Source organism: Stigmatopora nigra, chromosome 6 (genome assembly GCF_051989575.1).
Source record: "Stigmatopora nigra isolate UIUO_SnigA chromosome 6, RoL_Snig_1.1, whole genome shotgun sequence".
In the NCBI taxonomy this organism is placed as follows: Eukaryota; Metazoa; Chordata; class Actinopteri; order Syngnathiformes; family Syngnathidae; genus Stigmatopora; species Stigmatopora nigra.
The window spans coordinates 11,921,110-12,058,784 of record NC_135513.1 but is presented as its reverse complement, the minus strand read 5'-3'; the positions used below and the strand labels follow the sequence as shown (position 1 = coordinate 12,058,784).

Below are 137,675 nucleotides of genomic sequence, written 5' to 3'. Positions count from 1 at the left end.
TCCGTGTCCACGCCGACGACACCCACCACTCCACTTGCCACGCCCGCCTCGCCTATCCCAACCACGGTGGCCGTCAAGAAGACGCTTACAGGGGCCAGGAAGGAGCGCACCTTGGCAAAGATCGCGCCGGCGGGAGGGATGATTCCGCTCAACTCGTCGCAGCTGTCGGCGACACAGGCGGTGCAGACCATCAGCATCAATGGCGTCCAAGTGCAGGGAGTTCCGGTGACCATCACCAATGCAGGAGGTGTGTGAACAATTGTTTTCAAATATTTATAAGTCAATAGGATTTTTGAAAAATTTATTAAATCAGGATTATTAAAAACAGAAATACACACACCCCAGTTTAGTATAGATGGACATTATGTATTACATGTTTAAATTAATAATGGTATTTATTTTAATCCCATTTCTTCACTTTTTATGTTTTTAGTTCAAAAAGCATTTTGTTAAATAGAAAAATATGATCTGTTTTCCACTTAAATATTGAACATCATTTGTGTGTGTTAGGCCAGCAACACTTGACAGTGCAGACCATGCAGGGTAGCGGCCTCCAGTTGGCGGGGTTGGCGGCTCCGGGCCAGCCCACCATCCACATGGACCAGACCCTGACGCTTGAACTTCCAGGACACACTAGCGAGAAAAAGAGACGCATGGCCTGCACGTGTCCCAATTGTAAAGACGCAGAGAAAAGGTAGGATTAGCCAGTTAGCTAGTACCTAGCATGCAACGCTAATGTCCAGCACCTCAATTTTATGAATGGATGTAATGTTAAAAAGGTAAATATTAACTGTGTATTTTCTCCACCCGCAGGCCGGGCGACATGGGCAAGCGAAAGCACATTTGTCACTTTCCCGGCTGCGAGAAGACCTTCCGCAAGACTTCGCTACTGCGAGCGCACGTCCGCCTCCACACGGGCGAGCGACCGTTCGGCTGCACTTGGGTTTTCTGCGGAAAACGCTTCACGCGGAGCGACGAGCTGCAGCGGCACGCCAGGACGCACACGGGTAGGACGCTCACCTGGCGCCATGTCTATTTCTTGATTAAAAACAATTTTATATGTTTTTTAGGAGACAAACGCTTTGAGTGCAACCAGTGTCAGAAACGCTTTATGAGGAGCGACCATCTGACCAAGCATTACAAAACGCATATAAATACCAAGAACCTGTGAGAGAACTGCTAAACTCCACACCAGATAAACTGGAGTTTGTCACTTGTCCCATAATGGGACCCCCTTCAAAAAAAGAAGACCTTTACCACCAAGAATTGCGTCATTTCATGTACAAAGAAGTGAAAAAAAACAGGGTGGTGCCTATCCATTGACTTATTTATGACCCCCTTTTGGACAAAGATTGTACATGCGTGCAACTGAAGGACTTCATGTCCTAATGGCCTCCATTTTTGGCTATCCTTCATCATGCTCCTTTTTTTGTCTGTCACCTCCTTCTCTGCGGAGTTGTTTTTAACGGTTGATTTTAGATTTGAACATGAAGCTTACTTTTAGAAAGTTGACCTGCATTTTTTTTCTGATATGGAGCGATAATCGGAAGCTCTTTTCACATTTTATTCCTGCAGTGGAACTGGTGTTTATTCACAGAAATTATGAACGCTGAGTAGCTAATAAGTGGAAAAGAAGTACTTTGTGTGGGTTTTATTTTCATGATTAGACAGATTTTATTTTTTAATGGTTCAGGTTTTTATCAAACATGTTCACTGAAACTCGATTCTCGTGAATTTTCAACAAAACATGCAGAGTAGACTGGTTAAACACTCTAAATTGCCCCTAAGTATGAGTGTAAATGTAGTCCTTTATCTCCTTGTGCCCTGCAATTGGCTGACCATCAATTTTAGGGTGTCCCTTGGCTCAAGCACCCCCCGTGACCCCTGCGAGGATAAGTGCTTCAGAAAATGAATGAATCTGGGTAAAGGGTTTTTATTTCACATCACCTGTGCCAGTATTATTCTGTCAATTGTTAATTTTATACGTGCTTTTTAAACCACGAGCTACAAACCATTTTTACTACAGTGACGCGACAATCATACAACGGAATGCAAACGTTGCTGTGTGACAGCGTAAATTCACATGAAGGAGCACCAGAATATTGGTTTCTCTTTCATGCAGAGCTGTTATTTTTGGGGTCAGAGTCCTAAAATATCAACAGGTTGACATGAGGTGTGTGTAAGAAGGGAGGAAGAACCTGATGCTATTATTTATGTTTGTCCACTCCCTCAATGTTGTTGTGAAGGAGGGTGACATTGTACAGTGTGTGTGTTGAAATGTCATGTGTGACAATGTATATTTACTGAATTGCTTCTTTTTAAAATACCTCTAGAAACTCTTTTATATCATAGTATTAATAATTAAAGATGCCTTAGACAGCTATTTAAATGAAACTCCCTTTTTGTCTTTTTAATTTATGTTCCTTGCTAAGCTAACATGATTTTATCAGTCCCACAACGTGTACATTTCATATTAATCTCATTTTTAACACATTTATGTTACTTTATTGTGTTTCAGGAGAAACTAAGAAACCAGCACTTAATTTTATACCGTGTATAAATAAATATAACTGTATGAATAACGTTGTCTATGTACGTGGTCAAAATGTTTGTATGTATAAAGGTGTGTATCATTTATAAAGCTATTGGAAAACTAATTTGCAGGAGCAAGATATTACTTAAAAATGATTTCAAATTTTACACCGTGTTCATTGTCTTCAAACGAGTAATATTGACTGAAGGTTCATACAGTGTATATATTAATTTGCTTTAATAACGTTCCTATTTGTACTGTAGGTAAATGTCATGGCGTCATCAGTAAGCGACAGATTTTCGCCAATGTAACATTGATTCACTTTAGTTTACTCTTTAATTTCTATTTTGTATATTTTTTAAACCTGGTGTATTAAATTTCATCATCAATTATACACAATAATTTGAAATACAAATATATATAGTATGTATAAAAACATCCCGATCTTCGTCATCATTAAGCGACAGATTGACCTGTCAACAACGCTGTTTATTAGACGATGATTTTTACTATCATCTATTGTTCAGCATGACGTGTTTTGTAAACCTTTAACGTAAGTATTGCATATTTAATATTTAATCGATTAACGATTTCGTATTGTTAACAAAGATTTCGTGTTTAAGGTTGATGTACGTTTTGTAGTCCATCTGATTCGTTCCACATGCTCCCCAAATGTTTGTCTTTTAAGGTACTTGGGTAATATTTATTAGATAAAATACCCACATTATAATGTGATTTCCTTTCTTTAAACATTGATCCAAATTTCAATTTGATTTGATTTCAACTATCTATTACCTTCTCAAAAAAATTGGAAACAATCTTAATGCATGCTCTTGATGGCCAAATAACTAACAATTCAACATACACGTGGATTAAATGTGTCGGAAATTAAAGCACAAACAATCGAAATTAAAATTCTACAGAAATTTGCATTATTTCATCATAATGCATCCTGAGTTTTAAAAGAGGGACAATATTAAAAAAAATATGGGCTAAAAAAAAGATTTTTAATATTTTTGCACTGACACAAATAACTATGAACACAGCTACGGTTTAGGAACTGACTTCAATCCTGAAATAATTTAATGCATATATTCCTCTTTTTTTATAGTTAAGAATGTAGATTAAGTAAAGGTTGGCATGGAGGGCTTCGAGCCCGTGTCACTGCTGGCTGAGTTTTGCCATACAGACAAACGGCGACCATTCCCATTATGGCAAGATGGACACGTGGGGACCTGTTTCAACCAGTTGGTGCTTGGCGTCCTGCCCCATACTGTCATGGCTGCCGTCGCTGCCTTCTACCTGGGGGTGGCCAGGTATGCAAGAAAAAGTTTGACAATTTTGCACATTTATTTAAAATGCAAAATGATATCGGTTGGCCTTTTAATATTTGAATTTTCACGGTAGATGCCGACCTGTGGTGGCGCCGTTTTCTTGTGGCTGGACTCTACGGCTACTCTCATCAGCACTTACGTGGCTGCTTTTCGCCGCCAATGTGGCAGTGGCGATGGCGGCCCGGCTGCCGGATATGTACCCGGATGCCCTCGCGGGCGGCTTCGGTGCCGTGGCTTGGCTGGTCCACGTGGCTGCGGTGGCGGCCCTCCCGAGAGGGAAGAGGGGGCCTGTTCTATTGACCCTTTCGGTGATTCTGGCTGTGCCTTACCTGGTCCTAAGCTTCATGCTCTTCCTCAAAAGTATGGGATTTCAATTATTGTTTTTATTTTCCAGAAATTACAAAAAAACTGATTGATGCATATATACATATATACACATATACACATATACACATACACATATACACATATACACATATACACATATACACATATTCACATATTCACATATACACATATACACATATACACATATACACATATACACATACACATATACACATACACACATACACACATACACACATACACACACACACATACACACACACACACATACACACATACACACATACACACATACACACATACACACATACACACATACACACATACACACATACACACATACACACATACACACACACACACACACACACACACACACACACACACATACACACATACACACATACACACATACACACATACACACATACACACATACACACACACACACATACACACATACACACATACACACATACACACACACACACATACACACACACACACATACACACATACACATATACACATATACACATATACACATGTACACATATACACATATACACATATACACATATACACATATACACATATACACATATACACGTACACATACACATATACACATATTCATATGTATACGTGTCCAATTTTTAGAAAATAAAAACTTTATTGACCTGATTATTTTAAATGGAGAATAAAATTGCATAACTGCAAGAGGTAACAATTTGCATAGTATTTCATGATAAATATGTTTTTTTTAATGGACAGGTATCCTGCCTGCGACGAACCCCGATACCCTCCAGTTAACCCGTTTGGTGCTGGTGGCCACCCAGATGCTCTCTGTGCCACTTTACCTTCTGGGGGCGCTGTGTCCTCCGCCACCCATGCAAGAACACACACTACTTATCCAAGATGAGGCTGGTTCGCCGCTAATTACCGAAGAGGACACCGGCGAGATGGTGGCGGAGGACGGCAGCGGCTGCTTTTCCCGCCTCTTCTACCTCTGGCTGACACCCCTCCTGCGGAGGGGGCAGCGGGGCGAGCTGGATCGGTCGACCCGGGTCTACCACCTACCCCGCCGGCTACGCACTTCCGTCATCCGCCGGCATTTCCACGAAAGCTGGGCGGCGTGTCGTAGGGGGGAGGCACACCACGGGATGGCGGCGCCCCACGATCCGTGGCCCCAGCCCATTCGCAACTTTCAGGAGGAGTTGCCCGAGCTCGAGGGCGACGTCAGCCTGCTGCGCGTCCTGCACACAGCCTTCGGGGGACGTTATTACGCACTAGGTCAGTGGTCCAACATACCGCCCGCTCCATTATTTTATTCATTGTAGTCAAAATGGCCAAATAGAATATTCAGTTTATTATAGATCTAAAACGATGTTTATTTGAGCTTTTTTTTAATATACTTTTAGATTTTACAAAAATATTTTTGAACAAAAAAACGAAAAAAATGATTAAAAAATTACAATTATTAATTTAAAAGTGATGAAATTAATATAAATCTACATTCTTGATTTTAATTTCATCCTAAAACAGAAAGCACTCATGATTTACTTTCCCGGACCACACAAAATGATGGGGCGGGCCAGATTTGGCCCCCACTTTGACACGGGTTCTAAATCTATAGAAAATAATTTAAAAAAATATAGGAAATGTCCTGTAAGCACCATATTTTCTTGCATATACGCCTTATTTGTCATTAAAAAAAAAAGATTGAAGACTGAATCGAGGGTAGGGTTTATATGCGCACAAATGGCTGTTGATTCTCAAACTAAGTTTGACATTTATACCCTAGGTGTAATGAAACTTGCTGTGAACATGCTGAGGTTCTGTGGGCCTCTGTTACTCAGCCTCCTGGTGGGCTTCATGGAGGACGAGGGCGCCCCAATCAGCCGGGGTGCCTCGTACTGTGCCGCCCTCTTCGCCAGCACCCTCCTCTGCGCCATCCTCCAGAATATTTTTGCTTTTCATGTTTCCAAGGTGGGTTTTTTTTGGGTTGGCGGCATTATAGTCAACAAATAAGGTCTTTTTACATACTTGTTGTAATATTTCTACTATTTTTTGCAAATCCTTTGTGTTGTGATCTCTTAAGGTGGCGCTGTCTGCCCGCGCTGCCTTGGTGTCGGCCATTTATAGCAAGACGCTGCGGGTGGGCGGCCCTGATCTGGCCCGCCTGGCCTTGGGGGAGGTCGTTAACTTGATGAGCACCGACACGGACCGAGTGGTCAACTTTTTCAACAGCTTCCATGAGCTGTGGAGCCTTCCTTTCCAGCTCGCTATTGCCCTCTATCTCCTCTACCTGCAGGTGTGAGAGTACATTTTATACCACATATTTCTTTACAAAAGTGTTAAACAGATGTTTTCAAATAGATTTTGTTTTCAAGTAGGCTCGATTTTGTGTAACATAGCCTTTTGCTGTCCTGCAGGTGGGCGTGGCCTTCTTGGGCGGCCTGGGCGTGGCCTTACTACTGATCCCTTTCAACAAGTTTCTGGCATCTCGCATCCTCAGCAACAATCGAGACATGCTCCGCCACAAGGACGCTCGCGTCAAGGTGGGTTGGTGGACCCCGTTCAACACCACACCAAGCGAATTCCAGTTCAATCCCATTTGATGTCATCCCAGTTGATGACCGAGATCCTGTTCGGCATCCGGGTCATCAAATTCTACAACTGGGAGGCTCACTTTGGCCACAAGGTGTCGGAATGCCGCCGTGGGGAGCTGGCCCACCTCAAGGCCGTCAAGTATCTGGATGCCATGTGCGTGTACACTTGGGCTGCCCTGCCCGTGGTCATCTCCATCCTTACCTTCCTCACATTTGTGCTACTGGGAAACCAGCTCACTGCTGCTAAGGTGAGAACAACAGCAGAAATAATAGAAATGTTGGCGCACTTTTCTCGTGTTCTCCGCAAGTAAGAGCATTTTTTGTACAGGTGTTCACCACCTTGGCTTTAGTAGGAATGTTGATCGTTCCTCTCAATGCCTTCCCTTGGGTTCTGAACGGCATCCTGGAGGCCAAGGTTTCGCTGGAACGCATTCAGCGCTTTTTCAAACTCTCCAACCAGGATCCTGATGCCTACTACGCCCTGGGTAGGCTCCGCCTCTCGTTTACCGAGCAATCCGTCATCGCCGAAGGTCGTCATATCGTTTTCATAATTTGTTTTGTGGTGTTTTGGCTTGGGAAATATGGTTTGCCTTGACATATTCTTCAATAACACGTAATAGATGATCACAGACTTGATTGGCTCATCTAGCTATTGAAAAGTACACATTTACTTGTAATTTTGGTAAAAAATAAAATAAAATAAAAAAATAATAAAAAAATTATAATATACAAATATATATACATGTATGTTTTCATTTTTATATTTATATATTTGGCAGGTTTTTTGTTTCTTAGCATAGATTGTCATTAAATGGCATCAAATTCATTGAAAAGAGAAAATGTCAAAGTGTTTGTGTCATCTGCAGTGTGGCCCGATGACGATGACACGGTGGTGCTGTTAAATTGGGGGACGTTCAGCTGGCATGGACCCCAAGAAGACACCCCACACGACGTCCACCCTGGACGTCTGCTGCTACTTCACAACCTCAATCTAAACATAAGAAAGGTTCATTACACAAACAGGAAAAAAGCATTTGGCTTATATTACAATTGTAACGCTGATGGCATTAACATTTTTTTTATTTTTTCATCAGGGATCACTAACGGTGGTCATTGGGAAGGTGGGATGCGGGAAGAGTTCTTTCCTGGCTGCCATTTCAGGAGAACTCAGCAGGTAACAAAAACAGCTTGATAGGAATATATGAAGCATCACACTGTCACTGATAGGTTGAATCCACCATATGCTAATTTAGCTAAAATCTCACTACTTTACACTTGGTTTATTACAAATGTTGCACTGATAAAATGTTTATTTTAACAATATTATATTTTTGGAAAGTGTAACATTTTTATTTTTAATATACTAAATTACTGCCTACTCTCTTTAATGTACTGTAATTGAGTGGTAAGGTGCTGCTTGGCCAGGGGAAGAATACATTCATTTTTTTTAAATTAATTGATGCTTGATGTTGTTTCTGTGGTGACGTTCACACCGGACAGGCACAGCGGTGTGGTGTATGTGGCCAATCTCGAGCACGGCTTTGCCCTCGCCACGCAGGAGCCATGGATCCAGCACGCCTCTGTGAGGGACAACATTCTGTTTGGCAAACGCTACAATGCTTCCTTCTACCGGGCTGTGGTGGAAGCCTGCGCTCTCACCGACGACCTCTCTGTACGTTGACAACCTGATTTTGATGTACTTTTTAGTGAGTTGCCAGAACCACAGTTGCAGTATTTTCATATTTCCATGACAAATATCACTAATCAGAGTGGGCTTGAGCCTAAAACAGAAAGTCGGCACTCATGATTTCCGGGCCGCACAAAATGATGCGGTGGGCCAGATTTGGCCCGCGGGCCACCACTTTGACACCTGTTCGCCTCAGTATATCATCACATCGTACATTACTAAGTCAGTCAATATACATATACAAAATGCGTATATATTGTAAAAAAGATTGGATTTTTATAAAGGGTAATATATATAGTATTTATTTTAAAGTATGTATTAACTAACCCTGGATACTCTACTTAGGATGAATAATTACTTTTTATAATATTACTTTTTCTGATTATGGTCTTTAATTTTAGATTTTGCCGGATGGTGACCACACTGAAGTGGGGGAGAATGGAGTCACTTTGAGTGGCGGACAAAAAGCCCGACTAGCCCTGGCCAGGGCGGTTTACATGGTTAGACGCACTTTTTACAAAATGGCAAAGAATGAACCACCATTATACATGTAACGTATTGTGTGTTTTTCCAGAATAAAGACATGTATCTCCTGGACGACCCATTAGCTGCGGTGGATGCTCATGTGGCCCGTCACCTCATGCATAACTGCATTCTGGGGCTTCTGGCAGGAAAAACACGAATCCTTTGCACTCACCGCGTCGAGCTGGTGGACGCTGCCGACGTGGTCGTCCTCATGGAGAATGGCACCATCGTCAAAATGGGTAAAATTAAGTTATTTTCCCTTTTTTAAATAGTACCTTTCTAACGGAAGAACATTTTTGTCTCAGGTACACCAGCAGAGATCCTTCCTTTACTTGAAGCCGCACCAGAGCAATACAAAAAGGAGAGTGACTGTGAAAAAAATGGTGCGTTATGCATTTTATTTTGGAAAGGGGTCGATAAAAGTTGTCATACGCCTGCCTCACACAAAAAAAATATGTAAAAATTGTTCACAAAATGGTTATTTGGTTGGATTTGAATGCTCTTCCATTTTAAAAAAAAAATGTGATGGTGCATTTTCGTGTGAGCAGCAAATCAGGAGGAGGACCAGCCAAATACTTTGAGCGAACGCCGTCTGGATGACGACGAGCCTTCGGGTTTGGAGAAGAAGCAGGCAGGAGGCTTGTCGTGGAAAGTGTACTCCACCTATTGGACGGCAGTAGGCGGGATCCTGGCCACGTCCGTTATGATGGCGCTCTTTGCCATGCAAGGTTTGGATATGCTATTTTTTAGCACAATTGGAAGTTGGCAGCTGCCAAAAACATCACATCAAAATGCAGTTCTTGCCTAAAATCTTTGACTGTGCTCTGCAGCCTCCAAGAACGTTTCCGATTGGTGGTTGTCTCACTGGATATCAGCACTGAAGAGCAACTCTTCCCACTCCGGATTCTTGGCTTCTCCTCGCCTGCTCTTGTTCACTGGCGGAAGCTTCACGTGAGTGCAGCAGTCGTTGAAATATTTCTGCGTTTGTGTGGAATGGTGATAAATGAGAAAATGTCCACAACAGATCTCCCATGTCAACTTTCTCCCAACTGGGCAGCGAAGTTCGCTTCTACCTGGCGGTTTATGGCACCCTGGCAGGGGCCAACACCCTCTTTACCGCTTTGCGAGCTTTCCTGTTTGCATATGGCGCTATTTGTGCTGCGACAGTCATCCATGACAGACTTCTGGATCGCGTCATTAAGGTGACCCATGAGCTCTCACAAACTGATGTACAGACAGTTTTATTTACAAAATTCATTGGTTCCATAACGTTTTTCGTAAGTTGAATATTTTGTAAGTAGAGCAGTACTTTATATGTAAATACTCTAATTTGTTGCGCGGTCCCCAAAAAACGATCAATTAATAGCCAATAACAGCGCAGTAGAGTGTAGGGAAATTGTCAAGCAAGAAGCAGTCCATCTGCGAAAATTTCAAAATAAAATTACGGATATAGGAAATGTTTTGACGTTTTCGGAACTTAGATCTTTTTTTCACATCTTTTTTTGCATCTCATAAGGTTTTGTAACCTGAAACCTGAAAATTTCAAAAGTATGACTGTATTCTTGAACACTTTTGACCCCATAAAGACTTTACTTGTTTACTCTTTCAGGCCACAGTGAGCTTCTTTGACACGACGCCGCTGGGCCGTATTCTCAACCGCTTCTCATCCGACGTGTACAGCGTGGACGACAGCTTACCCTTCATCCTCAACATCCTACTGGCCAACGTCTTCGCTCTTTTGGGGACGCTGGCAGTGACGAGCGTGGCTTTGCCTTGGTCGCTGCTGGCGCTGCCCCCTCTGGGGTTGCTCTACTTCAGCACCCAGCGCTTCTACCGACACACCTCCCGCGAGCTCAAGCGCCTGTGCAGCATTACGCTATCACCCGTCTACTCGCACTTCTCGGAGACGCTTTGCGGCCTCGCCACCATTCGGGCCAGCCGAAGTTGCGCCAGGTAAGTCTGTTTGCTTGTTCTCCCTGGGCTTGTGTGGGTTTTCTCTGGGCACTCGGGTTTCCTCCCACACCCCAAAAACATGCATGCTAAGCTATTTGTATGCTTAATGGCCCCTAAACATGAGCTTGTGTCTTATACCCTGCGATTGGCAAGCCACCAATTCATGGTGTCCCCCGCCTGGTGCCGTAAGTCAGCTGGGATAGGCTCCAGCACCCCCCGCGACCCTCGTGAAGATAAGCGGAACAGATTTTTTTTTTTTTAAGTTATTGTATGGCTTTTACTGCAAAATAGAGTAGTGTGACCCAAGAACAAGTCTTCAAAAGTACAATTAATGCATGAAAACCACAAAATTCACCAAAAACATTTGTTTCAGGTTTGAGGAGGAAAGCGTACGTCGCTTGGAGGAGAACCAACGCTGCTTATTCCTGAGCAACGCCGCCACACAGTGGTTGGACATCCGTCTCCAGCTCATTGGCGTCGCCGTGGTGACCAGCCTCGCCATTATCGCCGTCATACAGCACAGCCTCAACGTGGTTGACCCAGGTTAGGGCTCACTTTACGGCGTAATGCTCACTATGGCCACACCCACTAAGCCTCTCCCAGTCCAAATGGATTGGACATCTGCAAAATGGAAACTTCCTCTATGTGTTTCAGGACTGGTGGGTCTGACGCTATCGTACGCCCTGTCCGTCACCGCCCTGCTCTCGGGCCTCATCTCCAGTTTCACCCAGACGGAGATGCAATTGGTCAGCGTGGAACGAGCACAAGAATATTCCAGCCACCTCCCGGAGGAACCACAAGAACAGAACCCAGAAGTACAAAATCCGCCATGCTAGGAGTGTTAGCGCAGAAAGTATGCAATGCCTAACCCGCTGTGGCCCGTTTCAGTTGGCGCCGGCTTGGCCCCAGCACGGAAGCGTGGAGTTCCGTAACGTCGTGTTAGCATATGGGGAAGGCCTTCCCAATGCCTTGGATGGCGTTAACTTCACGGTGCGGGCCGGTGAGAAAGTGGGCATCGTGGGACGCACGGGGTCCGGAAAGTCGTCTTTGTTTGCCGCCTTATTCCGAATGGCGGAGGTGAGCGGCGGAGAAATCCTGGTGGATGGAATGGATGTCAGCGGCGTGGGCCTTGCTCAGCTCAGGTGACTTGACATGCTTTTGATTTTCTCTCTAATGCAAATCAGCATTAATTTTCAGTATCTGTTTTCAATTTTGGAAGCTGTTTTGGAACCAGGATTTCATAAATATGGACCCATATATGTTTTTCCTGGTTAGAAAGAATCATGAGAGCTTTACACTTTCTTACATCGTCTCATAACCAGATGAAAATCTTATTTTGTGCCCCCCTGTGCAGGTCCAGACTGGCCATCATACCTCAAGACCCTTTCCTGTTCAGTGGAACCATCCGGGAGAATCTGGACCCTTGTGGGCGGCACCAGGACCAGGAGCTTCTCCAAGTTCTGGACCAATGCCATCTCACCACAGTGGTTAATGCCTTGGGTGAGGGATGCTATTCCTATATTATTTCTATATTTAAGATAGTGTTTGGAACTTGAATGTTCATTTGCTGGGTAATAATAATGACATTGGCGTTTTGGGGTGGTGGTCAGGTGGTCTGGATGCTGAGCTTCAGGACCGAGGTCGATCTTTCTCTCTAGGCCAGCGACAGTTGATGTGTCTGTCCAGAGCGCTACTTACTCGGGCTAAGGTCAGTTCTGATTCCAGTCTGAGTGGTTGGAGATAACGGAAGTTCTGGTTCAGATTCTGTGCGTGGACGAGGCTACGGCCAGCGTGGACCACCAGACGGACAAACTGCTGCAGAAGACCATAGCGGATACGTTTTGGGATAAGACTGTACTCACCATTGCGCACAGGTCAGACGACTATAATCGATAAATTTGAAGAAAAGCAGCCATTCCATTTTTTGTAAATGAATTTTATTAGCCATTTTTGTGGGTGAGTATTTGGCGAGCATATGGGAGGAAATTAAGGTATACTCTTGTACACCAGGTGGCTTTATTCACCTCATTTTGTGTAAAGTTGATGTCATGTCGATCACAATGTTTCCAATAATTCATTTTTATTTGTGGGTACGGCCATCAGGATCAACACCATCATGGATTGCGAGCGCGTGCTGGTGATGCATGCTGGGAAGGCGGTAGACTTTGATACGCCGGCATCACTACGCCAGAAGGACGATTCCGTTTTCTGGAGGCTTCTTGGCGCAAAGGGAAAAAAGGCGGGACCAAAAATGGGCAAGGAACGTTTGAACGCCGATTAATTTTCTTTTTTTCAGGGATTTTTTTGACATTAAGTTTGAAAGCAAAGTATGGTACTGGTGCCTTGACTTCCCAGTGGACCTATTTTTTTGCTTGTATTTATTTATTTTTTTGCATTATTTTGGTAGTTAGACTTTATAAATGTCATGTCTTTATTTTTCAGTTTCATTATGTGTAGTTGTACAAGACTCCTCATATTGAAGCAGTCTCCAATGGATGGAATTTGAATTCAAATTGAATGAGGAAATCGGATTCCTAAATTCGGTAGCAAGCAAAAAAAAAAAACGAAACAAAGCCGTTTCGGGGAAAGAAAATGGTAACAATCATGCAGAGGACTTTTTTTTTAAAACCTGAGGGGCAATTATGTTGAAAATGGCGGCTCGTTCTTGTTTTTTTTTTGTTTTTGTTAAAAAGACAAAGTATATTTTTGTTATGTTTGTGAAAGGTCCTAACTTGGTCTTAGAATAAAGGCACCAGATCTAAAAAAAAAAGCCCAAACTTGATTTAAAACGTTCTAAACTGCCTTCCTGTTGTGATGTCACAACCAGAATTGCCCAAAAAAAAACACCTGAGCTCTCCCTAATCCATTGTTTTGGGTGAAACAACTTTGAAATGCCAAAAGGGAGCAATATTTCACTGCCAAATTTGTTACGTTAGTTTAGGGATCATTTACATTTTTTAACATGGTCACCAGTTCATAGCACCTTTTTAAAGTCAAAAGTTTTTTTTTAAATTGGCAACAATCACCCCAAAAAAAGACAAAAAAATGAAACCAGTAAATCAAGGTATTGCTCCACTTTCACATGCTAGATGTTGTTGCTTTATGTTGTCATGGTGATGCCAATGACTTCCTCTTGTGAGTAAGAGTTTGCTCAAGGTACTAAGGAGTGCCCAGACATCTTTTGGTGCCAAATGAAATACAGAAATAAATTCATGCAAGATAACTCATCAGACGTCCAATCCATTTTCACTGGGAGAAACAAAGTGAAGGATTAAGTGCTGTCAATCACACAGAGTTGGGCACATCAAAGTAGTCCTTTCAGTTTAAATCCCGACTTTTGTTGTCGAAATTGTAAAAAGAAAAACTTGTTCTTTTACACACACTTGATGAGATGAGATTGGATTAGATTAGATTAGAATTTTAAAACATCCCATATTTGGGATTTTTTTTTTTTTAGATAATGTTTGTCCTGAATTGTAGACATTAAATAAGCATGTTGTTAGCAACATAAGAATTAGTAATTGAGTTGATTAGCTTTAATTATTTTTTGAACTATTTTTTTTTCCATTCATAATTTGATGAACCTTTGCTAGCAATGTCAAGAATTCACCTTCATTTGTCCATATTCTGGAAAAAAAGCTTTCATAAATCTTACCAAAACCAGAAAAATACACATTATAAGATTACTTCTGATCATAAAATAACCAAAGGCAATTTTATCTTTAACAAAACACATGCACAAGGTCAAGCTATTATATAATAGCCCCTTAGCATCGTTTTGCATTACATATTATTTTGGCTATAATGTGTATTTAACACTTTTAATTCCAGGGGAATTTTAAAGAGATGAAAATACACTTTAATTTCTTCCATCCTATTAAAACAAAACAAAACAAAAAAGTATGCAGGACTTTGATTTATATGTACACATTGCAAAGTGATCTCCCGCCAGACTTTGACGAATGCCATTGCGATGTTCGCATTGTTGTGGTTTTTGCGCCGTGTTTTCTATCAGCGCTTTTTTTTCCTTTCTAAGTGTGTCCCGATCACAATTAAGTGAGTCATCGTCAACGCCCGCAATTAAGTGGCCTTTGGGGCGTGGCGCTTTCACATACACTCTCGTATTGCAGTTGTGAGCCTTCCTGACACTTGACTTTAAATGTCTCTTTCTGTGTGTGTGTGTGTGTGTGTGTCATGTACAGTGTATCAAAGGTGGGTGTGTCACGCGTGTGGCGTGTGTCTAACCTGTTTGTCTGCTTTCAGGTTCTAAAATGGTCTAGTTGTTCTTCACCCAAGGCCCGCATTCCCGCTCGCCACACACACACACACGCGGATGCTGTGTCAGGTCTGTTTTTACATTTTCTTACTTGCTTCCTCATTTATACATTCATATTTATCATTTGCATTGTACTTTATACTAGGCCGTAAAAGTTTTCATGTTGAACTTTGGTCGTGTGTGGTTAGAATGGGAGAAAATGGATAGACGGAGTGTTTATTAGTGAAAGAGAAAATTGACTTTAATGTTGGGGATAGACATTTTTAGGTTGGTACTCATTTGGGTTTAAGTTTGAGATCTTTTTCAATGTATGAGATGGTTTATTTTTGTCGAATTGATGATTTAAGTGTTTTGAATTGATGATTTGACATCAATGCTTGGGAATTTGAAGGCAATATTTGATTTGAGCATTGATTATGCTTTGTGAGTTAAAAATAGATCAATATATTTTATTGAAACACACTAAGAGTTACAAAAAACAGCATTTAAGAGCATGTCCATTCAATAAAATGTATAGTATCTATTGCATATATTGATGTAAGTACTCTTAAGTACTTTGCACAAATGCACAAATCTGACTGTTCAATTGTTAGTTTGCAAGCATTCATGGGATTTGATTACAAAATGAAAAAAAAAACAATTGCACTATTAATAATCTGTCACTAACACAAAGAACAATAAAAAAAGACTTAAAATAACTTAAAAATAGTTTTTACATTCTAATCTAAAAAAAATGGGCACAATTTTGATGTGAAACCAAAATATTGAAAACAACTTACACATTCATTATTTATATTTTATTATTATTTATTGTATTACACATTTTCATTGGGACTAGCTAGAAAATCATTCTGTATGAATATTTTTCATCTAAATTAATCATTCTGATTTAATTTGAAGATTAGAATTGTTCAATCTAGAAGCCATCTTGCAGAAAAACATTGTCAACCTTTGATTGACAAAGTCTTCATACTTGCTTAAGCGAGGAATGTTTCCAAACCTCTTCCAACCACAAGGAGTGTTCTTAAATATTCCCCCTTTTTTTTTCTTCTGAGACGCATAGTGCACATACTCTGCTCATTGACGACTAAGTCAATTAAAACAACAACAACTCTCGATTGAGCCGCCGAGGTCGAAGTCGTCGGGAAACGCCCGAAAAACACGGCAGCGCTCCTGATAAACTCGTTTTCCCGACTGACATTCCTCCGCTACGCATTCCTGCCGAGAGCCGGATTCCCATGTCATTCATTCACCCAAATTCCTCTTCTCGCCCTTTTTTTTAATTCCGCTTATTCACCTTATCAAAGTCACGCACTCATTTTTACATCGAAGTTTTAAACATGTATTTCTTACAGGGTTTTGTTTTTGCCAATTTTGCTATCCGGCTATTTGGAATCAGCCAATATCTTTATTATTCAATGTTTTGTTTTTTTTAAACATTTTTCCATTCACTCCTTTTTAAAACTGCTTATCTAGGGTTGAAGGGTGCTGGAGTCTATCCCAGCTGACATCGGATAACTGGACGCTAGCGCGGCTATTCTTTTTAAAAATTAATACTCACAGACACTTTTATATGACGTAATCACTTAAATATAAATTAGCAAGTAATTATTAATAGGTTTGGTTGGACATTTAAATAAAATTTTAAATTTTAGATTGAAATTCTCTCATGTTTAAATTATTTGTTCAATTTGGTATCAATTAGCTCAACTGTTGCGCTAATAATCGATGCTGGCTTACTGTTTGCCATTCAAAAAAACAATAATGAATGTTTTATGTTGATATATAAGAAATTTTATTATGATCATTTAACAAGTAATGTTTGTATTTTTATTTTTCTACAATAATTCTGTGTGCTTTCCAACAGATTAACACTTAACGGCGACCGGGGGGGACACCACAATCAATGGTAGCAACCGTTCCCAATTCCTAGGCTTCCTTTAAATGACAAGGACATTTGAATATTTATGTGTATATTCGTATATATTCCACAGGCCTATTACCAAAGTAGGCGGCGGCTCTCGGAGGCCCTGACGCTCGAGCGATCCGAGCTAGGAGCGTTGGTCATTTCCAACATTGAGGACATTGATGTAGCCAATCGTGAGCTGAGAGAAGGTGAGTGCCCATCCTTGGATCACCTTGAAAAGAACAAAAAAGTCATTTTTTTTGTCAGTTTTGTCTTCATTTTGTCACTATTGAAAGCTTCCCGCAAAGATGAACTTTTCTTCTGATGGTATTCCATGTTTTTTTTCAATGATGTCATTGTGGATTTGTGTTGATTAGGAGATGAAGTGGTTGGGGCTACCATCAACTTTGACCAGCTTTCCAAGGAAGAGGTGATGGGAGTCCTGAAACTGATGGAACCGTATGATGACAAAATCCAAGTCCTCACCAGGAGCAACATGAGCAAGAGTGTGGGAAATCTCAACCACATATCCGCCAACCCAGAAATGGTAAAATAGTCATTTCAATTGCATTCAACCCATTGAGGACTTCCCATCTTATTCCTTTCAAGAGTTTTTTTGCCAATATTGACGCTAATCCGATAACTGGATTTTGAGATTAATGCAAAAAGTCTGGTTAGCCAGTAAATGACCAAATCCAAATGTTCTTACTAAGTTGATTTCTGATGATATCTCAAAAAATTCTCTGTCGTCTGTTTTCAGATGCTGCGTGATTCTTACAGCAAACTCTACAATTCCAAAATTAAGCGCTTCATGCATAAGAACTCTGCCCACGACAAGAGTATAGGAGACTTTGTCCAATCTCTCCCACGCAACGCCAAAATGAAGAACAATCCCGACTCAGATTTACCCCGTCTGGGCGTGGATTTTGGACGAATGAATCCTAACCAAATGCTCAGGCGTTACAGCGCCGACTCGGATTCCAGCTACGCTGCCTACGCCCAAGGAGCCTTTGGGCAAGGGGCCAACCTCAATCTCCCACCCATGGGCACGGGTCAGGGCAAAGCGGGTCAACGCCTCCTGGTGCCACAGCAATCCAACAGTCGCGTTAGCGCCAGTCTGGACAGAGCTTACGGCGAACTCGGACCTGGAGTTGATCTCAACGGAGACCAAGTGGACGCCGCCTGCACTAACAGAAGGTTTCAAATGTCCAACCGCTCTGACGATTTTGACGAATTCGACGAGTTCGACTTAGACGATTACCACACAGCACCTGCTGTGCACTTGGCTGGACGCTCATCTAAATTAAAAGCACCCGAGATGAATCTGAATGGTCAAAAGGGGCGATTGAGTCTTCAGGGTTCTGGATTCAATGATTATGATTATGATGACCAAGCAGGTGATTTTAACATGCCGAATGCACAACTCCAAGGGTTCGATGCTTCTACCCAATCAGCTCGCGCCAAGGTCCCTTCTACAAAGTACAAGGCTCCAAAGTTCTCCATGCCCACGTTTGATTTGCCCACTATTGGGGTTCCAGACAATCCAAAAATAAGAGGTGACTTTGGAGGCCAGATGCCAGATCTTGATATTGATGGAAGATTTAAAAAGCCAAACTTAAATATCCCTGATTATCATCTGAATGGGCCTAATTTGAACCTTGGAGCTCCTGATCTGGACCTCAGTGGTCCTAATCTCCAAGGTGGAGTCAATACACCTGATCTTATGATACCCAAACATAGTCTCAAGACCCCCAACCTGGATTTCAGAGGCCCAGACTTGAACCTGCCGTCAGGTAAACTGAAAATGCCAAATGTTGACCCCCCAGATCTCAACTTCAACTCTCCAAAGCTCAAAGGTAGCATTGATGGTCCCGAATGGGACGCAAATCTTGAGCCCCCCAACTTGGGTTTGAAGTCACCGCATATTGACCTACCAAATGCGAAAAAAATTGGTCTTCCAAGCCTTAAAGGTCCCGACATTGATGCAGACTTTGATGGTATGTACATGAATGTACCCAAAATCAAATCTCCCAAGGCTAACCTAGGACTCAATTCTCCTCATCTGGATCTGGATGCTCCCAATCTCAGTGGTGGCTTAAACGGAGCAGACATAAAGATGCCCAAACTCAATCTTAAGAAGCCCACGTTGGACCTGAAAAGCCCAGATTTGGATCTCCCAGATATTCATGCCCCCGATCTGAACCTAAACGGTCCAAAACTGAAAGGTGGAATCCGTGGACTTGACGTGGACTTACCAAACGCAGACTTTAAAGCACCAAACCTAGATATAAAAACACCAGACTTTGGCTCACCAAAAACCAAATTTAAGTTCCCTAAACTGAAGATTCCCAAATTTGGTCGTCCAAGTCTTAAAGGCCCTAACATTGATGCAGACTTTGATGGTCCAGACATGGGTATCAACACACCCACTTTAAAACTTAAAGGTCCTAAAGGTGATTTAGGGATGCCAAATGTTGATCTTGATGGGAAATTGAAGAAACCAAAATTGAAGATGCCTGATTTAAATGTAAATGATCCCAGTTTAGATCTCAAATCCCCTAAACTCAACCTTAATGGTCCTAATCTCAGTGGTGGATTAAATGCACCCAACCTGAAAATGCCTAAACTGAATATGCCCACACTTGACATCAACAGCCCAAACTTAGATATTGACGGTCCAGATCTGGACCTCAAAGCACCAAAGCTAAAAGGCCCTAGTTTGGATTTACCTAGTGCAGATCTTAACGGACCTAAATTAGATCTGAAGACTCCAGACCTCAACATGCCCAAACTGAAGATGCCCAAATTTAAAAAGCCCAAATTTGGTCGTCCAAGCTTGAAGGGCCCCAACATTGATGCAGATTTGGACATTAATGCACCCAAGTTAAAAAAGCCAAACTTAGATATGCCTGATTTTGATCTCAATGGTCCTAAACTGGGCCTCCAATCTCCCAACCTGGATGGACCAGATCTAAACATGCCCAAACTTGATTTGAACAGTCCTAAACTAGACCTCAATGGACCAGATCTGAAAATGCCTAAACTTAATTTTAAAAGTCCTAAACTAGGCCTCAAAGGGCCAAATCTGGAAATGCCTGATCTTAAAGGAGACTTCGAAGCTCCAGACCTGAATTTACCTAATCTGGATCTTAAAGCTCCTAAATTAGATATGAAAACTCCAGATCTGAATTTACCTAATCTGGATCTTAAAGCTCCCAAGTTAGATCTGAAAACTCCAGACCTGGACTTACCCAATGTGGATCTTAAAGCCCCCAAATTAGATCTGAAAACTCCAGACCTCAACATTCCATCGCCAAAGGCTAAATTTAAGTTTCCAAAGCTGAAGATGCCCAAATTTAGGAGCCTGAAAAATCCAGACCTAAAACTTGATCTTGATGCACCAGATCTAGACATCAATGCCCCTGATTTAAACTTGAAAGCCCCTAAAGCAAACATGGATCTTGGTGGGAAATTCAAAAAACCTAACCTTACTATGCCAAAGCTAGACCTGAAGAGCCCCAAACTCGACCTGAATGCCCCAAAGTTGGACCTCAATGGTCCTGATTTGGATGTCAAGGCCCCAAAGTTAAATATGAAGGCACCAAAACTGAAAGGCGGCCTTGATATTGACACTCCCAATGTAAACATCGGCTCCCCCAAAGCTAAAATGAAAATGCCCAAAGTAAAACTTCCCAAAGGCAATTTGCCAACCATGCATGGACCCGACTTTGACGGTCCGGATTTTGACATTAACACACCAGACGTAAATATCGGAAGACCATCCGGCAAATACAGTAAGCCCCACTTAAAAGTGCCCGATGTGGAATTGTCCGGACCAAATCTGAAGTCACCAAAGTATCACGGCAAACTCAAAGCACCCAACGTGGACATGGATCTCAAAGCACCAAAAGTCAAAGGCTCATGGGACCCCCCAAAAGCGGACTTGCCGGACCTGGACCTCAGAGCCCCAAGGGTAGACCTCCAAGCCCCAGAAGTAAAATACAAGAAACCTCATGTTAAAATCCCCAAAGGGTACGATATGGACCTGAATGGAGGTTTACCAGACACGGACCTCAATTTTCCTGACATAAAAGGCCCAAATATTAAACCAACACTGCCATATTTGGATATGGATGACATCAGCCTGAACGGACCAGACGCCAGTCTGCCAGGAACCAATGCCAAGTTTCGAACTCCCGATCTGGACATGGATAAGTCCGCTGTCAACTTCAGGAAATCTCTGCACGGGGGCTCGGGGGTGGCCTTGCCGGGACTTGACTTGGACCACGACTTGAAACATTCCTTCTTCGATGGGAGGTCCAGAAACTCCACAGAGATGGACTCGGGCCAGTTCTTGGACGTCACCCGTTCGGACCTCAACATCGACGACTTCACCGGGAAGAATCACGTCCCCAGAGGTAGAGGTTCGGATCTAGAGTTCCAGACCCCTTATCCTTCTGGTGAGGTTACGGCTGACTTGAGGGCCCCCCGAATGAGAAGTGCCCCCCTAAACGCTGACGCCGTCTTGTACCCGAGTCACACGGCCAAAGCCGCCCGCACTCAAATGGACGGTCGCTGGTCGTATTCTCAAACGAGAGCTCCAGAAAACTCGGAGGAATACTTGGTGACCGTCTTTCCCAAGCAGGAAGAAAGCCAGACGGCGCTAACGCACAAGTACAGCACCCTCGGCGGACTTGGCTTTGACCCCGGTGATGTCAGTTTGGATGTTCCTGATCAGGATCTACTGAGAAGGGCTTCGTACCAATATGGCTACGCCAATCTCGTTTAGTAGGATGGCCAAAAAAATCTGTGGCGGCGTTTAATGTACAACTAAAACTGCTCTTATGGACTGTGCAATATTATACTTTAAGAATGTACTGCATATTATATGGAGTTATTTTGTCATTCCTGTGTTTTATTCTGGTTTTCTTTGGACATTTTTGCTGTTACTTTTTTCTTGTGATGTTTGTCAAATATTTTCCTTTTTTTATTTCCTGCTTTATTCTGTTTTGTTCTTTTTGCTCGCTTTATTGGGAAGTTTTTCTGATGAACAAAATTGTCAATGTAGGTAGACATTTAAGATTTGTGGATACTGACTTATTTAGCAATGTTTTTTTTCTTTATTGCCAGTTTTTACATAAATGACATCACAGATGGATCGGCAGATGAATGGAAAAAACATCTATGGACCACCCATTAGTTGCTTTCTTCTTGGGGGACGCCATATATAAGGTACACCACACACAGCTGATTATATGTAAATGTATAATACACCATTTGAAGGAATAAATCTAAATCAGGACCTCCGTGAAGGCTTAAGTGTTGAAATATGAAGGCTTTATAAAATAGGTTTAGCAAAGCAATCTTGTTTGGAAATCAAATTTTGCTCCCAGTTTGTCATGTACCTCAATAATAACTCTTGTGAATAGATGTGATGAGTGTAAGTATTTAAGTATTTGTATGTCTCTATATGTTAGCCTGTATGATATATTGTGCTTCATCAATGCAATTTCAATATAAAGAAGGATGCTAAATTGTACCAGTCAAAACAAATAGCTATTTTTTTGGTGATCTATAAAGACAACAACATATTTTTCTGTATTTTTTTGTACCATTGGCAGTGATAGATGTCCAAGTTCATTGTCCGATGGATGTCTATCCCGGTTAATTGCAGCCAATGACTTCCATAGATAGATTAATGGTATGACATGTAATTATTGTGATGCACTTTGTGACTGTTGTCTCTTTAATAAAGCTAATTTACAGTTTTTTATTTTTTTATTTTCTTAAAATAGCCTTATTATACTTGGTCATTTAAAAAAAAAAGTGTTACAATGGGGTTATGGATTTTTTTGACGAATAAAACTCTTGAATGAATGCAAAGACTTAATATCAGGACTTCCAGAAAGTTTGTCCACTAGAGGCGCAATTTAACGAAGCAAATACTTTTTTTTTCTCTTCACGAGCTCTCGTGAGACTTCATTGACGTCATACTCCTGCGACAATAACGCACAGGAACGACCAGGCACGACCTCGCCGTGGCTTTAACAAGCGAGGCAGCTAGTCACCGAATTTCGTTCAGATCGCTGTATAATATGAATTAAAACGCACACAAAAAAAGATGTTTTTACGTTTTTCTCTGCAGCTGTGCGGAAGAAGCTCTGCGAAACGAGTGAGTACGGATCTCATCATTGATAGCAACCATGGTGTCGCGTCTGTGGCCAATGTGCCCTGCATATACTTATATAGTTTCATTTTAGGGGTGATTCGCCAACTACAGTCGAATTCGGTCCTATTTTTCTTAAAGTCCAACATTTTATTGTAATCAGGAGTTGTGGTCAAATTATCATTTATACACAGTGACTAGATTTGCATTTTTTTCTCTTCAGGGGAAGAGATATTGTATTTATTTGAATCGTTGTATTTTTCAATATTAATATTTTTGAAGTAATGCAGTCTAATGCCTCATTTACCTCTTTCTATGCACAATATTTAGTTTTTTTTTCTTCCCTTAAATCTTTTTAAATACAATCAGAGCTTTCAATTGACTGATAGATACGAGAGAAATGTGAATTTATTGTTTATTCATTAAAAAATATGTAACAAATAATACGAATTGTAAAACATAATTTTCAAAAGCCCTATTTTGCACAATGTTTCGGTTATTTCTGGTCTTCAAAAGTCATGTACGGTCTTGGAAAAAAAATCTGGAACTATCTTGTTGTACAAATTGTAAAACATTCGTTTCTAACTGGTTTATTTTGGAAATCTTGTCTGTGTGTATAGTTTGCATCGTCATTGGCTGGCGAAAATGCTCTTCCACCTAACCTGTTACTACCCGCCAATCTACAAGGTGCACCCAAAACAAGTGAGTATACTCCTAACTTGTATAAAATACTCCAAGCGAATGGATGCATAACCTTTCCAAATTTTGACCCCACTCAGAGCGCCCGCCTCCCCCGCTGGACTCCCCCCTGCCGCTCCTGAGGTCTTGCGATGCCGACATTCCGGCCCACAGGAGCGCCGTACGGCTGTGGGTGGACGCCCTGCAGGGACAAAGCGACGACCCGTTGGGCGTAGCTGAGTTGCACCCCGACGTCTTCGCCGTCCCACCCAGGTTAGCTTCGGCTAGCAGCCAATGCTAAAGTGGCAAAATGGGAACTGGAGATTTGATGTGCATATTTGTGTTCCGGTTAAGGTTGGACATTCTGCACAGTGTTGAAGTATGGCAAAGAAACTTCAAACGTATCGTAAGTACAACTCTGTTGATATATTGACGTTTACTAGATTGAGTATCGGCCGATATAATGTATTGGCCCGATTATTAGACTCAAGTTTGTGGAAAAAAAGACCTTTTGAATTGAATTGAATGCCTTTATTGTCATTATTCAAGTATAATTTATTGATTTAAAGCTTTCATCACATAGTTCACAAATAACACAAATAAACAATCAGACATAAATAATCAATTTCCAGGATGAGTTCTATTGTTTTGAAGATTTTGAGACTCTAGAATCAAAAGAGATAATCAATATATGGTAATGATAACCACCACAATTCATTTTTTTATTCAAAAAATAATGACAGTACATCTGAAACAAATAGCATTGTCAGTGGTTAGAATGTCAGGACCCTGAATTTATGATGGCACCTACTTTTTCAGTCTTAAAAGTGGCGTTTTATTTTCACCTGACTGTGCTCCTTCTTTCCTTTTACATCAAATGCATTTTTTCCCGTTTTCAGAGTCACGCCAACACCAAGGTGAGGTCCGAGGTACGCGGCGGCGGGCGCAAACCGTGGAAGCAGAAGGGAGGGGGCCGCGCTCGCCACAGCAGCATCCGCTCACCCCTATGGAGAGGAGGTATGGCCACGTTTTTGCTTCCGTCTCCCACATTTTTGAGTGTGCCTTTTGACATGGTGCGTGATGTTATCAGGGGGCGTGTCCCACGGGCCCAGGGGCCCCACCAGTTACTACTACATGCTGCCCATGAAGGTGCGGGTCCTCGGGCTTAAAGTGGCTCTCAGCTCCAAGTTGGCCCAGGTAGGTTTTTTAAAAAACAACTTAGTATAGTGAGGCTTTTTTTCCCTAAGAAATGACATAGTATAGTAAGGTTTTTTTTTTCTTTAAAAATGACATCGTATGGTAAGGCTATTTTCTTTAAAAAAACGACATAGTATAGTAAGGCATTTTTCTCTCAAAAAAAGACATAGTATGGTAAGGCATTTTTCTCTGTAAAAACGACATAGTATAGTAAGGCTATTTTTCTCTCTAAAAACGACATAGTATAGTAAGGCTATTTTCTCTCTAAAAACGACATAGTATAGTAAAGCTATTTTCACTCTAAAAACAACATAGTATAGTAAGGCTATTTTCTCTCTAAAAACGACATAGTATAATAAGGCATTTTTCTCTCTAAAAACGACATAGTATAGTAAGGCATTTTTCTCTCAAAAAACGACATAGTATAGTAAGGCATTTTTCTCTCAAAAAACGACATAGTATAGTAAGGCATTTTTCTCTCAAAAAACGACATAGGCATTTTTCTCTCAAAAAACGACATAGTATAGTAAGGCATTTTTCTCTCAAAAAACGACATAGTATAGTAAGGCATTTTTCTCTCAAAAAACGACATAGTATAGTAAGGCATTTTTCTCTCAAAAAACGACACAGTATAGTAAGGCATTTTTCTCTCAAAAAACGACATAGTATAGTAAGGCATTTTTCTCTCAAAAAACGACATAGTATAGTAAGGCTTTTTTCTTCAAAAAAAACGACATAGTATAGTAAGGCTTTTTTCTTCAAAAAAACGACATAGTATAGTAAGGCTTTTTTCTCAAAAAACGACATAGTATAGTAAGGAATTTTTCTCTCAAAAAACGACATAGTATAGTAAGGCATTTTTCTCTCAAAAAACGACATAGTATAGTAAGGCATTTTTCTCTCAAAAAACGACATAGTATAGTAAGGCATTTTTCTCTCAAAAAACGACATAGTATAGTAAGGCATTTTTCTCTCAAAAAACGACATAATATAGTAAGGCATTTTTCTCTCAAAAAACGACATAGTATAGTAAGGCATTTTTCTCTCAAAAAACGACATAGTATAGTAAGGCATTTTTCTCTCTAAAAACGACATAGTATAGTAAGGCATTTTTCTCTCAAAAAACGACATAGTATAGTAAGGCATTTTTCTCTCAAAAAACGACATAGGCATTTTTCTCTCAAAAAACGACATAGTATAGTAAGGCATTTTTCTCTCAAAAAACGACATAGTATAGTAAGGCATTTTTCTCTCAAAAAACGACATAGTATAGTAAGGCATTTTTCTCTCAAAAAACGACATAGTATAGTAAGGCATTTTTCTCTCTAAAAACGACATAGTATAGTAAGGCATTTTTCTCTCTAAAAACGACATAGTATAGTAATGCCTTACTATACTATGTCGTTTTTTTGAGAGAAAAATGCCTTACTATACTATGTCGTTTTTTGAGAGAAAAATGCCTTACTATACTATGTCGTTTTTTGAGAGAAAAATGCCTTATTATACTGTCGTTTTTTGAGAGAAAAATGCCTTACTATACTATGTCGTTTTTTGAGAGAAAAATGCCTTACTATACTATGTCGTTTTTTTGAGAGAAAAATGCCTTACTATACTATGTCGTTTTGAGAGAAAAATGCCTTACTATACTATGTCGTTTTTTGAGAGAAAAATGCCTTACTATACTATGTCGTTTTTTGAGAGAAAAATGCCTTACTATACTATGTCGTTTTTTGAGAGAAAAATGCCTTACTATACTATGTCGTTTTTTGAGAGAAAAATGCCTTACTATACTATGTCGTTTTTTGAGAGAAAAATGCCTTACTATACTATGTCGTTTTTTGAGAGAAAAATGTCTTACTATACTATGTCGTTTTTTGATAGAAAAATGCCTTACTATACTATGTCGTTTTTTGAGAGAAAAATGCCTTACTATACTATGTCGTTTTTTGAGAGAAAAATGCCTATGTCGTTTTTTGAGAGAAAAATGCCTTACTATACTATGTCGTTTTTTGAGAGAAAAATGCCTTACTATACTATGTCGTTTTTTGAGAGAAAAATGCCTTACTATACTATGTCGTTTTTTTGAGAGAAAAATGCCTTACTATACTATGTCGTTTTTTGAGAGAAAAATGCCTTACTATACTATGTCGTTTTTTGAGAGAAAAATGCCTTACTATACTATGTCGTTTTTTGAGAGAAAAATGCCTTACTATACTATGTCGTTTTTTGAGAGAAAAATGCCTTACTATACTGTCGTTTATTGAGAGAAAAATGCCTTACTATACTATGTCGTTTTTTGAGAGAAAAATGGCTTACTATACTATGTCGTTTTTTGATAGAAAAATGCCTTACTATACTATGTCGTTTTTTGAGAGAAAAATGCCTTACTATACTATGTTGTTTTTTGAGAGAAAAATGCCTATGTCGTTTTTTGAGAGAAAAATGCCTTACTATACTATGTCGTTTTTTGAGAGAAAAATGCCTTACTATACTATGTCGTTTTTTGAGAGAAAAATGCCTTACTATACTATGTCGTTTTTTGAGAGAAAAATGCCTTACTATACTATGTCGTTTTTTTGAGAGAAAAATGCCTTACTATACTATGTCGTTTTTTGAGAGAAAAATGCCTTACTATACTATTTCGTTTTTTGAGAGAAAAATGCCTTACTATACTATGTCGTTTTTTGAGAGAAAAATGCCTTACTATACTATGTCGTTTTTTGAGAGAAAAATGCCTTACTATACTGTCGTTTTTTGAGAGAAAAATGCCTTACTATACTATGTCGTTTTTTGAGAGAAAAATGGCTTACTATACTATGTCGTTTTTTGATAGAAAAATGCCTTACTATACTATGTCGTTTTTTGAGAGAAAAATGCCTTACTATACTATGTTGTTTTTTGAGAGAAAAATGCCTATGTCGTTTTTTGAGAGAAAAATGCCTTACTATACTATGTCGTTTTTTGAGAGAAAAATGCCTTACTATACTATGTCGTTTTTTGAGAGAAAAATGCCTTACTATACTATGTCGTTTTTTGAGAGAAAAATGCCTTACTATACTATGTCGTTTTTTTGAGAGAAAAATGCCTTACTATACTATGTCGTTTTTTGAGAGAAAAATGCCTTACTATACTATGTCGTTTTTTGAGAGAAAAATGCCTTACTATACTATGTCGTTTTTTGAGAGAAAAATGCCTTACTATACTATGTCGTTTTTTGAGAGAAAAATGCCTTACTATACTATGTCGTTTTTTTGAGAGAAAAATGCCTTACTATACTATGTCGTTTTTTTGAGAGAAAAATGCCTTACTATACTATGTCGTTTTTTGAGAGAAAAATGCCTTACTATACTATGTCGTTTTTTGAGAGAAAAATGCCTTACTATACTATGTCGTTTTTTGAGAGAAAAATGCCTTACTATACTGTCGTTTTTTGAGAGAAAAATGCCTTACTATACTATGTCGTTTTTTGAGAGAAAAATGGCTTACTATACTATGTCGTTTTTTGAGAGAAAAATGCCTTACTATACTATGTCGTTTTTTGAGAGAAAAATGCCTTACTATACTATGTCGTTTTTTGAGAGAAAAATGCCTATGTCGTTTTTTGAGAGAAAAATGCCTTACTATTCTATGTCGTTTTTAGAGAGAAAATGAGAGAAAATTCTTTCTAAAAACGACAGTATAGTAAGGCATTTTTCTCTCCAAAAACGACATAGTATAGTAAGGCTTTTTGTCTTAAAAAAAAACGACATAGTATAGTAAGGCATTTTTCTCTGTAAAAACGACATAGTATAGGAAGGCATTTTTCTCTGTAAAAACGACATAGTATAGTCAGGCATTTTTCTCTGTAAAAACGACATAGTATAGTAAGGCATTTTTCTCTCTAAAAACGACATAGTATAGTAAGGCATTTTTCTCTCTAAAAACGACAGAGTATAGTAATGATCAGACTTGAATGATGGTGGTGGTCTGTCTTTTTAGGGCTTACTACACATTGTTGACTCGCTGGACATTCCGAGTCCGGACCCGCAAGATTTGCTGGATGCCATCCAGCTCAAAAAATGGGAGGAGTCGTTGCTCGTGGTCGATGTGTGAGTCATTTATTCGAATATATATTTTCTGTTAGCTTTATTTATCTTCTCTCAATTGGACATGTTCTTGGGTCCTTGTTGCACAGAGGAGACAACTTTGCCGACAACATCCTGCAGGCCACGGCTACCCTCAAGACCGTCAACCTCATCCCGGCTCTCGGTGCGTTTTCTCGCCGTCTTTGGAGCGTCAAAGGTAAGCAGTGGATTTACTTGTTGCCTGCGCAGGTCTCAACGTGCACAGCATGTTGAAACACGAAGGCTTGGTCCTCACGCTGGAGACGTTGCGCTTCCTGGAGGAGAAATTGCTTTGGCAGGACCAACGATATACAGCGCTTTACCCCTTTAAATTGCCCTACTCAGACTTACATTGTTAATCAATCACTTTTAACTGTATGCATATATCATGTTCATTAAATAATAAAATTTTATTTGTGACAAGCTCAAGCCTCAAAACAGATTTGTGGGCCTGTTGCTTTTGGCGTTGTGGAGGGAAAAAAAGGTAAATGAAGGTGCTCAAGTCCAAATTTGTGTTGTTACTGTCCCTGTTTGGCACTTGAAAAATAACCATTTCCTTGTTAAGAACAAAAACAAACAAAACTATTAAAAGGCCTCACATTGATACTTGGGTATAATTAGGACTATTTCCTAACCCCATGGCTCCAACGCCCTAAAAAAAATTAATGTGTGACAAAGAGCTCTGACTATCAATTTTGGAACTTGTAAGGCTGGGTCTATGTTCTTGCCTCCTTCTATGTACTTGTTGCCTTTTCTTATGGAGCTCCTTGTTGCCACAAAAAGTGCTGTTTGCTTAAAAAAAGTTCCTCAAAAGCGGTACGAGAACCCATGCGGCTGATCCGGATGCGCCATCTGGTTGCGGATTTGCCAGCGAAGAGCCGACCGCTTCTTTTCCGTTGGAACCACGTAGCTGTTGGCCACGTAAGTCCTGCGAGCCTTGGGCTGCAACACAAAAAGTCATTATATTCCTTAGGTTATCAAACTTCAGTCCACAATTTTATCGGTGTGTTCAATTAGCTTAATAGGTTAATTTTATTAGTCATTTATTCCATCTCTACTCCTAATCTCCAGTGTGGAAAAACACTGTTTAAATGCATCTTTACAATGTGAAAGGTATAATTTGCTTTTACTCACAGCTATTGGCTGATATGCAAGTCGCTCCTGCAAAAAAAAAAAAAAAAATTGGACACTTACTTTAAAAAGAGATATAAAAAATATTCAAATAAGATAACAAACCCTGATTTCCCAGCGGAGTTCCCGGTGGTCTCGCTCTCCGGGGAGCTTGAATTCGTCCCACAGCTGCTTGTACTGGAAATACCTGTCAAGTGACAAAATTTGATGATCCTTTCTTTGGAAAATGCTACTTATACTCCAGGAAATATGGTAATCTACAAGGAATTCAAAAGGCTAACCTGGTTACCGGGTCCATTTTCTTGATGTTCCTCTGCGTCATGATGGGACGAATGACTGAAATTACAACAGGTGACAAGTATGAATGAATGACAAGATTTGGGAGAAGCTGGATATCTTTTCAGATTCACCATTTGCTTATTTTTCCAACTTGCACTAATGGTAGACTTACAGGATTTGGGTTTGGTCCGTAAGTCGCTCTCGCTTCCCGATCGTGTCTGGAACCAAACAGAAGCATCTTTTAATTCATTGTGAAAGCACACTTATGTATTTATTTATTTTCTGTAACGTACAGAGCGTGTGCTGCCAGATCCAAAGCTGCTGAGGGAGATCCCCACCATATCGTTGCCCAGGCTGGATTTGTCATTTTCTGAGTCGTGTATGTTAAGCCCAGAAAGGCTATATTGCAGCAAACTGGAGCAATCTGCAAAACAGAAAAAAAATGCATATCAATGTTTTTACGGAGAGAGCAGCACAAAAAAATAATGTCTAATAAAAAGTGGGAGAAATGTACATCAGTAAAAACAAAGTCCAACCTGGATTTGGTTGGCAATCATTTTGTGAATTCATTAAAGTTTGTGCAAGTTTTTGTTGTTGGCTTATTGGTTATTTAATAGATTATTCAACATTACAATAAAATATTATTTGTTCAGTTATTTGTATTTATTTCTTTTTGATTAAGGGGCTTACAGCACGAATAGGGAGAGAAAATTCTTTTCTTAAACACTTTTTATGAGGGTTAAACTTCCTATTTAGTGTAATTGCTCAGGCCTAATTGGTTGCTCATCAAAGACAACTCAAAGAAACCTATGATGACTTCAATGTACCCTGTTGTGTGGTAATCCCCAATGCCTCAACACTGACAAAGTTTTCCTCCGAGGTGATCTTTTTGCTGGACTCTTCCTTTGAGTCGTGACTTCCAAAGACTTTGTCACAGTTCTTGGTGTGTTCCTCTCCATCCACCAGAAGACCGCTCCCCAATTCAACCTTGTCCAGGAGGAACGTTTCATCCCCGACATGTCCAAGTCCCTCATGGTCTCGTGAGGTTTCTGAATTAAGATCAGGAATTACTTCATTCTTCTGTCTGTCTTCATTGGGGACATTTTCACTGTGGGTGTCAAAATGGATCTCATTGGGATGGTACACTATAATTTCCATATCTTCACAATCATTTTTATGACGATGATGCTCATGAGAAAGGGTCTCTGGCATCTCACTATCATTCTTGTTGTCATTGTGGAGATCCTCAGTTTTTTCCTCATCTTCACTTCTGATGTTATGGTCACATTCTTCTGGTTTTGGCCATAATTTCTCATATACATCTTCACTCGTGCTATTAGAAATGTGATCCACGTGAATCCGCTGGTTCTCCGGTTCCTTCTGGTCTCCGTGAGAGACATTGTCCCTTTCGTCGTCTTCCGACCCATGTGTGGAATCATCGTAAAAGCTGTCCCGTGATCCAGCGCCCTCTTTATCGTACCTCCTCTGGGAACCTTCGGCGCAACTGTCCTGCTCTTCTCCCACGTGTTGGTCTTCAGGTCTGAGGGTGCCGTAACCGGACGTCACCACGGAGGTGTCTTCACTACGGGCGTCTTCTTCCTCATTACCATTTTTTTCAGAGTGGAAGACGGAACCGTCATCTTCGGTCCCGGTGTCTTCGCCGCTAGCGTCTTCTCCGGTTTGGACGTTTGGACTGTCAAATCCGTCAATCCGGGCCTCTTCCTCGCTGGACCATAAGGAGGAACTGAAGGAGCTTTCGTCCTGGTCTTGGCACATTTGGTACATGTTGGTCTCTTACCTTGAGTAAGAGACTGGTGAACCTTGTTCGAGCTCTTAAGAGCACCTAAGCTGATTAGCTGAGCAGATTGATGGCATGGGCGATTATGTCGCCGTCTGTTGGAGGCTATTGGTACTGCATGTATATTACCAATCTAACGCAGTGCTCAAGTTACATTATAAAACAATAAAAAATACAAAAATATACTCTAGTGTGAATGTCAAATATATACTTCTGTTCATATATTAGCCACTTGATTATTCCATCTAATACTTAATACTGCCCTATAAAAAGCCCCAATGTGCTTATTTTATTGTTAGTGACTCCTTTAATTATCCAAGCTTTAAAAATAATTTTGAGTTTATTGTAATAGTAAAAATGTAATTTTGACGCAAGTCGTCTTTGTGGTTCACGTCACAATTTGGTGTGTGCAGTGACGTCAAATGGTAAATGCAAAATAAATAGGAAGCTTACCAGAATCAGGCCTGTAGTAGGATTCTTCGCACACTACCGACTGTCCGTCTACCTTCCTGATTATAAACAAGAAAGATACATTCAGATGCACATAGATACATAAAATATTTTTAAAAAATCAATTTTCTTGCATAGTCATCCCAAACCTTAAGACTTTTCTCGTGATGAGTCGTCCGCCCTGGGTGTCGGGCAACAATATGGGAGGTGCTTCGCCGGCTTCGAGGAGGCGCTGTTGCATGCGTCCATCTTTTTGGACATTTGGACTCAGAACCTGCCGAAATTGAATGAATACACAAATTAAACCTGCTATTAATCCAAATAAGCAAAAGTACACGATAAACATGATTAAAGATGAAGTGGTGGATCTTTGTCTTACTTGTGTGTTCCGTCCATTGTCGTGTGGAGAAAAGCTCCCGTGAGATATGTGGAGGTCACGTGGGCTAACTGGAAGATAAAGCCACACAAAGACATAGCTGAATAAAGTTTTCCAATCCAATATGCACATCAAGCTAGTCCGTGCAAAGACTAAACAACGACACTCGAATGCAGACATGCGCTCATACCTATCTCCGTGGTGAAGGCAGGTGGTCTGGGTTTGAATTTGGTGTCAGCAGAAGGAATGGTTGAGCCAGGCAAGCCGCTATTTTGAGTCAAGATTTCTCGATCTGAAAAAAAAATTCACATGGGTTGGACTGAGTTAGGGTATGTGGCCATTTTAGATATTATATTCAGATTATATATATGTATTTTTTAAATTGGATTAAAAGAACTGGATCAAAAGCCCTAAATATTCAGTTTTATTTCATTTGAAAAGGAAACCAATTTTTTCTTTAATTATGTTCCATATCACAGTGGAAAATAGAAAATATTTTTACGTATTTATTTTTAGATCTACTTTCTCGGGCCCGAAAAAAAATATGTGGCGGACCAAATTTGGCCCCCGGGCCGCCGCTTTGACACCAGTGCCCAAAAGATTAGCTTGCCTGATTAAGAATGGTATATATTGTAATACTTTGCTGACAATTATATTTTTAGTTGCCACTGGCATTGGTGAACCCATAGAATGTATGTATTGGACAAAAAATATGAAAAAAAAGGGGAAAAGTTACCAGAGTCTTGCCTGTAGTAGGATTCATCGCAGACTACCGACTGTCCATCGATCTTTCTGTTTGTCGACAAGAGAGAGAAAAAATATACATTAAAAAAAAACAGGTTTTCAGTTTTTAATTTTTCACGGTTAAAAAAAAAAAAACTAAAAATGAAAAGCCGTGAAAAACGGGGGGTATACTATATTACAAACCTAGAGACTTTTCTGGTAATGTACTGTCCGCCTCGAGTGTCGGGCACCAACGTGTAGGGTGCCTCGCTGCTCCTGTGCTGCTGCGGGCGGCCATCGTTTTGGGCACTTGGAATCAGAACCTACCAAAGATCAATATACAAACAGGTTATCACTATAAGAGATGAAAAAAATGTGCAAAATTGGCTTTTGGCAGGTTTCTTACTTGTGTGTTATGGATCTGGTCAAGGGGAGAAAAGCTTGTGGGGGGAGATGTGTCAAGGTCACGTGGGCTAACTAGAAGACACAGCCACACTTAGACATTGCTGAATATGCACATCAAGCTAGTCCGCGCAAAGATTACACAACTACACTTGAATGCAGACGTGCACTCATACCTATTTCCTTGGTGAAGGCGGGTGGTCTGGGTTTGAACTTGGGGTCAGCAGAAGAAGTGGTTGAGCCAGGGAAGCCGCTATTTTGAGTCAAGATTTCTCGATCTGACAAAAGAATTGACATGGGTTGGACTGGTACTAGCAGAGTTCATTTGGTGGTGGATTATATTTTTTAAAACTGGATTAATAGAATTGGATCAAAAGCCCTATATATTCAGTTGTTTTTTTATTTGAGCTTTAAGGGAAACCACTTTTAATCATGTTTTTCATTTCAAAAGGAAACCACATTTTTTCATTAATTATGTTACATATCAAAGTGGAAAACTGAAAATATTTTTATATATTTATTTTTAGAATTGCTTTTTTGGGCCCGAAAAAAATGATGCAGCGGACCAAATTTGGCCCCCGGGCCGCCACTTTGAAACCCGTGCCTTAAAGATTAGCTTGCCTGATTAAAAATGATGTACATTGTAATAACTTGCTGTCAATTATATGTTTAGTGGCCACTGGCATTTGTGAAACCCTGAGAATGTATGTATTGTGGACAGAAAAATGAGAAAATGATTGGAAAAATTACCGGAGTCTTGCTTGTAGTAGGATTCATCGCAGACTACCGACTGTCCATTAATCTTCCTGCGCGTCGACAAGAGAAAGAACAAATATACATTAAAAAAAATCCATGTTTAAATTAAAATCCATGAAAAACAGGGGGGATACTGTATACAAACCTAGAGACTATTCTGGTAATGTACTGTCCGCCTCGAGTGTCGGGCACCAATGTGTAGGGTGCCTCACTGCTCCTGTGCTGCTGCGGGCGGCCATCTTTTTGAGCACTTGGAATCAGAACCTGCCAAAGATTAATATACAAACAAATGCCATAAGAAAATGTCATCACTATAAATGAGGAAGATTAATTATTAAACATTGATCAGAGATGAAAAAGGTGCAAAATGGGCTTACTTGTGTGTTATGGTTGTCGCCAAGGGGAGAAAAGCTCCCGGGAGATGTGTCAAGGTCACGTGGGCTAACTAGAAGACACAGACACAGAAAAATGTCCACATATACACAGATTACACACATCTGATCACTTACACAAGCAGACGAGCACACACACCTATTTCCCTGGTGAAGGCGGGTGGTCCGGGTCTCAAGTTGGCATTAACCGAACTCGTCGGCGGACTGGGCAAGCTGCCATTTTGAATCAATTCTTCCAAATCTGTGAACACAATTGACATGTGTTGGATGGATTAAAGCACAAAAATGATTTTCTAAAGAGGGGTTCTGAATTTGCTGGCAAATTTTCAATTTTCCAAATTTTTTGAGGGGTAGAATTAAATTTTCTAAGGCATCCGCCCATTCTGTAGCACTCCACCATAATTCTTAAAATCCTTTGTGGCTTGATGGTGTTGCTTTGAGAGGAAATCACCTAACTTATATGAACGTGCAGAGATGCCAAATTGCTGTAATCAGGATTGGGCAGCTTTCGATTCTATTGCAATCATGTTAAAAGAGGAGATCTATAGAAAGGAAAGGAAAATCATCTCACTCTGTCACTCTTAATCATTGCAAAATATATATTCGTGCCTAAAGCTTTTCTGTCAAATGTCAACAGATAAGATGTGATGTCACCTTGCTTGAATTCTTGCAGTCTTTGTTTTGGGAAGTCTGTGTATCCCACTTCTACCAGTTGCTGTCTAATCTCCTCTTCAGAGAAGTCTAGGTTGTCCATAGAATTTTCTAAGTTTTGGAGATTCTGGGGGAAATAAACAACTTTTTAGCAGTCTGGATCAAACACAAATTGAAGACACTACTTTGAGAAACAGTACTCACTGAGCTCGTGTTAGAATGGGTTTTTAGACAGTATTTATTACCATCATTAGGGCTAATATGTTCGCCTGTAATGTCCATTGTTTCTTTCGTTATTGCTTTTCACACTTAAACTGAGACTTGAGACCAGACATTTTTCTTTTTTGAGTAACGCATGAATAGAAATTGTGAGCGGTCATAACAATATTGCATTGTCATGACACAATTATGAAGAAAAAAACGCATTCTGGTTTGTTTATAGGCAAAAGGCTCACATTACTGTACAAGAAATGGTATTAAACGTGCTTAACCAAATAACGCCAAAACGCCATCGAAAGTCGAATCATACACGAAACATGTGACGTAAAACAGCATCACTTAATTTTAGTTTATATTTCACAAATTTTGTTTTAGCATAACGTCAACATTATGTGCAGGGGATTATGTCATGAATCGTGTGATAAAAACTCATTAGTATTACAAGTAAATATTAAGTTAGAAAATCGTAACTATGACACCGAACGTCACGTTTAATGTGGACTGCTTTGGCCGTGATGCTAGAAACAGGTGCTGATTATTTTACTTACCCCAGCAGCAGCGCGTCGGTGTTCTTTAATGATGGAGTCGTTAAATACACTTCTATTCTATAATATTTGATGAACCATGGCTTTTAAGTTTATTGTTGTCTTCTTTAGTAGGAAACAAACAAATGTGCACCAAGGAAACGCCACGACCGTTGACGAGTATTTAAAAAAAGACGCCGTTTCTTCTTCTACGCTTAATTATACTTCTTCGGTGGAGCGTTGGTAGTGGTGGGTGAACACGTTGTCATAGCGCCCTCTAGCGGCTAGTTGGAGTCAAAAACAAAGGTCACCAAAGGTGAACACATCAAACTTAATTAATTGGACAAAAATATATATATATATAAAGAAAGAAATATAATACCTACGTAAATAAAAAAGAAATAAATACATGTGCACAATTTAATACACATTGCTACTTTTTAACCTATTTTGAGAATGCTAAGCATATAATGAAAGATCTAGTTAAAAAAAAAAAAGAAAATAAATATAACTATCCACACAGAAGTCAGTGTAATTCAATTCCTCCTCCTTTTCTGGCAAGGTGACTAAACAGGACCTCCCCCAGCATCCGTTTGGGGCGGGAGGCAGAAATGAGGGGCCCGGGTGGGGGTGGTAGTCTAACAGGTGACCCGATAGCGAATAATCTGGGAAAATCCGGGGAAACGGGGGACTCGTGGTGAGGTGGTCAGACCATGGATCTGTCCGGGAGCTGCCGATTGCTCCTTCTCGTGCAAGCGCTTCTCATCGCCTCTGCTCAGGTGAAGCATATTTTCACTTGGATTTACCGGCATTTTTTTCCTTGAAGATATCATTCTCACGATAGAAATATACCAGAGCGGGATAGTCAAAAATGACCTGATTATGCTGTTTAATTTTCTGAGATATGGAGAAAAAAGCGTAAGGCTCTTGGTTATTTTGATCTAAATAATTGCCTATTTGTAATTAAGCAAGGAATTATGGCATTATCTTTATTTGCGGTGAAGCAATGGGTCAAATTGATGGTTATTTTTACTTATATTATTTTATTTTGATGATGAGGAGGCATTTCAGCTTTTGATTTTGTCTGAGGATGTGCTGTAAAAAATGGGGGTTCGAATTAAACAAACTAAATGTGGCTTGGCTAACCATTTTTGATAGTTTCACAGAATAGCTTTTATTTTTACTGAGCGCAAAATCAAGATATGACTCATTTAAAAGAAAATGTTTTCTCATTTTTTAAGACTGTGGCAAGTATTTTTGCGCAATGTAACATAACAATTGTGTCTTTGATTTTGTCTTTGAGGTGGCTGTAAATGTTAGGTAATAAAAACAGTACTAATAACTTTGATTAAGTACTATGTATGTGTTTCCATAGAAAACATCATATACGTACAATACACTTGTGTTCAAATATTTACGTTCATATATATGTATATTCTTAGTATAAAAGTATGAATGTTGCCGCAAAGGTCCACTTACGATCACTAATCCCAGCACGTGGCGTCCGACTGACCTCAGATCAGCCAAACAAAGAGCGTCTGTGTGAGTGATTTTCTAAATGATGAATGTAAAAATATGTCCCTTTTTTCCTTTTTGTTTTTTCTGCAGAGGGGCCCGGTGGGTCCCAGAGGCCCCCCGGGACCACCCGGAATAGCTGGCGTGCCCGGTGTGGATGGCATTGATGTGAGTGGGCCGTCTTATATGAAGTTGATTCTTCTGGAAGGTTCTGCTGAGGAAACACAAGTGCAATACATGCCATTGAAAAGCTGCCTTAAATAGCATCAAAGCCTCTTATACAACCCTATTTTATTATTTTTCATAGGTTTATACATTATATATAAAATGTCAGAATTAAACAATTTAGTGACACAAGTAACTCAAAATAAAATTAATGCATCCTGTTTACTTTGTACATAATAATTCAGTATAATATACCCAAGTCTTACAAATTTGCATATTTTTAACCAGCCTATCAGAAGTCGCCTTTGAGTTTGCCTTTGTTGTTGTGTTTTGTTTCATGGGAGGGGCGACTCAAAAGAAGTGACCCTAAAAATAAACACGGAAGTGACAACTAGATACATTCAATTTTTTACATTATAGAATATGAAAACTTTATTTGTCATTGTAAAAAGTACAGAGAAATTGCAAGACCCTCAAAGTCATGGCAAAATAACACCACTATAAACCAATGGGCTATATACCAATGATGTTAAGTCCAATATACAATAACAAACCAATCAGTCAAAAAAGACCTATAACTAATTATTGATTAAATTAATATTGTTTTCTTAATCAAGCAGTGTTCAAATATATTCAACAAGAGCTTTCTTGTTTTTTAGGGTGAGAGAGGAGTGGACTCAAAAGTGAATGGTGGACCAGTGAGTCTCTACACACACACTTGCACACTCTGTATATGCACACACACACACACACACACACACACACACACACACACACACACACACACACACACACACACACACACACACACACACACACACACAAATATTAATGTTTTTATCTTTTTTTTGTTGTAGGGTTTGCCTGGGGAAAATGGCATCAACGGAATTCCTGGCGTTTCCGGGCTTCCGGGAGCAGACGTAAGTAGAAACTTAACTCAGCTAAGCTAAATTATGAAAAAAAAAATATATATATATATATATATATATATATTAAATAAACTATCCTACACTATTACACACTGTACATATTTTAAAGAAATCCCTGGCTTTCGTTAACTGAAGGGAATAAGCCATAGAAAAGGTCTAACCGTCTCCATCTAAGCTGCACCCCAGTGGTTTCCTGATGGAAACAGGGCTCTTTTTGTGCGGGTCGGCATGGGGGAGATGGGGAGAGATGCGGGGGGATGGAGCAGAATGGCGCTACTGTGTTCCATAAAGATGCGGCTTCGGCTGCAGTGGTTCTGTTAACCGTATGGACTCACTTGGACCCTCTTTGCAATGTAAAACGAGGAAGAGGAGGAGGGGATCCAACGATTTCTTTAAACAAGAAGCCACTCATCATCTTTAAAGCCAATTGGACAAAGCCACCATCTTAACCATCCAATAACCACGCAAAAAAATAAAAATTACTGTACAATATAAAACTATATTGTGATAAATGTGAAAAGGCCAATGATAAGTTTTCAAAGTCTTAAAAACTCTGTGCCATCATCTTGTGGTACAGAGCAGAATTACACAAAAAATAAATAGACTGTACCTAATGTAATGACACAACAGAGACAGCACTGCTACTTGTATTAGGTAGCATAAATATTTTTTTTCTGGATGTCTATTATTTTATCTTCTGTCTGTTCTTACTTTGTCTCAAGCCCCTCATTAAACTTTTTTTGTCCTTTCAAGACACTTGGATTGCCATTTTTTAGACAATTTTAAAAATATATATAGCTAAACCACAAAAACAGTGGTATCGGGGTTGCTATATTTCATTATATACATTATATAAATCTTTAATAAAGATAATCAGGGCTATTTTTCAGGCTGAAAATCTGTCAAGTAAAGTCATCACTCAGGTTGTTGTTGTTCTTGTAGACACTACCTTTGGAGTCGTATCCCTTTATTATCTGTGAGCCGATTGTCTTAAAAACTAGTAGCTATGTAGCATAGGCTAGTATCTACCAATCCTTGGAGCAAGATTTTTTTAATTAATTAATTGCGTTTTACTAGTTAGGAGTTAGCTAGGAGAAGGCACCCTTATCTTGGTTAGGAATTTGAACTTTTTGGTGACTAGCCACTAGCTTATAGGTCACTAGAACTTGACCTAGTCTAGTAATTTGTACTAGAAAACAATGTCAGTAACGTTCTCTTCTACAGGGACCCGTTGGACCACCCGGAGATCGAGGTTTAGCGGGTGTAAAAGGACCCAAGGTGAGTTTATTTGATATAGAATGTGATCAAATTCATCCCGAGAAAAGATTTGTATGTTTCACCAGCTGATTGTTGGAAAATATTTCAGTATATGTCCTTGATCTCGTCCTCAGGGGGTTCCTGGACCACCTGGGCCGGCAGGTGAGCCTGTAAGTACACCCATTGAGGTGTTCAAGGTTATTTGTTTTTGTTTTTTGTGTGATTTTTCGATTAACTCAAGGATGTATGGTCTCTTTTAGGGGGTGGGACCAGACGGGTTGGATGTAAGTATTGTATTGACAATTCATTTTCTGAAAGTTAGTAAAAGGAATTGCATACTGAAAGTTATTTTATTGACACAATCAGGGAATCCCAGGGACTGACGGACTTCCAGGAGAAATGGGCAAAGTTGGCCCCCCTGTGAGTATTACAATGGACACCATCATCTTGCTTAATGAAAAATATGAAAATTAAAATTAAAATGTTCTTTGCAGGGAGCCCGAGGCAAGAAGGGCCAAGTGGGTGGAAGTGGAGCCGTGGGACCTCGGGTATATTCCACTCAGACGCTATCCCAGTCTTGTCTTAGATTTTGGTCATGCTTGACGTACCCCCAATTTTATTTTCCAGGGTCCACCGGGGGTCTATCAAGGCCAAGAACTGGTGAGTTCCTAGAAAACCTTCAAACTGAGCATTTCAGGAGAAAAATGAACCCTAAAATCTTGCTAACTGGTTTCTAAACACATAAATAAGTACTTACACTCTTTATCATGTTCTCAATTGAATATATAATACAAAATATATCAATATTTGGTTAAGATATGAAGTACTGTAGACAAAAATTCAAGAAATTAACTATTTAGTACCAATAAGCGGGCTTCATTCCATTCACATTAACACTGTTTATTTTTTGGGGCTCAGTGTAAAGTTTATTTGGGAATGTTATGATGAATTATTTTTATTTAAAAAACCTGTTAGAGGTTAGCTTGTAGCTAGTTTCTATTTGCCCTAACTTGAAATTGTTGTCTTTTAGTGTCCTAGCGCTTGTCCAGCAGGACTTTCAGGACACGCCGGACTTGCCGGCATGAAAGTATGTTCATTTTATCCCCCTAAAAACATATTTACAAGTTTGTTCTTTGGTTTTAGTGATTGTTTTTTGTGTGCAGGGTCACAAGGGAGTGAGGGGTGAATCCGGAGAGCCCGGTCGACAAGGTCACAAGGTAAAATATCCTCGCACATTTTCCTTAAAATAATATGTTAATAAATAAATATTCATGATTCACCAAATTTGTACAGCGCTTTTCTGAATTTTCTAAGATATTTTCAGGGCGAGGAAGGAGAACAAGGACGGCAAGGAGAAGTTGGATCGCAAGGACTTCCAGTAAGTCATTCAACTGTATCCTCCATTACAAAAACATGCATTGAAGGCTTATTGGACACTTTAAATTGCCCTTAGGTATGTTTTTTTTTTTAGCATGAATGGTTGTTTGTCTCATCGTGCTCTGTGATTGGCTGGCCACCGATTCAGGGTGTCTAGATGCAAATGCTATTTTTCTATCCTCAGGGCCCAGCCGGAGGAAAAGGCTTAGCAGGAATAACCGGCTCCAAAGGTGAAAAGGTAGGATTATCTATTTGTAGTATTCCTGAAGTATTGTTCCCTTTTGTAAACAAGTGGTCTGCAAACAGGGACCCCGAGGAAAGCTTGGTGACTTGGGACCACGGGGCCGCCAGGGACCTCCGGTGAGTTTCAATTTAACACAATATAATATAAGATAATATATTCCATTCTGTATAGTTGGATGACTAAAAAAACGACTCTAAAATGTGAATTAAGGTATTATGAGTATTTTCTGTATAGACTAAACTATACAGTGGTTAGAAATGAGTATATTTTGCAGTTTTTTGTGTAGTTATTGCAATACATTGCAAAAAAGGGGGAATACTGTAAAAATATTTTACAGTATTCCTCCGTTTTTCACGTTTTTTTGCAGTACACACTGAAAAATAGGGCAATACTGAATTGCAATACCTCTATGTTATCAATATACTTCTTTTGAGTTGTTCTCCATGTATGCTGTATTTTTGTCAGAATATCATGTTCATTCCTCAACATTTTTTAGGGGGACCTCGGCCAAAGAGGAGCAATTGGGGAGATTGGACCTGGTGGGGTTCAGGTTAGGCCTTTGTGTTCACTTTTTGAATATTTATCGCCCATTGTTGCAGTCTTTTATTGTTGTTTTTGGCATCTTGGTAGGGGGGTCGAGGTCCTTCCGGAATCAGAGGACCACCAGGACCAAAGGGAGAAGCTGTGAGCATTAGATGCTAACTTAGGATGCTAATGACTGGACATTTTTCACTGGGGTGTGTATAATTGTTGCTGTCACAGGGCCTTGCTGGTCCGGATGGTCGAGAGGGAATCCCAGGGCTTCCTGCCTCCAAGGTGATTCATATTTTGATGTTTTTATCTGACTTTCATACGACTAGACATCTTTATGATGCTTTTGTGTGGGTTTTGTCAGGGTCTTCCTGGCAAGAATGGAGCTCCGGGCGATGCTGGACTGCAAGGCCTTCCCGTAAGACTGATTATTGTTCTTTATTATTATCATTATTATGATTTTAACAAATGTAATTGCAGTTTATTACTTGGTTTGATCACTGTGCCCCCTTTCCCTCACCTTAGGGGGTCCCAGGTTCTTTCGGGCAAAAAGGAGTGAGCGGTCCCAAGGTATCAAAGCAAGATTGGTCACCATAATATGATGTACAGTGATTGGTCAGACCCTAGAAGTTTTTTTCTTCTAATTTTCCAGGGTGTATCGGGAGATCCAGGGGTCTCTGGACTGATGGGGTCTCCGGGAAAACAAGTATGGGAGTCTGGAAAATATTCCAGAAAATATTTCCAGGACTCTGACCCGAGGGATTTGATTTTAGGGCGAGCGTGGTGACCAGGGTGAGGTGGGACCCATCGGAGCTCGAGGAGGACCCGTGAGTGATTTCGTCCATGCAAAACTGAATGAGCAACAGATTATCCGGATAATCCTAAATCGGTCATTCTGATTGGTCACAGGGTGAACGAGGAGAACGAGGACCAGGTGGACCCATGGGAGGGCCTGGAGGACGGGTGAGGCTAATCAAGAAAGACCACCATAATGGGTATTTTTCTACTATGAGAATAAAGTCAGTTGAATTTTGGAAATTTGTGACAGGGAGGCAAAGGTGACGTGGGTCTTCCTGGACTTCCGGGACCAGCTGGTTATCGAGGCGAGAAGGGCGGCAGGGTAAGAAAATGTACATTTTGACACCCAATCTTCATATTTTTAATATTTAAGTCCTTATGTCAATTCGCAAAAGTAATGCAAAACTACATGCATTCATTTTCTGACCATTTTATCCTCACGAGGGTCTCAAGGGGTGCTGGAGCCTAGCCCGGCCAACTACTATGAGCACCAAATGGTCGACTCCCTGAGTGGGTGGCCATCCAATCCCCAAATTTAGCCATTTATTGCTATTATCTGCAATAAATTTCTTTATAAACTGGAAAAAATGGTTAAGAATGCTCAACTTTTGGTTTTTATTTCCCAGGGTGCTGTGGGTCTGGATGGTCCAAAGGGGGATCAGGTGCGTATCCACGTCGCCGCTTTCTTGTTAGATATTTTCGTTTTTAGCATCCTAATAAAGACGGTTTCTAATTTAGGGACCTCCAGGTGCTGAGGGGTCGCTTGGGTATCGAGGAGATCTGGTGAGCTCCTCCCATCTTAATCTCAATTGTTGAACTTGCTTTTATATATATTTATATTACTTATATTTTCTCACAGGGCGATCAAGGCGAACCGGGCGAGAAAGGAGCGGTAGGTTTGCGTAAAGAAAAAACAATCTGAGTTTTTGTTCAAGGTTGTTGTGAAAAAAACATTGTTTTTGAAGACAAAACTATGTATATATGTATATAAAAGTATGTGGATATTTCATAATGTGTTTTCAGACGGGCCCACCGGGAGAGACTGGAAACAAAGGACCCGAAGGTGGGCGTGGCCAGCAGGGGAAGGAGGGCGAGCCGGGCCAATCGGGGCCACGAGGGATGCAGGGTGACATGGGCTTGCCGGGTGTCCCCGGGTCACAGGGAGCTCGGGTGAGATCTTTGTTACCCACACTTTTTATCATTTGTGCTGAAAGGATTTTTGAGGTTTGGGGGGATTTTTTTTTTTTTTATCACAGTTTATCACATTTATTATCACATCTGCCATCAACAAGTGCATTTCTACTACCCAGAAATGATCTAATCATAACAAAATGTCATTATTTATATCCATACATAAAACATCTTAATCAATGTCACTAGAATTTTCACAAATCTGACTTAAATGTTACCTTATTTTTCACGACTTTACTCCTGAATGTGTTGCTTGAGGTCGTCTAGCTTCCATTTAGTCCATAATTTTCTTCTGGTTTGCGAAGTGGACGTATCACAATCACTTTAACAGAGTTAACTTTAGCCTCATGTGCAACTACTGTCAATGCTGTCCGTGATTGGCTGTGCACTTTGATTGCATCATACCCAATGATTGGCTGGCTGGACACCTGCTACTCATTGAATTTCACAATAAAGTTCTGCAGAAAAAAAGTTATATATATATATGCATAAATATATAATGATTTTTTTGGCTTTTTGATATGGTTTGGTCAACACTTAATCTGTTTTAAGCACTTTGCTGAAGCAGTATAATCCATTTATGCTTAAAAAATGATTAAAATGGGTATATACAAGACAAATTCATACTAACCATTGATTGTACTTTTGCAGGGCAAGTCACCAACAGATACGCATATCAAACAAGTCTGCATGAGAGTCATGCAAGGTGGGTTCTCCTCATCTTCATCCTCTCTCATCCTTATTTATCATCACTGTCATTTTTTGGGGGGTACAGAGCAGTTGGCCCAGCTGGCAGCCAGCTTGAGCAGACCCGAATCAGGAATCACTGGACTACCAGGACCCCCTGGGCCACCCGGACCCGCGGGCCCCAGCGGTGACAACGGTTTCCCCGGACATACAGGATCCCGAGGGTTGCCAGGTCTCAAGGGACCGCCTGGGCTGCTTGGTCACAAAGGTCCTAAAGGTGGGACCCCCAAACACACACAATTACTGCAAACGCAATTTTTTTTAGCAAGAAATAAATGGAATAAATGACACAAACAGAAATTATGTACAATTGGAATGTTATTTTCTTATCCATAGGGGACCAAGGTGACAGAGGGGAAAGAGGCCCCACAGCCAGGGGTCTTAAAGGTCACCCAGGTGCTCCTGGTCTGGCAGGTAAATAACTGAAGGCAACATTAAATAAGATGGATAAAAAAGTGGAATTAGAACAAATTCAAGGAGACAATGAGTCACCTGGAAATGCACCAAAAAGCTATAAATATGCTTTTACCTTTACAGGTCAGCCCGGCCGGTCGGCGTTTGGCAATGATGGTCGCGATGGCCCCCGAGGGCCTCGTGGGACCCCCGGAGTTCCTGGCGTCCCCGGTCCACCAGGATCCTCTGGATTGGCAGGATATTGTGAGCCGTCGCAGTGCGTCGTCGCAGCGGCCATGGGGCCAGTAGTAGGGGGCAAAGACTCTGCCATGAAGGGTCCCAGTGACATGTGAGCGAGAAATGCAGCGCCACCTAAAGGCTGTTGGCAGAAAAAAAGAGGCCTTTTATGTTATGCTGTAAATTTAATTTGTCAATACAAGCAATAGTTGTCTTTGGTGCAAAAATGTTTCACTCCTTTTATTTATTCCAGTAACATTCCAGAGAAAATAAAAGACATTTTTGATAATATCTGACATGTTTTCTTCCTCCACGGGGAGCTGCTGCACATTATTTTAGAATTACATTTGTAAAAACCAGTTTTAACCAGATTTCAATCCTTTTTAAGAAATAATTTTTAGTGAAAGTTGTTTTGTGACCTCAAAATTGTGCCTAGCATCAAATAACCAGGCAACTTTTGTCTTTTAGGTGGTAACACTTTAATAGAATTGTCACAAGTCAGTGAACAGGTAGAACTTTTTGCCGCTCAGGTACTAAATCACTCACGTCCATTGATAAGATATAAATAGCCAACTAATCAAATACATCAACTAATCAAGTATCCAAGTGTCAAGTTAGGAACATCAAATAAAAAGGCGTACAAAATAGTCCAGTTTGAAATCATGACAAAAAAAAAAAAAACAATCACATTGTGGCAATTAGTAAACAAATGCATAAAAGGTTCTAGATTTTAACAACGAAAAAAAAAAATGAAAATACAGTCATACGAGAAGCTGGTAAATATAGAAATGAAGCTTCAGGTCCGTGCGCGAGTACACTTTGTCACCACTAGTAGGCGTGACCATCTTTCTGCAACCGTTTGGATTCATCTACGATATGGTGTCTAATTAGAAGGTCCAATTAACTGAATGTTGTACTACTAGAGCGGGACAGGGGGCGCACCTGCGCGCGGCACTGAAGGCAGTTGAAGAAAATGCGGCTTTCCCCCAGATGAGAACGTAATTTCTGGGTTGAGACCAAGGCAACGTGTCGTTTTTTTGTTGTTCTACTGGATGCAGCAGTTGTTGCGATGGCTGTTGGAATCTTTGAAGCGCAGACGCATCTTTGGACGATATTTCTCCAGGTAGAAGAGCTGCTTGCTGTTGAACGCTCCACGACGCTTCCTGAAAAAAGAATGGCCCAAGTTATAGACACACTAAAATTGTAAAAAAAAAATCAGTTTTAGGATGAAATAGGCCAAGTATGACTTGACTTACTGTCGAATGAACTGCACAGCGTCTTCATATTTCATGCCACATTCAATGAGAGCAAGGGCCACCAGGACGGGAGCTCTGCGGGGGGAAAAAGGAGATATTAATTTAAGGTAGTGGGCAGGGGCCGGGACGGAGTGGGGTGGGACACACTCACCTGCCAAGGCCCGCCACGCAGTGGACGGCGATGCAGCAGCCGGGCTCTTCGCGGAACTTGACCTTCAGCAGATTGAGCCAGTCGTCCACAATCTGGTTGGAGGGAGGGGCGCCGTCGTCAAACGGCCAGTCCTGCAAAAAGAAAATCTGGCTCAGGCTTTGCAAGTACACATTGAATTGTGACAGATTTTTTTTTAATTAAAATGATTTTTTCTCTTTGATGTCTCTATTGGATTTTTTAAATTAATGCTTTCTCTTTGATACATAAGAGGGATGACAGGGTCACATGATTGGACGTCTTTCATTGTTGATGGCACTGAAGTAAATATAAAATAAAGCATTGCCGGATTATAAGTCAATAAAATGATTATTTGTAAAAATAGTAAATAAAGAAAGGCCAACATAAATACACAGTTGAAAATGAGAATACACCCTAATATTTAAAAACTATGCAAAAAAAAAGGGAAAAATTAGATAGATTTATATAGAAAATACGCTGCTGCTACATAACATCATATTCATCACAGTAAATAATGGCCATGTCTCTTTGTGCTATTGTGTTTTGGGTGAAGTTGTGGATCATCAGGACTTACCAGCACTTGAATTCCCTCTTTGACCACCAGTGCAGTATCGTATGTGGCCTCGCACACCCTCACTGCTGTGGTCACTCCATACTTCTTCAACTCCTGAAAGCAAGAGCACATGTGAAATTCAAGCTAGATTCACACCATCCTCATGTTAAAAAGCATTAAGACCAGTCAAGGTATCACAACTCACCTCGATGAACTTGTTGAGGGTGGCATTGGTAGGATTGTGAGTGATCAGGAACCTCATATTCTTGTAGGTGATTTCCACCGGTGCGGGTCTGTTCATGCGCGCCATGATGAACCCCCCCAAAATAAGCAAAATGGCTTCTGCACTAGGAGGGAGGGGCGCTAGAGACGCTTAACGTAAAAAGTTTTGGCGTGGAGTGACGAGAATCCTCCGGGCGGCAACGGGAGGGGGCGTCTCTTAAGGGGAGGCGGCGCCTCAGGTAAGGGAAAGAAAGGGAGCGGCGGGTGGGTGCGGCAACCTAAACGAGGCGAGTTCCGCCTTTCTCGTGGCCGGGCGGGAGCCGACGGGGAGGGGCGGTGCGCAGCGGGTCAAGTTACCCCATCCAGGCCAAGTTGTCGCTGGTTGCGGGAGGTGTCCCGGTCGCGTCGATGGCGAGGGGTTCCCTCCTACTGAGGCTGGGGTGCGTCCAGGCAGATGTCAAGTTCCACAGTTCACTCGTCTGCATAGGTGGCGTGCTGTGCCTGGCAGTAGTCTCCACTGCCCTTCAGAAACTCCATAAATGTGCGACCCAGAACACCACAGAACTGCTATGATACAACAAAGACCACAAATTAATTCAATGGCCATCATGGAAAGTGTCATTTCAAGTCTTATGCTAAAGGTAATTAGCCAATAAAATGTGAATATCCAGTCTTATCCTTTGATGTCATGAATACTCATCACTCATGTTTGTCATTGACGGTGCTATATGTCCAATCCATTCTGATTGGGAGGAATGGCATTGGTCGATTTAAATAGATAGGAATTGCGCAAAGGTCATATTACTTTTATATTAGAGGGAAACACTGCTGTTAGTAAAACATTATGATAGCTGTGGTGGAAAGCTAATTTTAAAATAGATGACTGATAGTCTGCAATAGTGGGGTTTGTACTCAGAAATTTAATGCCTGGGAATTGTTGAAGTGAGCTGAGAAGTTTCATTTAAACATTAGTGATGTCAATGGCAGATAATGACAAGGATTGATGGACAGTTCTCCCAGGTCAAATGATTTGGACGTCTATCATTGTCAATGCGTTATGAGTGTACCTAATGAAGTGTTTCACTGACCATTAACGAGGGACTGCACATGCTCAGTGTGCTCATGTGTAAAAATGAAGTTTTATTCACTTGTGGCAAACAAAGTCTCAACATGGCGGCCGGATGGCGTCACCATTACAAAGAAGCTCAACCCTGACGTCACGGCACCCGGCAGGTGTCATTAAGCTTTCAACAAAAAAAATTACGACGCTTTCTGGGTGCTTTATTTAGAGATGTCTCGAAAATTTGAGTGAGGGGTGAAAAAAATCTCCTCTCGGTGGATAAAACGCGTCACGAGAACGGTCGGCTAAATCCGCCATTGTCCGGTTTGAACTGCATCTAGCCAACATGGCGGCTCGTGTGACAAAGAACGAAGAGCGACACGCCATATGCAAACACACGCACCCACGTCTTAAATGCTGATAAAATAGGTTAGGGGCTGGCTATAAATGTCGTCGCTGTAATGTCACCACTGAAGCGGAGGTTGTCGTTTGTGCCGCCATGTTGGGCCGTCACGCGCCCTATAAACGCAACCTTCCACATAAATACCCTGGTAAAAAAGCACTATGAACACTTCCCGTGTCCCCATTTTGATTCAAAATAAAGTATCTGCCTTATTTAAAGCAGAAAAATCCAAGATTATCTATATTTGGAACAGCATCTACCCATTGTCCCCCATTGCGCGTCAAACCACGCGCATTTTTTTTACACTCGATCGTACCTAAACTAGGTTCTTACCCTTCGAATGGGACACGTTTATATTACAATTACACAATATACCAGTAGGACTGATCCCTATTTTTTTAAAGCAGGTCGACACACGATCAGTTGAAACTTGAAACACACACAAAAATACAATGATGATTCAAAAAGATACTCACTGGGATACGCTTACTCATTGAAGATTGTAACTTAACCATACAGCCGGTCCTCAGAAGAAAAACGTCAAGCAATTAAATGGTTCTTCACCATTCGAGCCCGTCGTTACGTGTCTGAGAGCGGAGCTCAAGTCTCCTCACTAAGAAAGCCAGTTAACCACTTCCTTTTGTGAGCTTCAAAACAAGACTATCTAATATGCGAAAAATAGCATTGGCAGAATTAAGAACGCTATGAGAGGTTTTTCAGTCTTAAACGCATGTTAGAAATAAGTGTGAACTAATATTTTTACACTTTGTATTTTTTTCTCCTTTCAGTGCGCAAACTTTATTTTACTTTGGAATATAGCACCAGAGGCCAACCGTCATTTCCTGTGATGCAAACTTGATGCAGCTATTAAAACCCCACCCTGACCGAATATGTCACGCGCTTTTGAAATCATAACGATTCTATGCTTTCCTGTTGAATTAAGGGTCAAAGTCAACCACACCAAAGCACATTCTTTCCTACTTAGATATTTGAGGAATGCACAAAAGTAATTATCCACTTTCTCATGATACTGTAGATCAATGTTACCATTAAAAATGGCTTCAAAATATCATTGTTCCCCTTATTTAGTTAATAAGCCTTTATTTTTGTAGTCAGACTGACCTGAAATATCTTTAATAGTATAAAATATAATAATAATGATAATCTGAAAATGTAGGAATGATTAAAAAAATCAAAGGCCAAAGAAAAAGATGCTTTTTTAATGTAAAGACCACCAATCAAAGCTGCTTTGTATGCCCCTGGCTCTTTCCTGCTGTCTTTCTGGAAAGGCAAAAAAAGCAGCTGAGCTTGGCATATACACCACAAAAGCCTCGACCCCAAATGGTCGCCGGCAGCAACCAATCGGCTTGAAGTTAAGCCTCTCCTGTACCCGGGAGCCGCTGAACATCAGGTGGGTGCCAGTAGTTCCCAGCTAGACAGCAAAGGATTGTACGGGGGAGGGTCAAACAAAAAAAGGGAAGCTTCCAATACATCACCATTGTAACAATTGTGTATAAAAATTAATGTGGCAGTGCAGATCGCACTTCACCATCAAATTCCAAAAGGAGAAGTTGATGTAAAGGGACAAATGAATGAAAACCAAGATTCAACTGCTCCATCTTTTGACTCCATCCTCTGCTACAAAGGCACGAGTAAAAACCAAGACCAGATGGACGGAACTGGGATGAGTTTGACAAGCAGGAAGGGGGTAAGGGTGACTGGAAAATACAACCACCCCGTCGAATGGTTTGGAGGCCCAAATAGACCCCCACATTCCTCAATTTTGGGTTCTCCACCCGAGGCTTTTGACCAATCCAGGTTGGAGAGACCAGTTTCTGGGGGAGACCTAATTTGGGGACCTCAAAGCAGGGCTCCTCACAGAGAAACTGTTGAAGAACTGAAGAGCATCCTGAAGGATGGACCTGCTTTCCAACTGGGAGGAAATTCGTACTCCTTCCCACAAGGGGGCGATGTGAATGGTGATGGAGCCGGCAGGTGGCAGGGTGACGACAACCCACAAAGGGCGTTTAGTACCTTCAAACCTCAGACTGATGCTTCTAGAAAGGGGCCCGGATCTAGAGAGAGCTCTTCTATTCAGTTTCCTCCAACTATGGATTCATCCAGTTCTATCCGGCCTGACGCCAACACAAATAGACAGGCGGAATTCCCGGTTCGCACATGCAATAGCGGCGCTTCCCGTGGAGAGAGCAAAGCTTCTCGTACAGGTTGGTACTGAGAGATTTAGTATTGGGAATTTGTAGATGTTTCCAATAAATAATCTTAAATAAATAGATAAAGTTGGAGAAATCTAGCTTTTGGTTAGATGTTCTGCTACAAAAATATTTTGTCCATCAGATAACGGAAACGAGAACCTGGATACATCAGATAATCAAGGCTTCATCTCCAACATGGAGACCATCAAGCAACAGATGGCCAGGGAGAACATCAACTTTGTACGATTTGAAGCCACCGACTTGCACGGGGTTTCCAGATCCAAAACTGTTCCTGTCCGGTTCTTCCACGTAATCAGCCATTTGTCGTCAATCTCTTTCTGTCTGTCACCTGTTCATTCATCCATCCATGACTATCCATCAGCACTTAAACTACTCCATCTTCCAGGAAAAGTCTGTGTACGGCATCCCAATGCCAAGGAGTTACCTGGAATTGACCTTGAGTCCAAAGAGCAATGAAGTTGACCACGCCAATGCCGCCAACTTCAGCAGCGACATCCTCCTGATCCCGGACCTCTCTACTTTTCGGATTCTACCGTGGGCCGAGCAGACGGCGAGGGTCATCTGTGACCCTTGCACTGTGACGGGGGGTCCCCTCCGGACCTCCCCTCGACTTTTGGCTAAGCAGCTCCTGGGCCAGCTCCAGAGCTTGGGCTTCTCCCTGCATTCCTCCTTCACCTATGAGTGTTGTGTCCTGGGGGCGCCAGATCGCATCGGGCCCAAAACGTTGCTGTTTCCTGCCACCACTCTGCTGGGTAATCATGACCTGCCCTTCTTTCAGCAGCTGGTGGATGGCATGTACTGCATGGGCGCCGACGTGGACAGTATGGCCTCAGCCAGCGGGCCTGGTCAGATGGAGATCAACCTGAGGCCTGAGTTTGGGATTGCGGCAGCTGACAGCGCCTTCACCTTCCGGACCGGCATCAAGGTTGGACAATATCGGATTTGGTCACAATATCGAATATGAAATTTTGTTTAGTGGTACTTTTTCGTTTACCGTATTGGCCTGAATATAAGACGATCCCGATTATAAGACGACCCTTTTTCAAGTTTCAAAGAGACCAAATTCTATTTTATACATACATTAATTATTTTATACATACATTAACCCTAGCCCTAACCCCCTAACTTGCAAAAATCACAGTCTTATATCCGGGCCAATACGGAAACTTAACAAACAAATAACACACTGTTATGGAGAAAATACTGTTTTAAAAAAAAAAGTTTACTTCACTGTTTACCTGTACTGCATATGGGAACTCGAACAACAGGAGCTGGCCCGCAAACACAGCTACATCGCAAGCTTCTTCACAGACGACGGCCTCTACAACGCTGGCGTTCTCTCCCACAGCATCTGGGACGTCAACGGGCGCCGTAACCTTTTCCAAAGCGGCGAGAAGGCTGCATCAGATCTCTCCGACATTGGTCGCAAGTGGCTGGCTGGGCTCCTGACACACTCGGCCGCCCTCAGCTGTCTCATGTCTCCGGGCCTGGGATGCCGGAGCCATATGGCCAAGAGTGTCAAGGACCCCAAGAGGACCTTGTACGCCACCTATGGCTGCAACGATAACAGTACTTCCTTTAACGTCAAGTCCCATGGTGGACGTGAGACCCATATTGACAACAAGCTGGGCTCTGCCATGGCCAACCCGTACGTCGTCCTCGCCGCCACGGCCGCCGCCGGGTTGGACGGCATCCGCCGCAACTTGAGCATCGAAGCCAGCATACACAAAGCGCCCAGTCAGCAAAAAGATTTTGCCATTCCTGTTAAACTGGATGACGCCCTGGAAGCCCTGAGCGAAGACCACGTCATTCGAAGTGCGCTGGGGGAGCACTTTGTCCAGTACTTCATCGCCATGAAGAAGTTTGAGATTGAGACCCAGGAACTGGATGATGAGAGGAACAAGTGCCTGGAATATTTTATCTAAAATGTCTAAGCAATTCCAGCATTGAACTGTTTTTAAACAGAAATGGTATTGCTACTATGCACTGGGTAACAAATAAATATGAAACGATACTGATGTGGAAAATCTGTCCTTCCATTGCAAAATTGAAATTGAAATGTGACTTTTACAAATCACGATGGGAGTATGTTATTTATTGTACTTTACCTGTGCAGCAGGGTTGCTCATTGGGTGGATTGCCAAGTAGTAGATTTCCTGTGAGTAAGATTTGATCAGATCTGTCAAGTTTCCAGGACAATGTATCATTTGCGACATCGAAATGTACTCACGTTTTTTAGCATCTGAGACAGACTTGGCTAACATAACTAACCTGCCACAGACACTTGTTAAATCTCTCCTATGATTTTGAACCGATAACAGATTTGCCACATCTAACCTGCCTTCCCTTCAACCTCTAGTGACCCCCTGAAACCCGCCTTCCCAGGTGGTTGGCGCCTTGAAAAGTAGGTTTTGGAGCAAAAGTGTGAGCACCCCTGCTGTCCAGTATGTTTTTTTAATTTTATTTCTTTCATTTCTATTTTTTTTTTCCAGTTTATGTATAAGTCAAGTCTGAACTCATGGCAAAAACCAATCAAATTCAGTCTTGTCCCCATCCAACAGCCATCCATCCCGACATGGAACAATCCAATCAGTGACCCATCAATCAAATGCTCCTCCCACCCAATAATCATGGGTTGACGATTTGTTAGTTATTTAGTTCCATTCAAAATAAATGCGTAAACAAGCCCTGAAGACTGTATTTGCAGGAACAACTTTAAAAAGTCGCTTTTAAATCGTATTTGCCATATTCACATATTTTGCAAACACCCTGAGAATATTTTTTTCTTGTTTTTTTTACTTGTTCTTCCCAATGAGATGTCCAACCCTCTGCATGAATCGTTCCAGTTTGTTTTCACCGGCGCCATGCGTTGGATACGTTTGGTTTTCCGATGAATGTCCTGCTTCTCCTCGCTTGGCTTTGTCCATAGAAGCGTTAGACCGTAGTAGATGCTCGTATCGACTGTAGGCCTTCTCTTGACGGTCCTCCAGATATTCTTGCGAGCCTCGCTCTGGCGCCGAGGCAACCGGGTTCGACTTCCGTTTGCTGGAACGGTGAGATGATAATCGGGAGAATGCGAATGTAGACTTTGGCTTTTCGGTTTCTCCTGAGGATCTGCCAATAGAGTTCTGGCTTCCCCGTTGTTCGTCGCCTTGAGTTTTTCCCACAGGAGATGCCCGTGAATTTGAAGTAGAGGAGTTGAGTGATCTCAGTGAAGCCTTCCTTTGGAGGGTCTTCTCTTCCTTCTTGGTAGCCCTTTTGTCATCTAAGCTTTTTGTCCTATTGGAGTTCTTCCGTTGAAGTGTCGAATCGTCACGGTGGTGAGTTTTGAACTCGGAGGAGGTTAAAGTCTTCGGATCTACATCTTCCCGACGAAGGGTAGACTTTGCTTCTTGAAATTCAGACTTTTTGGAAGTCTTACCGTCATGGAAGTTGTTTCTGTCTTTGACGCTGTTAATACCGTTAACAGGATTAGCGCAACACTCTTTCTCCTCTGGGATTTCAGTTAATGACTCCATGGTTCTAGGTCGCTGGAGTCCACCAGAGTACTTGTGGGGTAGGTCTTTATGTTTGTCCTCCAAGTGGGCAGCTGAAGTGGTCCTGGCTAGAGGCTCATACCATTCATAACCCGGTGTGAGTTTTTGCTCTTGACCCGTTTGGATGTCAAAGTATGCAGCCGAGTGGTATCTGCAATCCTTCTGTTGAGAATTCAGGTCTTTCTGGTTTGTAGGTTCCAGGTAGCCGACTACCTCTTGGCCTCTTGACGAAGACTTGAACTTGGTCCTATCCAAACTTTGGTAAAAGGGTCGTAGGGACTCTTGGCTTTCCCTGAGATTGTTGTATTCTTGTAAACTGAGTCTCTTCTGTCGCATCTCATCCAAGCGGGACTTAATGTCCCTTGACCTGTCGTGGATTTGAGGCTGATGGTCGTTCAGGCCAGTGCGGCTGTTGTACGGTGAAGTCAAGGCATCACACGAGGCGTCAAGGTTCACCTGGTTGTTTAGATAGGTGTCCATTTTCCACCTATGGAGGGATGTCTCAGAGTTGAACGGGATCAGATTCTGGTCTGGACCATAGCGATTTTGATGTCGAGTATGCTGTTGAGACATCCTGTTGGGAAACAGTTTGCCATTTCTATCGGGGATATCTTTGGTTCCCATCCATAAGCGAGTATTGGGATTTAACTTTTGAAGGTCTCCCCCAAAACTGTGACCCTTGGTGATGTGTTCAGGAAAGTGGGAGACGTGAAGGCGGTCCTGCATGCTGAAGCCTCTAGTCATGATGGCGCCAGGATCCAAGACGTCTTCTTGAGATAAAACCCTTAAACCGCGAATACCTCGGGGTCTCATGTGAAGATGTTGCAAGGAAAGTTGGCTGGAGTTTGGAGTTCGAAGGAGCGCCGGTTCTCTCCGGTACTCCACACGTGAGCGCTCTTTGCACAGCTCTTCGGGGATGGTTGAGCGAGCATAAAGACGGCGGAACTCTTCATCGTAGGAGCTCACGAGTTGACCAGTGATCACAAGCACCATGCTCACGTTGATCTTCTCAAACGACCATGTGTAGCTGGGAGAGGGAATCAGAATTTTGGTTAGATTCTTAGAAAGAGCCTTGCCGAATCACCAATCGACCTTTTTGCCTTTTCCTTCTGCAGAATCTGTAATTTGATGGTTCTTAAGGCAGCCATCATTCTAATGGTCAGTATAGTAAGTATTAGCATGGTAGCAATTGAGATAATATATTACGAAAGGGAGTTAAAAATTGCGAAAATCCTAATTTTCTGCTGGATTTTGCTCAACTCAGCTTCACATATGTTAGCAAAGCAAAAATTAGGATAGATAAAAATTTTACGCACCTGTATGTTCCGTACAAAACGCTACGACTGTCCACCAGGATGAATCGCTGCTCCAAACCACCGTGAAACTTGACGCCAGATTGACAATGATACAGCTGACCTTGTACCGTCCGAACACGAATATTCTGATGGAGAAACAACAGAGCGTCAACATATTTGATTAGCAACTTCTTTTCTATGCCCCCCTTTAAAAAAACATAAGTTTTAAGAGATAACATTTAGAAAAGGTGTGTTTTGTATAAATGTGCAGATTGTTGGGTTTTGGTGGAGGGCCTCGAGGCTGGCTTAACATGCTACCTGATGTTTTAATAAATTCAAGGGTTGAGCTATTTGTCTTGTTAGCGTTGATGGTGCTTGACAGGAAAATCCGGATGTACCGCAACTAGCATAGCTTGCTTACATCATCATTGTCTCCAACGTTGTGGTATGTGGAAGAGATGTGATCATGTGACCACAACACTGTCACATTCAGCAAATTTCGCATTACCCGAGTTGCACTTTTTGGGGGATATAAGTCTTCCGTCCATATCCAGTGTTGACAAAAATGTCAAGAAACCTACTAATTATTTTTAGTGCCTATTAAAGCATAACGTGTGTGTGGGATGTGTGGCTCATAGTCTGTCAATCATAATTGATTTAATTGAGAAATGCTATTGTGTTTGTCACCTTGAGTTCTTGGAGGTTGACACCAGCCCTGCTAGACATGGCGTGAAAACTGCCAAAGTGACTGTGGTCCAGGAGGATGTAGACCACCACCCCCCGCAGGGTTGCACTGAGGACCTCCTTGAAAATGTCTACATCTGTGAAGATGTCCATTGCTATGGCAACCACCTGGACACACAGAGTAAACATAGAATAAAGCAGTTGAAGGAGAAGAAAAACAATAACATATGACAGTACATTTTCAATGATATTTGTATTATCAATTAAATTAATATTTTCATTTTTTTAACTAGGTCTATAGTGTCTTGCGTCTATTTTGCTACTGCAACCAAGAAATTTTCCCAAATATGGGATGAAATAATAGTCTAATCTAATCTATTCTAATCATGTTTCACATTAATTACTAAATTAAAGTAAAATGTCCTGTTTTATAACCATTTACCCTTTTATATGACCATGTGAATACTGTTTTTTTTACGTTGACACGGAATGACAAACACTCACCTGTTTAGCATCCTGGATCTGTTTGCGAATGACCTCCTTGATGGTGGGCGTGCTGGGCCTGGGTGGGTGGAAAAGTAAACTAATGCTGGTGTCCTGGTCCTCCAGAGCCACCTCGGGCCAGCCCAGGTCCAGGTCGGGAACTTCTTCATCCGATTCCAGAGGAAAGTACGTGGATGGGCCCGGTTCGCCTCCATTCCAGGGGTTCTGCTCTACCCCTTCGTCATCGTTCTCTGGCATGGGGGGTTCGGCGTTCTCCAAAATGAAACGGATCTCTCGGTCGGACAAGAAGTGGTTGACCTGCTCGGCTTGGAGGAAGTCATGATAAGCGTCTTTGCCACCGCACAGCAACGCGTAGATGGCCAGACGATAGGATTCCTTGTAGTGAGGATGGATGTAAGGCGGAGGATCGTCATTCTTCAGGGCAGATAAGCCCGATAACGTAGACTCCTTCGACGCCATCGCTTCGGCAAAGTCGCACTTGCAACTTACTCTGGAAGTCCACTCTACTATTTCATCCTGGAGAAAAATCCAAGTCCAATTTTCTAAGTCTACAAATCCATTCTGGTCGACCACGATATTGATTCTATCAAGTCATACATATCCATACTTCCAAATGTACAAGTCTATTCCTACAAGTCTACAATCTTCCAAATATACAACTGTAATCTATCATACTGAATTGCAAATCCAAAACACTGTTCATACTTCTCAAGAAAAACAGTTACTCGGATAAAAGTACATTTTTTTGACTTATTTAGCAAGAAAAAAAACCTAAGGTTTCCAAGTCTACTCTGCAAACTCTTCTCATTGAAGGGCACAAGTAAACTCCACTGCATTTATAGGTATTCAAGTCCACATTTCAAATACAGCAAATATAATCCACAAGTTTCAATCACCCAAAACTCCAAGTCCAGTGTACTCCACCAAAACTAGACAGCCATACTTCCACTTGTTCCAGGCCGATGTCCCACAAAAATATTGCCTCCACTCCCCACTGATATTCAAAAATCCATTTGGATTAAACACGTGTCCAGATGATCCTTCCTAGTTCCTCTTTCATATGCCACCTTTTCTTTTACCATTTTCCTTCCTTTAACAGCGAGCTAAACCAGAAACTAATGCGTTGAGTAAAGACACCAGAACCGGTCGGTCCAGTGTGAGTAAACAACGGTAGGTGAGTCTTTCCCCAGGTGACACGCTCTACAATTTGCCCGAGCTTAATTCTTGTTTGGCTCTAACTTGGCTCGTCTTGACAGCTGGAACTGGCGGAGTGCTAATGTAAAGTCATGCGTGGTGTCTAGCAACCGATATTGTGGATCATAACCTGTTGTACCTGCTCCACAAAGACACACATGTACACAAACTACATGTATGCACAGACAGTAACAAGTCTTGTCTGCGGATTTTCTTTGGAAAGGTTTGTTTACCCAAGCATGAAAACGCAAGACCAGGTAGAAAATCAGGTGGGAAATAGTTGTTCTTTTCTTCAAGTCCTGTAAAAATAAATTTATAAAAAGGCAGAACATCCTAAATCAAGGCCAGCCAATCGAATAGCACAAGGAGACGGACAACCAATCATAGACATGAGTGTTTTTGGGATGTTGGGGGAAACTGGAGTGCCCAGAGAAAACCCATGCAAGCCTGGGGATAACATGCAAACTACAGAGTAAGAACCAACTTAGGATAAAAGAAAGTATAGCATAAATTATTATAGTGATGTGAAATAAAGTTTTGATAACCAAACGAGGTACAAACATGCACAGAATTGCCATGCAAAGTCACTACAGGTTGGTCGAGGGGCTTCAAAAAGAACCCTCAAAAAATCAAAACAAGGTCCAATAATAAGCGCCATGGTTTATTGAGGGAATATTTCTCTTCACGTTTCCCAAAATAAAGAATAAGAAGGAAAAACAGAATGAAACTACAGAGCCCCCAGAAATGAAGAAAGGAAATGTATTTTGACATTGTGGCCACAATATACTGTCGATATAAAGTGTACACAAATTGTGTACTAAATGCAATGTCTGGCCTTTAATATTGGCAACTTGAACTGGTTTTCCAAATAAAAACATTATGTTCCAAACGATAAAGAGTGACTATCCTGACCATGAACAGAACCTCCCAACTAGTATTCCGCTAGTGTATCATAATGGAAGGTGTAGCTTGTAAATGCACCATGACACCTATCAGGTAACAGTTTGGTTTAAACGTACAGAAAGATGAAACATATGCAACCAAACTTAATGGATCTGAGCCAAACGGCATTGTATACGAGTTGTTTGGGGTCAGTTGGCTATTTCCAAGAGAGCTGGAGACTTGAGAATTTTCTATATATTCTGTTATACTATCTAACTCCTGAATGGAAATTGATTTTTCATTAATTTGTTCGGATTGGAGGGATTAATGCTGGGTGTTGATTTTGGTGTTGGGCGACATCAGGGACTAGATGGCCAGAGTTGGGGATATTCCTATTAAAGCCTTGAGATTTGGGCATTTGGTGGCAGATTTCTTATGGGGTGCAATTGGGCCACCACTTACTTCCTGGGTGGGGTTGGAGATTTCATGAATCTGGATGGAGTTGGTGACTTGATAGTAGGGGTTGGGGACTTGGGTCTCGGGGTAGGGGCGGGAGTCATGGGAGTTGGAGTCGGGGATTTTCCAAAGGGGGTTGGGGACTTAATGCCTGGAGATTTGGGCACTGGGGTAGGAGACTTTGGAGCCGGTGTGGGAGACTTTGGGGCTGGGGTGGGAGATTTACGGGCTGGGGTGGGAGACTTTGGGGCTGGAGTGGGAGACTTTGGGGCTGGGGTTGGAGACTTTGGGGCTGGGGTGGGTGACTTTGGGGCCGGAGTGGGAGACTTTGGGGCCGGGGTGGGAGACTTAGGGGCCGGGGTGGGAGATTTTACGCCCGGGGTAGGAGACTTTGGGGCAGGGGTGGGAGACTTAGGGGCCGGGGTGGGAGATTTTGCGCCCGGGGTGGGAGATCTTGGGGCTGGGGTCGAGGACTTGGTTGTGGAGGCAGGTGTGGGGCTCTTCATTGACACAGATGGGGTTTGGGCCTTAGAAGAGGCAGGGGTGGGTGTTTTGGAAGGCGGTATTACAGCTGGTGTGGCCATCTTGGGCTGGCCTATCTTGGAATCTGGAATTTGTTCTCCATGCCGGTACACGCTGACAGTGATTTCCACAAACTCACCACCGTATTTGTTCCGAACATTGATGCTGTACTTGCCAGAGTCTTCAGGGGTGACCTGGTTGATAACCAAGCTGGAGAACTTTCCGCCATCAAAAGTGATTCTGGTGTGGTCATTGGAAGCCACTTCTTGCTCGTTCTTGAACCAAGTGACCTCGGGAGTGGGTTCGCCCCACACGGTGCAGGTCAGGCTCAGAGACTATCACAAAAAAATAACATGTTACAAAGTACACGTTGTAAAATCAATGACTGGCTGAATAAGCAATGTGGGAATTTGAATTAATGCATGTAAACATAGTAACCACTATTCTATTAGTTTTTTTCTTTTTGTACAAATCCCAGTCTTCAATGTACCTTATCCTCCATGATTGTGACCACATCAGGCAGACCACCTAGTACTCTGCCACGGTCTGTAAAGGCACAAATGGGTTAGTCGTGCACACTTTCAATGAGAGCAGAAATCAGGCCAATATAGTACTTACTTTTTTCCGCAAAAGCAGCAGCCCTGAAAAAAAATGGAATGAGTCAAGTTTGAAAAGAACAAGGGGCCGGATCATCATTATTATTAACTTTAAAACAACTCACTTTAATCTCAGGTACTCCTCATAGGCTTCAGTGTAAGCTGTGGAAAAACAAATGTTAGTTTAATGTCTATTTTTAAAGGGTTTCATCAAGGGGCAAAAAGAATCCTCATTTTATGTGAATGTCAGAAAATTAAAAGTTGCTCAAATACACTGGTTCTAACTAAAAAGGCTATTTTCCACCTCAATTTTGGGTGTGGCTGCTTGAGACTTTGTATTATGCTAAGATCCATGCATAATGTTTCTTGATTGGTAAAACTGGTGTCTCGTGCTAACTGTTTTTCCCTCTCAAGCTTCAAGGGTAGTGAATAATTTATCTGTCAATATCTAAAGTAGCTCCCCAGGCAAAAAAAAAAGACTTTGCTGAATACCTTACCTTGTCCCGAGAGATCAAATGTCCTGGCATGTGTCTTGACGCCATCAGAGATCTCGATGGTGTACAGACCCTTCTCCTTGTCCGAAGGGTCGCAGATCTGCATCCAGGCCATCTCAGTTGTTCCACCGATTCTCATCTTCTCTGAAGAGGCAATCTTGCTCTCCCTTTGAAAACAAATACATTCCATCGAAATGAAAAACTATAAAACAAGCGTTAACTTCAACATCTAGCATAACATCTCTGAAATACACCAAAAATAACTTAAAACTTGAGTGATACCTTTTTAAAAAAGTACTACAAGTTAAACTGGAAGAGTGTTCTATTGACAACCCGAGGGTGCTTTGCATTGGAAGACTTTTCAAAGCAAGTCAATATTTGAGCAAAAAAAAAGTACTTGTGTTTCCACACGGTTTTCATCTCCTCCGTGTAGTAGTTCATGTAGCATTGTAGACGGATTCCTTCTGGAGTACACTGGAGAACCAACTCAGAGGCCGACTCACCTAATATGAAAACCATCTTTAGATATTCTATAAACATACTTGATACAATTTTTTATGTAGTATAGATTACCCACCAGCAATCTTAGCAATGGCATTGATGATGTCATCAAACACTGCAACAGAAGAAGACAAAAATATATACAATGTCAAGGAAAAACAGTAATGTAAAAAACTGATTCTAATGTTATGCACCTTCTCCAGAAATGTCATAGGTAGACGTGTCCTTGCCACGGTCATCACCAATCACAGCCTTGTAGACACCTTGATCCTTCCTGGAGAACTGCACCAAACAACCAATGAATACATGGCGAGCAATCAGTCTAATGTGAGGAGTAACATAGCGACCAATTGCTCACCAACGGGATGGGAAGTTCGCAGGCTCCCGACATCACGTTAGGGGGAGTTTCCGGAACTATCTCCTCGTCTTCTTTGTACCAGTGGAAGGTAGATTCCTTTTTCACATTGGCCACCTGGAAAGCAGAAAAAAATACATGTGTTGACCATTACGAAAGACAAAGAGAGCCAGAGAAATGAGATTAGATTAGATTAGACTAGATAATGATGGAGACCTTGCAGGTCAGCATCACTGTGCAGTCCTCAGTCACGGTGAAAGACAGATACTCGGAGAAATGTGCACCTGAAAATATCCAAGACCACAAATAACTACAAAATGATGTCTCTTTAAGTAGGAAATGAATGGACCAACTGGAAAGCCTTACCTTGCTTCCTCACATACTCTCTCCTCTGGAACTCGGCTTCCTTCAAAGCAGCCAGGAAGACTGAATAGACCAAGCCAAAGAAAAAGTTTGGTATTAATATTAACATTGCCGATAATAATAATATGTTGGCGGTTTAGCATTATGAGTGGTTTACCATCTCCCACCAGGACCAGAGAGCTCTGAGCTTTAGCCTTGCCATCATGGATTTGCAGCGTGTACGTGCCCTCGCTATCCCGTGTGAAGTTGTCCACGATCATCTGGATGACGCCAGTGGATGCGTCGTGGCTAATCTTGTGGCCCTGCAAAAAACGCCGATATCAAACACACAGGAAAAGCTGTTAGTCATTATATATATATATATATATTTCGATTCAATCATCAGGAGTGGAATATTAGTTGTCTATCAAAGACAAAAGAAAAATCATGGACACAAAAACATGCAAATGCAATGTCATTATTTTCAAGATGTTTACCTCGCCACTGGTCACCTCCTTGTCATTGACGACGAACCTGTACGTCACGTCAGGTGTGAGCTTGATAGCCTGCGCCCAGAAACGCACATGGCCTTTCTCCAAGACTTCATAGTTAAGGCCATGCTTGAGTGGGACAACTGTGTGAAGATGACAAAGTTTTGTTGACGTTTTTCAGCATCATGGCTGAGAGTAAATCATATACTGTATGGAAAACAACGACTAACCTAGTGTAGCAAATATTAAACAGGCCTAGACATTGAACATGTGGAGTCTAGTCATTACTGTAATCGACTAAGTCATAAGTCAGATCATACAAATCTTTCTCTGTAGTCATTAGTTAACCCTAACTATCGTCATTGACTTGACTTACCTGGAACTCACTTGTCTGAGTCATGTAAAGTCAAATGAGAGAATATGCCACCTACTACTTGACATTATTAGAGTGTAAGTTCATACTCACTCGGGTTCCTGATGGCATGGCTGAGCTCCAGCATGGAGTTGAGGGCTGTCAAGACACAAAAAAATAATGTAAAGAAATAAAGAATTTGAATGCTTAGCAGAGAATGAGCGTGGCCTAGCATACCGTCCTCGGTGAGCGTGTGGCTGGCAGACACGCCGTCAGTGTCGGTGACGAGCACAGAGTATCGTCCCAGATCATCTTTGTCTGGATTCATAAAACTTAGTCTGGAACTTAAAGATGTCAAGGCATTACTTCCATTCTTGAGGTTTATATACCATGAAGATAGGCTATTTGTTGAACTTTAAGCATTAGGCAAGCTTACTTGCGTCCTTTGGTGGTGACAGTAACACGAGGGCATTCACCAATGGGCTTGTAGTTCTTTGACCAAATGAAAGCGGAGGTTTGACTGATGTCACAGGCCTCCAAGGACAGGAATATATCACCTGTTTCCTCATCAACACCTGCAACAATCTCTTTGGTGCCTGGAGACATCAGCGAATACAATCGTTTAAAAAAAACTGTAAACAGACCCAACAAAGATTGTAAAAGAAGAGGTTTTACCTGGAGGAGGTAAGGCGCAGACGGCCTCAGTCACTAAGGAGGGTCTACCGATACCGTGAGCATTGACGGTACGAACCCGGAACATGTACCATTCACCTTCCACCAGATCTTTCACCTACAGGACAGTGACCAGTTGGTTTGTCTCTATTTTAAGTCCACAACTTAACATGATCAGGACTTTGGTGACTAGACATTAATGGGTTGTCATGGATCTGGCTATTGTGTCACCTGCATATAGCGCTGACTGATGGCCTCCTCATTCAGAGCAACAAACTCGCAAGATCCTTTCTTGGCCATGTCTACAAAGTATCCAGAGACAGCGCTGGCGCCAGTATAGACGGGAGCTTTCCAAACCAAGACCAAGGAATGACTGCGGACCTCGCTGAAGGTCAGGTCATAAGCTGGACCTGCAGCAGGATAAATGAGATCCTGACCATGACTTATGAGCAACATTACCAATTTCCAATAGCATTTGTGGACATAAATTGGTAGCAGCAGAAAATGTCAAATGAGCGGACCTGGCTGCTCGAACGTCCAAGCTTCACATTTCATCGGGAGGCTGGGGGCTGAGGGCAAGCCCACGCCCGCCATGTTGGCCGCCTGAACTTTGAATTCATAGAAGGTTCCTTCTGTCAGATTATCCACCTAGGGTAAAAAAGTCTTGTATAATACTATTTTTAACACCTTAACAGAAGGTCAGTCAAGCGTTTCCAGGCACTTACTGTGCACACTCGATCCACCATAGCGCTGGTGTTGACCTCCTTCCAGACAAGGGTCTCCACATCACGTCTGTCCACATAGTAAGCGCTGATCTTGGAGCCACCACATTGCTTGGGGCTGCTCCAAGACACCGTCATGGAGGAACCGTCGCAATTCAGCAGGCTGATACCATAGGGGGCACTGGGGGTGGCTGCCAGACAAATTAGAATCAAATAACCTTTCAGATGATGACATGGTGCCATAAAGCCTAAGTGCCTTATTTCCATGACTAAATGGAATCAATACAGTGGTCCATTGGAGGATGGCAACATTGGCCTTTTTTTTAAAGTTTCTTTACGGCACTCACCGAGGGCTGGCTCCACCTCGATAGGTCCCGACTCTTGGGATTCTTCGCTCAGGCCAAACACATTGACAGCTTGGACCCGGAAGACATAGGTCTCACCAAGTGTCAGGCCGTGCACCACAAACCTGAAAAGAGGTTGTTTATTAGAGGATCTGACATAAAAAAACTGAGAAAGCATCCATAACTAGGATATGTGACACAGTAGTATATGAAACCTGTTGAGTTTGAAGGGTTTGTGGTTGCAGGGAAACCAATCCTTGCTGCCAACCACGCGGCCATCCAGGTAGTATCCCATCAATCCTTTCTGCCCGTGCTTGGGCGCTTCCCACTGCACAAACACTGATGACTTGGTGCTCCGGGTGGCGACGGGTTGTCCAGGAGCAGAAGGCACTCCTGTTTGTTGGAACAGACACAAAGAAATTTTCAGTAATAGACCATCTAAAATGTCATTGTTTTTCCTGTGTTTACCTTCATGGCTACCTTCCAGCTTGGCGCTCTCAGCTGCATCCAGAGCCGTGATTCTATCAGAGGGTCTGGAGGCCCTGCTGATGCCTGCACTGTTCACGGCGCGGACCCGGAAGCGGTAAGAATGGCCCTCCTTCAGACCGTGAACCTGGTATTTGCACACCTTCACTGGGGCGTCGTTACACTGGACCCACGAGTCGCTCTGTGTCTCACATCTGCAGAATAATATAAAGGAGAAACTCAAGGAGGGCAAAAACTTGAGTTCCTAAAAAATGTCAGTGAAAATTAATGAATAAATATCAGTGAACTGCTGGATTCAAACAATCACTATAACTATTGATGATGGGAACATAGACCATATGCCTTATTCTACCCACCTATCAACAAAGTAGCCTGTGATGGCTGCCTCATTGACAGTATTGGGAGGTTTCCAGGCGACTAGGACATAGTCGGAATTGATATCGTAAGCCTTGACGCTCATGGGCGCCCCGGGGGCCCCAGCCACTGGGGGCGTGGCATCTAGAGGACAAAGAATAAATGCAATTACGAATTAAAAGTGTTCTCCCTCACCAAAAAAAGAGAATTTTATCATTCAGGATCATCACATGAAATACTCAAATGCTAAATCACTAGCAAATGCAACCTGAAACAAAGAGGTAGGCGCAGTGCTCAGAAGTGCCATCCTTAGTGTAGACACGGATTGTGTAGAGACCCTCATCATCCTTAGCCAAGTGGGGTAACACTAGGCGGGCGACTCCGGCACCCACTGACATGTCTACCAGGGGGCCGGGTGTCAAAAGTTTATCTGGAAAAAAAACAGAAGATGTGCTTAACACCACTTTTATGAGGGAATTGAATATGCTGACATAACGTTCAGAAATGTTAAAGTGGAGGAGGGCCTCACCATCTCGGTACCACTCAACCAAGGGGGGCAGGTTGGGAAGATCTGGGATAACCACCAGGGAACACAGCAGGCTGGCCGACTCGCCCTCCACGCCGAAGGTGACCGGGAAGCAATGCACCAGGTTCACCTCCAGTTTGCTGAAGTGGCTTCCACTCAGACGGGGGACTGTAATTATGGGATAAATGTTTGTACAATGGTTGTAGAATATTGATTGTTTATTGTAGGTATAGTTGTTGAATGTTTTGTAAAAATGCTAATGTTGAATGTGTGGCGTTTCCTCTTACCTAGGCCGATTTGGCTTGACCATCCACCACTACCTGCACCTAAATAGACATGACAGATGCAAGCATTGTGATGTCATCGTTCTACAACTAATTAAACTAGACTTGGTACAATAGAAATTATGAGGACTTACTCCTGACAGTGACTGTGGCTGCGCTAGTGGCTGTTCCGTGGGCGTTGGTGGCCACGGCACTGTAGTCTGCAGTGTCGTTCACTGCGCACCTGAAGAAAAGACAACATTGTGAAAAAATTGTTGAAATATTGGGTAATTGTTGCTCAAGACTGCCATAACAAATGATTAGTCCTGGGACTTGAGTGAGCACATTGTGAAATACGTAATTGCATGACATATTGGAATAATTACAAATGACTTAATATGAGTAGGACAGAGAAAGCTAATTTTCAAGTGCAAAATTTGTGGGGAAAAGAAAGCATGATAATACAGTTCATAACTATTAGTTGTTGTGGAATAGTGAGATTTAAGGAGACATCATTGTAAATTTTCAAGAACATGATAGAATTCAGTAGATTTTGGCAGATTTTTTTTTTTAGGGCGTTATAAAGTAATTTTAGAATATTATACTATATGATGATTTGGAACAATAATAGATCTGTGAAAGGACTTTGCAATGGAACATTTTAGACTAACATTTGTGGAATCATTATGGAATCTTAAAAGACCGAGAGCTGTAGTTAAATATGGACGTTTGGGTGAGGAATAGAAAAGGAAATGTGACCTTTCCTGTGCTCACAAACTATTTTAAAGGCTCCGCTTTCTAACGCACTAGCGTCTCCTTGAGCACCCCATGCTGATAAAAGAAGGGTCCGCCTTGTATAATTCTCATATAATGTGCTTAAATAATCACATAATTGTGGTAGAACAATTACCCTGACATTGCCCTGACCACCCCACATCATATTGACTAAAAGTGGGCTTGACTTTACCCGGAAAGAAAGCCAGCAAAGAGTTTGAGGCTCCAATGACGCAAAGGTCAGCACAGTTTGAAACAGCTGAAGAGTCTTGAAGGAGACCAACGGGCTGGCCCGGGCCCCCCCTCCTCCATTCCTTCTCTTCGCTACGACACCCTTCAAACATTTCACCCCACTGGCTAAAAAGCCCCCTAGCACATTGTTAACATAGAAGCTCAGTACTCGGCTTTATCTCATAACGCCGTGCTGATTTTTTCCCTCTTCAAACAACACTGGGAACACGTGTCGTTAGGGATGAGCTCAAGTTAACCTGCAGCTCAAACTCAATTTATTTAGGGGCCCCTAGAGTTTAGACGTTGGGACATTCTCCACATGACTAACACACGTTACAGTAAGTACATGATTAGGTAACCACTTTATTTCCTTCTATATAAACTATCTTTCGTCCAATTGTATTTTCTGGATGGACAACACAATGTAAACAATGACAAAGGCAGGAGGACTAACTTCCATGTGGCACATTAAAACTTTTTCAGCTGGTAAAGACACTGAGATTTAGCATTATTGATGTATAAGCATAATGAAGGTTGCTTAAAGTGAACACATAACTGCTTAATGTTATTGTCTGTGTTTGTACTGCCTTACCTGCTAATTATCAAACTGTGAACTCCATACTTGCTTTCAATCTTGTACTTTCCCGGAGCACTCACAGGGTTCACTGGGACGCCTCCTTTATACCTGCAAACAAATTTTAAGAAATGAGCTAGCCACCCAATAATACTAAAATTATGATATGCAATAATTGTAAACAAGTAGAATGATGAGGAATAATTCTAATAATTGTAAGGCTATGTAGAACCTTAAAATAAAAATAATTGCACAGACATCAGGCAATATTATGTCATGTCTTGTAGAATAATGCTAAATTACTGAATAATTGGGAAAAATTGACACTGTTATAACTGTATAAGGTTGTGGAATAGGTGAGAATCATAAAAAAGTGTTGAATAATCTTGTAGAGCAATATTATTACCCTAAACATCTTAGAACAATGTAAAGTGATCTATTGGGCAATGAATGTGAGATGGGAATTTTCTTATTTGTAGTGACCATTTGACAATGGGCATGGGGGTCCCCAACACAGTGCAGAAGAGCTTGACAGCCATCTTCTCCCACACAGTGTGAGGTCTCAGAGCCACAATGAAATCGGGCAGACGGGGAATCTCCTCCAACAAATCCACTTTCCTGTACATCTTCTCCTTCACCTGACGTACAAGACAGACACTTTAAGTAAGAATATCACCGATTGCGATCTCAGAACGAAGTCGGCTGTGACTCCTTGCCTCTTTCTCAATGGCCAGATTCTCCACTTGAGCTTTAGTGGAAAACCTGATCCTTTGGATTTCTTCCTGGATAGCAGCTAAGCCCTTTTCCACCTTTTTGCTCACACGCTGATACTCTTCAATCCCTTCTGTCTCTTCCCTAGTCCTACAAAAATAATCACATAAATACAAAACAAGAATAAAACAACACAAGTATTGCAAGAAAAGTCTAAGCAAATTTGTCCAGCACAATTCAACTCAATAAGAAAGCAAAGTCATATAATTGGAATTTTAATCTGTATGGCCAATCATGAATAACGTGTTTTAGCCTTGATTTTTAAGAGCTAACGTTTTTGCATACTCTTCAGATTGTGAACTTGTTCCAGAAGTGAACATATTAACTAAGGTTTTGAACAAATTGCATCTAACTCACAAAGGTCTGGGCTGGGAAGATTATTTCTATGTGGTCATAGTGCTTCGGCCAATGGGGAAATACTAAGTGGACAGTCATGGGGGAGGTGTTCTGGTTGAATTAAATCATGGAAATATTGAACTGGTTGACAGAGATGAAATCATCATTGGTTTTTAAAGTTGTACTTCAGGCTTTTTGGATTGCTGACTTCCTTCCAAAATGAAAAAAATCAAAATGACTGGTGGGGTCAGCTGGGTATTTGCTTACACCTCAGAATAGCCCGACATGTGTCATCCTCACCTCTGCCGGAACACCGGGACGGTGTACTCTGGTTCCGCCATCGCCTCTGTGGCTGTGGCTGTGGCCTGCACTTGACTCTTTGACTTGGAACTTGTTTTCCTGCTGCTGCCAGGGAAGCAAAAAAGTTAATTTTTGGCTCTACATATTGTTTTTCAAACATCATGGTCCTCACACCTGACCAGATTATAGCATGGAACTATTATGGACTGCTGTGGAGTCACTAAAAAATCTGAAATAACTATGGAATGTTGTGAACCATTCATTCATTTGCGTATCTCCACAAAGGTCGATTGACAGTATCAATACAATGCATGCTTTGGGGATGCGGGGATCCAGAAAATACCCAAGGAAAATCCAGAAAAAGACATGCAAATTCCACATAGGAAGGATGGAACTCAAGAGTGAGGGAATTCAGATTTGTTTTTCTTGTTGTCCATAAAATTTGAGCTACAATTTGGTAGTTGACACTTTTGCCAGCCCTTTTGTGTCATTTTAGATGGACAGTTTTTACTTTTGATTGTAGCTCAAATTCAAAGTACAAACTTATGGTATTTTCTCACATATAAGCCGCCTCCACATATAAGCCGTACCCTTAAAATTGCCTTTAAATGATTGTGAAAAGCCTCTGCTTCACTTCAAGAGCATCTTTTTTTCACAGAACCTTATTCATTGGCAGCCATTGATGCCGATTGAACTGGCTGACAAAGAAAGCTCGTGGTTCAGGGTCATTGACAGCGATGGATATCTAATTTGTGAGAACTAGGCTGTGATCATTGGCCCGATTTGAATGGAATGGATTTCAATCGCCGTCAATGAGTTCAATTGCAGCCTGGAGCCATATTGTCAATACGTCCACTGAAAATTAGGCAGCATTCTTTCGTACCTTTGCGTCGTCTGCACAGAGACGACGCGTTTGGTGCTGTACTGACAAGCAAAATCACTTTTCACTTGGCTGCTGCGCTTCCGCTTAAACCAAGGAATTACATTGGAAGCCATGATGGGCTCACTGGAAGGGAAGTAGACCTTGGCTGTGACCAAGGTAGATGGAAAGGAAAGCAAAGGGAAGGAACCAAACGTGTTAGCCATCATATCACCGCACCATTGCCGATTTAACTTAGAACAACAATGATTTTTGCCTATTTTACTCCAAGTTTTATGAAATATAGCAACATTTTTGAAAGATTCAGCATCAAAAATGTATATCTTTAGGAAATGCACAACAATCCCAAGAAGCCAGAGTATGTACAAACAACATAAAGACAAGCCATTTTCTATTAAAGTCGACCAAAGTCTGAAAACTCAATTTATAAACATCATTTTCTGTTAAATTTCCAAGGCTGGATTCCCTTAGAGCCATACAAAGGCATAAATACAGATAACATTGGCTGGAAAATGCAATTTTCCATTATTTTGTCCATAACAAAAGAGTGAATTGTTTTTTTTTTCTGTTACAGATTTCAGCCAACTGCGAGCATTATTATGGGTAGAGCCTAGTGAAAAAATCTGGCAGCATTCTGGAGCACAGGCTCTGAAAATGTTTGGCTGAAGGACCTTACAGTGCTAGTGCTAGACTATGAATAGCTTGCAACCATCAGTTGTGATTGGATAAGTTGAAGGAGGAATAGAAATGAGTCATTAACACTGCAAACTCTTTCAATGCAATGTCAACAGGCTTATCTACATACTATAGTAAAGATGGGTTTTTTTCTCCCCCTTGTGATAAAACAATGTACTTGTGTATACTGATTTTTGTAAGTGTTGGCATAGAATAACATTGTATGAAAATGATTGTGGTGAAGGTGACTTACTGAGTTTTGGATTCTCAATAAAATCTTTAAAATTGCTAATTTGTTTTGATTAGTAAAAAGCAGAAGAAACAACCAATTTTTTTAAAATGGGATTTTTAAGATTCTTAAACTTTACAGCAAATTAATTTGTATTTATAGGTGTTTTACAAGTGGTCAGTTTGACGCACCATTTTACAAAGGATTAAAGTCTCAAAATTGAGTGATCCATTTAGTATGAGGTTGTTTTAACTGTTTAAAATTTAAGAAATATATTGTGAATATCTAATCAGCCAAAAAAGTAAAATAAAGAAGACACTAATATTTCTAAACCAATATTTTTTAGGAACCTAATTTTAAAAAAAGGAACAGAAATTGTGAATACATTTCATAATAAACTAGAAAACCCAATAATGTTATTTTGTTTCTCACCTGAAAACATGCAATTCAAACATTTATTGCGAGACAGGTGTCAGCAATTGACAAATAGACTTCTATTTATAGTCTATTTTTTCTTATCTGTTTAAATTGCAATGTCAACAAGAGGGTTAGTGGTACATCTATGATAATTACAGGCCGACACAAAAGTGAGCACTTACCCCCGAGAGACTAAAAGAGTGCAAAGCAACGGCAGCGTTGGAGCGGACGGACAGATGCGGCTTGGGAAATGCTTTGCTGATGGGAAGAAAACATTAGCGACATTAGCCCGACACCGGTCGGGGGGCATGGCGATCCCCTTCCACCCCATGTATGGACGTGCCTGCAACTATATATAGCATTTTCTTCCAAATTCTACACCTTTTCCACATGCAGCATCTCAACTGAAACCATCTTTTTAACTATTTAATTCATTCTTTGAGCCATGATTTATCCCAACCAAGAAAAAACATCCATTTCTCAATGCAATATTTTTTACTGGGTAGTTATTCATTAAAGAAAATCTATATAATGTGATAATTAAACATTGCCAAGTGGAGTTTTAAAACTAAATGTGTGCAGGTAAGGTGTTTTTAAGAGGAAGGTATTGAAATAATTTAGTATTTGGAAGTGAATGGCAAATGACGGATGAAACCTTTTTAGGGTCCTGGAAGTGAAGAAGGGGGGTTTGTCGTCCTTGGCTGCACACTTGTGGACAGCAGTCAGTTATTTTTAAACCTTTGAGACACATGAACACTCCTCAAGTCGAACTGTACAAGTACAAGAGAGAAACTCAACTTTCAAGTACACACATAGAAAAGCGGAACAAAAACAGGCTTTGTCAGACCCATTGGAATTATTTGTCCTTATTCAGTCCCTAATGTCAATTTAACCACAACTTTTGTGACAATATGTGGACAGATCTCATTGTGATTGGAAAGAAAAGACATAATAAAGAAGCTTTACACAAAATGAGAAAGGAATTCTGTTGTTTTTGAGGCGAATTTGCTGAATTTAAGTTCAGTAATAGACATTTAAGGAAGTTCATGTTAAGAATGTTAATTGAAAATCTAGTTTGGGTGTCTTGGAGTAAAATACAATGTTTACAATTTGATCTATGAATTGCCATTTGGGTTTTTTTGATATTTTTTTTCCAAATTATATTACATTATAGGGCAAGTGACTATTTTGGTCATCAGAAAAATATCACATAATTAGTAATGGTAATTTTAAAAATATTATTTTATAACATAATCACATATTTTTATAATCGAATACTTTCATGGACCAAATTAAATTGAAGAAAATAAAATGAATAAAATCAGAAATACTTACCAGGGCTCACTGGTTTGCATCGTATAGTGAATTTGATGATCTTTGCCCTTGTGTTGGTCCAAAATCAAACTCCAAATTATGTTGGGCAGAAACTTGCTGCTATCTAGTGGTGAGCATTGCACATATGGAAATCAGAATGGAATGACGTCCTATTTGTTCGGGGTTAGAGAATAAAAGAGATTACTGGAGCGTGATAATGTGCCAAGCAGCGAGTTGCAAAAGCTCAAATATGCACACTTGAGTGGCATGAAAGGTCTTTTAATAATATCCCATTCAGTCAAATTGGAATAATGTATGAAGATATTCGCCTTGTAATTGATGGAGCTGTTTTTGTTGGGTGGAAATATACATTATTTTCAATATGAAGTGAAATATCTTTATTTGAATAAGTAGATTTCAACTATTCTTGAAGAAAAGATTAATTTTGCATTGTGCTAAACAGAAAATAGCAAGATGTCATCTGCCAATTTCGTTGAATTACAAGTTATTTAGCTTTGCAATCTATTTCCTGAATTGCTGATGTATTTACTCATACAATTAAGGAAGTTAAAATTTTTGCAGACTTTAGTATAACAGGAAACCCATGAATATCTTGAGGAAAAGTCTCAGCTTTATGGCCCTCATTTTTTTGTAAGAAAATGCACATAATGGTGTGGTTTTATTTTAGCTTTTAGTATTACTATTATTATTTAGAGATGGCTCAAGAACCTACTATTTAAATGACGCTTCTTCGTATTATTTTGTCCTTTTATTACTGTATAATTTATTGCACTTTAGCAATATAGTACTACTCTTATCATTTCATGTCTCTTAGTATGTTTACAAAGTTGCAATATAAAAAAGCTCTTAGTGATAAATAGCAAGGACAAAAATGTGCAAAAATGCTGACTATTCTTAACGGCAGTTTGCAATATGTTATCTATATATTTAAACAAATACGAGGTCATTCTTATAAGAGCTGATACTGTGTCTTTTGCTTCTGCAAATTTGGAATTTCTCCATCGTAGGCCCAACAAAGGCCTATTCTTTTCTCCTCTTCTATTCATTTGAGTACAAAAAGGTCTTTTGGGGGAAGGTCACTCTTAAGCAGCCATGACAGTGGACAGGAGTGTAGTGCTATCCCTCAGGCCCCTTCGTCTTTCACTTTTAAGTTGGTAGGGGGGGAGGGGAGATGGTGAGTATGTTTGCATGTGTTACAGATCGTGGCAAATAAGAGGGAAGCTAAGCCTTAGTGTTGGCTTACGTCAGAGGGTTTGCATGCCACTGACTCAGCGTCATGTTAATACATACCACGTCATGATGTAAGCCGGGGAATGGGGGGGGGGGTTGTTCGTGACTGTAATGCTAAGGTATTGAGATTAACTTGCGAGAAAGTAAAGTAAATCAATGGCGGAAATGATTGGGAGTGCTGATGGTAAAGGTTATCCAGGGTGTGTAGTTTTATTTCAAGGAGTGGACTGTTTGCGCACTTTATTAGAGTGACACTTGATTACTGGTTGGCGTTTTGTCATCTTGTACTTACAATAGCAAAGGGACTTTTCTAACTTTTTGGGAGGGAAATGAAAATATGCTGCTATTGGTTGGCATATGCATTTAAAAATAAATAAATCCTGCTTTAGAAAAAGGGTTTTGCTTCAAGGATTTTGGTTAAAAACAAAATTGATCAATAAGATACACAGCCTTGAAGGAGAGAACAGTTCTAGCCAAATGCAATTTCTCTCTAGAATATTTTTTTGTTTTTAATTTTACCCTGAAGATAAAAAAAGGTGGTAGTCGAGCCAATTTCCAAGTAGTTAGAAACCTCCAAAAACATGCACAATAGTAAATGCTTAATTGGTCTCATAAATTACACTAATAAAGAGAAATAGCATCCTAGAAAGAGTTGAAATCCAACAACAGAGTTTTTCACCGTATTAAATATCAATTCTGATATCCCTGACATATAGATAATCCATCTTTAACTGTTTTAAGACATGTGCCACTATTCATCCTAATTATGGGTGTTAATATGATGTGGAGTTTTAGTATGAGCTATTTGCATTTGAACTTCTCCGCTCTCCATCAAGCCATCATAGGCTACACTTCGCATGATGCGGCAGTTAGCGCGATGATGATGACGTGATGTGGTGGCATCCCTGCTCGCCTGCACGTCCACCCCTGGCTGCCATGGCAACGTGAACGACATGCCAGCCGCGAAAGCAATAAGGGTGGTGCTTTATCTTTCAGATGCAGTTTCCACTTCCCTGACAGAGGCCCCCTCTCAACACCCCCCGCCGTCAACTACAACTATTGGTTCCGCCCCTTCCTGCGGTCCTTGCTGTCGTTTCTACTCAGCCAATCGAAATGATGCTTTACACACAGATGAGCTGGACTGTGTTGGGATGGTGCATTATATTCGAAACTAAAAAAGTTGATTTAAAGAGTACATTTCTAAATGGATGGAAGCCAGCGAATAAAAATCAAAAAACAGTTTGTCAGAATCCTGACTTCAAAATGAGAATGACACTTAATTCTGATTGTAAAGTGGCAACTATGCCTTTTCACTATGCAAATATACCGTGTCAGCAAGCAATGTACCCAGATAGTCAAACTGTCAATGACATCTACACAGAATCTTGAATTTAGTGCATACTTTTTGGGCACACTGTCCACTTTGGAGAAATTTTAGACTTTTAAATGCGCCCTATATGAGTATGTTGTATTTTTTATCACTTAATAAGGGGACTTGCAATCATCAATAATGGGGAAATTGCCCCAGTTTGACATCTATGCTATCCCATCCAACAAAGGTCAATACGCAGACTACAAGGTTAAAGGGTTGAAGTTCTCACATGTAAAAAAAAATAATAAAAAAATATGTACGCACTTCCTCTTGACAAGAACAAGCTCTTAAGGGTCAACCTTTGCCCCTGAAAGGGTTAAAATAAAGACATCAATCAGTACTTTTCCAGGCTCTCCTCTCTTCCTGCTTCCCAGCACGTCCAATGGGCTCATCCAATCAGGAGGACGGACGGGGGCAGGCTACGGTGGGAGCGCCATTCCGTGTCCGAGTCGCTACACGTCGGGAGGGGACGCGCTCAAAAGCTGTCTCCCCTCCTCTCTCCCACCCTTCCCGCACCCGCTCCCTCGCGCCTGTGCGTCTGATAGTCGCACACTAAGCAGGCACGACCGCCGCTGCCGACCTTTCTCTTCTCTTCCCCCAGCTAGCCAAAGCCAGCCAGCCTCGCCCACCGGAACGGCACATCCGTACTTGGGGGGAATAAAGCAAGTGGTTTTGCAGTTTCTTCTTGACAAGAAGGAAGGAAGGCAAGCAGGATGATTGCGGCTCAGCTGCTAGCCTACTACTTCACCGAGTTGAAAGATGATCAACTCAAAAAGGTAAGATCGGCTTAAAAGGGAGGTGGCGAAACGCTACTCGCGTCTTGTGAGGCAGCCATGTTACTCGTTGGGTGGGTAGTGGAGAGGATGCATGGGGGTGGGTTTGGAAGGAGAAGCGGGGGAGGAAGAAGACGACGAGGAGGATGGACGGCAAGAGGAGAGGTTAGCGGGGTGTCCTTGACATGGACGGCTCCATGACAGCTCCCACAGGTGTCACCCCCTACTTCCGAATTCGATCAGTCCACCATACAAAAAAACGTTTATCCCTGAAATGTGACCTTGCACAAATGGTGGTGGGGTGGTGGCTAGTTGTGGTGCTAACGTGCTTGTTCGACGTTTGATGATGACAGACCGGCTTCACGGATGTAGGGTTGCGTTGAGGGGCGGGGGGCGTTTTTTTACGAGTTAAAGTGAGGAGGGGAGGAGGGGTGATGTGACGTCACCGTGCTGTAGAGGCACGTGCATGGAAAGGAAGTCGTGAGGGAAGAAGGCCACTGGTCAAACTGCATTTTTTTCTCCTATTGTACATTCCATTTCACAATTTTTTGACTTTCATGAGTAAAACAATGTATTATACACTTATGCAACATTTTCACTTATTGGTGACTGTTTTATAAATAAGGGAAAATGTACTAATACATTCAAAACCATTACACATTTAGAAAATAGTATTAAAATACATTGTAGAAATGTGTAATTCATAATTGTTTTTGAGACCTGAAAAACACATAGTATAAATCACAATTTGTGTTATATTAATGTTTAGTAAACAAATCTGGCCTACATGACCCAAAATGTAATATATATGTGGATTCCAGGTCTGTTATATCAATTCTAAATATTAATTACATTATTTTCCCCCATTGTTTTTATCATTTTATATATCTATGAAATATCTATGACGAAACTGAGGTAATGTCACGGTTGTTAATTAGAAAGGCTTCAATTAATTTTTTTTTCTTTCCCTGTATTTTACAGAAAGGAACAGTTATACTAAAACATCACATGATGGATTTTCAAAGAAAACCTTAATTCCAATTTGGGAATGGTTACTTGCTAGTGTCACATTATCAAATGTCTGGAATGCAATGTTAATGAGCGTCTAATAATAGTGACACACCAAAGGTCACCACCTTGACCAACAAATGTCTGCTTGTGGTCCAAGTTTGACAACATCAACAAGAAAATGCCTTAAGTGTACATTGACTGGACAACCCATTGATGCTTACATTGTTTTGTTATGCTTATTTTTAGTCCTAAAAATCCTTCATGTGTTCGATTTAGTTAGTGCGACAGTGTGAAAATTAGATATGCTTTTTTCCAATAGATATATTGATTGTCCTTAGGGGAATCATTCACAGACAATATAATATATTTATAATATTAGTATAACCAATGTTGCTTTTGTATCTCCAGATTGACAAGTACCTCTTCTCCATGCGATTGTCGGACGAGACGTTGAAGGACATCATGAACCGCTTCCGTCGAGAGATGGAGGACGGCCTTGGTCATGGCACCAATCCCACCGCCACTGTCAAGATGTTGCCCACCTTCGTCAGGTCCATCCCTGATGGATCAGGTAACAGGGGAAAACATGTTTGATTATATTGTCATATTGAGTTTCAGGAGGAAATAAATATGGAGGAGATGGGCAATTCTAGGCTGGGAACCAACAAAAAACAAAAAAAAAAACATGTAAGACATTAGATTTGCAAAATAGAGGAAGGAAATTTTGTGGTAAAAGCGAAGAGTAATGTAATGTTTATTGTGGTACTTGTGAATGTAATTAAGGGGAATAAGCTCAAAAGTGGAAAGAATACATACTGATTATTCATTTTAAGGGAGCTGAATCTCATTTTAATGTTGAGGAAGTTAAGTGGGAGGAGTTGAGTTTTGGTCACAGGGCAAGCAAGTGATATCAAATTCAAGGTAGCAATATAGTGGTTCGTGGCTTGCCTGATGCAATGGATTGCAAGATAGTTATTGGCAAATGAACAGGACTTTAGGAAATTGTGGTTGTCGTTTCAAAGAACCAAGATTGTACAGTCTATAGTTGTAGCACGTACTCTGGCCTACTGTGTGCACCCAGTTTAAAGTTAAGTTGTAGTATTGTCATTAAGATCTCAACTAGCAAAGCACTAGAGGGAGCTTTTGTACTACCAGTAACACGTTTAACAAAAAAAAAACAGCATCCTTTGAATTGACAATCAAATTCCCATCTTAACCAACTGTAATATTTTTCATTGAAATAAAACAAGACAAACAAAATTATACAATTCAGGACCTTCATAAAAATTAACATTTAGCATTTGTTTTCCCTTAATGTTCATTTTAGACAATGTTTATTAGAAAAGTGACAAACAAATATCACTCACACTTGTCTCCTCCTTGTCTTTGCCAGCAGAGACCGCCTGACGTTATTATAAAAATAGCTTCAGATTGCATTAGCTTCAGAAGACACGCAAAGGGCAAAGTTGACAAACTATTAACAAACATTTAACAAACATCACAAACACAACACGGGAAATAGTTAACATGGTCTTGTAACATATTCTCCATTGAAAGAGATGTTGAAGCATTATGATTATTTAGCCCACATTAAAAAAACTGTTATTTGTTTACCTCTGATTGCTGATGAAACATATTTTGTTTACTATTTTGATAGAAAAGGGGGATTTCATAGCACTGGACCTCGGAGGATCAAACTTTCGGATTCTAAGAGTCAAGGTAACCCAGGATAAAAAGCAACCGGTCCAAATGGAGAGCCAGGTCTATGAGACCCCTGATGACATTATTCACGGGAGTGGGACTCAGGTAAACTCATACTTTTATCAGATAACACTGTGTACTTACATCCTCAAGTCTCATTAGTTACGGGTTTTAAACTAGGGGTTACAGCTGATTACTAGGATTATTTTTCATTTTTATCTATCTATTCTATTTTTGAGCTATAACGGACAATTTTCACCATGATCGCTTTAGTATGAAAGTGGCAAAGTCGTACATTGCGTTCTAAACACAGATATACATTTCCAAGAGCTAGGAAAATACTGTGAAATGTACTTTGGGTGATATAGAAAGACATCCTGTATTCATCACCTTCCAATTACAAAGTACATACAGTGACCAAACACAAGGGTAGCCTTGTGTACTACTACATAAATCCGATGTGAAGCGGAAAGTACTGTGGTACTCCTCAGGAACTTGGAGATAAATTCTCATCAAAAGAAGAATGGAGTCCCACTTAAAGTTATGTCAGCTCCATCGATGACCTTTTTGAACTAATAGACAACAGCTGAGAGTCACGTCGTAATGCGATCGTGGCGCTGGCTGCTGGCTCATGGAATGGATTGGCAGTGGTCAACAAACACAGATGCTCTTTCATGAAACTGCAGCTGTGTTTAACATGTAACATGATACACAAGCCATTTCATAAACAAATGATTCATTTCACAGCAGAGTGTATTCGTCACATATCGTAACTTTTGGGAAGTATTGCAGCACCTGTCTGCGGTTGAATTTTAGTAAAAGTGCCATGTCAGATGTGTGAAGACTGATAAAATGCTAGGACTGATTAAAAATAGTTGGAAAATATGAAAAATGTGTCTTGGTTTGTGTCCACAGCTCTTTGACCATGTCGCGGAATGCCTTGGTGACTTCATGGAGAAACAAAAGATTAAAGACAAGAAGCTTCCTGTTGGATTCACCTTCTCATTTCCATGTGCTCAAAGCAAACTGGATGAGGTAACATGATTGTGCAGAGTCTAAATGTTCTGGATATATGAGAGGGGAATTTATTATGAATTTTATGTCAAGCTACAAAGCCAACAATGCGAACCTGCCTGACTAATTCATACAATCCACTTACAGGCTGTCTTGGTGACATGGACGAAGAAGTTCAAGGCCAGTGGCGTAGAAGGCATGGATGTTGTTAAACTCCTCAATAAAGCCATAAAGAAACGGGGGGTAGGTTCCGCCGATCCAAAATTGATAGAAGGCAGTTAAGTACTTTACAGCTAAACCTATTTGTTGGTTTGCCAGGACTATGAGGCTGACATTATGGCAGTAGTGAATGACACAGTGGGGACCATGATGACGTGTGGATTTGACGATCAGCGCTGCGAAGTGGGCATCATCATTGGTAAATGTAGCAAAAAAACTGAAGCAACAAATGAAACAATATGGTAAAATTTTGTCAAAAACAATGCGACAGAACTGCACTCAAAGTAAACCAGTTGGGTAGTTAATTTATTGCTATTTAGCTAACACCCTAAGTAGAATAATTTTTCATTGGGTGACTAATTCCTAAGTGAGTTAGATAGGTTAGAACTTTATTTCATCCCGTATTCAGGAAATTTCGTGGTTGCAGTAGCAAGCACAGACAGAGAAGACATTGTAGACCTAGTTAAAAAAACTGGAGCCACTCAGGAAGTCCACGAGTAAAATATGAGCCGACCACTATATTTAAAAAGTCAAACTCTTTTAGTGTGCAGTGGACTGCATTGGCATATTATTGCTCTAAAAAGTTTTTGGACATCATGAAGGTGACGCTGTCTACTTGATCTGCTTCCAGGAACAGGAACCAATGCCTGCTACATGGAGGAAATGCGTCACATCGACCAAGTGGAAGGCGACGAGGGTCGAATGTGCATCAACACCGAGTGGGGTGCATTTGGGGACGATGGCTTATTGGAGGACCTCCGCACCGAGTTTGACCGTGAAATCGACAGGGGTTCTCTCAACCCAGGAAAGCAACTGTTAGTGTCGTTCACTCTAGTGCCACTGCCACATTTTTTGAAGGAAAATAAGAATTGAACCCCTAACGGTGTTATGTCTCCACTCAGTTTTGAGAAGATGGCCAGTGGCATGTACATGGGAGAGCTGGTGAGACTCATTCTGGTCAAGATGGCCAAAGAGGGTCTTCTTTTTGAAGGACGCATAACCCCTGAGCTCCTGACAAGGGGAAAGATTGAGACCAAGCATGTCTCTGCCATTGAGAAGTGAGTGAAACATCATTTGAATTTAGAACAGACAACATACCTTAAAGTCATTCAATATAAAGTGTATTGATCAATCTTAACCTGCAGGTAGGTATTCTACAAAATAGATTTGGTTTAAAAAATAAATACAAAGTAAATAAACAATTTTTGGCCAAAACATTGACCCTAATGCTTCTTCCACCAGGAGCAAAGAAGGGCTAAAAAAGTGCATGGAAATCCTAACAAGGCTTGGGGTGGAGCCATCTGATGAAGACTGCCTGGCTGTGCAACATGTATGCACCATTGTGTCATTCCGTTCAGCAAATCTCATTGCTGCTACCCTGGGGGGCATCCTCTCTCGCCTGAAAGAGAACAAGGGTGTAGCTCGCCTGCGTACCACCGTGGGCATTGACGGTTCCCTATACAAGATGCATCCTCAGTAAGCAAAAGAATCCTAACCTAATATCAGAATGTGAACATCACTTGTACTATGACAAAAGCTCAATAGACCCTAGGATTGACTCAACCAAAGATGAAAGATGGAACTAAGAATTTGTATTTGTGACTAGGTATGCCCGTCGCTTGCACAAGATGGTTCGCCGTTTGGTGCCAGATTCGGATGTCCGTTTCATGCTGTCTGAGAGCGGGAGTTCCAAGGGCGCCGCCATGGTAACGGCCGTTGCATACCGCCTGACGGAGCAGGCCCGACACATCCAGCAGACACTGGCTGAGTTTCGGCTGAGCAATCCCCAGCTGTTGGAGGTCAAGCAACGTATGCGGGTGGAAATTGAAAGGGGACTCAAGAAGGAAACACACCAGGAGGCCACGGTTAAAATGTTACCCACATATGTCCGAAGTACACCAGATGGATCAGGTGAGGAATGGGGTTAAAAATATTCACTTGGTTGTATTTCACATTTGAAGGGTCAAAAGGGACTCCAAAAGCAAGATGGAAGAGATTTAAAAATGGAATTCTCCAAAATGTATTCTCTTGAAATTTCAAGTGACGTCAATAATGCTTAGAAATGTTTTTCTTGATTATTGCGGTCTAGAAAATGGAGATTTCCTCGCGCTGGACTTGGGTGGGACGAACTTCCGGGTACTTCTGGTAAAGATTCGCAGTGGAAAACGGCGTTCAGTGGAGATGCACAATAAAATCTACGCCATTCCTATTGAAGTTATGCAGGGTACAGGAGAAGAGGTAAGACATTAACCATTGTCTTTTCCCTGCCACAATTGGTATATAGTTTTATGAACTGATTTTTTATTTTACTGCTTTTTTATGATTCCTCTTCAGCTCTTTGACCACATTGTCCACTGCATCTCGGATTTCCTGGACTACATGGGCATGAAGAGTGCTCGTTTGCCTCTAGGTTTCACCTTCTCCTTCCCTTGCCATCAAACTAGCCTGGATGCAGTAAGTTCTCCAGAAATTTTATACAATTACTGTGCTAAATCAGCAAGTTTGTTGATTGATATCCAACTTTTATTTTTTCATATGAATAACAATGTTTTGTGTTTGCCAGGGAATACTTGTGACTTGGACCAAAGGCTTCAAAGCCACCGACTGCGAGGGGGAAGATGTAGTTGAGCTTTTGAGGGAAGCCATCAAGCGGAAAGAGGTAATTTAACTGGGATAAATCATTTTATATCATGTCAATTTTTTTACCAACTTGTTTACAGCACCAGTTTTCCTTCTTTTTTATGTATATAATGTCCCCTACAACAGCTACATAAAACACAAACCCTACAGTCAACCATATCTTAATCATTCCCAGCATTCCTTGGACTGAACATGGACAATTCTTCTCACTGTACGTTAACCTATGACATCACCATTCATGGGCTAATAAGACTTTTACCCTTTTAGATGGAGGACCCAGTAAGTATTCAGTGACTGTTAGTGCTTAAGGGCCAGGTAACACAGTACCAGAGCCACCAACCAATGCTAGTGACTACTGTTTTGCTAGCCTGACCTAACACAAAAACGCCAATCGATGTTGGAGTCTGCAGTGTTGCGTCTTTCTAACTGGCAACAAAGTGGTCTACTGGGGAGATTGGGTGCATTTTGTCCAGTGTGATGTGCAAGCATTGTGTAGTTTTGATGGTCTTCCAAGGTTGAATGGGGTTAGGAATTTGTGTCTACATTATGTTGTACAGTAACAAATATTTACCAACATATAAGCTAACGCATGCTTTCCAGGTTAAAGTTGGAGGAAAAAAAATGGATGATCGCATTACATGGCAGTTCATGTAGCATATTTTATGCTTATATTTTTCCTGTTTTAGGAGTTTGAGCTGGATGTGGTTGCAATCGTCAATGACACAGTGGGGACCATGATGACCTGTGCTTATGAGGAGCCCACCTGTGAGGTGGGTCTTATTGCAGGTAAATTTTCAAGGACATTCCAACAGTCCATCTTGAAAGTTACTTTATGATCAAATATTGGAAGAAAAGTAGTGAACAAGTGATTATTATCACTACGACGTAACAAAACGGTGACCTGGCGGCTGAGTGGTTAGTGCAATGGCCTCACAGTGGGAGACCTGGGTTCAAATCCATGTCGGTCCACCTGTGTGGAGTTTGCATGTTCTCCATGGGCCTGTGTGGGTCTTCTCCGGGTACTCTGGTTTCCTCCCGTATTCCAGAGACATGCGTAATAGGGTGATTGGATACCCTAAATTGCCCCTAGGTATGAGTGTGAGGGTGAATGGTTGTTTGTCTTCTTGTGCCCTGTGATTGGCTGGCCACCAATTCAGTATGGAATAGATAGGAAGTGAGATGAGACTATGTAACAAGTGATTTGGGTTCCCCTCAGGGACGGGAAGCAATGCCTGCTACATGGAGGAGATGCGGAACATTGAGATTGTTGGGGGTAACGAAGGCCGGATGTGCGTCAACATGGAATGGGGAGCATTTGGAGACAATGGCTGCCTGGATGACATCAGGACCCAGTATGACCAGGCGGTAGATGAAAACTCACTCAATGAAGGCAAACAAAGGTCAGAGTGCTTTTTTAGGATCTGCGAGTACTTTCACAACAACAACAATATTTTCTAATATTTTTTTTTCTTCAGATATGAAAAGATGTGCAGTGGCATGTACCTGGGAGAGATTGTCAGACAGATTCTGATTGATCTCACCAAACGTGGATACCTTTTCCGGGGACAAATCTCTGAAACGCTCAAGACTAGAGGGATCTTTGAGACTAAATTCTTGTCTCAGATCGAAAGGTGAGTCACCTGTATATACTGTTAGTCTTTAACATAAATTCATTTGAATTTAGACATCAGGAATTTGGGATTCATTCTTAAGACCAGACAAGATGTATACTGTAGGGATGGCAGTTCTGCACAAAATCACAGAAGTACCAACTTAGTTTTGATGGTTTGGACTTGGTCTTGGCTCCCTAAGATCTGGTATTGACTTGGTCCAACCCACTTAACAAGCAATCACCTCCATTCACATATATTGAATATATTTGAAGAAATATCCATCTAATGCAAAGACTCCAAAACACAGACATTCACAGTTACTTGTAAAAAATAGGAGTTGATCTGTAATGCACAGTCAAACAGTTTGAGGTTTAACCCGTCACCTCTGGCCACAGCTGTAAGGGATCGAGTGACTCTCCCGCTGTTGTCTTCAACTTGTCACCCTCCTCTTAACCCTAACTTTTACACCCCCCTTCTATAATTCCAGCGATCGTCTGGCACTGCTGCAAGTCAGGGCCATTCTGCAGCAGCTGGGCTTGGACAGCACCTGCGATGACAGTATCATCGTCAAGGAGGTGTGTGGCACCGTGTCACGCCGTGCCGCTCAGATCTGTGGGGCTGGCATGGCAGCGGTGGTGGACAAGATCCGAGAGAATCGGAAACTCGACCACCTGGATGTGACGGTGGGCGTTGATGGAACGCTGTACAAGCTTCACCCACAGTAAGACTCTCTGTTTAACGATACAACAATCCCACTATCCAACAATCCAAATTGATGCTTGATTTTAAAAGTCGGGGCTCGGACGTTTGGTCGCCGGTCTTTTGGTCCCTTTTAGTCGCCGGTCAAATGGTGACCGAGGGTTTACTGTTTAAACCAGCTCTCAAAATTAAATTCATTTAATATCTAAGAGAGAGAGTTTAATATCTAATTACTGTTTAATATCCAAGTACTGTTTAATATCCAAGTATCTTTCTCGTTTTCAGCTTTTCACGGATCTTCCAGCAAACAGTGAAGGATCTCTCCCCGAAATGCAACGTCAATTTCCTACTGTCAGAGGACGGCAGTGGCAAGGGAGCCGCCCTAATCACAGCAGTCGGCTGCCGTCAGAGAGAACAAGAAGCTCTGCAGCACTGAATCCCTCGCGCAAAGTACGGAAGACACCAGTCGCTGCTCCATCGCTACCGTTCATTCACTCCTTCTCATCCCCAACAGCCGTGACTCTCCTTCCCCAATCACCACCTGACAGACAGGGTGGTTTCGCAACAAACACCCAAAGCTCTGCATATTTATTTTTTCTGCACCAGCAGGTGTCTTGTGTTTATACATTTTCCTCTGTCGCCTGTTGTCGTCTCAAGTCTGTCGGTGAGTTTATTCATGCATTGCTAATTTTATTTTTATATTGGAAGAAAATATGACTATTTATATTGCCAAGGCCACTTAGTGAGACAGAAGGATTTAGACTACAGAGATATGGAAAAAAAATATATAAATAGATGTACACACAAGATTATGATGGGCAAAGGTATTTTCCAATGTACGTTTCCCAAAATGTTGAGGGTTTAATGCCAAGTCACGGCTGTGCTATTCCTTCCCATGATGTCATACTAAACCAGTAGCCAGGTATTTGGGACTCTTGTTATGGTGACAATTGATTATTTAACTTCCCTAAAGACTTTGCTAAAGAACAGTAAATTGTATAAAAAGTCCTAAAACACTCAACAGTTTGATATGTGCTTCCAAAATATTTCAAACTACACCAAAAATTAAAGAAAATCACTCACCGTTTATTTACAATCAATGTGAAATCACACCAAAAAACCCTTTTTAAGCAAGAGTTGTTTTATAAGGTCACTTTCCTTGAGATATGAGGATTAATGATTATAACTCGCAACTTGCACATTTGACTTGATCTGATCTCTGCTTTCTGACTGCTGGTGTACATCTATTTTGTTGTTGTTGTCACGCGTCCAGGTAACAGGCGACAATTGTTAGTCTTTGCTTAGAACTCATTTGTGAACTACTATGCTTTGTTGTTGTAATGTATCCTGCATCAGCTCAGACCGGGAAAGTTGGAGTACTACTGCTGCAAGCGCTTTTGTCTATTTTGTGCGAAAAGTGTGTGTGTGTGCGCGTGTGTGTGTGTGTCGGACCTGTACGCTTTCAATGTCTAAAAGCTGTGTGGAGACTGCATGCCTTACACACAGTCAAAAGGGAGAAAAGAATTGTGATGCGTTTTGTTCCACACAGAAGTCAGTTCATGATTAAATTCTATTTTGTTGTTGAACAAAGTCTGCTGGTTCGTTCTTAAAGTTAAAGTCATGTCTAAATATTCCAGGCTTAACGTTATGGCAGGGCCTTGTCTCATGCAAGTTAGTTATTATATACCTTGCCCCACGAACTGTGAGACATGTTTGATTTTTGTCACTATGATGGGAAGGACAAGCTTGGACCATAGCCAGTCCAGAGAGTGAAAACATAGTACATATAGTGGGCTCCCATATTTTTTTAAAGATTGGTTTTCAAAAGCAAACAAGAGAAATCTGGGTACCAATTTGTAAAACCACAATGATTATTTAGCTACTTATTACAAATAAAAAAGGTTAAAAAACAGCAAACAATCAAATCACATAAAGTATTTTTTTTTCAGACCTAAAAACCCTGTGAATAGTTGGTCCACTGTACACTAACAATTTTACATTTAAATAAATAAATATATATAAAATAAATACATAAAAATAGAAAATATATACTATAAATATAGTACATATTTTCAATTTGTAGGTATTTATTTATTATTTTTATATAGTATATATTCTCTATTTTTATGTGTTTTTATACAAATAAATAAATATATATGCATGTATCAACTGCTTATCTTCACGAGATTTGGGGGTGCTGGAGCCTATCCCTGCAAAGAGGGAGGGGGTGAATGCTGGTTGCAGCTCATTGCAGATCTATAATTATTACTATAGTATAATGAAATGTGGTTCTTAACCAAAACGGATCGACTGATTTCAACTTGAAAATACCGTATTTCAACTTGCAAATCCTGTATGGAACCGATAGTCTTTGTTTCACGTGACTCTGACAGACAGCGTGGGCGTTTGCAGGTGTTTTTAAAGCAAGTTTTTTAATGCAATCGAATCAAGGTAGACAGCCACAGTCCTACTTCCAGGCATCCTATGATCATGCATTTTTCTTTTTTCCCCCTTTCTTTTTGAACTGTGCTTTAAAAATTGCGTTCCCTTCGTGCTGTGTGTGTGGGCGTGCATGTTGACGTGCATGTGTTTGTTTCCAGCCCTTACCACCACCGTCAGGCAGGCAGCAGTAGCTATTGAAGCTTTCATACTGCGGGCTTTCTTGCTGCATCCACCCTGCTGAAGCAAAAGGAAAAAAAGACACCGAGATCAGAAGTGTCAGTGCTCATCTCAGGTACGCGATCGGCATTTAATACCATGTGTGCATCCTTATTGCGTGAATACTTGACGTAGATGTTGCTAAACCTTGCAGAACAGAAAACTGGGCTCGTACAGTCGCCTGTTAGCTCCACATGCTAAACGCTTAGCATGTGTAGCTATGCTAAGAAACGTGGGAAATTGGGCGATGGCAATTGCGATCGGGTAGTCGCGTTAATTATGTATTGTTTTAAAATAAATATGCATGTATTAAAAGAGAAATATTTGTGATTTTGACTGGATATTAACATTTCTCTCGCCAGGCTAACGTCAACAGCTAACACCAATTCACCAAACTAGGCTTGCTACGTCACTCGGGTAAAAACCCAACCTGTTCGATGACGTCATTTGTTCGGGTCAACTAGCAGCCAAATTTTGCATAATAGCCTAAACAAGATACGCAACATATCCCTGAATGTGCCGTGAATATAAATGGCATATGCATGTAAAAAATGCAACAAAACACTAGGTTTACGAGCCGGATCTTTAAAGGGCCCGTATTGGCATGTAACAAAATCTAAGGCGTATTGCACAATGTGTCTAGTTTGACTTGCTCTCTGCAATGGCCCTCAATTTTGAGTGTTTTGATTCATGGAAAACTTGCAGCACAATCAAAAGATTTGTTCTGTTTTCATAAAGTTCTAGGTCAATTAAGAGTTTATCATTACCTGTATAAAGTAAAATAGTCTTCAAACTATTCTCCAAAGGGCCGCAGTGGGTGCAGGATTTCATTCCAACCAAACAAAACAAAAACTTTTCACCAATCTGTCTATTCCAAAGCAATCACTTGATTACACTCAGGTGCTGCTTATCTTAGCAGAAACATCATCCTTTGAAACAAAAAAATGCATTTTGGGGACCCCTGATGAAATAAATATAGGATTTCCTTTTCCATTTTAGAATAAGCATTTTTGCATGCATTAATTATAATTAAAAACATCTAAAAATCTCACTTATATTGTCTATATAAAAATATGAAATGACTGTTTTCTGTCAAATTCTCTGACTCAGCCCAGTGGAATTTTGCACTTGGCATCAAAAAAATAAAATATAAATAAATAAAACTTACCTTTTGGGTCTTTTTCTCTTACAGAATCCATTTAAAGTATAAGTTATCACCCTCCAAAGCAACATCTTGCTTCTCTCATCTGCGTGCACTCTCATGACTCTTTGAATTGGGACCCCGGCCCCACCGTGGCCCATGCGCTATACCCAATTCCCTCCTTGTTTTCCTCGTCCCTCAAGCTGACGCAAAACCCCAGGCACCTCCCTCCCCTCCCCTTACCCCACCCCCACCCGGTCCCCAGCGACTCACCGCCACCCGCCATGGCTCCCGGCACGGAGACCGTCCACTACATCCACTTGCACAACTCCAGCCAGTCAGTACTGGAGGCCCTGCGTACCCAAAGACGTGAGGGTCTCTTCTGTGACGTGACGGTCCGCATCCACGACGCCTCATTGCGGGCCCACGCCTGCGTCTTGGCGGCCGGGAGCCCCTTCTTCCAGGACAAGCTACTTTTGGGTCACTCTGAGATTTCCGTGCCACCGCTGGTGCCCGCCGAAACCGTCAAACAGCTGGTGGACTTCATGTATAGTGGCTCGCTGGTGGTGCTTCAGTCCCAGGCGCTCTGTATCCTCACCGCCGCTAGCATTCTGCAGATCAAGACTGTCATCGACGAGTGTACGCAGATCATCTCGCAGAGGAAGGCGGCAAGCGCGGCTGCAGCCGCCGCCGCTGCTGCCGCCGCGGCCGGAGGAGGGATGCTGGGTGGCGTCCTTCCCAAGCAGGAGGAGCGTGGAGGTGGGGGGAAAGGAAGAGAGAGTGGTGGAAGCTGTTCGGGTGGTGGCAATGGAGGTTACCCGAATTTCCCCAACTTCATGGTGGAATGTGGTGCCAGTAACATGGGTGGCGAGAGTGGGCCAAGGGTTCCTGCGCAAGTATGGAAGGTATGGAATTTTATTATTATTATTTTTTTCTACTCAGGCAAATGTGGAAAAATGTAAAACATATTTTCAAGGGTTTTTAGTAATATTAGCATGAAATTAATACTTTTAATTTGTGATTAGATGTTGATAGAGATCCAATCATGTGGCTTTTTTCACTCTAATGGGGTGAATCCATTTAAATTGATTGGAGGCCTACTGCCATCATTAGCAGGCAATTAGTTAAATGAATGCTAAAAATAGGTTTATATAATAGTTCTATTGTGCTAGAAAATAGCAAGTATTGATGCATTGAAAATATAATGCCAAAGTGTAAATGCAATGTTTTTTTCAGGTTTTGTCTGAAATCTTTTCCCCCAAAATAATAAAGCCAAAACATATTTTTATAGGCAATGGTGTCAAAGTGGCGGCCCGGGGGCCAAATCTGGCCTGCTGCATCATTTTGTGTGGCCCGGGAAAGTAAATCATGAGTGCCGACTTTCTGTTTTTTAGGATCAAATTAAAATGAAGAGTATAGATGCATATTAAATTTTCAGATTTTTTCCCCCCTTTTAAAATCAATAATTGTAATTTTTTAATAAATTTTTCAAACCATTGTCACAATATGTACCATTGTCACAATATGTACCATTGTCACAATATGTACCATTGTCACAATATGTACAGTTTAAACATTTAATTCAGTCAGTCTTCATGTACTACTGCAGTATTAAGTATATTTGGTTATTACAGTTTTAGGAATCAAAGATTTATTTTCATTTTTTGTACATTTATAGGAACCCTGCGGGCCCATGGAGCAGGCCAACAGTCTTATGGCGCTGGGTGACATGAGCCAAGCCCCCTTGTGTGGCGGTGAGGGTTTGGGCGGTGGCCTCATGAAGTCGAACCCCAGCTGCACGCAGGACGTCCGTTATAAGCTGCGCGATCTGCTGGCGCAGACAGCGGACAACGGGGTGGCCGCCCAAGCCGGCAGTCTGTCGGCCAGCTGCAGTTCGGGTGTGGGTAGCGTGGACAGCGTCGGTAGGGATAGTCTCCGCGGCAATGCCACCGACCTCTCTGATGATTTGGTGGGCATGGAGCACTTCAGCGAAGAAGAGGAATTGGAAGGCAGGGAGCGTGGCAGAGATGGAGATCGAGATAGGGGAGCCAATCACAGCCGCAAGCAAAGGCAGCCACTCAGGCTCCAGGTATGTGTAGCCAATGTTTCAAAATAGGCAGAATAAGCTGATACTATGGTTGCTGGTTTTGATTTGATTGCTTTTTTCTTTTCTCTGTAACATTGTGACATCTTTTTTTATTGTTTGCTTTACAGTTGGTGCGTCATTACTTCGTACTTTATTCAATGCTCATTTTGGCCTATAGAGGGCAACATAATACACATACTGTGCAACATACGTATATTATTCACCTATCCGACAAAAAAATGGAAGAGTTGACTATAGGAATATATGGATAAAATATTTTTGCATGATCAGAAAGAAATTGTGAATATGCATAGAATAAGACATTTACTATTATTAATAACAACTTCACTTTAGAATTTTTACATCGCCAGGTGGATTTTTGTTATGTTAGACCAATTCCCGGCTTCAGGCAATAGTAGATAAATTTGATGATTTACCAGAAGTCAGTTAAGATTTGGGGATGTCATCCTAAATTTTTATTATCAGGATTTTTTTGGGGGAAATTAATATAATTGTAACCCATGCACTCTTATTTTTATTTAAAATGCATTCATCATCCATGCATGCATCATCCTCACGATGGTTCTGGAGCCTTATCATCATGCCAAACCAAAATAGTTCCCAAATATATATATTTTGGAACTTCAGTACATTTCAGAGATGTACCTGATTAGTAGAATTTCAGGTACCTTTTACCAACCCATTTAGTTTGTTTATTCCTGTAACACAAACTGTCTACTTAGGTATGGACTGCGAGTACTGCTTCTACCTCCGTGGGTGTAGGGATGGAAAGGGGGTTTACGGGGAAGGGTTTCCATGGTTACAGTTTTCAGGCATGCAGGGCTGCATCACTTTGCTTTTCTTTGCTTTAGCCTCCTCACACTGCATTGGCACACATGACTGACATGTTGATTCTCACTGGAAGCCATGGATATCTGCATTTTGGCTGTAGGTCATTCAAAGCGCCTGGCTTTTTTTTCAGTGTTAATTTGATCTTTCTGTTCCAGGTAATGGGAGACGGAGGTGAGGGTGTGGTCGTCAAAGATGAGGGCGTGCAAGATGCCGATGGGACGGCCTTTGCTATGGAGGATGGCAGAAGGGATGTAACGCAGGGTGGAACCCAGGGAGCAATGGCGGGATTTGGACAGGTGAGCTCATTAATATTGAAAATAGATGGAATTTGACATGTTTAAAGTGCCGCCAAAGCGTCAAATGGAAAGCAGTAGTGCTGTTAAATCCCATATCTGTGACAGTGGATTCATGTAATATTGTGTGTGGACAGCATGGATTGTGCAAAAAAATATAGTGCAGTATGGATGTGCTTGTATAGACTATAACTCTCAACCTTCTAAATCTTACATGAATTCCCTCCCCCTCTATTCTAGAGTAAATAAATGTGCTGCTATATTTCCGTCATGGAACTACTTGTGTATATTGTTGAATGAAAACTAATGGTAACAAATGGTATAATTGCAAAATTATTTAAGCTATTTTCATATGCTTTAATTCAAGGGGGTCTGACTCAGTTCAACTTGATTTCATGTGGGCTGGACCATTTTAGATATAATATTTAGAATTTTGATTTTTTTCTGAACTGGATTAAAAGCCCTGAATATTCAGTTTTTTATAGATCTAAAACAATGTTTATTTTAGGTTTTTTTAAAATATATTTTTAGATTTTACAAAATTATTTTTGAACTAAAAACACAGAAAAAAATGATTAAAAAATTACAATTATTGGATTAAAAGGGGAAAATCAGTAAATTTAATATACATCTATACTCTTCATTTTAATTTAATCCTAAAACATAAAGTCGGCCCTCATGATTTACTTTCCCGGGCCACACAAAATGATGTGGCGGGCCAGATTTGGCCCCCCGGGCCGCCACTTTGACACACGCTTTAATTGTTAATGAAAAAGATATTCTTAAGCACCATTTGTGTGAAGACGTTTTCATCCTTGGCGCATCCTCCCATGTGTATTTTTGTTTATTACTATGCAGCATTGGTATTCTTAAGGTCCAGATACAAGGGTAACAAGCAGATATGTTTTATTTTTTCTTAAGAAACTTACATTAGAATGCACAGGCACCAACTAAAATGTCTTTTGCTTTTTTTAAGGAAAGATAGAACGTCAACATTGCCTTTATGTTGCATTCATTCACATTGCAATCACTTTTTCCACAGATCTACTGTAAATTTAGCTTATTTTCCTCCCTTAACAATATTGATTTCATTACTTTTGTCAGTAAACAGAGTATAGGTACTTCTGTATATCCTGTGATCTACGATTTTTTTCATTTTTACGGTGCTAGGCGCGACAGCCTTAGGCAGACAACTTAATTAGTGTCAGGACTTAATGTGCCCTCCAAATCTATAAAGTGAAGAAAGACACCCTGCGATGTGGCCCGACAAGTCTGACGGCAATGTTCTTTTCTACGTTCGCTAGCGGCTTTTTTACTGCAATAATATTTTGGTGTTTGACGCAGAAAAATTGCAGGGCGTTGCGCGGGAGAAAGCCGAGTTGCTATAGAATGACATGCGTAGTATGACGGTTTAAACAAGAGCTGTATTCATGATGGTGAGCGTTCAAGGCTTTCACTCTCCATTTCTATGTAGGATCAGTGGTTTCATTCCAGTTTCCTTTTATCTTTCAGGACTTTTATGATGAGCAAGGCGTCTTTACTGAGAGTTTCTGGCCGCAGAGTGAACCTTCTCAGGCCATGGCGTTTAATCCTCGAGGACGGGTCAGCAAAGCCTTGACCCCGCCGCCAACCTCACAGTCCATCAATAATCAGGTTGGTGTTTTTTTAATTGATTTTTTCTTCAACATTTGGGTTTTGAAGCATCTAAATGTCTTATTTGGAATAGATACAGTGGAAAACACTTTCCCATATGAAATACAATGGTATTTGAGATACAGGTTCAACTTGTTTTGTGACTGTGTTTGTAACTGACAATATTTTTTATCTCAATTACTCTTTCCCCTTAAAATTCCCAAGAATATAATCTATATTTCTCCCTCAAAAGCCTCCAAAGCTGCACTTAATAATGTCGCACAACTGTAGGATTTCAATGGCTCTAAAAAGGATTCATATGTTTAATATAAGGCTATTTTTTCTAAGTTTGTTAGTAAAAATTGACCATCTTTGCTGGATTTTTGAATATCAAATCGATTCTGCAAAGGGATGAAGTGTGTCCTGGTTTTTGTTGCAACCGATTCAGTTTATCCAATGAGGTGTCTTCTAAAATAAGCAGCAGCTGACTGCAATCAACTGATTACACTTGCAAACAATTTCCATGTTCAGTTTGAATGAAAACCTGCACCCACTTGGACCTATTCAGGACTGGCTTGAAAAGATATAGAAATATAGATCTAACCTTTAATACTAAAAAAGAATGCATTTATGCACTTTACTAAAACTCATCAGATACTCTGCACACTTTGCACACAGCTTCTTTTCCAGTACCCAGTGAGCCAATCTCAGCCACCCCCATTTTACATGGGAGGCATGGATACCATGGCCGGGGCGGAATCCGGCCAACAGGCACCCCCTCCTAACCCTATGACTCCCGTGCCACCTCCCGCCACCAACACACCCGCCGCCTGCTCTTCGGGCCCATCGCCTTCCTCCCAAGGTTCCGAGACCTCCTTTGACTGCACACACTGTGGCAAATCTTTACGTTCCAGGAAGAACTACAGCAAGCACATGTTCATTCACTCTGGTAAGCTAAGACCCTCCCCTCAAAAAAAATATTGCTGTGATTGTTTTTCCCAAAAGGCAGGTAGAGCTGAACAATTTTTAGATAACAATCCTGACCTTTTATCGGCACTCCTAACTGATCCAGAGTCAGTTAAACCATTTATTTACCACCATACAATCCATTTTCCTACTATCATAGACAGTATATGTTTCCAGGGTTTTAATTTCTTTACAAAGCTAAAAAAAAAGTTAGTGCTTTACTGTAATGCAGCATTTTTTTGACAAGATCTTAAAAACACTGTAAATTTCACTTGTTGAGACCTGTACAAACCCTGCAATGAGCTTTTACTAGTTTCCCTTGTTGGTATTACGCTGTCTTTTAACAGTTAAACGTATCAGGCACATCTCAATGCACGTTATGTTCCCATCGTCTACATGACATGACACGATGTTCCTTTCCCACTTGAGATAGAACAAAGATAGGCCAATCATAGCTCAGCAATAAAACTAACAATGTTTTCCCCGCACGTATGTACCTGTTCACAGGCCAGAAACCTCATCAGTGCTCCATCTGCTGGCGCTCCTTTTCCCTGCGCGACTACCTCCTCAAGCACATGGTGGTGCACACAGGCGTGCGGGCCTTCCAGTGTTCCATGTGTGGCAAGCGCTTCACCCAGAAGAGCTCGCTCAACGTTCACATGCGCACGCACCGCGCCGAGCGCACCTTCCAGTGCAACGTGTGCCACCGGGCCTTCACCCACCGCACCTTGCTGGAGCGCCACGCCCTCCAACACGCCCCCCAACCCCCTCCAGGCCGCGGTGCCGAAATGACCTCACCCACCAAGCACAGCCCTCCCGCCATGGGGGGGCCCTCAGGTATGGCTGGGGTGGCCAGCATGGTAGGCGGCATGGCTAACATGCCAGGCCACAACGCTGCGTCCAATTAGAGTCGCCGGCAGGGTGGGGGGTGCCGGTGCTAGGCCGGTTAGGTCCTTCCTCGAGTTGACCGTTGTGGGGTTCTAATAGTAGAGCTGGGGGTGCGAGTCACAAGACTTGACCCCTCTCAAAATTTTGAGTTGCATAACTACAATTAGATTTTTTTTGTCTCTGATACCGTATTTTCACGACTATAAGGCGCACTTAAAAGTCTTAAATTTACTCCAAAATAGACAGGGCACCTTATGATCCAGTGTGCTTTACATATGGGAAAAAAATTAAAATGTGTCATTCATTGAGGGTGCGCCATTATAATGTGGTGCGCCATTATAATGTGGTGCGCCTTATAATGTGGTGCGTCTTATATTCGTGAAAATACGGTACTTAATTTTGACATAGACTGTTACCCCCAAACTTACTTACAATATTTTACTCCCTATAATTTGCTTTGGCATCATAGTTGGGAGTGGGTTGATTATTCTGACTTTGTTAGTCCAGATATATAATACATAGAAACTCAAATTTAGTCGAATTTTTGTTGGATTTTCTACATTAATTTAGGGCTTGAGCCATACTCCCTCCCAGCTCTGTATAACATTCTCGAACCTCACAACGGTACTACCGCAGAGGCTCTTTTGGAACCTTATTGCATAATTCATTAGAACCAGATTTCCTCATACTCGCTCTACTGAGCCCACGTGGCCAACAACCTCACAGTATTAACGTAGACTTGAACATTTCCACAAAGAGCCTCTGCGTTAGGACAAAGTCCAAAAAAAAAAAACGGGTCCACATGCGGCTTGAAGGGGTTTAAAGAGGGGTGGGGTGGGGGGGTTACAGGTGGGGTGGGGGTGGGGTCGGTCGGTATGTCTTAAAAAAATATTAATGAGATTATTGAAGGTTTCATTCACAATCAATTCATTTGGTCTCAAAACGGTGGAATTTGTTGATTTGGAGGAAAATGCAGTTATCCAAAATTAGTTATTTAGGTTTGCTCTCACATCCTGGGTAGGTACATTTTATACAGGCAATATGTCCTAGTATGTAGTAACAGTAATCTGGCATGTGGAATAATGGATAGCCATATGAAGTGTAAAGAAGGCTGCTCTTAGGAGTTTTCAAATTTTGCACAAAACAACCAAATCTACAAAAGCCATCATGCCTGTACATAGGCAAATTTTCTCTCTTGGTTTGAACTGCCCATGTTATGTTTTTTTCGGATGGACTCCACCAGATATTTCTTATGTTACTAAATTTGAAGCACTTAATAAGATTGCTATATGCTTTTTAATTGGAATTGGATCATTTTTATGGCCTAATTTGCAGTTTTGTTGCATTATAAAGAAAAAGATAGCACCCACATTAATTTTTACTTGATGGGGAATTTGTTAGACATGCCTATCCCAAGAAGACAAAGTATTATGAAGTTTTTAACGTCTTGATAACCAATTTTAAGCAATTACATTATTCCAGATTTATGGATTTTTTTGTTGGAGAGTGGATGCAAAGTTTTGGCATTTTTATCCTGATAAATTTTTGCTCAAATTCCTTTTAAAGAGAGTTTTACCACTTGAATGTTTAAGATCATTAAACAAAAAATATCAGAATAATATAAGCTAAGGAAAATACAGTTTGAATGGTGCTTTTATTTACTTTTAACTATTGGAGTTCAAATCTCAATGGCCATTTGTGTAGTCATTATTGCTGCCTAAAAATAGATTTGACTGAATGTAAAAAAACAAAAAAAAGCAAAAATATATATATATATATATCAAGCATTTTTCCTAAATAGTCTTATATAAGCAAAGATATTTTTGTCAACTTTTCCTTTGCAGATTTGTTTCACTCAAACAGGGTTTTTGAGCATGAACGGCCTTTTTTTTTAAAGGTCAAAACGGTTGTTTTTGGACTAAAATCTAAAATATATGAGACACAAATGATCTGACTGTGAACGAAAACTAAGGGCGGAGACGGGAAGTAGAAGGGCGGTCGGTATTGGACAGACGAGCCTGAAATGAAATTTCAACTTTTTATCCATCAAAAATGTTGGTCGAAGTTTTCTCAAGGGCGTCTGCCAACTGCCCCCCCCTTAAGATCAAATACCTCGAAACAAGATGGACTCCAAATAGGAAATGTTTGGGAAACATTTCCAGATAATATTATTCGCATGCATGCACGCACACACACATAAAAAAAAAAACACAGCTACAATTACCTCGGCGGTCCAAAGACAGGCTTTTTTGTGTCATATTTTGAAGCCACAATAGTTAAAAAAAAGCTTAAAAATGGATCCGTTTACATTTGAAATGTTTCATACTTCATTGTAAAAAAACAAAAGAAAAAAAACAAAAAAACAAACAAAAAAAATGCTCTAAAAGCGCTCACTTTGTTCTTTGTTGCTCATGTGATGCAGAAGTTTGAAAAAATAATGCTTTTATTGTGAAAGAGCCATTGAAAAAGAGAAAGAAAGTCGGTGGGGAAAGTTTGACAAATCAGTGATTTTTATCAGGATTTTATATATACATATATATTATTACAAAAAAAGTTAATGAATGTTTGGTTGTGTTTTTTGGGGCTTTTTGATGTTTGTTGCTCTTCTTGTGGCACAAAAATTTGTTTTTTTTTTGTAGTCAAACTAAAAAAAAATGATGAAATTGTACAATCACCCCTCAAAGAGTTTGACCAAGTCAAAAAAAAAAAAGAAAAACAGTGATAACATGAAATTATCACATTAATATTTATTGCAATTTGATCTCTATGCACACTTAAGTTTGCACATCCAGTTTTTTTGTCCTCCCTCAACTATTCGGCCTCTTTTAATTTTTTAACCCCTCCCCCTTTTTAGTGTACCTCTTTCGCCACACTTGAATAAAAGTTATTTTAATACGCAAAAACCTCATTCTAAAAGATTTGACATTAAATGTCCCCGTGGTGAATTGCGGCAAAGACAAGTGCACGTGCTGTCAATCAAATAATAAGCTAAATGTCCACTTAGAACGCCAAACATCTGGTGCTTTTTATTCCCCTTCCTACCCCTCAATTGTTGTTATTATTATTATTATTGTTGTTGTTGTTTGTATTCTTTTTTCTGGACATATTTACCTCATTTTGCCAGCTGCCAATAACTCAAAGGCAGGGGCACAGTTGACTTAACAGTGTTGAGATTTTTTGGGGGGTGCAGAGGGTCTGGATTTGACTTTTTTCCTCAGAAAAAAATGGTTGTGGTGCATTCAAGGACCCGTGTACAGTACTGTAACATGTCGCCGCTTTGTGACGTACTGTGTGATGCCTTTTTCTGTTTTTTTTTGTTTTTCTGGGAAGTTTTCTATAGGAAATCATCTCTGATGAGCAGTGGCAATTTTTAAAAAAACTTGTCATCCTTTAAAAAAACGTACAAAAAAATACAACAAATAAGAAAATTGATCTTTTCTGTACAACAAAGGCTAAGAGGCATGATTTTAACCTTTTCTGACAACTTATAGATGTTGTAGTCGATGATTTTAATTGAATTTGAAAACTGATTGTTTGATTGATTTCAAGAATTTTCTTTCTTCAATTAAATGTCTTCTATGACTAAAGGCTCATTTGTATAACCTGATCTTTTTTTGTGTGTTTGTGTGTGCGATTTGATCAAAAAAATGATTGTTCTTAAAGTGCTTAATATGTTTTTTAGATGGAGTCCACCATTTAAACTCCATTTGTCATAAAAAACAAGAAGTTGCATTCATTTCGCTAGAATTGCACACTATGATTGAACTTTTTTCTTTTCTTTTTTCTTGCAGTCCATCTGCCGGGAGACAACATCTGTCGCCTCCTCCCCTTTCCCAGCATGCTGAGGGTTGAGCTTGGGGGTCTTTTGTGAAGGGCTGCCATTGTACGCTTCTCCATTGTGTGTGGATACGTGAGTGTAATCTACAGAAATTTCTTTCTTCTTTTAAAACTTCCTACAAAAAAACATTATAAAACTACAAAGTAAAACCTAGACAAAAGATTTTGCAAAATTACTCAACTTATTCAAGATCAAGACCCTTTTTGGGCATACCACAATTATTCTAAGCTAATTAAATAGGGATAATTCTGATTTTGAAGAGGGAAATTCATGGTTTCATTGTGTGTAGATGAAGTTCCAAGACTAAGATAGTGGATATAAAGATATATGGATAGCTGATAGTGTAGCCAGATAGGTGGTTGGTGGTCTTTAAGATGGAAATGATGGTAGAGATGATAATAAAGTGACATTAGAAAAGCATGTGATGGAATTTAAGAAAGGGAGAGTTAAGATGAGAAGCTTCCAGAAGCCTAGAACATACACCCACAAGGTGATCCAAGAATGAGCCAGGAGGGTACCGGAGAAAACCTAGTGGTGTTCACCAGCTGCCGCCCTCTAATTGGCAGGCACCCCCAGCATTTGCCTAGTCTGCTCAGTGAGCCTCATGAGCCTGTGATGATTATAACAAGTGACAAGCAATTACGCCAGACGTAGATTACATACTTTTGAATAGTTTCCCTCCCTTGAACAAGACTACTATTAAAAAAATAGCATTTTTTTGTGTTCTTGACTTCTATGTCTTACTTATTTATTACTGAATATCCAAATTTTATTTTTAACTCATTCGAATACTAAACTGTTTCGAATCTACTTAAATAAATACATACTTTTGAATAGTTTACCCCCCTTGAACAAGAGTACTATTAAAAAAAAATGCATTTTTTTGTGTTCTTGACTTCTATGTCGTACTTATTTATTACTGAATATCCAAATTTTATTTTTTAACTCATTCGAATACTAAACTGTTTCGAACATACTTTAATCCATAATTTTGAATAGTTTACCCCCTTGAACAAGAGTACTATTAAAAAAAAACTGCATTTTTTTGTGTTCTTGACTTCTTATGTCATACTTATTTATTACTAAATATCCAAATTTTTAGCTTGTTCGAATACTAAACAGTTTAGAACATACTTTGTGAATAAATAGGTTAAAATGATCGCTTTTCTATACGTTTTTTATGTATTGTGGGATTATGTGGTTCTAAGAAGCACTAAAAAATAACGTTTTTTCAACTTTTACTTTCTTTTAAGTTGTTTTTGTCAAGTTCTTTCCAACTTGAGAGGCGGGACTATTGTCAGTGTTAAATGTAGCGGCAGGATGGACATTGTTTTGCTTGAATAGACAACCCCCCCACACCCCTTACGCCCCTCACACTTCTCGACACCCCCTTTTTTTTTCTGTCTCCAGGGAGATACTTTCATGTCAGGGTGGCGGCCAACAGTGCGTCCATTCAAATAGTCGCCGCGGGGTTAGCCCGGGAGGGCCCACAACAGATGGAGACCACTCCACTGAGGACGTTTAGCATCTTTTTATTATTTGGAAAAATAGTCTTGGCTAATTCCTTCCTTGACAAAGACCAGAAGAATACGTTTTACAGCACAATCTCTCCTTAAATATTTTTTTTTTCTTTCCCATTGACCTGAAGTGCCTTTTTTTTGCAAATATCATCATCTGTCAAAAGAAAGCAAATTTAAATAATCTTGACAAACAAGCACAAATACACATGATAAAATAAGAATAACACAAAATGTTTAAATTAACTTAAATTAAATCATAATTTTTTGTTTTTTTTCTCTCTTTATAGTACAAAAAGGATCATCTGCAATGAGAAAAACGTTGAGAGGACAACAATACTTATGTCATGGGCGGTTTGGAGGGTAAGAAACATTACTTTTTAAACTTTTTTTCACCCTTTTCATTCTTTTTTTTCTTCTTTTAACGAAGAGGCCAGTATGGCCAAACATCCGCCATTTTTTTGCGGTTCCTGGGTTCGAGAAAAGGCTTGGGTGCAAATGTTGCAAAAAAACAGCAAAAAAAATCCTATATTGGTTCCCTTTTTTTTTTTTAAATCCTCATACCGTCCGTGTAATATTTTCTTCATTTGTTAACTCCCCCCTTTGTACCGAACAAAGAGGCAGAACAGAAAGCTAAGTGGCCGTTCACGTTTAACCGTGAACTTGACATATTTTTTTTCTTCTCCCCTTTTATACAACGACCCCCCCGCAGGCCACCGAAGTTTCCAGTCGAGAACCAGCTCAGTCTGAATATCAGTCAAAGGTCTCAGCAGCAGCGAGCTTAGAGCAGCATCTCATCCAGGAGCATAAAAACTCTCCCATACAGCAAAATGAGTGAGCCCGTCGCCGGCCCCTTTACACCTAAAAGACAGAAAAATTGGGTTAATAAGAAAATATTTAGGGGAAATTGCTATGTAGTATTTCACAGACAAAGTTTTTTTCAATTGCATGCAACACTGATGTGAAGGAAAACTGCTTAAATGGAAAGAAAATGTTTGTCATTGGATAAATTATGCTTAATGATGAAAAAAATGACTCACCTCAGTTGCAATTATACATTCGTCCTTCTCTTCCGACATGACAAACACAGATTTGTACTTGTTGTCCGCACATGCAGACGTTTCTGGGCTATTTCTCTCCAAAGTATCGCTGTTGGGAAAGAGAAAAAGGAAAAAACTTTAGTCTTCGTTTTGGCAAAAGTAGTGATTTGATGAATTTCTAACTAAACTTTTTAATCCATAATTTGTCCTTATTTATTAGTGGTACATGGCTACCATGTTTTTCCCCTTGGTCAGTTTGTTTTTTTGGCTAGAGTGGAATTGCCCAACCACTGTAGGAAATAACAGTTTGGCACTTATTGACATATTTTGTGTATATTTGCTATTATACACTAAATGTGCATAAATGCAGCAAAACAGATTTAAAGTGCAGTGTAAAAATCTTAGAGACCTCATGAAACAATAATATAAAACAAAGTCTCCCATAAACTAAAACCAGGAACTATTATGTCAAAGATACCGTTTATAGTGTTTTTCAATATATTATCCTACTCTTTTATGGATAGTAGTTCTGGAAACAAATGTACTGAGGCTACATATGCAATGCTGCCTATCTAAAGTCTTCAGAAAATATAATAGTACAATAATATTATATCTAAGACTATACATGTGTTAAAATGTAATCTGTTCTTTCGAAATAAGATTCTGGTATATATGGTCTGGAATATGACATAAGATTTTGCATTTTTTTTAAACTCTAACCAGAATTACATGGTTCGGTGGATCAGATGAATTTTTAACGATAATCAAAAAAGTATGAAATTTGACCTATAAATATCTCAATGTGTTGCCAAAAGATATGCAAATGGTATTTTATGAAAAAAATAGTTTTGTTATTTTGTTTGTCAAAAAGTCTTTCCAATATTAACCATTGCATTTTCTTTTAAAAACTTGAAGACTGATGATTTCTAATTTGTGTTAATTCATGTAAAAGTCCACTCTGTCTGCTTTCTTACCATTTTAAGGATTTGCTGTGTTTCTCTTCATACTCAAAGGAGTCCGAAGATTGGCACTTGTCCTCACAAGCCGCCTCCAACACGGCATCTTTAGCCACCTGTTCATAAATGACCTCTCGCACCAGGTTGTAATCAGCAGGCGGCGACCTGCTCTTGTAGCTCCGTCTCCCCGGTGACGTCCCTTCATCGGGATCCCCCCCTCCACTACTACACAGGTCCATCTTTTTGTTGATGTTTTTCACTCCCGGAGTCGACAACATCATGCTATCCCGTTCACCACGTTGACAGTTATTGGTCAGATTATTAATAGTTTCATTCTCGCAGGCCACTTCTCCAGGCCTGTCGCGTTGGACTTTGGAGCGGAAAAATCCCACCAGCACGGCGCAGCCCGCCAGGAGTAAAAGCACCATGGCGACCCCTGACCCTACAGCCATCCAGGGTACTTCAGAACCACGGATAGCGGCGTGTTCGGGTAACAGAAACTGACAGTTGCGACCGCCGTAACCAGGAACGCAGGCGCAGACGTAGCGGTTGTTTCTCTCGTGGCAGGTGGCGCCGTTGTGACATGGGTTGTGTTCGCAGCGGCTGATGGGCGAGCTGCAGTTGCGTCCCGTGTAACCTGGCGGGCAGGTGCAAGAATAGCCTTGGACGCCATCTTGGCAGGTGCCGCCGTTTTGGCAAGGGTACGAAGAGCACTCGTCGCCAGTGTGGTCGCAGTTCATCCCCGTGAAGCCATCTGGGCATTGGCACAGGTACGAGTTGACTAGATCCACACAACGAGCACCTAGAAACACAAATGAATGGGTTAGGTTTTTTTTTTTTGCTCAAGGCTGAATGGCTTTTCTGTGGGTATTCCAGTTTCACCCCGTATTCCACATCCAAAAACATGGGTAGTAGATTGGTTGAACACACTAAGACAGATAGCAACGTTTAGTACATTAGGTTTTATCTGTAACACTGGTGTCAAAGTGGCGGCCCGGGGGCCAAATCTGGCCCGCCGCATCATTTTGTGCGGTCCGAGAAAGTAAATCATGAGTGCAGACTTTCTGTTTTAGGATCAAATTAAAATGAAGAGTATATATCTATATTAAATTTCCTGATTTTCCACCTTTTTAAATCAATAATTGTAATTTTTTAATCAATTTTTTTCTGTGTTTTAGTTCAAAAATCATTTTGTAAAATCTAAAAATATATTTAAAAAAGCTAAAATAAACATTGTTTTAGATCTATAAAAAACTGAATATTCAGGGCATTTAATCCAGTTAATTAAATCCATTTATAAAAGTAAAAAAATCTAATATTATATCTAAAATGGTCCGGCCCACATGAAATCAACTTGACGTTAAAGTGGCCCGCGAACCAACACCCTTTCTCTAAATTGTCCTTTGGTACAAGTGTGAATGTGAATGGTTGTCCTTGTCCTTATTATTGGCTGGCAATCAATTCAGATTAAGTTAAAACAACACGGTCCTCACCATTGGAGCAAGGTGCCGAGGTACAATGATCTATCTTCTTCTCACAGGTGAAACCGGCATACCCAGTGGGGCATTGACAAAAGTAGCCGCCATCAGGATTGTCAGTACAGCGGCCGCCATTGGAGCATGGCGCATCGGCGCACGTCATGGCGCTCAACTCGCAGTTGTTGCCGTAGAAACCATGAGGACATTCGCACCTGTACGTGTTCTCCAGGTCCTAAAAGGTAAATGCAAAATCAGCGGTCGGCAATCCAGTAAATAATGTGTCATATTTGTGTGTTTTTTTTTGTGTGTGTTAAAACATTTTTTCAGTGGAGACTCACGGTGCAGCTGCCACCATTTCGGCAGGGGTTTCCGGCGCATTCGTTGACTTGCAGCTCACAGCTGGCGCCCGTGAAGCCGGGCCTGCAGGAACAGGTGTAGCTGCCCTGGCCCGTGTTGCTACAAGTGGCTCCATTCATGCAAGGCTTGTGGTGCGTGCAGTAGTTCAGATCTGGACACATGACATGCACACATGTGGATTAGGCACCCCCTTAATGTTTTCGCTCACACTGGACTGCGGTTTTTCCCATTTTTCATGCTACTGACAACTGACTTAACCCCTCCCAGACAAGCGCCACAGCTGTAAAAGTGTAGACGAGGCATGACATTTATGTTTTAGTGGCACAAGATTTTAGTTTTACAAGTTTTTTTTTTTTTACTCTGCTTTCAAATTGGTTTCTCAGAATACATGTGAAGGACAATAGAACATCCAACTGGTAGGATTGACAAATATGTATTTTCTGTTTGTTTCATGCAATTTTTGCTAGAATTTAAGAAACTAAGAAAAATATGCATTCCAAAACTCTTTTTGGCTGAGTTTTGGAATGCGTATATTTTCTTAGTAAAAAAGTGCTATTTAGACTTAAAACTAATCACATTTACTATTTTTTTTCTTGTTTGTCGATCTTAAATACGATTTTTAATTACATTTCTTAACTTTACACACATTTTTACGACTTGTGAATATAAATTAGTATTTTGAATTGCAATAAAATAGCTAAAAATGTTACTCACTATATATCAGGTACTTGGGTAGTAGGAGCCTAAATGTACTTGATATGATCTATTTACATTAGTCAGTTTAGGTTCATGAAAAATACTTAGGGTCCTTAAAGTAATACTATGTCTTGATGCATGACAGTGAGTTGTCAATTAATGGAATTTCCCCCCTCCCCAGATGAGATATGCACCTTGGTTGCAGAAAAGACCTCCCCAGCCTTCCTGACAGTTGCACTGCCACGGCTGCTGGCACGTCCCATGGAGGCACCCTGGATATCGGATGCACTCATCACAGTAGCGCCCCTTGAAGCCCACGCGGCACCTACGGAGCAATTATAGAACGAAGGTAAGACCGTGTTACGTGTTCACACACCCTACTTTAGCAAAAAAACACTTACTTGCACTCGCCAGGTTTCTCACAGAAGCCATGTTCGTCGTCACAGCCTGGCAGGCAGATTGCTAAACATAAAAATTAAGACGCTTTATTAGAATATTTAACTTTTTGAATCAAAAAGCCATCAAATTGGCATGGTTTACAGTGTTTAAGAGTCAAATCAACTCAATTTTGACCTTTTAGCAATGGAGTTTTTTTGTATTTTGGTCTAGTTTAGTGAGTGTAGATGTGAAATTTTAACGTTTTATGATTTTATGTGTGAGAGGGAGCATGCACACTATCAGGGTCCCCAATTACTTCTCATTCTTGACCCTCCCACACTGTCTTTTTTCTTCTTCAAAACTCTTTTATTCCCCAACACACACACACATAAATGCACACTGGTGGTCGCAGATAAGAGTGGACAGCTGGCGAGTGTGTTGCCAGCGTGCGACAGCTGCCCCATTGTCTGAAAGCTGCCGGCAGCTGCCCACTTCAAACAATGATAACTCCCCCCCCCCCTCCCTACACTTGCACCCCGCCAATCCCAGGTCACCCCCTCTCGTCCCAACCCCAAACCACCACTACTACTGGCGGCAGCCAATCAGGAGGCATAGATGTCAATTCATGGCACGCGTGACATTATTCACCTCAAAACTTTCCTTGAAATAAATCAAGTGCGCGCGCGTGTCACGGAGGGGGGCGGGGTCATAACTGGGATAGACCGGAGGGTGTTTACACCCGCAAAAAGTTTCCCTCTAACGGCATATCCTACTAACAATAACTTTTATGCAGTTTTAATGGGGAGATTTACTAGTCTTTTATATCACAATTATGCAATTATGCAGTATTTGGGCAATATTTAATACTTTACTACCACACACCATATGATAATAGATGATATAAAATTATAGGCAATAAAATTGTCAAACTAGCAATAAAATTATGTCAAACTAACTTTTTAAATGTATAATTTAGTTTAAAAGTATCTGCAGTGAAGTTAATATTTTTTAGTGTATATTTTCAGAATTTTTATGAAATATCTTTTTTAAATATTGTTTTACTGAATCAAAATTTAAGTAATTCTAACAATTTCCCCAATTTATCTTTACTCAAAAGTTAAATTTATCATTTTTTTCCTCTTAAATTGTTTCTCTTTTTTGCTGCAGTAATTTTTTCATTCTATTATAATTAATAATTTAAAGGTTATTTTGTTCTTTCTACCTTTTACTTTCATGAAAGACACTAATTTTTCACAATACTCCCATTTTGCTCAGTTTTTTAGTATTAATAACATAACTTTTCATCCAATGACTATTGACCAAATAAATTTCAGTATTCTATTTTTTTGCTAAATCACAGCTATTTTTTTTAACTTATTTTCGATATCCACATTCCTAACACACCATTCATCCAGCCATCATATTTGCAAAAACCTCATGCATAACTATTGAAAAACAGGGACTTTCTCTGTAGTTATTTTAGTGGCTTTTTTAGGGGTTGGGGTTGTTTGTGTACTCACGTTCAGTACAGTACTGTCCTTTCCATCCCGAATCGCAGACAATCTCCCCACGCTCTCCGCACGTAAAATGTCCGAAAGCATCGTCTCGGGCCCGACAGAAAACGGAGCAGCCGTCGCCATAGTAGTGCTCATCGCATACGAAGCGATAGGCGTATTTGAGCTCGGTGCGTCCGGCCGTGTGCAGGTCCTGCGACCAATCCTCGCCCACAGTCAAGTGGCGTTGCGTGCTCATGGTGCTGATCACACGCTCCGGGTTCTCTGGGGGAGGGTGAAAAAAACGTTTTTGGCATTAATGATTGTTTGTCCGTCACAAATACTGCTTATGGGGGGAAGACTCCCTCTAGTGGTATGTTAGAGATTTACAGCTTGAATTCAGGTTAGTTGTCTTTAACTTTTGTCTGAAGTCATCTCAATTTTTGTACTGCGTTATCCTCACTAGGGTTGCGGGGGTTCAGAAGTTAGGCAAATGCATCTGAATTTAACCTTTTCTTACATTAATTATGATTGTTATTATTTTTTTGGCACTTATTTAACTTAATGGCTGGCATTGACATCTAGTTTGAATTGACTGAGAGGTATTTCAAATAGATTGGACGTCTAACTGCAAAAAATGGCTCTGAAAAATGAGCTTTTACAGCAATTTTCTCCACATTTTTTTTTCAAATAACCCAAAATAATAACATTTTGAGTGTCAAGATTGCAAAAAAAATGGCAGAAATAGTCAATTGCTCCACGAAGGCACAAAAATCTTCACTCTAGTGGCCACTTTCATTTAATTCAGATAATTTGAATAGATAATAAAAAAAACCCATTTAATTACGGCCAGACAGATTCTAGTATTCTTACCTGTAGATAGATCATCTTTGGAGTCAGTATGCAGGGCCTCAATGATGAGCGAAAAGGTCCCCTGAGGAGACAAGTAGCTTGGTAAGACAGGTGGACACCAAAACACGTCATAGCATCTAAACCCCAGAGGGGCCAACCATCCACCACTCACCCTCCCTCTCTGGCTTCACCCATTCACTAGTCGGCCAATCCGAAACAATGCAGATCTGGACAATTACAAGATTGATAAAATCTTGGAGGACATCTGGCCCAAATGACTTAACCTCATTGATGGCTATATATTATATTTCTACTGTCCAGAAAATGCTGTATGCATAAATTGTGGCCAAATGACCCATTTAAGAACACTTGGAAAAAATAGCTTCTTTCCATTGTTGGACTAAAAATGAATAGAGATCATTTTGGGGGTGGGGAGTGGTGATTCCAGATAGATTTACTTCACAAGTGGCTTGGTGAGGCAGGTGCTCTCTCTCTCTCTTCCACCCTCCCTACGCGTTAACATCAAGCCCAGAGGGGCACGCCTCAGCTGCCCCCTCCAAAAACCCTCCAGCGTCCCCCACCCACCCGCCCAAAACCCGCCAAACCCTCCCTCCATCCATCCCCAAGCCTGCTTACTTACCGGCCAAGTGAATCCAAAGTTGATCCTGATAGGATTGCTGAAAGAACTCTCCGGGATAGCGTCGGGGACTTGGAACGAGTTGGCGCCCAGAACGGGCGTCACGGCGCCACCGTACGTACACGGCGGTTCGGGCGAGGCGTTGGGCTGGTAGTGTTTCAAACACACGCGGAAAAAAGTCTGGCAGGCGCATTGTTGCATGGATGAGGATGAAGAAGACCCCCCTCCGCCGGGGGCCCCTCGACCACAGCAGTTTCTGTTGCCTTGTACGCCTTTCTTGTTGAGGAACTCTTGTAGGCGTAGCTCGAACACCCCCGAGCATAGACCCTAGGCGCGAAACCACGTTTTTTAAAAAAAAAATTATATATATATTCACCCCCCCCAACTTTATCTTATCATTAAAATCAAATGCAACTTACCTGACCCAGCAACGTTGCCACCACCACAACACCAAGCAGCATTCTTAATAAATACATGATAAATAAATTAAAAAAAATAAATAAATACTTTAAACTGGCGTAGTAAGATGCATGGAGCAGCTTATTAAGCACCCCCGCGCATGCGCATCTTCAAAGCTCGATAGGAAATCCCAAAAAACTTTCTCCTGAGTTGGAGGATTGTGAGATTGGAGTTTTTTTTAAACCCCCAAAAATAAATAATAATAATAATAATAATAATAATAATTGAAGAAATTAAATTAAAAAAAAACAAAATGGTCCAGTTGTGTTATAATCCCAAATAAATGTGGACTTCTTTCCTGGAGGATAAATCCACCATTTTTCCTTTCTTTTCTGTCCTTACGTCCTTCTTCTGGTTTTCCTTCTTGGCGTCTCTCGGGCGCAGGCCGCCCACAGCCGGTTATATACATGCTATGCTAATAACATGCAAATATGGCCTCCTCCTCCTCCTTTCTCCTCCTCTTCTTCACCCCCCCCACCCTCGGCGAGAGGCTCCTCGACCTCTTCCAGCGGCAACTTGGCTGCGTATTACTCGGATGGCATGAAATATGAAACTTTTTAGACGTTTTAGGAGGCGGCGGCAGTGACTTTTAAATAGTCAACACGTGACTCTTTTGTTTGCCTTTCATGGCTTCAAACTTTTTAGTTTCATTTTTTAACGGCTACAAAGATAGTTTAATCCTTTTTCAACCCTTTTTGGGGGGTTAGGATGAGGACTTTCAAAGTTTTCTAGCAGTTTACATGTACTTTTGTCAGATTTTAACTAAAAAAACAGTATAAACAGCTCTATATTTTACGATAAATAAATATTTTAATAATTTCTTTGTACAATGGAACGATTGAAAGATGTTAATGTTAAATTGCGCTATGGGAGAAGCAAAAAGGCTACAAGATGAAAGATGAAAATGATCAAGGAGAAAATGTTTTGTACTTTAAAGTCGCTTTTGGTGAAGATGAGAACTTCAAAACCTATTGGATTTCTGACATAAGACTAATTTTTTGGCCTCAAAACTCTTGTTTCAAGATACAATTATGCAGCAACGATATAAGATGTCAAATATCCAACTTTTTTCACTATCTGAACTTCAAAATGTCTGATTCTTTAAAAACCGACCTTCAGTGTCCTTCAAAAATCTCTTCATTTTCCTGCAACAACGTCTCTGCCTGATAAAAAAAAGTAAAGTAAACAAATCACCTTGGCCAAGCAAAACTTTTTAACTTTTTACAAAGACTACTGAGATTTTTTTGTTGTTGCTTTTCTTGCTTTTCTTTCTTTCTTTTTCTTGCCAGAACATGACCATATTTAGTTCAAATATCCCCCCCCCCCAAAAAAAAAAAAAAAAAACTTCCCACTAACTTTGCAAACAGACGTTACTGTCGTTTTCGAACTTCCTGAAAGTAGTTTATTGCCTGAAACGTCTCCGCCCCCCACCATCTTGGCCCACTAAACGAACTTCCCTAATTGTTTTCACCCCTCATCTTCCTCCTCCTCCTCCTCCTCCTCTCTCTCCTCTTCCTTCTCATCTTGCTCTTCTACTCCTCCATCTTCCACTTTTATAGTCCAAAACATTCCTTGGCAAAAGTTGGGAACTCAACCAACTATCGGCTGTAACAAACATACCCCTGTGTACTTTGCGTGTACTTTCCAAGTGTGTGTGTGTGGCTCGCGTGGCCTACATGAGGGGAAACTTGCCCCATTGTGTGTGAGTAAACCAAGGAGCCCCCCCATCTCCATCCCCTACTTAGACCCTCCTTCCCTCCCCCTCAGCTGTATGCTAATTCATCTCGCACCTGCTCTTCTCTCAACAACAGCATGCGCGCGCCTGCCTGCTTGTGCTGGTCGTGCGCCCCCCCCCCGTAAAATACACGTGCCCCCCCACCCCAAAACTCTCCCCACACCATTTGCAATACACACATCTGGCGCGTGCACCTCAATGGGCGGGGGGTGCTGGTTATTCATGCATGTATTTTCTGATGTGTTTTCAGTATTGACCGCAAAGCGTCTTTTTTTTTTTTTTACGTCACATTATGGGATTGTTTGTGGATTAAATGAGATTTTTAAAGTGGACCCTGATAGATGTCTGTTGTACTCTGATGTTTGATTAATGCCAGTGTCAGTTAAATTGGGCTATACGTCACAAATGGTAGGGAAATATGATAAGTATGATTTTTTTATAGTTATCTAAAAGTAATTATGAACTTGGGTTGTTGTTGGAGTGGTTAGCAATGTGGCATTACTGTTCTGGAGTCGAGGGTTCGATCCCAGGTTGGTCTGTGTGGAGTTTGCTTGTTTTCCCTGTAATTGTGTGGGTTTTCTATGGGTATTCCAGTTTCCTGTTAGTTATAGTTGTATATTAAACTTCCTGATTTTCCCCCTTTTTAAATCACTAATTGTAAATTTTTAATCCATTTTTTCTGTGTTTTTAGTTCAAAAATCATTATGTAAAATCTAAAAATATATATGAAAAAAGCTAAAATAAACATTGTTTTAGATCTATAAAAAACTGAATATTCAGGGAATTTTAATCCAGTTCTTTTAATTTCCGCTGCTTGTTTCCAATCAGATTTTTCCACCATTTGCTCTGGCCCAATAGAAACCGGGCAATGCCCTGCAGTTGCCCCGGCACCATAGTTTAGACACCACACATGTAGAAAATGAGTGTATTAAGTGTAAAAGTGTGAGTGGATAACTGAGTGAGAGAGTTAGTGTATGGGTGAAGGTGTGTGTATATTTCAGTGGATTTGTTTGTATCAGAGTAAAGGGATGGGGGGGTCTTTGCGTGGGGGGGGCTGAACCATTCATGCTTTCTGTGTGCTTTCACCGCCACTGATTGAGAATGCAGCGCGTGTGTGTGTGTGTGTCTGTGTGTAGGGGGGCTCTAGGGGGTCTTCAGTGAAGGACCACGACACGCCTTCAGACGCGGACAGACCCTTACACGCCATCTGCCACTGTGCCCCCACCTCCTTCCCTTCCTCCAACTACATTTATGCCCCCCCTCCAAGCCCTGAATCTCGTCTCTATACTCCGATGTCCGGCGGGCTCTGGCGACTGCAAGCATGTTAAAGGAGCTGTAACGGTATGGGCCCTCAGGGGCCATATGGCGAGGGAGTGGGAGGGGGGGCCAAAAGGAGACACCACATGGTCACTCGTGGGAACGTAAACACGGCGCCCATCACACGATATCGATCATATGATGGGTTGGGGGTGGGGTGGGGCGTAGAGTCGTGGGACGGAGGCAGGGGGGGGACGGCGTGCGTGTCCGCGGGGAATCGCAATTCACGCGTGTGATGCCACGCTGCTCGTGTTTGTTAAACGACACATTTTTAACGAAGCGTGTGTGTACAGGCCGAGGGTCTGTTTACGTGCATTTTTTTTGTTTTTAATCATCACATCAACCTGGAAAGAAGTCCTGGTCCTAATTTGACTATTCATGATGGAGAGATTTGGTGTGTTTAATTACGTAGAGGCCCCGAGGAAGGGAGTGTGCATGTGTGTGTGTTGGGATTGGAGGGGGCGTGGTCTATACGTGGTCGGTCGCGTGCCAATGTTTGGAAGAGAACATCAACCGGTAATAGTGACATCATAGTTTGATTGAGCTTTGGTAGATGTTTAGTATGTGTGTGGATGTTTTTTTTCGGAGGTTGAGGGTTCAATCCCTGGTGGTTTCCTGTATGGAGTTGGAATATAGTTCCTGGGCATGGATGTTTTTTTTCTGGGTACTCTGGTTTCCACCCAGTTTCCTAACACATGTATGGTAGACTGGTTGAAAACACTAAATTGTCCATTGGTATGAGTGTGCATGGTTTTCTATTATTTGTAAGTTTTTAAGTGATAAAAGTTCTAGACAAAAGTTCATATTGACACTTGTTATGCTTCTCGGTCCTGGGTTCGATTGATACTGTGTTCATTTCAGACAAGCAAATCAAAACATTCTATTTTGGAGTCAGATTACACAGTATTTAGTAAATGACCTTGAGATGATATTACAGGATTGACTAAATATAAATGCTTTAGCTAAAATATGAAAGCCATGTCGCCCGATTACATATAAAACATTTTCTGTGTTGCACCTAACTTTTTTCTGCTATGGTTGCTACAAATGGCTTTAAAATGGATACCAAAATAAAGCAAACTGAGTGAGAAGCATACATTTTGGTTAAATCTAAGGATGATGGTACAAATTGAGGAAGGGTCTTCCCCATCATCTACTATATTGACTCTTGGTCTCTATCCTGAGCATCTGCCTTGACTTGAACAGATGCACACACCTGCCCCTACCACTCCTCCTGCTTTTGCCTCCCCCCTCCTTCCCAAAACAGCCTTTCAAGCCTCCCTGGGAGCCCGGTGGGCTCACAATGGGGTTGGGGGGCAGTAACCAAATACGGCCTATCCCCCCAGGACAGGACAGGCGTTGCGTAGTGGCGGTGCAGTTGGGGACGAGGGGGGAGGGAGGGAGGGTGTATTGTGAGGTGGCTGCCCCAAACAATCTGCTGTACCACTGCTCATTTTTAGACCCTTGATGTTGTGGGGATGGGAAGCGCAAGGTGGGGAGTGGGTGGGGGGTGTTTGGGGTGATGTTGAGCGGTGGGGCTTCCAGAGGTGTCCCCCTGTATTGAAGCGCAACCTGATTTAAACAAATGCTATTCTCTTTCAATGAGGTATTCATGCATTTTCTCAATTGCTTATCCTCACAAGGGTGGTAGGGGGTGCTGGAGCCTATCTCAGCTAACTACAACCATTAGATGAGGGTGGGGGCACCCTGAATCGGTGGCCAGCTAAACACACGGACAACCATTCACGCTCACAATCATATCTAGAAGGGAATTTAGAATGTTTTTTGGCATGTGGGAGGAAAACCCAAAGAAAACCCACACAAACCTAGGGAGAAACATGCAAACTGCACTCAGCGAGGACCGACTTGTGATCGAACCCTCGACCCGAGAACTGTTAGGCTGATGTACTGACCACTCAGTTACTAAGTTAGTGGAATGTAAACTTCAACATGGGAACTGACCATTTCCAATTATTATTATTATTATTATCATTTCTTAAACTGTATACCCAATCCAATTTCCAGTTCCTGACAGAAACTCATTGTTAGTATTGTATGGCCAATAGAATTTGTTTTGTTTACTTTTCTAACTTTTGTAGCCAATGATGCCATCCGCTTTGTGAATGTAAAATTATATCATCTTTGCATCCTCATACGACTCACCCTTGCCTGTTTGGAGCCCGCGGGGGCCCGCCAAGGGTGGCAGGTGCTTCCCGGACCGTGTGGATAAAAAGAAGGGTAAAGGGGGTGGTCTTGTCGGAAGACCAGGTTACACATGAAAAGAGTCTTTTTGTTCCAGAAAAAGAGGTGCGACAGCCCAACGCTGGGGCAGCGGTGCTTAATGGCGCCATTATAGCCCCCCGTCCCTATCTCTCAGCTGCCACTGCGGGACAGAGGATCCACACGCACCTGTTGTCCCCCCCCCACCCCAAAAAGCCACCGCCCCGCCCCATTGTGTAAGAACGGCCTTAGTGAGTGCTACACCTCAGGAATGCTCCTTGTCCCTGGAGAGAGCTTATCCATAGTGGAAAGCAAAGAGGGTGGGGGGGGGCTCTGAGCGGGAGGAAGGAGCCTGCAGCGGGGCCATGGCGAGGGGTGCCGGTAGCCCCTCTCTCCGGGGGCTGCTCCATCCACATCCATCCAGAGAGCCCTGTCCTAAATCACTGGCCCCCGGGGGAAGGCTTTCCATTGTGACGCCATGGCCCCTGCAAGCTGGGCCGCCAGCTGCCACTGCTGCAGCGTCATGCACCCCCCCACCACAACCCCCGAGAGTAGACCCCCAGCTTCACTACCTTGAGCCTCATCCCAATGCTACACAGCATTAATAAAAAGGAGCAACATGTTTTTGGGAAGAATTTTAATGATGACAAACTAATGGAGGTTATTGGGACTCCCCCTCATGTGGGCTGGACCATTTTAGATATGATATTTAGATTTTTTTTATTTTTTAGAAATGGATTAAAAGAACTGGATTAAAAGCCCTGAATATTCAGTTTTTTATGGATATAAAACAGTGTATTTTAGATTTTTTAAATATATTTTTAGATTTTACATAATGATTTTTTAACTAAAAATAGTAAAAGAAAATGATTAAAAAATTAGAATTATTGATTTAAAAGGGGAAAAATCAGAAAATTTAATATACATCTATACTCTTCATTTTAATTTGATCCTAAAATAGAAAGTCAGCACTCATAAATTACTTTCCCGGGCCACACAAAATGATGCAGTGGGCCAGATTTGGCCCCTGGGCCGCCACTTTGACACATGTGCATTAGGCTAAATGTACACTACATTACAGTCTATGTGAAAACAATGCAAGCAAACTACGTCTACTTACTAAAACAATCACTTTCTATCCAAATCTGTTTTACAGTAACAAGATGGCTTTGGCAGAAATGCTGGCTCAGATGACATGATGACACTCACTATGATTTGCTGTCATCAAATTGATGACACACGGTCAGTATTTTAAAGAAAAATGTGCTTTATTGATGTAGTACACCTAGTAATATGATTCTTTGATTTTCCTAGCCATTTCCCAGGTGTCCTTGAACCGACAGCTGTCCAATGGAGGTCAACGTTAAAGCCACTCGGGATCTTCCAACAATCAAATATGGCATCACATGACACCAAAACAAACAGGTAGGCTCTAAAATCTTATTACTGTGTACTAAAAAACTTCTTTTTGAACAAAATGCTTAAAACTATATTCATCTCATTTCCAAACCAGCCTATAATTAATCAGGCCTAATTTACCAGACATTAGCATTTAAAAAAGAAAAAAATATTCTAACATAACCACCCCATAACATCCACAATTTTTCCCCCTGGCTTGCTTGTAATGATGGCTTGTCAATCTTTAAGAAGAAGCAGCACGCCCCTCATTAAAGGGTCCCGGGTCAGGGGCTCACGTTCTCATGTTGGCGGTGACTCGGACAGCAGGCGCGGGGTTGGTTGTGGGGGGCGGGGCTTTGCGGTAAGGGCGGCAAACGAGACGACACCCGTGGCACACGCCTGTTGACCGAGCCACAAAGCAAAAGTGTGTGACACCCCCCAAAAGACCCTCCCCACACACACGCTTATACACATACCCTGCTGCTGCTATTGTCCTCCCAAGACACAAGACCAATCCTCTTTAGACCCTCTTGGAACCCCTCGCTCCCACCCAACGCACACACACACACACACACACACACACACACACACACACACACAACAATCAGTTTTACCTATCAGCTGATCTCGCGTGGCTCCGCCTCCGATTGGACAGGTTCATTTGAGTGCATTGATAAGCAAGTCATTCTATTATAAATTTGACATTGGTGAAATTTTTAAAAAAATATATGTTAAAAATAAGTAATTTCCAAAATATGTTTCCAAAAAGAAGTTGTTTTTCAAAATCAAGTCATAGAAATGGAGGAATCTAAATGAATTAATGATGGAAATGAAGTAGAAATAGTAACTCAAATGAAGGGATAGAAGGATGAATATAATAACATGGATTAAAATAATAGAGTCAAAATTTTAACTAAAAAATGCGGAAAAAATGAGAAAACAAAGCAATCAAAGTAAAAATTAACTATTGTAATGTTAAAACTGAAACAGGGCAAAAAAGGTCAAATAATTAATAAATAATGATTTAAAAATGAGCAAAAAAGAGATAATCCACAAAAAATAATAGATTATTTATTCAGATATATTGACATAATTTAATATAGTCAAAGAAAATATGACTTGAAGCAATTTGGTGGTGACATAAAAACATCAACAGCAAACATCAACATAAAAAGCGATATTTTTAACAATATAACAAACATATAGAGGTCATAAGAAAAAGTCTAATCCAAAATTAATAAATTCATCTAAAAATTTTGAAAAAGTAGCAATACCCAAAAGGAAAAATAGGGGACAGATAATAAGTAACAATCTCAGGACAATATTATTTTTCCCTCCATTAAAACCCCCCTAATGATATGATTGTTTTCTCTGCACGCCATTGTAGATCTTTCCGCATTGATTTGATGTTTGTGTGTTGAGACCCCCAAACCAGCATAAGGGCGGGCAACTCAAGGTGGAAATCCATCATCGCTAAGGGAGGAGCAGGTGGGCGGGGTCGATCGGAGGGTGGCGTTCCCGGTCGTGGGACGGGAGGAGTAGGAGGAGGAGGGCGTGGGGTTGCGGGGGTATGGCGGCGGCTGGCGGGGTCAGGCCTGCGTGTCCTGGGAAAGTTGGGATCTCCATTTAAATGCGCACATGTTGCGGCCTTCTGGAGGCTGCGTCAATGCACGCGCTGACAGATGGCTCCGGGGCCATAACTATGGAGGCCCGCCGCCACGTCCCCCCAGGGAGAGAGAGGGAAGCGTCTCTCAGCTGATCCCATCAAAAAGACACATGAGGGGGGTGCAATAGGAAAGGAGAGCGTGCGTCTTTGCGTGTGTAATCTTTAAATTGAGTTAATGCACTTCGCTGGCGTGCTCTGCTCAGATTCTGATAAGATTTGAGCACTGGCGGCGTGGAGGAAAGGCTATACATGACTAGAATGGCAGCTGTGTGTTTATGTGTGTGTGTGTGTGTGTGTGTGTGTGTGTGTGTGTGTGTGTGTGTGTGTGTGTGTGAGGGAGAACTGTGTGATTGACTGAATGAATGTGGGAGTATTTGTCGGAAAGAGTGTGTGAGGTGCATATCATGTGGTTCAGTTACAGTCCGTCATATCGTTTTGTATGGAAATTATTTGCATTGATTTCATGTTTCTGGTTAAATAACATAGGCATCCATTTTTGGGTTGTTATCCTTAATCAAAGATTTAGGGCTACAGAAATGTGTAGAAAAAAAGAAAAGAGTAGATATGCATAAAAAGTTTTATTTTGTTATAGTTTTGAATTTTCATGGCAAAACTAAAAGATTTTCATTCATTTGTGTGTACATATAGTGTACATATTTGTGTGTACATATAATGTTGCAATCCTGAATTTATTTCTAGTACATTAAGATGTGTAATTGACACATTTCACCCGCAGGAGGGTGCTATAATCTTGCTCATTGACTAGTGGAGTAGCATAGATGATAAAATGTCTATCAGTATAGTCCAGTTTATATAACTTGTATCTATGGACATGATAGTTAAAAAGTACATATCTTCTTAGCCAGACCATCTTTTTAATTAAAAATACTGTAAATTTTGGTATCTTTTTCTTGACTTTTATGTTTAATACCATACATTTAAATGGCCATTTTTCTTCTCTCCATCTTTAGTGCTTTGGTGTGGCTTCATCCAGGTCTCTAGACGAGAGTTAAGCCAATCTGAATATGCTGAGTATGAACCGGACCCTTGAAGAGTAGCCAAGTGAGGGATAGGTGGTCTCCACCAACCCCCGAAGCTCCGCCCCTGGATCAACTGATACAAATTCAACACTACCGTAAGACACTGTACTCTGCATAAGCTCCTTAAAGTGTGTGTGCGAAGAAGAATGCCAATCAGGAGAGAGCCAAACACACACATATGGGCATGCACTTTAGCCTCATTACACCTGTTGACAGCACCAGTGAAGGATGCTTGCCCACTAACACTTGACACTCTTCTTCATCCGTTCTTCTCGATCCGAAGCAATGGTTCCCGAGGACAAGGCTCGCCGAGTATCCCTGCCGGTGTACCCGCCGTCCCCGCCCAGCCGCCGGCACTTCCCGCTGCACTTGGTGGTGAAGCGGCGGCGCTCGGGCCCCACGCCGGAACGCCGAGTCAATTGCGTCCTGGTGGGAGACGGCGCGGTGGGAAAGAGCAGCTTAGTCATCAGCTACACCACCAATGGTTATCCTGTCAAATACGTTCCCACTGCCTTCGACAACTTTACAGGTAAAAACCCAAGACTCAGTGATTCATATAGGAACCCCGTTTGTTATTATTATTATTTTCTATACTCTTCATTTTAATATGATCCTAAAACAGAAAGTCTGCACTCGTGATTTATTTTCCCGGGCCACACAAAATGATGCGGCGGGCCAGATTTGGCCCCCGGGCCGCCACTTTGACACCAGTGTTATAGCTAAAACCTAATGTGCCAAATGTTGCTATATGTCGTAAAACTGTTGCATTTGTGATTTTCCCTTAGTCATGATCGTGGTGGATGGAACACCCGTCAGACTGCAGCTTTGTGACACAGCCGGACAGGTACACTGATATATATACACAGTATATACTATGTATGTGCACTTATTACTGCGTTTGTAATACAAATTCTCTTCTCTCCATGTTTGTTTTCATTATAGAAATGGGGTGATGGATCTGCTAATGTAAGTCTTCATTGATCAGATGATGATTGTAGCTGTGAGTAAGTAGTGAGTCGTTTTTAGCTCCCAAACTTCAGTTTTATTGAAAAAAAAAACCCCACATTTATTTGACTGTCATTTTGCCTACAAAATTACAGCATTCTTGTATCTATTCCAAAATTTAAATTTTGAGTTTTTTGTTGGTAATCATCTTTAGAAGGATTTTTAACAAGTCTACTTAATGTAATACATAGGGTAGACTTATTAAAATCATTTTAAAAAAATGTATACCAACAAAAAGACTCAAAATTACATTTTGAAATGAGACAAGAATGTTGTCATTTTGTAGGCATTACATACATCAAGCAGACTAGTTTAAAAATTCTTCTAAAAAATGTATACCAACAAAAAACTTCAAAATACATTTTTCAAGAGATACAAAAATGCTGTCATTTTATAGCTTTAACCATTAGAGCCTTATTTATGTAGAACTTGAATTGTTGAAAGATTGTGACTAAATTCCTTTCCCACCAAAACCTGATTCACTTTGGTATGTATGTCTCAGGACGAACTGGAGCGTCTCCGTCCACTCTGCTACCGAAACGCCGACGTCTTCCTCCTGTGCTACAGCGTAGTCCGACCAGCTTCCTTCCACAACCTAACCCATCGTTGGCTACCTGAAATCCGCCGCCATTGTCCCGGAGCACCTCTCGTCTTGGTGGGAACACAGCTGGACCTCCGTGAGGACGTCCAAGTCTTGATCCGTCTAGCTCAGAACCAGGAACATCCAGTGAGCTCGGAGGAGGGCCGACAGCTGGCACAACAACTCGGGGCGGCCGGCTTTGCCGAGTGCTCGGCGCTGACGCAGAAGAACCTCAAGGAGGCTTTCGATTCGGCCATCTTGGCGAGCATCCAACAGATGGAGGACGGCGGGGACAATGTTAGCGTGCTGCCACAGGGACTAACCCACAAGAGGAAAGCGCCTGAGAAGATCAAGAAGCTGTCGGAGGCCTGGTGGAGTAAGATCCGGTGCCTGGTTGGGGAACAGAACTGTGATCAGCTGACAAGATGATGCGTTCAATTGATTAAGATACTTTGCCACATATAGGATTGTTCCGAAATTTTTGACCCTATTTCATAGCCCAGTATTTTTGACATTTTTTGTTGGAATGACTACAAATTTTTACAGCTTGTGGAGAAGGGTTTCAGGTTTTTGTGTGTAACGTTTGGTATTTTTATCTTTTAAGGTTAGGAAATGACGTTAATTTAAAAAAAGGGCGTTTTGTGTGTTAGAGTATGCTTGGACTCACTCACTCAAGACAGTACAACGTGCATTCTTCACTATTTTTTGCAAAGTAGGCTCTTCTAACACTCTTTCAAAGACTACGCAGGAAAGCTTGTGTGCTTGTCCTAATTTGTTTTGTAGTTGGTGCCTTCTTTGCAAAATTTGTGAAGAAGGCACGTTAGGCTGTCTTAGGTGAGTGAGTCCAAGCATACTTGAAACGCAAAATGCCTTTTCTTTTTAAGGTGAATGGCATTTCTTAACCTGAAAAGATAGAAATGCAAAACTTTACACACACAAACGTGAAACGCTTTTACACAAGTTGTGACAATTTAAGATCTTTCCAGTGAAAATTGTCAAAATTACTGGCCTAAGAAACAAAGTCAAACATTTCGGAACACCCTGTGGATTCCAACCAAAAAACATGTCTATAGTTTTCTCTGCCACTTTTGTTGAATTTGTTGGGTTTCTTACATATGTTAAAATGTAGAAGCAGCCCGGTGGAGCAAGTGGTTAAAATGTCGGCCTCACAGCTTTGGGGTTCTGGGTTCAAATCCAGGTTAGTCCACCTGTATGGAGTTTGCATGTTGAATGAATTACTGTTAAAATGTGACAGTTCATTGATATAAAAAAGACACTTACTACATTTATTTTCCAGACGGCTTATCCTCACAAGGGTCACGGGGGCATTGTTTACATGCAAACTCCATACCGGTGGGCTGACCGGGATTGGAACCTTAGACTCCAGTGCAGCGAGGCCAAAATACAGACAAAACATGCCATTAAGATTAGTTTCTTATATCTTCTCAACTGGTAACTTTCTTAGTTCACCTAATTGGCTTCTTGTTGTCGTGCCAATGGTTTTTCCTAGCATGCCTGTGAGGGTCATAAAATAAACACTTATTCACCTACAGTTGGTTGACTTGTGGAATAGGTTCGGATCACCAGTAGGCCATCGGCTAATCATCAGGGGGATGAGCTTATGATCGTCAGAGTCTAATTGAAGCAGGCGGGGCCACCTGTGCAGGATTACACTGCCATATGGCACTTGATCGCTCTTCTCTCCTGGCTTGATCTTCTACTTGCAACTGTGGGAACACAAGCAAGCCAGCATGGCAGAATATCAGCAGATGTGACGTATGGTCCACTTTGTACTTACTATACTATGTTGTTTTTTGAGGTAAAAAGCCTTACTATACTATGTCGTTTTTTTTTAGATAAAAAGCCTTACTATACTATGTCGTTTTTTTTTAGATAAAAAGCCTTACTATACTATGTCGTTTTTGAAGATAAAAAGCCTTACTATACAATGTCGTTTTTTGAGATAAAAAGCCTTACTATACTATGTCGTTTTTTTTTAGATAAAAAGCCTTACTATACTATGTCGTTTTTGAAGATAAAAAGCCTTACTATACTATGTCGTTTTTTGGGATAAAAAGCCTTACTATACTATGTCGTTTTTTGAGATAAAAAGCCTTACTATACTATGTCGTTTTTTGAGATAAAAAGCCTTACTATACTATGTCAATTTTGAGATTAAAAGCCTTACTATACTATGTCGTTTTTTGAGATAAAAAGCCTTACTATACTATGTCGTTTTTTTGAAGATAAAAAGCCTTACTATACTATGTCGTTTTTTGAGATAAAAAGCCTTACTATACTATGTCGTTTTTTGAGATAAAAAGCCTTACTATACTATGTCGTTTTTTGAGATGAAAAGCCTTACTATACTATGTCGTTTTTTTGAGATAAAAAGCCTTACTATACTATGTCGTTTTTTTGAGATAAAAAGCCTTACTATACCATGTCGTTTTTTGAGATAAAAAGCCTTACTATACTATGTCGTTTTTTGAGATAAAAAGCCTTACTATACTATGTCGTTTTTTGAGGTAAAAAGCCTTACTATACTTTGTCGTTTTTTGAGATAAAAAGCCTTACTATACTATGTCGTTTTTTGAGGTAAAAAGCCTTACTATACTATGTCGTTTTTTGAGATAAAAAGCCTTACTATACTATGTCGTTTTTGAAGATAAAAAGCCTTACTATACTATGTCGTTTTTTGAGATAAAAAGCCTTACTATACTATGTCGTTTTTTGAGATAAAAAGCCTTACTATACTATGTCGTTTTTTGAAGACAAAAAGCCTTACTATACTATGTCGTTTTTTGAGATAAAAAGCCTTACTATACTATGTCGTTTTTTGAAGATAAAAAGCCTTACTATACTATGTCGTTTTTTGAGATAAAAAGCCTTACTATACTATGTCAATTTTGAGATTAAAAGCCTTACTATACTATGTCATTTTTTGAGATAAAAAGCCTTACTATACTATGTCGTTTTTTGAGATAAAAAGCCTTACTATACTATGTCGTTTTTTGAGATAAAAAGCCTTACTATACTATGTCGTTTTTTGAGATGAAAAGCCTTACTATACTATGTCGTTTTTTTGAGATAAAAAGCCTTACTATACTATGTCGTTTTTTTGAGATAAAAAGCCTTACTATACCATGTCGTTTTTTGAGATAAAAAGCCTTACTATACTATGTCGTTTTTTGAGGTAAAAAGCCTTACTATACTATGTCGTTCTTTGAGATAAAAGGCCTTACTATACTATGTCGTTTTTTTTAGATAAAAAGCCTTACTATACTATGTCGTTTTTAGAGATAAAAAGCCTTACTATACTATGTCGTTTTTAGAGATAAAAAGCCTTACTATACTATGTCGTTTTTAGAGATAAAAAGCCTTACTATACTATGTCGTTTTTTGAGGTAAAAAGCCTTACTATACTATGTCGTTTTTTGAGATAAAAAGCCTTACTATACTATGTCGTTTTTGAAGATAAAAAGCCTTACTATACTATGTCGTTTTTTGAGATAAAAGGCCTTACTATACTATGTCGTTTTTTTTAGATAAAAAGCCTTACTATACTATGTCGTTTTTAGAGATAAAAAGCCTTACTATACTATGTCGTTTTTAGAGATAAAAAGCCTTACTATACTATGTCGTTTTTAGAGATAAAAAGCCTTACTATACTATGTCGTTTTTTGAGGTAAAAAGCCTTACTATACTATGTCGTTTTTTGAGATAAAAAGCCTTACTATACTATGTCGTTTTTGAAGATAAAAAGCCTTACTATACTATGTCGTTTTTTGAGATAAAAAGCCTTACTATACTATGTCGTTTTTTTTTTAGATAAAAAGCCTTACTATACTATGTCGTTTTTGAAGATAAAAAGCCTTACTATACTATGTCGTTTTTTGGGATAAAAAGCCTTACTATACTATGTCGTTTTTTGAGATAAAAAGCCTTACTATACTATGTCGTTTTTTGAGATGAAAAGCCTTACTATACTATGTCGTTTTTTTGAGATAAAAAGCCTTACTATACTATGTCGTTTTTTTGAGATAAAAAGCCTTACTATACCATGTCGTTTTTTGAGATAAAAAGCCTTACTATACTATGTCGTTTTTTGAGATAAAAAGCCTTACTATACTATGTCGTTTTTTGAGGTAAAAAGCCTTACTATACTATGTCGTTTTTTGAGATAAAAGGCCTTACTATACTATGTCGTTTTTTTTAGATAAAAAGCCTTACTATACTATGTCGTTTTTAGAGATAAAAAGCCTTACTATACTATGTCGTTTTTAGAGATAAAAAGCCTTACTATACTATGTCGTTTTTAGAGATAAAAAGCCTTACTATACTATGTCGTTTTTTGAGGTAAAAAGCCTTACTATACTATGTCGTTTTTTTTTTAGATAAAAAGCCTTACTATACTATGTCGTTTTTGAAGATAAAAAGCCTTACTATACTATGTCGTTTTTTGGGATAAAAAGCCTTACTATACTATGTCGTTTTTTGAGATAAAAAGCCTTACTATACTATGTCGTTTTTTGGGATAAAAAGCCTTACTATACTATGTCGTTTTTTGAGATAAAAAGCCTTATTATACTATGTTGTTTTTAGAGATAAAAAGCCTTACTATACTATGTCGTTTTTTGAGATAAAAAGCCTTACTATACTATGTCGTTTTTGAAGATAAAAAGCCTTACTATACTGTGTCGTTTTTTAAGACTGAAATCCTTAGTAAGACACGTGCTAAGACACTACATAGTATACCATGTTACTGTGGTCTAGAGGTTAAGTCACGTGTCTCTTGTGTGGGAGACCCGGGTTCAATTCCCGGTTGTGACACATTTTCCCTTAGTTGTTTCTGTGGACTTCTTGTCAAGAAACTCAAATGATTACTAAGGAAAGTGTAGTCACTTGGTTGGCGTAGAGGTTAGAGCACTGGACTCCCGTCTGGGAGACTTGGGTTCGATTCTCGCTGCCGTCGTTTGGCTGATCACGACACCATGTAGTCTGGAAAATGGAACAAGAAGAAAAAAAAAAGAAAAATCTTTTTCATTTTTATTAAACACTTAGTCATACTTTTCAGCAAAAGGTTATATTCCGAACTGCCTTCGGCAGTTCGGAAGACACTTGATGGACCTGTCTATGCGAAAGGCGTTCTCGGGTCGGCCTTCGGCCGACCCTCGACCGCTTGCTTGGTCAGTGAACCGCCGACACCGGGAAGCGAACTCACGTTCTCTCGGTGCAAAGGCGAGTGTGCAACCCACTACACCAACTCGTGCCCCACTTATACATAGGTGTTGAAACGTTTTATCCAAGGAAATGGGGTGAAACACTTAGTCATTTTTTGGACAAAATGCTTCATCCACCACTGAACACTTATACACTTAGACACTATTCTTTTAACTGAATAATATTTGGAAAATCTTTGCCTGCACTTGGATTCGAACCAAGGACCTCAGAGGTGGGAGACTGATGACTTAACCATTGGGCCACCACCCTGTGGGAGAAAGTAGTAGTACTTGTACTCTTGTCCAAGGAAATGAGTGTAAACACTTAGTCATTTTTTGGACAAAATGCTTCATCCACCACTGAACACTTATATACTTATACACTTAGACACTATTCTTTTAACTGAATAATATTTGGAAAATCTTTGCTGGCCCTGGGATTCGAACCCAGGACCACAGAGGTGGCAGACTGATGTCTTAGCCACTGGGCCACCACCCTATGAGAGTAAGCAGTAGTACTTATAGTTTTGTCTCTTTCACTTGCCTGAATAATATTGGGAAAATCTTTGCAGGCATTGGGACTTGAACCCAGGACCACAGAGGTGGAAGACTGATGACTTAACCACTGGACCACCACTCTGTGAGAGTAAGCAGTAGTACTTATAATTTTATCTTTCATTTACCTGAATAATATTGGAAAAATCTTTGCAGGCACTGGGATTTGAACCCAGGGCCACAGAGGTGGCAGACTGATGACTTAGCCACTGGGCCACCATCCTGTAAACAAAAGTGGTAATACTTATACTTTTATCTTATTCATTTACCTGAATAATATTTGGAAAAATCTTTGCAGGCATTGGGACTTGAACCCAGGACCAAAGAGTTGGCAGACTAATGACTTATCCACTGGTCCACCACTCTGCAAGAATTAGACAGTAGTCTTTGTTGTTTTGTCTCTTTTCACTCCCTGATCATACTTAATACTTTATGGTACTTTCAAGTGATTAAAACCCTATGAATGAAAATACATTTTTTTTAGGCTAAAGGCCTTATTGTACATGGTCATTTTTCAATAAAACTGGCTAACTCCACATGGTCATTTTTTCAACAAAATAAAAAAGCCTTACTATACATGGTCATTTTTCATGAAAAATAACCTTTTTGGAACTCTTAACTCTAGATTAAAACCCTATGAATGAAATATAAATTGTGTCCAGTACGTACTGTATCGTTATTGTTGCCACTTGAGGGCACCATGATCCAAAGTGTGAGTTGTTCCAACACCCCCTCTTCACCCAAGACCATCATATTGCAGAGAGTCAAAGGGGCAAGCATCAATTTGTGCCGGGTGCACGTCTGCCGGGGAAAAGCATTAGCATGTCAGGCCTGTGAGTGTTTGTTCACTGATAAACTAAAAGAATCCACCCTCTCGTTCATTCCGTCGGCTACCATGAATCAACACTCAAATATAAGCTCGGCCGAGGCCTTCCAGAGGTACAAAAGACGTAATCGTCAATGTCGGGTCGAAGGTGATGACAAACAGTGCAAAAAAAAATAGGTCAACACAAACAAAAACTTTAGGCAAAACTATAAGTCCAAGTTTCAGATATTTGTGCCTTGTGTTTCCATAAAATGTGACATGAAGATCTGAGCATTTTCAAAATAAAACATCCTTTTGTTGAAAGTAATGTTGCAAAAATGTGTCCTGCAGGACCTGCATGGATGGTGGCCTGGTACAAAAATGCCTGATAGCAAATTGAAGTTGAAAGGAGTGTGTGTGTGTGTGTGTGTGTGTTTGTTATTGGATGAAAAAACATCATGTTGTCACCTAATCTCACGGATGATTACAAGAACAATAACATTGCTGTCTGAAAGGGTTTTGTCTCTCGGTGCATTTGGGGAATTTAGGAGAAAATATTTATTGAGTAAGCGGGCTGTCTTCACCAAATGTGTTTAACCCTTCTCTCGAATGGAATTAATTACATTATGTGTGTGTGTGTGTGTGTGTGTGTATATAGTATCAACACACACATGTAAAATAACATAGTTTTAGGAAGAATGTAATATCCTTTTAGTATTTTTTTTTAGGTTTTTCCCCAGTTTTCCTGTTTTTTAACACCATTTTCACCAAAATTTTGAAATTGTAACAATCATTTAGGTTTACATTTTATGAATACAAATGTCAATTATTTGAAATATCACCCAAAAATCTTAGTATTTATGGACAAAAATTCTATTGCTTACATTTTTAAAAAAGATAAAAGCATTTTATGTATGTTTTCATTGCCGTTTTTGCACAAAAAAAGCTGAATTTCAAAGAAATGTATCAGCCATACCCATTTTATATTTTTTTTTCACATTTTGAAAACGCTCAATTTTGATTTAACATGACGATGCAAACGCGGTGGACAAGTGTTGAGTATGTGCGATCCACAGTGTGGTGCTCGAGGGTTCAATCCCAAACAAATGTGACTATCTTGGAATTTGAAATACCTGAGCTGGCACTTGGTTTCAGAACGCTAACATGTCTCGGTCAACATCCCCCCCAGAGAGATTGGCGGGTGCCCGCAAGGGTTACATGAAGTGACCATCTGCTGGGCTATGGCGGGCAGCCAATGGGACGAGTGCACTGGTGTGTATATGTTTCGGTCTACCTGGTGTAATGAAGACAAGCAGGGTGAAATGGGAAGCAAGACATTGGGGAGGACAAAAAAAAAAAAAAAAAACTTGTCCAAAAGGTCCACTAAATACTGTTTTTGTCTTTAGTTTTAGGTGTATTGGAATTTGAGACAGCAAGACCAGAACCAAAACCAATATATTTTTTAAACTGGTCATATGCTGAAAACAAACATCTAAAATCTCCGAATAAAATCACCTTAGTTGTACTCCAGTCCATTTTTTTACGTGTGCTTTCATATCATTTGGCTTACAAACAAGAGGATTTTGATGAACTGATTTACAAGTAAGTCCCTTTTGCTTTATGGACTAGGAAAAGATAGACAACAGGAGAATCAAGGTGAACCAGCTGCAATAAAATATAAATGGCACTGACTCAGCTGAATCCTTTTTTCATTTTTTTCCTCTCTAACCAGTTCCTCATAAGAAGCGGTTTACTTACAATATGCACGGATATAACTTGTCGGTTTAGTCTTTGGAACCCCTACATCAGCCACCTGTCAGTCATCTCCCACGGTACTATGATTAAAATGCATGGGATGTCTTTTGACTCTGCAGCACTTTCAACGTATATCACAAGTAACTGTCCTCAAAAGTCTTGCCGCCTCACAGTGTCCATAACTCACGATGTGGTGTGGTTTTATGATGTAGGACAAACCTTGAACAACAGCAGCAATGCAGCAGCAGCAGTGGAGAGGATGTGTGTGTGTGGTAAATTAAAAAAAAAATAAAAAAAATCATCCTGGCCACGATAATACCTTTTAAATCATTTCCAGGACAATGAAAGATAAAAGCCTTCTTTATCTGTCTGTACAGAGTGCATTGAAAAGGGACTCACTCATCTGTCTAAGGGAAATGAGGACACACATGCCATGTCTTTCCAGTCTTAGACTCCTTTTAAAATTCCAAAGCAATTGGAAATCAGTCTTGGTAACTCAAGAAATAACATTTTAGTCAAGTCTTGTTGTTCCGATCTCCTAATTTAATGTTTACTCACTCAATCTTGTTCGGAGGTGTGTTTTGTATTGTAGAAATTGAAGTGTGTGTTCCCAATAGAGCATGAAAGTTCTGTTTTATTGACAGATTCTAAGATTAACATTGACGACATGCAGCTACGCATCTGTGTTTGTCATTGCAAACGACGAAAATGCCCAAAAAATGCGGTCACCCTCAAAATCCGCAAAAAAATGCGAAAAAAACAGGGTTTTACTGTGGAAAATATTTGTGCAGTAATCCCCCATTGTTCGCAGTGACCCACAAAGTTTGCAAATGTGCAAAAAAATGGGCAAAAACTGGGTTTTACTGTTGAAAGTGTTTCTGCAAAAATCCCCCGTTGTTCGCGGTGACCTCGCAAAATCTGTGATACGCGAAAAAACACGGAAAACAGGGTTATTACTGTGAAAAATATTTCTGCAGTAATCCCTCGTTGTTCACTGTGACCAGTAAAATTCGGAAAAAGCAAAAATAACGGGCAAAAATGGTGGAATAAATCTACATGCCAACAAGAAGAACCTTTGTTCTTTACTGTTCAGCAAAAGTGGTATTTGACAAGGATTTATGGCAACGATGAGCTGATGCAGCATCTGTTTTCGCATGTTTCAGCATGTTATCTCACAATTAGCAAGTAAAAGCACTTAAGGGTGACGGCTCATTTTGCGACAGCAATGTTTATGAAAGAAACACTGGATGACATTCGAAGCTTTTAACGGGCTGTGTGGGGACAGGCAAGAAATGAGCTTGTGTTTTACGACCATATTGTTAAAATGTCTTAACACACACATGCAAACATTCACGTGTACAAGATAGGAAGATGTCATTTTGTCATGAAAATCACTGTTTGGTGTAATGTGTTACAACGCTAAAACCACGTCGTAAGCCGTGTAAAAGTGACAATTGAATTGTGTTTGTTTGTCAGCGTGTGATTTTGCAATATTTAGAGCGTCTAGTTTCGTTTTAAGCACCCTCCCCAATGTGTGCAATCATTTTTGCAGTTTCATTTCGAGCGGGCTGTGCTACCTAAAATGTCGGAGGATTGGTCTCCTGTTGCCACTCAAGTCAAGTGTGTGTGAGCGAGTGTCTGACAAAAATCTATACTCATGCATTATGACTTGCCTTCATATGATATATAATGTTATATAGTATCAACTATATTAAAAATATTCCAGATATTGATCTATAGTGCATGTATATATATGTATATATAGTGTATGTATATTTATATATGTAAAATCCACACTCAGGCATTTTGACGTGCCTTCATATGATATATAATGTTATATGGTATCGACTATATTAAAAATATTCTAGATATAGATCTGTAGTGTATGTATATATATGTATATATAGTGTATGTACATATATATATGTAAAATCTATACTCATGCATTTTGATGTACCTTCACATGATATATAATGTTATATAGTATCGACTATATTAAAAAAATATTCTAGATATTGATCTATATTGTGTATATATATATCTAAGCCACGTGATGATGTAGCGGTTCACTGACCTAATTTAATTGAGGGCAGCGTGGGGTCAATTCCTGCTCAGTGGTGGTCTGATGGTGGCCATAGTCAGCTGGGACAGACTCTAGCACCCCGCGACCCTGCCTGGGGACCATAAATGTATATCTATAGTATCGATACAGTATCTAGTACAACAAAGTGTTCCATGGTTTTGGTGTCTGTACTGGTAGTGTACCAAAATAATGTCATTGGTATCACCGAATATTATAAATATATGTACTTCTTTTTCATTTTTTCATCCAAATATGGTGATGGAATTTCTTGTTTTTGTACAAGAACCTCAATAATTAATTGAATCTATTTGATGACAGTTTGGAGAATGTATTCTTGTGTTATTGCGCCCAGGGCGTACATCAGGGTTTCCTAATTGGTCCACTTCCATTTTGGCCTTTTACCCCAGGCCACTTTACGTTGATGTCTTTCTGAAGCGATCAACAAATGCATCAAGCAAAAGGCCTGGTAATTGCTGTCAGGTAGAATAAATAAATAAACAAAACAAGGGAAGATGTCGCATGAGTCTATTGGACATTGATCGAGGAAGCCACGTGTAGCGGCTTGATCATACTGCAACAACTGCAGGCAACTCTGATGCATTTGATCATGATATCAAGGGAACTAAGAAGGTCTTTATCCCAATTGCTAATGCAATTCCTGACAAATATTTGGTTAGGAGTTTACCTGTCACTTAGTTTCCATTGGCAGTAGCTCATCAACCGAGGTTATTTTCACAGTTGCTCGTTTCAGGTTTCTGTAACAAATGAATGTCTACAGGTTAGCAGCAAACATAAAATAAAAAATAAAAGAATGAGACAAAACAAACTGATTGTGATGTAAAATAAAAGTTGAGAAAAAAAATGTCTACCAAAAAATAAGAGGACTGTAATCCAACTAAAAAACAAAACAAAATTCTATTAAAAAATAATCTTTCAGGATTCTTTTTGTGATTTTTTTCTTTTAAATAAATTGGGAAAAATGAAAATTAACTGAATAAAAAAACATGGTTTAGGATTTAAATCTCAACTACAAATGATCAATTTGAAAAAATTACTGCACTTCTCAATCAAATTTGGTGTTTGTTTTTACACAAAAACTGCCTTAAATTGAAATATATACTAAACCACATTCATATAACAAAACACTTAAATCATTATTTCCCCTCCCCAAAAAACTGAAGCAACCCCCCCCCCCCCCCCCAATATATCAACAATAAACAACCATTTTTAAAAAGCGACCAAGCCAAATCTAAAAGTAGCATCGATCCTGACCTGGAGAGTGATTGCTAGCTTTTCCCCTTTCCCAAATTACCATACAGAGAGGCTATAATTGCCTTTTGAAGACTTTCCAAAGCAGCTAGAATATCACCTTAGGGCAACCTGGCCTGGGAAGTTGGCCCTATCGGTGCTAAAATCCACATCATTGGCCAGTTTACATGTCAATCAATCCAATCCACCCAATACATATGATAAGTACAACATAGTAAACAACCATTTTACAGTACACTACACAATCCCCACAATTCCTACGGGGGAGACACTTTGCGTCCCAGATGACCGTCCATCCCGTACGGACCCCATGAACTCCTTCCAGCCCACTTGACTAATAAACTGCTCCATTTATCTTCATTTTATTACGCCCCGTGTTTTTCCAGCCACACGCAAAGCACATACGAGGCTGTTTATCTATGGGATGTCGCTTCGAAGTGGATGAAGCATCAATCTAACTCGCTCTTCTTTCGGAAACGCTCGATGAGAGTGACGACGTGCTGTTGTTGCTCTTTGTGGCTTTGGTGCAAAAAAGAGATATGCCAACTTTGGAGCATGCTTGAAAGGAGTTTGTGTCTCTCTTTGATAAAAAAAGGCAGCTGATCTGCAAAAAGGGGGCTTTGAGTGTCAAGAGAAAATGACATCTTTGTGTTTGTTGACAATTTTTTTTGGTTTTTCGCCTCTGAAATATCCTCCCACGACCCAAATGCTCTACATAAGCGTGACAGTGAGTGTGAAAGATTGTTTGTCTATATTTGATGGTATTATGATGGTTTGGAAATTAGTTCATGTTGTAGATGCCTCCTAGAACATAGTGATGGGATAGGCTCTAGCACCCTCAGGAGGATTGGCAGTATAGTAGATGAACAAATGAATAATTGATTGTGCGTTATTAGCTTTGGGAGATATTTTGCAAAAACAGTATCAGTTTCATTCTTCTATCGGTTTGAAATAATTTAAACGGAATAAGAAATTGACTTTTTTGAATTAGCTTTTTTTGTAGAATTTTTTTAACCAAAAAAATCAGTAGAAAGCAGTCAAAGCAGTAGAAAAAAATGACTATCAATGACAAAATGGCGACATAATTAGGGTTGATATCATTTTTTTGACAAAAAAAAAAAAAAATCAACATTTTTTTACAAGAAAATCTACAAAAAAATGGCAAAAAACTAATAAAAAAAATTAAAATAACCAAAAATATGTGTGCTCACTATCAAAATGTCATGAAATGTTTATGTTACAGTCCATGGCGACATCATTAGAGTTGACATCATTTTTTCTACTGCTTTGACAACCCGCGTTTTGTTTGTAGTTGGACGACTCTACTTTTTTTTTGCCAGGGGAAGAGAAATGCAACTTCATCATATTTCATCTGAGAATGCTTGCTAATTGTTTTGTAAGAGCCCTCCATGCACTAGTGGGTGTGAGTTGTGTATGCCATGATGCATTTGAATGGAAGAAAAATCAATGAGAAGTATTGTTTGGGTGTCTTGGATGATACGTACTTAGCAGATGAAGAATCGATGTATCTAGGATCAATGTTATTCATAGATAAACATATTAGCGCAATGTGTGATGAAAATACATTTTCTTGGCTGATTGCCCCTAAACAAACAAATTATAGCGCCATCTAGTGATTGCCAACCTGTCATTACAGAAGAAAATCGGAAATAATCCGAAAAAAATAGGCTCCGCCCTTCAGGATAAGCGAAAATTCATTTCCGAAACTAAAATTAGTAAAACTACTTTTTTTAGGGAAATAATAAATAAAAACATGTATTTATTATGATTCCAACATTAAGAACACTACGTAAAAAACCCAGAAAACTAGCGAAATATGACAAAAACGAGATATTTAGTTGTGTTGTCGAAGAAGAAGGAAAAAAAAGCAATTACCTGTGGATGGTGTGCAGCTTTTTGGCTGTGGCACATGTGACAAAGCGTCTTCGGGGTTGTGAAGGTGACACTTGAAAGCTGAGCAGACCCAGACGGCATCAGCGTTGGCACACTTTGGCCCCCCCAAAAGACTTTGGAGGCCACACGTGCTGCACGGCTACCGAATCTAAGAGGGACGAATGGAATAATATAAGCGGGAGCAGCTGAGCTTTCATTCTGGCTTTAGGGAAAGATGTATTAAGGGCACTGGTGAGGGCCGGTGGAGGTCTCGTGGTGGGGACTGACAGATCCCTGAAGGAAATGTGGATGGGGATGGGTGATGGGGATGGGCCTCGGGAGCTCTCACACTCAAGGAGCAGCTGTCCTTGACTTATACACCAAACGCACACACACATTTGTAAAAATTTGCTCTACTAAGAATCACTAATTAATTACCTTGTCATTTTGTGAACTATTTCATATGAAAAATCCTGTTATATTTTAAAAAAATAATAATAATGTGAACATTTTTAGATTAAAACATGTTTAAAAGCAGGGGGGTCTGGTGGAAGAGTGGTTTGTGAGTTGGGCTCGCAGTTCTAGGATCGAGGGTTCAATCCAGAATTCCTTTTTTGGTAGAATTTCCATACAGATTTGCCTCTAATTTATTTGACCTTATTTTACAAATAAAATACAATCTTCAGAGAGATATATTACTCTATCAATCTAGAGAGGTCTGAGTTTTTGTTGAAATACATGCAATTTTGTAATTAAAAATAAGGCAAAAAACTGTTTTTTGATGGAAAAATGTGTTTTCCCAAATGTCAACCTCAATCAATATATATTTTTAAATATTCCTAACTTCCTATCATAAAAAAGTTCCCAATTGGATCTTTCCCGGATTAATCCATAATAAATGAAACAATCTGGCATGCTAGATTAACACAAAATGTCACTTTTTGAACCATCAAAATTTCGGATATATGCAGCCAGCTCATTTTAAAGCTCTCATAAAACAAAACAAAAATAAAACAATGTCTGAATCCTCCAATTCTTTTCGAGTGTTTGTCTTTGAGCTTTTGTGCACATCACATTTAAACATGTGTGTGTGTGTATTAAATGGTCTTGTCATTGACCTAAAAACAGCATGAAAGACTCCCAACCAGCCAACATGGCTTAAATCCTCTTTTCTTCTCCCCTTTTTCCCCCCACCAGCCTCTTCTCGCCGGTCTTCCCGTCAACGTGCACGCTCGCCACGTCGGCGTGCACGTCACACATCACATGGACTGGCAAATTTCCGTCAGCGGAGATGAGAACAGGATATAATTACAAAGACTTCCCATCTTAGCTCCATTTTGGCGAAGCGCCGTAGGGACGTCATTAGTGTTGTTAGCATGTGGACCCGTTTCGACGGTGAATGTATGTACGAATGCTGCTTAATGGATGTGCTTTTGAAGAAAACTGAAGGGTGTTACATTACCTAATCTTGCCTTCGGGGAGGGCGGCGAGGGGTGGGAATTATTTCATCCGTTGCTTTCATGAGTTCTTCATCGCTGGCCTTTTTGGTTGGCCATCAAAAGACACAAGCGGGCTTTCTTTACACAGCCGATTTGCGTACAGCAACCCTACAAGGTTCAGACATAGCGCGTGTTAAAAGAAGGGAAGGAATTACTGTATTAGCTGGACTTAACAAATTTAAGTTTAACAAAGTAGTAGTTTTTGAAGAAGTTTAAACTTTTAAATTGTGACATTCCATCATAACATTTGCTCAAAACATTTTCCCAACATCTGGCTGTGTAGTTTTGGCATTTTATACCACATTTTATATATTATCCTTAATATTCAAGACAATACCTTTTAAATGCAAAATTACTATACATTTTACTACCTGGTAAATTCTCATAGTGTACCAATACTACATTTTCTTTTCATACTAAACCATGGCATACTATAACTAAAGCAATTGTTAGCATAGCTTGGTCAGACGTTCAATGACGGAACTAGATGTCCAATCTATTTAATGTGGGAGGGTTGGCACCAAATGAAAAAAAAAGTTCTTTCTATGTACTTATTGGCAAAATTAAATTCTGTCTAATCCAGTTTGGCTATGAATGTGGGCCTTCAAAAATTGGTGAACTACTGTGGTGCATTCGTGCAGTGCGACTAACTGGACAATCTCCATCTCAATGTCGGCTAGCGTACAAGCGCTAAAGAGGCGTTTAATGTGAGCGAGTTGGCAGGCGGGACATAAGGACGTCCCGCTGAGCG

At 40.6% G+C, this 137,675-nt stretch overlaps 14 protein-coding genes and 1 long non-coding RNA gene across 28 annotated transcripts in view; 8 read left to right on the top strand and 7 right to left on the bottom strand.

Annotated features, from left to right (window-relative positions):
• The window catches only part of sp2 (sp2 transcription factor), a 4,489-nt gene extending 2,630 nt beyond the window's left edge, over positions 1 to 1,859 (top strand). For both annotated transcript variants that reach the window (XM_077719746.1, XM_077719747.1), the window contains exons 5-8: positions 1 to 247; positions 511 to 694; positions 814 to 1,007; positions 1,071 to 1,859. The exon at positions 1 to 247 is cut by the window's left edge and continues 51 nt beyond it. In XM_077719746.1, the coding sequence (XP_077575872.1) occupies positions 1 to 247; positions 511 to 694; positions 814 to 1,007; positions 1,071 to 1,171 (726 nt within the window). In that variant the 3' untranslated portion in view covers positions 1,172 to 1,859. The remainder of the gene's footprint in view (positions 248 to 510; positions 695 to 813; positions 1,008 to 1,070) is intronic.
• Positions 1,860 to 2,995: 1,136 nt separating this feature from the next.
• On the top strand, positions 2,996 to 14,219 carry abcc10 (ATP-binding cassette, sub-family C (CFTR/MRP), member 10). Of its 2 annotated transcripts, XM_077718075.1 has the most exons (26): positions 2,996 to 3,086; positions 3,645 to 3,849; positions 3,941 to 4,227; positions 4,990 to 5,508; positions 6,020 to 6,204; positions 6,317 to 6,529; positions 6,651 to 6,776; positions 6,848 to 7,075; positions 7,156 to 7,312; positions 7,694 to 7,833; positions 7,922 to 8,001; positions 8,328 to 8,499; positions 8,916 to 9,014; positions 9,089 to 9,278; positions 9,345 to 9,422; positions 9,588 to 9,767; positions 9,870 to 9,990; positions 10,064 to 10,241; positions 10,649 to 10,992; positions 11,366 to 11,535; positions 11,647 to 11,807; positions 11,881 to 12,134; positions 12,347 to 12,492; positions 12,603 to 12,700; positions 12,754 to 12,866; positions 13,096 to 14,219. In XM_077718075.1, the coding sequence occupies exons 2-26, from the start codon at positions 3,674 to 3,676 to the stop codon at positions 13,271 to 13,273; spliced, it is 4,593 nt and encodes a 1,530-aa protein (XP_077574201.1). In that variant the 5' UTR covers positions 2,996 to 3,086; positions 3,645 to 3,673; the 3' UTR covers positions 13,274 to 14,219. The 2 variants fall into 2 exon arrangements, with proteins under 2 accessions (XP_077574201.1, XP_077574200.1); XM_077718074.1 differs by lacking the exon at positions 13,096 to 14,219 and adding an exon at positions 3,157 to 3,221 and having other exon boundaries at positions 3,030 to 3,086; positions 12,603 to 12,798.
• An 8,932-nt stretch (positions 14,220 to 23,151) lies between these two features.
• On the top strand, positions 23,152 to 29,742 carry mrpl4 (mitochondrial ribosomal protein L4). Its single transcript, XM_077719103.1, has 9 exons — positions 23,152 to 23,346; positions 23,961 to 24,042; positions 24,120 to 24,291; positions 24,373 to 24,424; positions 24,918 to 25,035; positions 25,109 to 25,215; positions 29,194 to 29,303; positions 29,390 to 29,463; positions 29,529 to 29,742. Exons 1-9 carry the CDS (start codon positions 23,296 to 23,298, stop codon positions 29,675 to 29,677), a joined length of 915 nt encoding a protein of 304 aa, XP_077575229.1. The 5' UTR covers positions 23,152 to 23,295; the 3' UTR covers positions 29,678 to 29,742.
• hyls1 (HYLS1 centriolar and ciliogenesis associated) lies at positions 29,705 to 38,751 on the bottom strand. 4 transcript variants are annotated; one of them, XM_077719099.1, is made up of 21 exons: positions 38,499 to 38,751; positions 37,044 to 37,296; positions 36,280 to 36,403; positions 35,765 to 35,866; positions 35,611 to 35,678; positions 35,379 to 35,497; positions 35,228 to 35,283; positions 34,654 to 34,755; positions 34,482 to 34,552; positions 34,280 to 34,398; positions 34,089 to 34,144; positions 33,543 to 33,644; positions 33,356 to 33,423; positions 33,126 to 33,250; positions 32,980 to 33,035; positions 31,022 to 31,152; positions 30,901 to 30,946; positions 30,731 to 30,785; positions 30,555 to 30,636; positions 30,453 to 30,479; positions 29,705 to 30,260 (listed from the first exon to the last, which is right to left on the bottom strand). In XM_077719099.1, exons 3-21 carry the CDS (start codon positions 36,377 to 36,379, stop codon positions 30,126 to 30,128), a joined length of 1,620 nt encoding a protein of 539 aa, XP_077575225.1. In that variant the 5' UTR covers positions 36,380 to 36,403; positions 37,044 to 37,296; positions 38,499 to 38,751; the 3' UTR covers positions 29,705 to 30,125. The 4 variants fall into 4 exon arrangements, with proteins under 4 accessions (XP_077575225.1, XP_077575227.1, XP_077575224.1 ...); XM_077719101.1 differs by lacking the exon at positions 37,044 to 37,296; XM_077719098.1 differs by lacking the exons at positions 37,044 to 37,296; positions 38,499 to 38,751 and adding an exon at positions 36,481 to 36,806.
• On the top strand, positions 37,648 to 46,692 carry col9a1a (collagen, type IX, alpha 1a). The gene is made up of 32 exons (XM_077718526.1): positions 37,648 to 37,798; positions 38,628 to 38,702; positions 39,359 to 39,397; positions 39,557 to 39,619; positions 40,853 to 40,906; positions 41,020 to 41,055; positions 41,146 to 41,169; positions 41,252 to 41,305; positions 41,380 to 41,433; positions 41,513 to 41,545; positions 41,916 to 41,972; positions 42,049 to 42,102; positions 42,210 to 42,263; positions 42,447 to 42,500; positions 42,569 to 42,622; positions 43,003 to 43,056; positions 43,137 to 43,190; positions 43,269 to 43,322; positions 43,402 to 43,455; positions 43,563 to 43,607; positions 43,690 to 43,743; positions 43,811 to 43,864; positions 43,947 to 44,000; positions 44,086 to 44,157; positions 44,462 to 44,497; positions 44,574 to 44,618; positions 44,695 to 44,727; positions 44,859 to 45,005; positions 45,678 to 45,732; positions 45,802 to 45,990; positions 46,110 to 46,187; positions 46,311 to 46,692. Exons 1-32 carry the CDS (start codon positions 37,733 to 37,735, stop codon positions 46,517 to 46,519), a joined length of 2,058 nt encoding a protein of 685 aa, XP_077574652.1. The 5' UTR covers positions 37,648 to 37,732; the 3' UTR covers positions 46,520 to 46,692.
• Positions 46,693 to 46,858: 166 nt separating this feature from the next.
• ptp4a1 (protein tyrosine phosphatase 4A1) lies at positions 46,859 to 48,729 on the bottom strand. 2 transcript variants are annotated; one of them, XM_077719506.1, is made up of 5 exons: positions 48,587 to 48,729; positions 48,403 to 48,495; positions 47,811 to 47,941; positions 47,660 to 47,734; positions 46,859 to 47,562 (listed from the first exon to the last, which is right to left on the bottom strand). In XM_077719506.1, exons 1-5 carry the CDS (start codon positions 48,689 to 48,691, stop codon positions 47,304 to 47,306), a joined length of 663 nt encoding a protein of 220 aa, XP_077575632.1. In that variant the 5' UTR covers positions 48,692 to 48,729; the 3' UTR covers positions 46,859 to 47,303. The 2 variants fall into 2 exon arrangements, with proteins under 2 accessions (XP_077575632.1, XP_077575631.1); XM_077719505.1 differs by having other exon boundaries at positions 47,302 to 47,566.
• Positions 48,730 to 49,066: 337 nt separating this feature from the next.
• On the bottom strand, positions 49,067 to 50,702 carry LOC144198477 (uncharacterized). Its single transcript, XR_013326722.1, has 2 exons — positions 50,543 to 50,702; positions 49,067 to 49,170 (listed from the first exon to the last, which is right to left on the bottom strand). It is a non-coding gene; the product is annotated as an uncharacterized LOC144198477 (long non-coding RNA).
• Positions 50,703 to 51,497: 795 nt separating this feature from the next.
• On the top strand, positions 51,498 to 54,320 carry lgsn (lengsin, lens protein with glutamine synthetase domain). The gene is made up of 4 exons (XM_077719948.1): positions 51,498 to 52,291; positions 52,422 to 52,588; positions 52,686 to 53,225; positions 53,569 to 54,320. The coding sequence occupies exons 1-4, from the start codon at positions 51,655 to 51,657 to the stop codon at positions 54,223 to 54,225; spliced, it is 2,001 nt and encodes a 666-aa protein (XP_077576074.1). The 5' UTR covers positions 51,498 to 51,654; the 3' UTR covers positions 54,226 to 54,320.
• A 159-nt stretch (positions 54,321 to 54,479) lies between these two features.
• On the bottom strand, positions 54,480 to 59,579 carry LOC144197581 (uncharacterized). Its single transcript, XM_077718041.1, has 4 exons — positions 58,320 to 59,579; positions 57,819 to 57,983; positions 57,153 to 57,277; positions 54,480 to 56,863 (listed from the first exon to the last, which is right to left on the bottom strand). Exons 1-4 carry the CDS (start codon positions 58,776 to 58,778, stop codon positions 55,096 to 55,098), a joined length of 2,517 nt encoding a protein of 838 aa, XP_077574167.1. The 5' UTR covers positions 58,779 to 59,579; the 3' UTR covers positions 54,480 to 55,095.
• Positions 59,580 to 60,153: 574 nt separating this feature from the next.
• On the bottom strand, positions 60,154 to 78,119 carry myom2a (myomesin 2a). The gene is made up of 37 exons (XM_077718525.1): positions 77,260 to 78,119; positions 74,394 to 74,542; positions 73,714 to 73,828; positions 73,241 to 73,316; positions 71,741 to 71,885; positions 70,858 to 70,962; positions 70,167 to 70,311; positions 69,934 to 70,088; positions 69,469 to 69,561; positions 68,027 to 68,115; positions 67,896 to 67,934; positions 67,612 to 67,776; positions 67,351 to 67,512; positions 67,085 to 67,226; positions 66,723 to 66,922; positions 66,458 to 66,635; positions 66,246 to 66,367; positions 65,902 to 66,089; positions 65,698 to 65,824; positions 65,408 to 65,586; positions 65,180 to 65,294; positions 64,941 to 65,100; positions 64,742 to 64,848; positions 64,619 to 64,663; positions 64,159 to 64,295; positions 63,840 to 63,984; positions 63,686 to 63,745; positions 63,536 to 63,603; positions 63,323 to 63,436; positions 63,159 to 63,246; positions 63,041 to 63,079; positions 62,861 to 62,966; positions 62,467 to 62,630; positions 62,095 to 62,131; positions 61,992 to 62,014; positions 61,864 to 61,919; positions 60,154 to 61,708 (listed from the first exon to the last, which is right to left on the bottom strand). The coding sequence occupies exons 5-37, from the start codon at positions 71,851 to 71,853 to the stop codon at positions 60,854 to 60,856; spliced, it is 4,521 nt and encodes a 1,506-aa protein (XP_077574651.1). The 5' UTR covers positions 71,854 to 71,885; positions 73,241 to 73,316; positions 73,714 to 73,828; positions 74,394 to 74,542; positions 77,260 to 78,119; the 3' UTR covers positions 60,154 to 60,853.
• LOC144197638 (hexokinase-1-like) lies at positions 77,424 to 88,256 on the top strand. Its single transcript, XM_077718136.1, has 18 exons — positions 77,424 to 77,771; positions 79,188 to 79,350; positions 80,437 to 80,585; positions 81,396 to 81,515; positions 81,642 to 81,737; positions 81,813 to 81,912; positions 82,345 to 82,528; positions 82,616 to 82,771; positions 82,956 to 83,189; positions 83,320 to 83,624; positions 83,803 to 83,951; positions 84,048 to 84,167; positions 84,277 to 84,372; positions 85,040 to 85,139; positions 85,570 to 85,753; positions 85,829 to 85,984; positions 86,454 to 86,687; positions 86,951 to 88,256. Exons 1-18 carry the CDS (start codon positions 77,709 to 77,711, stop codon positions 87,099 to 87,101), a joined length of 2,760 nt encoding a protein of 919 aa, XP_077574262.1. The 5' UTR covers positions 77,424 to 77,708; the 3' UTR covers positions 87,102 to 88,256.
• A 2,272-nt stretch (positions 88,257 to 90,528) lies between these two features.
• zbtb45 (zinc finger and BTB domain containing 45) lies at positions 90,529 to 97,992 on the top strand. The gene is made up of 6 exons (XM_077719956.1): positions 90,529 to 91,369; positions 92,143 to 92,553; positions 93,558 to 93,698; positions 95,208 to 95,348; positions 96,006 to 96,276; positions 96,801 to 97,992. The coding sequence occupies exons 1-6, from the start codon at positions 90,749 to 90,751 to the stop codon at positions 97,199 to 97,201; spliced, it is 1,986 nt and encodes a 661-aa protein (XP_077576082.1). The 5' UTR covers positions 90,529 to 90,748; the 3' UTR covers positions 97,202 to 97,992.
• Positions 97,993 to 102,580: 4,588 nt separating this feature from the next.
• On the bottom strand, positions 102,581 to 110,982 carry dla (deltaA). The gene is made up of 11 exons (XM_077718881.1): positions 110,843 to 110,982; positions 110,427 to 110,750; positions 109,808 to 109,868; positions 108,962 to 109,219; positions 107,465 to 107,525; positions 107,258 to 107,388; positions 106,349 to 106,518; positions 106,026 to 106,242; positions 104,551 to 105,334; positions 103,577 to 103,685; positions 102,581 to 103,397 (listed from the first exon to the last, which is right to left on the bottom strand). The coding sequence occupies exons 1-11, from the start codon at positions 110,897 to 110,899 to the stop codon at positions 103,392 to 103,394; spliced, it is 2,178 nt and encodes a 725-aa protein (XP_077575007.1). The 5' UTR covers positions 110,900 to 110,982; the 3' UTR covers positions 102,581 to 103,391.
• A 6,502-nt stretch (positions 110,983 to 117,484) lies between these two features.
• LOC144197657 (cdc42 homolog) lies at positions 117,485 to 122,411 on the top strand. Of its 2 annotated transcripts, XM_077718164.1 has the most exons (5): positions 117,485 to 117,579; positions 120,190 to 120,787; positions 121,044 to 121,102; positions 121,201 to 121,224; positions 121,766 to 122,411. In XM_077718164.1, exons 2-5 carry the CDS (start codon positions 120,544 to 120,546, stop codon positions 122,270 to 122,272), a joined length of 834 nt encoding a protein of 277 aa, XP_077574290.1. In that variant the 5' UTR covers positions 117,485 to 117,579; positions 120,190 to 120,543; the 3' UTR covers positions 122,273 to 122,411. The 2 variants fall into 2 exon arrangements, with proteins under 2 accessions (XP_077574290.1, XP_077574291.1); XM_077718165.1 differs by lacking the exon at positions 117,485 to 117,579 and having other exon boundaries at positions 120,181 to 120,787.
• The window catches only part of LOC144197658 (uncharacterized), a 32,661-nt gene continuing 16,465 nt past the window's right edge, over positions 121,480 to 137,675 (bottom strand). For 2 of the 7 annotated variants that reach the window (XM_077718167.1, XM_077718166.1), the window contains exons 3-11: positions 136,888 to 137,032; positions 135,429 to 135,594; positions 132,949 to 133,018; positions 132,255 to 132,354; positions 128,290 to 128,421; positions 126,731 to 126,844; positions 123,125 to 123,570; positions 122,957 to 123,051; positions 121,480 to 122,233 (exon numbers count right to left, since the gene is read on the bottom strand). In XM_077718167.1, coding sequence (XP_077574293.1) covers positions 123,472 to 123,570; positions 126,731 to 126,844; positions 128,290 to 128,400 — 324 coding nt within the window. In that variant the 5' untranslated portion in view covers positions 128,401 to 128,421; positions 132,255 to 132,354; positions 132,949 to 133,018; positions 135,429 to 135,594; positions 136,888 to 137,032 and the 3' untranslated portion in view covers positions 121,480 to 122,233; positions 122,957 to 123,051; positions 123,125 to 123,471. The remainder of the gene's footprint in view (positions 122,234 to 122,956; positions 123,052 to 123,124; positions 123,571 to 126,730; positions 126,845 to 128,289; positions 128,422 to 132,254; positions 132,355 to 132,948; positions 133,019 to 135,428; positions 135,595 to 136,887; positions 137,033 to 137,675) is intronic. The other 5 variants (XM_077718170.1, XM_077718168.1, XM_077718172.1 and 2 more) reach the window with 5 other exon arrangements.

Excerpts from the sequence above, each read along its gene's own strand:
- abcc10 (XM_077718075.1), top strand. The coding sequence starts at position 3,674 with ATGGAGGGCTTCGAGCCCGTGTCACTGCTGGCTGAGTTTTGCCATACA. Across the intron at positions 4,228-4,989 it reads CTTCATGCTCTTCCTCAAAA|GTATCCTGCCTGCGACGAAC; the intron begins GTATGGGATTTC and ends TTTAATGGACAG. Across the intron at positions 11,808-11,880 it reads CACAAGAACAGAACCCAGAA|TTGGCGCCGGCTTGGCCCCA; the intron begins GTACAAAATCCG and ends GGCCCGTTTCAG.
- mrpl4 (XM_077719103.1), top strand. The coding sequence starts at position 23,296 with ATGTTTTTACGTTTTTCTCTGCAGCTGTGCGGAAGAAGCTCTGCGAAA. Across the intron at positions 23,347-23,960 it reads GAAGAAGCTCTGCGAAACGA|TTTGCATCGTCATTGGCTGG; the intron begins GTGAGTACGGAT and ends CTGTGTGTATAG. Across the intron at positions 25,216-29,193 it reads TCAGCTCCAAGTTGGCCCAG|GGCTTACTACACATTGTTGA; the intron begins GTAGGTTTTTTA and ends CTGTCTTTTTAG.
- hyls1 (XM_077719098.1), bottom strand. The coding sequence starts at position 36,558 with ATGGACATTACAGGCGAACATATTAGCCCTAATGATGGTAATAAATAC. Across the intron at positions 35,498-35,610 it reads GCGACAACCATAACACACAA|GTTCTGATTCCAAGTGCTCA; the intron begins GTAAGCCCATTT and ends AATCTTTGGCAG. Across the intron at positions 34,553-34,653 it reads CGCCTTCACCAAGGAAATAG|TTAGCCCACGTGACCTTGAC; the intron begins GTATGAGTGCAC and ends TGTGTCTTCTAG.
- col9a1a (XM_077718526.1), top strand. The coding sequence starts at position 37,733 with ATGGATCTGTCCGGGAGCTGCCGATTGCTCCTTCTCGTGCAAGCGCTT. Across the intron at positions 44,619-44,694 it reads TTGGGTATCGAGGAGATCTG|GGCGATCAAGGCGAACCGGG; the intron begins GTGAGCTCCTCC and ends ATTTTCTCACAG. Across the intron at positions 45,733-45,801 it reads CTGCATGAGAGTCATGCAAG|AGCAGTTGGCCCAGCTGGCA; the intron begins GTGGGTTCTCCT and ends TGGGGGGTACAG.
- ptp4a1 (XM_077719506.1), bottom strand. The coding sequence starts at position 48,691 with ATGGCGCGCATGAACAGACCCGCACCGGTGGAAATCACCTACAAGAAT. Across the intron at positions 47,942-48,402 it reads AAGAGGGAATTCAAGTGCTG|GACTGGCCGTTTGACGACGG; the intron begins GTAAGTCCTGAT and ends TTCTTTTTGCAG. Across the intron at positions 47,735-47,810 it reads TGCGTGGCGGGCCTTGGCAG|AGCTCCCGTCCTGGTGGCCC; the intron begins GTGAGTGTGTCC and ends TTCCCCCCGCAG.
- lgsn (XM_077719948.1), top strand. The coding sequence starts at position 51,655 with ATGAATGAAAACCAAGATTCAACTGCTCCATCTTTTGACTCCATCCTC. Across the intron at positions 52,292-52,421 it reads GAGCAAAGCTTCTCGTACAG|ATAACGGAAACGAGAACCTG; the intron begins GTTGGTACTGAG and ends TTTGTCCATCAG. Across the intron at positions 53,226-53,568 it reads CCTTCCGGACCGGCATCAAG|GAGCTGGCCCGCAAACACAG; the intron begins GTTGGACAATAT and ends CTCGAACAACAG.
- LOC144197581 (XM_077718041.1), bottom strand. The coding sequence starts at position 58,778 with ATGGCGTCGAAGGAGTCTACGTTATCGGGCTTATCTGCCCTGAAGAAT. Across the intron at positions 57,278-57,818 it reads TCAACCTCCAAGAACTCAAG|AATATTCGTGTTCGGACGGT; the intron begins GTGACAAACACA and ends TTTCTCCATCAG. Across the intron at positions 56,864-57,152 it reads GTTTTGTACGGAACATACAG|CTACACATGGTCGTTTGAGA; the intron begins GTGCGTAAAATT and ends TCCCTCTCCCAG.
- myom2a (XM_077718525.1), bottom strand. The coding sequence starts at position 71,853 with ATGGCTTCCAATGTAATTCCTTGGTTTAAGCGGAAGCGCAGCAGCCAA. Across the intron at positions 67,935-68,026 it reads AGCCACAGTCACTGTCAGGA|GTGCAGGTAGTGGTGGATGG; the intron begins GTAAGTCCTCAT and ends ATGTCTATTTAG. Across the intron at positions 61,920-61,991 it reads TGCTGCTTTTGCGGAAAAAA|ACCGTGGCAGAGTACTAGGT; the intron begins GTAAGTACTATA and ends GTGCCTTTACAG.
- LOC144197638 (XM_077718136.1), top strand. The coding sequence starts at position 77,709 with ATGATTGCGGCTCAGCTGCTAGCCTACTACTTCACCGAGTTGAAAGAT. Across the intron at positions 82,772-82,955 it reads CATGTCTCTGCCATTGAGAA|GAGCAAAGAAGGGCTAAAAA; the intron begins GTGAGTGAAACA and ends TTCTTCCACCAG. Across the intron at positions 83,190-83,319 it reads CTATACAAGATGCATCCTCA|GTATGCCCGTCGCTTGCACA; the intron begins GTAAGCAAAAGA and ends ATTTGTGACTAG.
- zbtb45 (XM_077719956.1), top strand. The coding sequence starts at position 90,749 with ATGGCTCCCGGCACGGAGACCGTCCACTACATCCACTTGCACAACTCC. Across the intron at positions 91,370-92,142 it reads TTCCTGCGCAAGTATGGAAG|GAACCCTGCGGGCCCATGGA; the intron begins GTATGGAATTTT and ends GTACATTTATAG. Across the intron at positions 92,554-93,557 it reads GGCAGCCACTCAGGCTCCAG|GTAATGGGAGACGGAGGTGA; the intron begins GTATGTGTAGCC and ends TTTCTGTTCCAG.
- dla (XM_077718881.1), bottom strand. The coding sequence starts at position 110,899 with ATGTATTTATTAAGAATGCTGCTTGGTGTTGTGGTGGTGGCAACGTTG. Across the intron at positions 109,220-109,807 it reads CAAAGATGATCTATCTACAG|AGAACCCGGAGCGTGTGATC; the intron begins GTAAGAATACTA and ends ACCCTCCCCCAG. Across the intron at positions 106,519-107,257 it reads AGGTCTTTTCTGCAACCAAG|ATCTGAACTACTGCACGCAC; the intron begins GTGCATATCTCA and ends TCATGTGTCCAG.
- LOC144197657 (XM_077718164.1), top strand. The coding sequence starts at position 120,544 with ATGGTTCCCGAGGACAAGGCTCGCCGAGTATCCCTGCCGGTGTACCCG. Across the intron at positions 121,103-121,200 it reads TTTGTGACACAGCCGGACAG|AAATGGGGTGATGGATCTGC; the intron begins GTACACTGATAT and ends TTTTCATTATAG. Across the intron at positions 121,225-121,765 it reads GGGGTGATGGATCTGCTAAT|GACGAACTGGAGCGTCTCCG; the intron begins GTAAGTCTTCAT and ends TGTATGTCTCAG.